The sequence below is a fragment of the Protomyctophum parallelum genome (genome assembly GCF_964188405.1).
Source record: "Protomyctophum parallelum genome assembly, chromosome: 4".
In the NCBI taxonomy this organism is placed as follows: domain Eukaryota; kingdom Metazoa; phylum Chordata; class Actinopteri; order Myctophiformes; family Myctophidae; genus Protomyctophum; species Protomyctophum parallelum.
The window spans coordinates 1,372,991-1,517,169 of NC_139700.1; the positions used below are offsets into that span (position 1 = coordinate 1,372,991).

The window sequence follows — 144,179 nt, forward strand, 5'->3', positions numbered from 1 at the left end:
TCAATGCAACCGTCATCGAAGGAGAGAGTGTGCGCAAGGAGTTAACTGCCTTGCGCTTGATGGTCATGGCTCACAGGCTCGTTTTAGATTTGTTGACAGCGGCATCTGGGGGGGTTTGTGTACTTATAGGGGAAGGGGAACAAACATGTTGTACTTTCATCCCACAAAACGATGCTGATGGTCAAATCATACAACAGGCCTTAACCAACATGACTCAGATAAGACAGGCACTTCAGGATAGAGAAGTGACAGATGACGGGGAATTCAGTTGGTTAGATTCATTAATGTCAGGTTGGAAGGGTTTCTTACTCCGATTAGCCATTCCACTAGTAATGTGCATTTTTGTGTTTTGTGTTGGTTTGATGTGTGTTAAAGCGTGTCTTAGTAAGATTATAGGTAGCTCTGTAAACACAGCATTCCTTTTACAAACTAGGAGTACGCACACAGTGGATATATTACCGGTCGCTGAAAATGTTTGTGAATTCTGTGGTGTAGCGACAGACAGTGAGTAAGGACGGATAAGGGAAAGACAAAACAAGAGTAGAATAGAGTCAGAGTACATAGTGTTGAAATTAGACACTACTGACTTAAGAAAAGGTTGATTATTCATTAGTTAGAAATGATTTCATTTAAACACAATCAGTGATCTTAAGTGATGATTTCAGTGTTGATTTCAGTGTTGATTATTGTACCCTTCCCTCTCCCCACATCCCATTTTCCTTGTCCCTTCCCAAACCTTCCTTATACATTTTTATGTTAATTCTTATGTTTTGTTGAATATATAGTTGGATTGCTTGATATCCTCTTTTCTTCCTGTGTTTCCTATTTTCATATCTCTCTCTCTCTCTCTCTCTTTCTCTCTCTCCCTGTCTCTGTTTTTCGCGTACAACCATGTCGCATGCGTGTGCTCGTCCATAGGATGGTTGATGAGGATAAAGGAGGGCTCGATGCAATTTTCCTAGCAAAGATTTATCACAGATTGAGTGAAAGGGTCATATTTAAAATGACTGTCTAGGTTTTTCGGTATCGAGACATGATTGTACGCTTTTCCGTAATTACAGCAGAGTTGTTCTTTTAGAACAAAAGAGGGCACTGTTGTGATATACAACATGACATGTGTATGAGTGCCTATGCTGTGTACTTGTACGTGAATATACAAATGTACAGGATATGTATTGTGTACTGCCATAAACTGTAACATACTGACTTTCTGGTTAGCCACTGAAACCATCTCAGAGAGCAAGGCCACTTGCTGCTAGCGCCAATGTTATTGTTATGTCTCAGTGGCACGTCATGAGGACACAAGGATCCAGACCTATATATGTTTCTGTATGTGTGTAATAAATTGTGAACCCTTGGCGAGATACTGTCTGAGTGTCCCGTTATTATTGTTCTCCCGGGCCCGTCGATCGCCGCCGTTACCACAGGAATAATTCAGTTGGATTATCACACACCACCCAGCCTGCACACACACTACCGGTCTGCCAGAACCGGACCAGGGTCCATACTTGAGATTACAACACAAACCCATAGTAACTATAGTTCAGACAGACAACTCACGAATAGATTAACCAATATTTATTTGCAGAATGAGTAACAAGTGTGCATATGATATTTAACTTGGCGTTCGGCTCTGCTGGATTTCTCCCTGCTCGGCACGATTAAGCAACAATCATAAAACATAACTAGAACTGCACTCTGTCGAGTGCATACTTGCTTGTTGCACACTAGTAGGCCATAAATGGCCAACTAGTGCGCAAGCAGAGCGCGCAAGTCCTTTCGACCGCTGTAAACTGTCAAATCTCAGTATCTCTGTGAAGGAACGTTTGAAATTATTAATGTTTAGATGTAACTATTTGCTACCTACCTACTTTATGCATATAAACACCTAGTATTATTAAGTATGGTTCAAGTTTCTATCTATATAAGAAATACTGTTTTATCATTGTAGATATATTCTGGATCCCTTTTTAGTTTTTCAAATTAATCATTAAGAGCTAGTCATACATATACACACCACGTACTCTGGTCCCAGCAGATCAGGCACAATTTGCTATTTTATTTTTACTGATTATGTATATAGTATACGTATGACTAGCTCTAAATGATGACGTAAGAAATATATATAGTATATATATATAGTATATAGGCATATACTATATACGTATACATATATACTCTATACTCTATACTGTATAAAGTGTGTAGTTGTAAGTTGATTAGCGGTATACTGTGGTTACTTTGCGCCAAAAACCGTGACAGCTGTTCCGCCATTTGATGTTTATGCAAGAAAACAGCAAATCTGTGCCTGGTTTGCTGGGACCAAATGACCACAAATGACCATATTTCTTACGTCATCATTAAGAGCTAGTCATACATATACACACCACGTACTCTGGTCCCAGCAGATCAGGCACAATTTGCTATTTTATTTTGACTGATTATGTATATAGTATACGTATGACTAGCTCTAAATGATGACGTAAGAAATATATATAGTATATATATAGTATATAGGCATATACTATATACGTATACATATATACTCTATACTCTATACTGTATAAAGTGTGTAGTTGTAAGTTGATTAGCGGTATACTGTGGTTACTTTGCGCCAAAAACCGTGACAGCTGTTCTGGAGATGATCCATGTCCGCAATGTCAGATGACAAGACCAGGGTTGGCGGTCTCTCATTAGTCCAACGCATTGATGATGAGAATGGCGTAGCGACGTAGAGTTCATCTTCCTTGGTTCAGTCATGGATGGCCATAGGCCGGGAAAGCAGAGGCTGGCGTTGCCAGGCAACCTGTAGATAACTTCTTTCCCTGCACTAAGTTACTAGGCCATGGTCAAACTAGACTGATAACACAGCAGCTGCATGTTGAATTAAAAAACAGTGCCTACAGTATCCTAACTTAATGACTGAGAAGATACAGTATGGAGACTGAACAAGATATTAAATTGGACAGATGAAAACATATTTTGGCCATAAACATGGATGACATGACATTAATGATGATAAGAGGAACAACGCTGTGTAAACAGGCAGTAGGCTAAGAGTACAATGATGATATGAAGACTGAATAGTAAGGTGACAATATGACACAGCCTGGACCAAAGTTCAGGTGGATATGGGACATTGACCACTGGGCATTAGTTTGTAAACAGATAAGACATAATTATCTAACAACACATGCCTAAAATTGCTCTTATTTGCGCCACCCTCGTTGAAAACAATGCATTTCAAACTCCAGCTTGTCCCTCTCCAGGCTGCACGAACAGTGCTCGGTTTCTGCCCCCTCAATGTCGTAACTCTTCTATTAGACTGCTCTGGTAATGATGTAAGGATAACCTTATATAGCCTACAACTTTGAAATAGCAGCAAAGTGTATATATTTAAGGCTCTTGCACAATATGTCTATGGAGATCAATATGATTACTAGACGTTAAGGTGTTTTTGTTTTCAACAAACTATACGTTTCACAGGTTTAAGGGCTTAAAACCCTTAATATAAAGGGATATTCCACTTTAAAATAATGTTTGGGGTCATTTTAACGTCAGGCCCAGGGCGGTTCTCATCCATTCCCCTTCTTTTTGAGTGGTGCAACCACTCCAAGGAACAGCAATGTCCGTGTTCACCTATGTGTTGGTTCATGAGCCTATGTGTCCGCCTATGTGACGCTAATGAGCACCAGTATGACTATTGTTTTTTCAACCTCTCTATATTGGACCTCTTGTCCACTAGTCCCTTCCTAACATTTTAGTCTAGTTTTTATTTGTTGTCCTTATCCTACCTCTTGAAAATACTAATGCACAATGACCATGCATCGTTTTATAGGTTCATCTTCGTGTAGACCAGTGGTTCCCAAAGTAGGGTCCTTAATGTCTTCAAATGGGGGTCCGCGGGCTAATGAGTGTCAATGTGGGGGTCCTCGACATGAAAAAGTTTGAGAACTACTGATTTAATAAATATAGGCCTATTAAAAAAACCCACTTCTTAATAATTTGATTCATCAAAATGTATCGATAGAATATTCACTAACTAGATAAAGTGCCCCTCGGGGCAAAGGTCTCCACCAGGGCAGGTCAGGTTGTGGCGCTATAATAGGCCAATCTGAAAAGGGTGCCATTTCTTCTTATGTCTTGGATGGCAATTGGATGATTTGAATAATATTGTTCCAAAAATGTGTCTTGTAAAAATCCACCTGTTGGTGGTGCTATAACAGGCCAATGTCAAAAAGGTGGGATATTTTCCTCAGCCTAGTAGGAAAGTCTGTGAAAGATTTCAAGTAAATTGCATGCTGCGTTCATTATATGAGACAGTATCTGAAGGAGTAAGGAGGCCGTTCTGGAAAATTTGGCACCGACCGGGTTAACGGTGCCAGAGATTAGCTGGTAACAGAAGGACGGACTGACACACACAGACTCACAAGTCACACGGATGGACGGATGGAGTGCAAAACATAGGCTACTCTCTGGTGGAGACAATAACAAAGCAATCAGTTGTTGCAGCTTGACTCATCTACAGCTCACCACCAGATGGCAGCAGAGTAGGAAGCTCAACCCTAGAGCTCAACACACGGACACATGGTTGAGGTTGATTTGCACACCTGTTCATAGCAGACAACAATGACACGTTGCTTAGAGACCGAGCTTGTTTTGATTCTCAGCTGCAGCAAACAGTACTGATGAGGTCTGTGAGAGACGTCACGCCCTGGATGCCCAACCCAGTCCATACTCCTGGCCATGACGCAGGCTGCAGTGCAGAGAATAGAAGGCAAGAATGGCCCTTAATTAATTAGCCCTTCCTAGGTCCCTTAGGCCTCATTCACACCAAACACCAATCAAGCAAATGTTTGGTCGTTTTTTTGGGCCACCACAATGCTTATCCAATGGGAGTCACATGGTTTGACCAAACATTTTTGTTTGATGGGGGGGGGGGGGGGGGGGGGCAGAACACCACCAGCAATCAGCAATCAAACACAAATGTTTGATCAAACCATGTGACTCATTGGAAAAGCATTGTGGTGGCCTAAAAAACCCCCAAAATGACCAAACATTTGTTTGATTGCGTTTGATACGTGTGAATGAGGCCTTAGGTGCTGTAATTCTGCAAACTGTTAATAAATACTTAAATCAATCAATCAATCAATCAATCAATCAACCCTCCCCAACCTGTCCTTGTCTAATAGGCACGTTTAGCAGTGAGGAGGCAGGGCGAGCTTTCTCCATAATCGATCATTTCAGTAGCAACTATTAGGCCGTGTTGGGACCCATGAAAAAGTGCTTAGAAAATGAGTTTCGTTCCCATGTCATGCGAACTACTCATTCAATGCATTTCTTCATAGATAATACCCTTCTAGACTTTGGGTTAAAAGTTCTACTCATAATATCCTGCAGTTTTTTGTCACAAGCCATAAATGTAAAAACAGTGTATAACCAAAAAACGAAAATCTTGGGCTGCTGTTTTTGCTTGTAAAATGTGTTTTTGGCAACACAAAGTCTTTCTCAAATGTCAAATGCATATATTTAACATCTGAAACAAGTATTGGTGCCTTTAGTTTACTCATATGTGAATTTAGATTATGAAATGTAGCATATTTGTTAAAGAATATGCTTCAACTTAAGTGTTTGCCACACAGTACAATGAATCCTACACAGTAAATTGTGCCAAAAGCTTATGTTTCATACATAGAAAATGTCTCAACCTACTGTGTAATGAAAGGTAGAAAAGAAAATCAGGGCACCTTGGACCAAAATGGCAGAAAATCTATCCAAATGTTACCACGCCCCCTAATTTGGAATAATGCAAAGAAATGGACAAGACTAAAAATTAATTACTAGAGGTCAGAATTATTACAACATATGGTATGAAACATTTATTTATTTACAAGTTCCGCAAAGTGTCACAGCATCTGTCATTTGTACATCCAATGATCCAACCCCCCCCCCCCCCCCAAGGAAATATATGAAAATACAAAATAGCATACAAATGCATCACAATAAAACCTTCTGTTGGCTGTGTAAGTAGTCTGTGCTGTTTGCATTTCTGCATTGCATTTAAATGGATGTAGGCAGTGTGGCAATTCTTTAACATCTTAATAATTCTTGAACAAAACAAGTAGTAGGCCTACATGGTATCATGTTGGGTTACTCATCCCTATCACTTTCATCAGAGTCATCATCCCATGTACCTCCTTCTTCTGTTTCCTTTGACACATTTTCACAGTCCTGGAAGTGACATAAATCAGTGCAAGACAGTTTTGCAGACATACATGAACATCTTTCAGTCTCACGTTTGCTTTTATTTTATTTTTGAGTGGTGCAACCACTCCTACAACCAGCTTGCAATGTCCTCGTACGTGTTTGTGTGTCTGTGTGTCTGTGTGTCTGTGTGTCTGTGTGTCTCGTACTTGTTTGTGTGTCTGTGTGAGCATGAGTATGTGACTTAAAAATAGCAGTAGGGGGCGCCAGAAACAGTGAGAGGGGTAGTGACTCTAATGAGAGAGAGTGAGAGAGGTAGTGACTCTAATGAGAGAGAGAGATAGAGAGAGAGAGAGGGGGGGGGGGGGGGGGGAATTGCACCACTCAGTTCACACGTGTGTGATTTTTTACAATTACAGTGGAGTAGTGGACACACATATTTGCGTTGAAAGTTGACTGGTCAAGGTTAAAACTGCTGCCAAGATGAACCTGCTTGGCTTACCTCGGTTGACTCAGTTGTTGTCATGTCTGATGGATGAGGTAGCCTGTCTAACAGTGTATCTGCTGATAATGTTTCAACAAAAACCAGTTCGGAGAATTCTCTGAGTATCACTAAGTGACTGTTTTGCAGGAGGTGGTAAACTTGGTGACACAACATTGAACAACAACATGAAAGTCTCTACATTTGGTAGTCCTGTGAATAATTTCATTTTGCTGTCATCAAATTCTGAAGGATCAAGAGTACGATGTTTCAACTCACTTTCTAATTTGTTGACTTTATCCCTAAGTGATTGACATTTGACATTCAGCATTTAAAGATTGAATCTGTTCATGTAATGAGGCAATGTCATTTTGTGTTTCCTCTGTCTGGACCCCAATGCCTGGGACTTCAACAACAGTCTGTACCACTGCTGTACTTCGATCAGTGATGGAGGTGAAACCAAATAACCTTGGCACGTAGTCAGGATGTACATAGAGGATCATCACTCTTTTCCCCTTAAATAACAAAAACAACAAAAACATTTACTAGAAATATGATATTAATTTGTTTACATATATGGGGTGTTTTCACATATGTCCTGTTTCAGACATCAGCCTCAAAACAAACTCATCCGGGACGGGGCTGCCAAATCATTGTGAGATTATTTTTTTACATTAACCACTGGAACAATAGCATCCCTATTCTGGAGGGAACATTTGCAGAAAATAGCAGATCTACAAGCTCACAACATTGTTGGTGTAGAGCAGGGGTAGGCAGCTTTAACCACGGGTGCCAAGGGTGACCACTGGCACACACTGGCAATGCCAGTGTCTCACTCTAATGCCAGTCTGGCATTAGAGTGAGAGAGGATTAGCCTGCATGTCTGTAACTGAGTGTACAAATGGAACCAATGGACCCCATTGGACCCCAAATGGACCCTCCTTAGGCCTTAAGCCTACAGGTCTGTGAGAGTGGAACCAAATGGACCTTACAGGTCTGTAACTCTGAGAGATGGAACCAAATGGACCCTTACAGCCTGAGTGTACAAATGGACACATGCAGGTCTGTAACTCTGACACTATGGGTCCATTTGGTTCCATTCGTACACTCTCAGAGTAAGTCCATTTGTGCAATAACAATCAAAAGTTATGTGGGTCCTTGAAAAAAAACAAACAAAAAAAAGTTTGATATTAAACCACTGTAGTGGTTATCAGTGGACTCTTAATGTGTCATATAAATCAGTGTCATACGATATTCCATGGAGACTTAACATTCAGTAACTGCAGGGTGTGTTGATCAATAAGAACATTAACATCAAGTCTTTCCACGGACTCACGTAACATGTTGATGAGTAATTACTCCTGACCAGATCTCTTTCAGGGGAACGGACTATGTTAATCCACTTCTTGGTCCACAAGAAGAGAACTCCGTTAGGTTCGTTTAAAACGGGACATTGTGTGAAAAGGCCCTTTTACATTGAACGTATGGTTTTACAAAAAAAAGCAACATACCTGACACAAAGTGAAAGTGGCACCCGCAAATCCAGTAGCCCTGAAACATGACTACATCGGCGAAGTGCAGTGATCCATTTACTTATTTTTTCTTTACATTTCGGCAGTCTGTAAAAGGATAGCTCAGAGTTATTTTTTAATCTGTTTGTACAGTCAATCGCACAACGGCTCTTTCCCATTTTCCCAGTTTAGAGTGAATGAAAACAGCGTCGCAACAGTGAGTTGCTAGGTTGCTATGGACTTCCGCATATGATGACGTCACGCGCATACTCAAGGGAATAAAGCGGCTACGCGATTGGTCCACGTGAACAAAACCACACCACTCCCCTTGCACATATTATTACGCCTTGTAAGAAATAGTCCCGTCTTCGATCACGGATTATAAAAAAACTGCAGGAGGGCACGAGTAGAACTTTTTTATTTGGACTTTCTACCTATAAATCTCTTTTATGGAGAAAGAATTGTGTAGTCCCCCTTCCGTGGGAACGGAACTGACCGAAAAGGGACCTCACAATACGGCCTATTAGTGAGTCAGTTCTCTGACTGTCGGTGTGTGTGTGTGTGTGTGTGTGTGTGTGTGTGTGTGTGGCAGCATGCTTCCGAGTCCAATCTGGGTGAAATTTATATTGGAAAATGAATATAACGGCGCGGTGAGCCCGGCCAGGACAGAACACGGCCCGGCCCGACTGGCATTCTATGGTCTATGGTTCACAGACATGCCGGTCTGACAGACAGACAGCAGTCACGAGGGCTAATTCGCCCTATTAATCCACATTATGGCATCAGCGCGTGCAATTTGGCCAGTCAGTTTTAACTTTTAAATAGCTATATGCTATACGTGTCCATGATCAGAACAAATCCATTCTCCACATGGCATTCAGACAGATGACAGTGAGATGATATTCATCTATTCCCCGCATGAATCAATGCAGCTCTGATAAATAAAGTATCGGATATCTATTTTACTTCTGCAGGCGAGTGTTCTTTCTTTTTTTTATAACCCTGCAGTGCATTCATCAGTAAGGGCTTATCATTGCAGAGTTGTAATATAGCATTTGGTCGTGTGGTGAACAGTACAAATTAACTTCTTTCTCATTATGTGAAAGTAACTAACATATCAGTTAACTTATTAACGTTCTGACATTTAACAAGGAGTGAAGCAATGCGTGCCAAGTTTCGTTTTTCAAAAAACACATTTGTGGTAAAGGCTTTAGTTGCAAAGTTTGTGGTAAAGGCTTTAGTCAAAGTGGTAACACATGAGGACTCATACAGGGGGAAAGCCCTTTAGTTGATCAGATTGTGGCATATGCTTTGCTAAAATGATCATCTATGAAAGTCCTTTGCTTGTACATATGTTAAAAGACACCTTTTAGCTGCAGTTTTTGGCAAATGCTTTGGTGAAGCATGTGAAGATAATGAGGATTGATACTGGGGAGGAGCTTAATTTACTTGTTTAAGTTCTACTCACCTATTTGTAGTTTCAGTGGAAGTGCTGTTTGTAAAGCCAAAGCTTTGTTGTTATAGCGTTATATAAAGGTTTCTATGCTACAGGTATTTTATTTGTGTTATATATCATTACAGAAATGTTATGAAACGGTGCAGGTTCACCTCCAATTGTGTAAATTGTGTAGTTAGGCCTACCCCATAATAACTACATACAGCAACAATCACTGCTTAATTTTAGAGACTGTAAACCTTGCAATTAAACTATTACTACAGGGTACATTATTGGAGTAAGTATACATTTTTCATACATTTTCAATCAAATTAATGTCAAATGCGCACTGCACGACATTCCCAGCTGTTCACTGTCGCCACTCGCCACTGTGGAATGAAATCAGCTGTGCGGAGCTCAGCTGGTTTAGCTGGTTAATTTGCGCAATTGCAAAAGAAAAGTAATAATAATAATATATACGATTTATATAGCGCTTTTCTAGGTACCCAAAGTCGCTTTACAGAAAGAAGTACAGCCATATTTATTAGAAAACAAATTAGAAGGTTTAAAAGGTTAAAAACTAGAAATAAAAATCAAAAGAGGGGCAAACAAGAAGGGTGTGTGTGTGTGTGTGTGTGTGTGTGTGTGTGTGTGTGGGGGGGGGGGTTATGTAGGGAAAGCCAGTTTGAAAAGGTGGGTTTTGAGTGTGCTTTTGAACATTTCGAAGGTGGGGGCAGCGCTGATGTGAGTTGGGAGTGAGTTCCAAAGAGAAGGTAATGGGGATTGGATAATTTTTTAGGGCATTTCACTCATTGTGGGTCCAAAAATACGTCAATGACTCGGCGATACTCGTAGAGTCATTGAGAGTCATTGAGCTTGAGTCCGAGTCAAGTCTGGAGTCTTAGGGGGCCAGTCCGAGTCGAGTCTAGAGTCCCATTTGTGGTGACTCCAGTAAGAGTCTTTAACTTAACATCTCTGACACACTCAAGAATGAAACTACAATGATGATCATTGATTAACTCAGGAACCACAATTGCATAAGTTTGCAGCTGGAGGCGGGACCCCAGAAGCTGATCCAGCTGAGACTCACATTTCATTGGTTCAATAATGTGTAAAACCCACACTGTCAGTACACCCAGACCTAGGTAACTAGATGCGACCAAAAATCGCTCATGGCAGCAGTCTCTTCCTGGTGGATGGAAATGAAGCTCCACTCACGCGGGAGAAAGCCGCATTGGCTTTTTCCCACGTGGGTGGACCTTCATTTCCATCCACCAGCTGTCTAAAAACCCAAGAGACTCCTGCCGTGAGCAATGTTTTCGTCGCACCTTGTCGCCTAGGTCTGGGTGTAGCCTACTGTCAGACGTAAAGGGTGTTCAATAGCAGCGATTAATTACAGGACCACTTGAACTGAATTTTAATGTTTGTTGTCATTAGAGATGTCCCGATACTGTATCGGTATCGGGAGAAGTATCGGATCTGCCCTTATTTGTCATATCGGGTCATATCGGTATGGGCCAGTCTAACCACAGATCCCACACAGGGGTAAGGGGTTTGACACTACGGCAGGTACATAGAATGTTGGGGCATGTGGAGTTTGCTTGCACGTTTGAGTGAGGAATCTGCTATAAACACAACACGAGATATATAGCTATAAACACAACACGATATATACAGCTATAAACACAACACGAGATATATAGCTATAAACACAACATGAGATCACTACACTGGTATCGGTAATCGGTGTCGGTATCGGCTAACACAGAAATTGAGGTATCGGGATCGGATCGGACATCCCTAGTTGTCATGTATAGCCCCCGTCCTGCAAACTCTTGTTGTTTGCAGAAGTAGTTTGTTTCTTCTACGCGGTCTGCTCTGCTGTAGGCATTGTGACTGTTTGCTATGCCCTCGCAACCATGGTATGTTTACTGTCTGTTTCTCTGGTCTTTTTTATTGAATTATTATTGGACAGTGGGCTAAAAACCATAGGGTGCATTCCCTTTTATTGATAATGATGTTGATGAGATCCCATGAATGAAATGCCCTGTTTAATTACATACTGTAAATACATTTTGTCCTTATGTAAAACATGTTTCTGCCTAATTTTATATGTAAAATGAAACGTGTTCAATTAGATAAATGATAAGGTGCAGCAATCCCCTATAGATGGCATTGTCACAGTTATACCGCCCTGTTTCAATTTGGCGTGGATCGGCAGGACATACAAAGTACAATGACATGTGCATTGATTAACAGCTAGAAAGACACACATGCACTGGATATTAAGTGATGTCACTGAGACATCACAAAATCACTGAGATTTCTTTCAATTTGATTATGAGTGTGTGTCTAATTCTTCCCTGCATACATTATTTGGTGTTTTCCGCTGGATCCAGAGAATGGATTTGCAGAATTCTGTTGCCTTGTCTCTCGCACGCACGCATGCATGCATGCACACGCACAGACACAGAGTCACCCATCACCCCCCACCCTTTGTTCAACCAGGACAATGAAAATATGAGTAATTCACAAGTAACCTAATCAAGAATTAAACTACAATGATGATCATTATGATGATTAACTCATTCTAGGATTAACTCAGGAACTAGATTTGCATAATGTTGCAGCTAGAGGCGGGACCCCAAAAGGGGCGCGCCAATCCAGCCACATCATATATAGTCAAAGAATCCCTGTCCCATTCCATATACCTTTTCTTACCACGCCAGAAGGAGCTCCTGAGCAATAAAGTCTGTGGAGAAACTTCTACTTTTCTAAACTATAGACCTGCTGAACTATCCAAAGACCCAGGTCTATGCATTTACAACTCTCCAGAACCACCCAAAGACCCAGATCTACATATACAGCCCTCCAGAACCATCCAAAGACCCAGGTCTACATCTACAGCTGTTGCCAGAACATACTGTTTTATGGGCAAGCATCTGAGTGGACTGCAGCCATCTACACGGAGGAGATTCCAGGACGGACACACACATATTGACTTTCTACAACGTAGGTCAGGCCACCTCCCACTCTTTTCTGTGTCATCGATATTTACTTGTGCAGAGTGTGCAAGTAATGTCGGCTGAGTATGTATGGTATGTTACCGTATATAGGCCTGTCCTCGTTGGTCCCTAATTGGCTGTTAATGGTGACTTAATTAGGATATGACATAACTACGGTACGTTTGGTGATCGGCTGGGTATGTATGTCGGGGTAAGAATGGTGGTCCCTTATTGGCTGTTTGATGGTGACGTAGCTAAGGTTCATTTTAAGGTTGGTATAAGGTCAAATAACTGGTCTAAAGGATTTAGAACAGCAGTTGTAATAGACTAAATTAGTGAGTAGCAGCACTTGCACGATCTGCTTGCGCACAAGTAGGCCATGTATGGCCTACTTGTGTGCAAGGCACAAATTGGCACCATGACAGTTTCTAGTTAAATACAATTTTTTTATGTCATAACTCATGAAATATTGCATCCTGATTGAGCTTTATTGTTACACGAATATCAATCAATCAATGCATGTATCAATTAATAGATGAACAGATCATTTGAACAAACATGGCAGACTGACTAACAGACAGACAGACAGACAGACAGACAGACCTACTAGTATATAACTATACTACTATTGATATGTAATTTCTGTTGTGTTTTGTCTTCTAGTATTCCTCTGGTGTAACAACAGCCTCAGAGAACATTCCAGATCAGGTGTGTGACCGGCGGAAGAAATGCCTTCAAGTTTGACTATTCAGAATGAGGAGCTGACCGGCCTCGTGTTTCACCTGCCCCGTGACTCCCAAGGTTGGCATATGATCGATTGGTATCATGTCCTGTGTTCGACTCAGGGCTTTGACTCAGGGTATCACAGCTGGGATGTTCATGTTGGACACAACCAACGCTGGTCAGTAGGTGTGTGTGGGAAATACACAGGGAGTGAATCCTGGTTTTTAGAGTTCTATGGGGATGAATACAGAGCTGTGCATGTCTCCTCGTCCTCATCGGATGCAAGCCCTGATGAGGATGAGGAGATATCAGACTCTGATGAGGGAATATCAGAACCAGAGTGGTTCGAAGATCGGACTGTTCTCTCAGTGGATCAGAAACCCCGGAGGATCAGAGTCCAGCTGGACTTGGACAGAGGGCAGCTGTGCTTCTCTGATCCTGATTCTAAGACACACCTACACACCTTCACACACACCTTCACTCTCACACTCTTTGCATGCATTTATAATGGTGATAATGCTGATGATGGCATGTCTCTGAAGATGTTACAAGGGCCTATGGAACAGAGAGTCCAGAAATCACTGGATATTTTAAAGGAGAAACGGAAGGTCTTTAATGAAGTGAAAACAGATTACGAAAAAACTGAAAAGCACATCAAGGTTCAGGTCAGGAAAACAGAGGCACTGATTAAGAAACAGTTTGAGAATCTTCGTCGGTTCCTACAGGACGAAGAGGAGGCCAGGATCGCCGCTCTGTGGGAGGAAGAGGCTCAGAAGAGTCAGGAGATGAAAGAGAGCATTGTGGATCTGAGCAGAGAAATGGAAACCCTCTCCAACGCAATCCAAGCTGCTGAGGACCAGCTGAGAGCCAACGACCACGTCTCATTCTTGCAGAACTACAAGACCACCATGGAGGGAGTCCAGCTCACCCTGCAGGACCCACTGCCACTCCCAGGAGCACTGATAGACGAGACCAAACACCTGAATAATCTGACCTTCAGAGTCTGGGACAAGATGAAGGACATTGTGTCCTACACTCCTGTCATCCTGGACCCCAACACTGCTAGTCCATGGCTCATGCTGTCTGATGATCTGACCAATGTGAGACAGGGAGAGGAACAGCTGCTTCCTTTCAACCCAGAGAGGTTTGACTGGTTCAGTGCCCTGGGTTCTGAGGGCTTTACCTCAGGGTATCACAGCTGGGATGTTGAGGTTGGAGACAATGAATACTGGAAAGTAGGTGTGTGTGAGGAGTCTTTCGGGAGGAAGGGAGACACAGGGAGAGGATACTACTTGATAGAGTTCTATGTGCATGAATACACAGCAGTCTCCTCATCAGGTCCTGACTATGAGTGGAATGTTCTCTCAGTGAATCAGAAACCCCGGAGGATCAGAGTCCAGCTGGACTGGGACAGAGGACAGCTGTCCTTCTCTGATCCTGACTCTAACACACACCTACACACCTTCACACACACCTTCACTGAGACACTGTTTCCATACATTGGTAATTATGATGATAGGTCTCTGAAGATGTTACCAGGGAAGATCTGTGTCACTCTGGAAAACCACAGTTAGAATGTATGGTTCAACCTATATTGAATGTATTCATCTGGTATTGTTTAGGAGTATCCATGGTAATTGGTAATTGGAATTGGAATTAAATCATTAACCCGTGATTAAAATCCATTAAACTGTGATTAAAACTTTAAACTGAGATTAATGAATGGATTCAACTTTGTTTTGTGTCCATGTCCGCCATCTTGGTTTTGCGCTGTGAATAAACAGCAGCAGTCGTGAGAATCATTAGCGTTCTATTTAATTCATATTTGAGAATGTTTAAATTGAATTATTGTGCCTGCAGCTAAAATATATATAATAATAAAAGCCGTCTCGCTCGCTAAAAAAAACAACAGACTCAGAGCTCAGAGCGTCACTCCGTGGTGCCTGGTAGGTTTATAGATCTGTTCCGTCGATCACACCACACCACCACTTCCTCCTGGATACTAGTTTCCCTAACAACAATAAACATGGCGCATGAAGCCATCTGCATGTGCTGCCATGTTGTTTTCATTTAAACCTCTCCTGCTGGTTTAGAATGAATCCCTTATTGATACTTATGTAACCTGGGCACTAAGGCCCGGAAACAGAACCAGACTACGCCACAATGGGAGTTTCACCCAGAGAATATATGTACAATAGCCCACTGGGCAATGATAAGAAGGGGAGCAGAGACGTGTAGTTCCAGCGGAAATATATTGTTTTATTATGTTTACTACAAAATGTTCATTAAAATATGACTTTAATCAAAGGTCGATATCTAAAATGATCTAAAAACGGCAATAGCCTACAAAGCTTAAAACTGTATACCAGTAGCCAGGGGGTACCAAGGTGTCCTTACTGACAGGAAGGCAGGGAGTGAGGGGAATGAGGGGAAAGGTCACCGCCACCAAAATAGCGCACACTTCACATCAAACACTGCAAGAAAAGAGAATAGAATTACACACACAGCACTGATCTCACATTAAACAAATAGCATGCACTATAACTAAACCCCAAGACAGCCTACAGGACCACGTGACCCACCACCTGTCAGGACTACACCTACAGCACCCTTAGCTACTGGCACTACTATATAGACTGATAGGCAGAGCCGACGTTGAGCCGTACAGTAGTGCAATCACCGCGCGAGGCGATTGGCGGAGGTTCTCCACTCGGTCTCCGTTGGCCAGATTAGCATATGGGAGTGTCCAAGGTCGCCAGAGTTGCATACCTGTGTTCAAATTTACATCTCATTAAATCTGACATCCACGAGAGGTCCAGGGTTCGAGCCCGGGATTGTGCAAAGCGTACATCTGACATCCACGAGAGGTCCAGGGTTCGCGCCCGGGATTGTGCAAAGCATACTGTGAAAGAGAACTCAGAACCAAGTGGTATATGTTGCAATTACAAATAGTTTGTGCTTTCGGGTACTATTATGACTTATGATAACATTTCATGTAATAAACACACAAGCAGGACATGCTGTAAAACATTAAGCCTTCTATCACCGCAGGGACTTGAACCCCGTTTCAGACACCTGAGAGTACCTTCTACCGGTGATCGTTTTGGCCATGCTAACATGTCCTTACTTGCATGATAAAATAAAACATCTGCTGATGCACAAACCTGGACTGTCAATGTTGTAATCTTGAATCATTGGATGTTTCTGCGTCTCGCAACAGGAAACCGTCCTCCAGGCGACCACAGCTGATGAGACGCCGGCTTGAGTCCAAGTGGTTGCTCCAGGCGCTGTGGGTGAAAATGTATAAAATATGATAAGACTAGCCTGCCTTGATCAAGCACCAACACAGCTTTCCTTCATTGTTTACCGATTGACCTGTAATGACCATGTACAATAGCAAATTGGGTTAAGGTTATAGGGTTAATTATTAGGATATATTGTAGATCGGCTATCTTATATTTCTGAATTCACATGCAAGTAAAGACATGGTGTTGCAAAGCAAAATAAAGCGCTGGTATTGTACTGTCCGAGCTTCTGCCTGGATATGGGGTTCGAAGCCCTACAGCGCTGTAACCTGCTGACCTGCCTCACCTTAGTCCTGCTGTATGTTTACATTAAATATGAAATTCACTATTTCACCAGTGTTAAGATGCTTTTAATGTTTTCTATCATATACTTGTCCATCTCATTTAAAAACTGTCTCTGCTGTTGGTTGGATAGTTGGTTGGATGTAACTTTTTCTGAATGGCCTGTGTATTCATTGCAGCTTTAATTCAATACTTAACTGAGGGTAATGTTATATTAATGTCAATTTGTGTTGCTATACAAATGCTCATTTAACCCATTCTGGACCCCTTTTGGTGTTTTAAGCATCAATTATACTTTAGCTATTGTTTATACCGACCCGGTGTTTTGGCTATTCGGTGATATATTTTCGGCCTATTTGAGCCGAAACCGAATAGGCCGAAAATACATTTTTAGCCATTTTCGGCCGAATATTTTCGGTGGCCGAATTTTCGGTGCATCCCTAATGACAAATATCAAGTGTGAACCCATAGTCATTCATAGCTACTGTGTGTAGGTTTATTTTTATTTTATCGTACAGCCTAATGCAGTGGTTCTCAACCTTTTCAGGCTGGAACCCCCAAAATAATCACATTTAAACTGGGGACCCCCACCCTGAGAAGCACTTGGAATTGTAGGAGTTAAGTTGAGGTATTTTATATTTTAATATATATATATATATATATATATATATATATGGCGTTTGAGCTTGTAGATCAGCTGTTTTCACTACTTCAGAGTTGAGGGTGCTCTGTGCTCATAAATAAAACATCTGAGAACCACTAGTACTAGTTGGACTCCTAATGAGCTTATTTCTTAGCTTTATCTTTTATGTATTCATAAAAGTTACTGCAAAAAAATCACTGCATTTTGGTTTAATTCATTTTATGGAAAATGTTTATGAAACGACCATAACAGACGCAGTGTTTGGGAACCAGTGCTTTAGGGGATATGAGAATGATGTCATACAGTGCAGATCATCTCTTTTGGGATGAAGACAGATAGTCACTGACACTGATGTACTACAGACACTGATGAAGACAGATACCGCTCTAAAGTCCACAGACTCACTCAAAGCCAAATGTGAGAACCCAGAGCACTAGTAAATAAATATACATCTCAGATACAGGCAAGAGCTGCAACAGTCAATCTCTCCATTTCAGCATAAATAATATAATTCATGTTACACTGAGCACTTTACACAACTCAGACACCCAGATGGATGACAAACCTGTATTGACAGCATCCACTGTTTTGCCACAGCTTCCTTGGTCAGAAAAGGCCAATCTACAAGCTTGCAGATCGGCTATTTTCAACAAATCAAACAACTGCAGTTATGATGATGATGATAATAAAGTTCACAAAAACAGCTCATCCCCTCAATCTGCTACATAATGAACCAAGCTAAATATATTTAAAATAATATCGAGTCATTTGGGGGTTCTAATAAGTGTATATGATCAGTGATTATGATCTATGGAACATTATATTTGGATTGAACAGACTGTTGTATGGTGTACTGTCTGTGTTGTTGTTCCCATGCTAAAGTGCTAATTCCGTCAGCATCAGTCCCTTAAGGTCAAACATAAGCAAGAAAAATAATCTGGCAATTTAAACACGCAATGTTACATGTTTTTAGAGGCGTTGTGTTTATTTTCTGTATATATCCACCTGTCTCCTCTGCCTCTGCCTCGACCTCAACAAGGTCACGGCCGTCAGATCCTGCATGTTCAGTGGCAGAAGCCGCATGGATCGACGATGACCTGTTTTTGTCTATCGATTTACCAGAGGAAGGTAAATGCACGCAATAAGACAATTATTATAGTTTAGGCCTATACTTAACCCAAAACAGTTTTCTGAAAAACCCATGTTCCTATGTCAATGGTTCTCAACCTTTTTCATGTCAAGGACCCCCAGAATTATCTGTAATTGGCCGCCGACCCCCATCTGAAAATGTTGTTCCAGGGCCTCGATTTAAAAACAAAAAAGCAGATCTACAAGCTTGTAGCGCGACACTCAGTGCCGCGCTATGAGCTTGTACATCTGCTATTTTTCTATAGCTTCTAACATAATCCTTAAACACCAAAAGGATTTCCCGTCATGAATGTGTTAATATAGTATAGTAGTATACCTACATATGTTTTGCTTATTATTGATGAAATATCAAAACTTTCTTTTTCTCTCCTGTGCCATCCACAGCTACAGTGTCCGTCATCACAGCCTCCTCGGCAGCGTCACTACCTCCTGCCACCCATATGGCAACAACATCAAAGCCACCTGCCTCATCAACCCCACAGCCACCTGCATCCTCTTCCTCAGCCACACGCACACAGCCACCTGCCTCCTCTTCCTCAGCCCCGTCACAGCCACCGGCCTCCTCATGGCTCACCTTACCCCTCGACTCCCCTGTAAGTAATAATCAATTATTTTTATAAAAATATGAATAAATTAAAGTTTCAAATCACAACAGTTTACTCAAGACACTTTAGATGTAGAGCAGACACCCTGACAGTCCCACCCTGAAAGAGAGAGACAGAGTGACAGATGGGGAGACACAAGCAAATACAAGTAGCATCAACAACAATAACTCTTATAATATAACATAGTATTAGTATTAGTGTGTAATATAATATTTGTTTTTATTGTTGTTATTGGAATAACGTTTAGCACTCTGAGCTGGAGTGGAACCCCCATCTCCACCCGAGAACAACACTAAAGCATTTGGAGAAACAGGCTAAATTAAGTGCACACTTCACCTTGAGGGACTTCACACCATAGTGTGAAGTCAATGTGGCTTTTGGGGATGTCCTTCCTGGCGCGCGTGTGTGCGTGTGCGTGTGATAAACAAGAATGTATAAACACATAGCAAAATAGACTGGTTTGATCACAATGACACACAAGTCAATTCACTACAAGATATTCCAAATACTCCAGATATCATGTTCATCAATGAAATTAGAAAAAACTTAGAAATAGGCTGCCAATTTTATTTGTATAGTCTAGTATATATTTGTAAAAGTCTAGTAGTGTCAAGTAATAGTATGTCATCAAATCTTAGCTGGTTGGACCATATAATGTCACCTAATTCTGATCAGTGAGTTGGTCTAGTGAGTGAGTGAGTGAGTGAGTGAGTGAGTATAGAAGTTTCCAAAAGGAGCTTATCTGCATGCACTGTATATTGACTGTATAATTGCCACGTACACAATTCTGAAATAAATACCATTAATAACACAGAGATTGTATCTTTATCTTTAACTATCCATGTCAACACGTATTGGCCCAATGATTCTCAATAAGGGAAAGCTGTTTAATCTAGTTGATGTGTCAATTTGATCATGGCAAAATAAATAAAAAATATTAGTTTTTGGCACTGGGACCAGTGGGAATCGACAGGTGGCTGGTAGCACCTCCACCACTGCAGTGATCTTTAGGCCTTGGCTGTAATTTTATTGTTTATTTATTCTTTGTTTTCTACTGCATGCTTTTGTGTTTGTGTGCTTAGTTTTAGTGAGTTTGTTTTATTGTTTTTATATGGCATGCTTTGTTCTTAAATGGAAGTCGCTCTGGATCAAGAGCATGATCTGATGCATGCCTAAATTGTATTGTGAATATATTGTTTTATATTAGGAGGTTTTTACATTCAATTAACTTGTACATTGTGGCTTTTGTAATGTTATATTGCACAAGCTTTTAATTAGGAAATAAATAATAATAAATATAAAGTGTTTCACTTTAAGGTTAATAAAACACCTCCTTGTGGTGGGGGAACTTTCTCATTGTCTCAAACTTGTTTGTAGCCTATGTGGGGAACCGGATTGCTAAACATTATATGTAAAGTTGTAACTTGTAAACATACAGGACAAAATATGAAACATTAAGCACACACTGCAGGGACTCGAACCCTGTTCCCGGGGCAGAACACCAGGAGTACCGTTACCAGTGTTTTTGCCATGTTGACACAATATGTCCTCAATAATAAAATAAGCTAAATTATATTTACACTGAGCTTTTTACTGCGTTGCCAAGGCGCTAATTCAGTTAGCAAGATAAACATCTGACGATTTAAACGTGCAATGTTAATGTGATTAATAGTTAGTTACTGGCTTCTGTTGGCATTAAAAAAGCCACAGTGCTGTATGCTTCGGTCTGCTCACTCTGCTGTGCTGTCATCACCACCACCACCCAGCCGCCGCTGTGTGAAAAGCAGTGAGACAGATATACAAATCCAAGCCATAATGTAATCAAATAAAAAAAAACATAAACATCGGGATGTTGTCGGGGCCCGACCTACACATTGACACCGTGATTATTTTATCAAAGTGCCGGTAAATTAATGCCCAAACCTGCTGCTGTGATGCTGTAGGTGAAGTGTAGTTGTTTCCGTCCGCCCGTCCATAATTTCGTCCAAACTTATAAAACATAAAAATCGGGATGTTGTTGGGACCCCACCGACACATCTATACCGTAATTAATTTATCAAAGTGTTATTTCTTTCTCAACGCAGCTTCTCCGGTCCGGACTGACAGGCACTGGCTGTGGCTACACTGGCAGGCGTGAAAGCTTCAGTTGTCCGTCGCGTCAGGTCTCACTTTAAATCCTTCCGGGGCTTTGGGCGGTTCCTAGAGGAGACGCACACGGAAGCCTATTTAAACGCCTGTAGTCCTCTATTTCTTCGTTAGCGAAGTGGGCGTGAGAGGGACGTTTGATTGACAAGATGTTGACACAGACAAAGGCGCATTCTAATGTAGGCTATAAGTTGCTCTGTTGCTACTTCGCTGTCATGGCTGTTTAGACGACTGGTTAACGTACGTGCCTTTGGAACGGGGGACCCGGGTACGCCTCCCGGCCGAGGAGTTTTAAAACTAGTTTTGTTTTCGCCGACGACTTGCGGACGGACAACTTACATCTGACGCTCTCCTCCGCGCGGCGTCAGATGTAAGCTGCCGACAAGCGTGTGTCACCCGGCGGTGAGAAGGAGAAGGAGATTTTTGATTGATTGATTTAAATATTTATTAACAGTTTGCAGAATTACAATACATTTCAAGCACAAACTCAATACAAAGACTGTTAACTGTGAGTGGACGAACCAATTAAGCATTACACTTGTTTACAACAGGGTCCACATTGTTCAATTCATCAAAACATTAAAGACGTACAAAAAGACACTTCTATATAGTTAAAGAACAGAACAGGAATTCATCATAAAACAGTGTTCCCTGACAGGGAGTCGAACCCGGGCCGCGGCGGTGAGAGCGCCGCACCCTAACCACTAGGCCACCACCACGGAGATGGATAATGGTGATGAGAAGGGCAGCACATGATGAAGAGAACGGGCTATTTTATAAATATAAAAAAAAGTTATTTTCAATGTCATGGATCAGGGTTACAGTAAATGACAATGTAATTCAGCCAGGGGTGCCATGGATGAAAAGATTACAGGGGTGATCTGAAGCAAACATGAGAACCAATGCTTTACTTTATTTCTTCAGACGATTTTTCAATGTTTTGTTAACAATTTGGACATAATGTTACTTCGAGCAGTTCGAGCTGCCCACTGCCCAGATGTCTTCCTGTATCCCTTGACATGGCTTCACAATTCCCTCCCAGGGGGCGTTTGACAGCGTGAAAGAAGACAACTACAAGTATAACTCCTCCCAGTGGACGGGCTGCAGGCTGCATCTGTTCCATTGGCTAGTGCCTATCACTGCCGGGTGACGCGCTTCATTTTCACGCTTGTGCGCGGCTTCCATTTGAGTCTGTCCGTCGCGTCCAGTTGAGACTGTCCGTAGCCAAGGTTGGGCAAGTTACTTTGAAAGCGTAGCTTGTAAAGCTACAAGTAGCTCACCATGGCAGTAGCTTGATCAAGCTACATAGCTACCCCTGGAGAGATGTAGCTTGTAAAGCTACAGCTACATGGAAAAAGTAGCTCAAAGTAGCTCAGCTACTTTTTATTTTTCAGCGTTAAATTGAGAATGTACATGCGGGAGACCCCTCCTCCCCTCTGGGAGACCCCTCCCCTCTGGGAGACCCCTCCTCCCCTCTGGGAGACCCCTCCCACCCTGCTCCCCTCGGGGAGACCCCTCCTCCCCCTGCTCCCCTCTGGGATTCCCCTCCCACCCTGCTCCCCTCTGGGAGACCCCCCCACCCTGCTCCCCTCTGGGAGACCCCCCCACCCTGCTCCCCTCTGGGAGACCCCCCCACCCTGCTCCCCTCTGGGAGACCCCTCCTCCCCCTGCTCCCCTCTGGGAGACCCCCCCACCCTGCTCCCCTCTGGGAGACCCCTCCTCCCCCTGCTCCCCTCTGGGAGACCCCTCCTCACCCTGCTCCCCTCTGGGAGACCCCTCCTCACCCTGCTCCCCTCTGGGAGACCCCTCCTCCCCCTGCTCCCCTCTGGGAGACCCCTCCTCCCCCTGCTCCCCTCTGGGAGACCCCTCCTCCCCCTGCTCCCCTCTGGGAGACCCCCCCACCCTGCTCCCCTCTGGGAGACCCCTCCTCCCCCTGCTCCCCTCTGGGAGACCCCTCCTCCCCCTGCTCCCCCCTGGGAGACCCCTCCTCACCCTGCTCCCCTCTGGGAGACCCCTCCTCCCCCTGCTCCCCTCTGGGAGACCCCTCCTCCCCCTGCTCCCCTCTGGGAGACCCCTCCTCCCCCTGCTCCCCCCTGGGAGACCCCTCCCACCCTGTGATACCAGGGCCAATCAGAGGCCAATTAGAGGCAGCTGTCAAGTGCTGATATGCCCTCAAAGCAATCATAAAAAGGAACAGTCCTTGATTTTTCAAAGGGGGTTCTAGTACAAGAATTAACACAGCAACCAATGGTCAAAATTAATATATTTCTTTCATGTTATTGCCCAAAATTGTAGCTTGTAACTTGAGTAGCTAAGCTACAAAAAATGACCCAAAAGGTAGCTGAGCTACTTGACGAGGTACACAAATATGAATGTAGCTAAAATACCACAAGCTACAGCAAAATGTAGCTCAGCTACGTAGCTCAGCTACATGTAGCTTAATACTCCCCAACACTGTCCGTAGCGTCCGTCGGACGCGGAGGTGGAGCTTATTTTCCATCCACCAGCTGTCTAAAAAACCCATGAAGAAGAAAACTTGCGCTTCAAGTTCACGCCTGCTGACGGCTAGATGTGCTCACAGGGACTGCAGGCAGCAAGCAATGGCCGCCGTTCTGTTTCTGAGAGCTGGGGAGGGGGGCGGGAACCTGCTCTCCCCGCATAATGAGATGACGGGTGAGGAGGGGGCGAACGGAGACTGAGATTGCATTGGAGTCAATGAGGGCAGCTGAACGGAGACTCGAGGGGGAGGGCCCGGTGAGCGGAGACCGAGCGGAGACAGGAGCTTCAGAATGGGAGCGGACGGGGCCGACCGGAGACTGTGGGCGTGGTCCCGAACGGAGACTGAGCGGAGACTCTTTGCACGACCGTAGACTCCAGCTCTCTCGTGATTCTATATATTACAATATTTCTCACAATTAACTCATGGAGTCACATTTAATAACTATTGTAAACATACTGTGAAGCATTTTCGCCAGGCAACAATAGTTCCATTAAAAATATATATTCTGAATTAATCTTTTCTCTTTGGGCATTTGGCTTGATTCATGACTGTACAAGATATTTCTTGAATTGAGAATACATGACTGAAATTGTATAATCAGTTAACAGATCAACTTGAAATGGCGTCTCCGTCGTCCTAGTAACGGCTGATGTTCCATTGTGGTCCTACACGGACCATACACTGCGTAGCTGTCCTCGTCAATGCCAACTTATCAAAACATACCGATCTGATTCTCGTTTGGAATAAGAAGCGTCGGGGAGACGGAAGGACACTCACATTGCGTTGTGGTTGCACACCCTTTAGCCCTGTATTTTGTTGTTGTGATTGTTGTTGAGAAACAGGAAGACACTCGCATTCTTCCTGTGACTGTCTATGTACAACAATTCGGTTTATAAATGCAACTATGAGTAAACATATGTGTCACATACATTAACTATGCAGCCCATGTAATGCGTCAATATAAACGCATCGATGAAAGAATAAATACATACCGTAAATAAATGAACGTTTTTTTCTGACGGGGTTCGAACTTGGTCCTCCGTTTGTCGGCATAAAGTTCCCCAGTCATGGAGCATATGCCTACTACAGTGAGCCATTCTAGCCATGACAATTTGTAATCGTAATCAAATCATAGGTTATAAAAGCAGCCATCACAAGTTGTTCACAACTCAAAACGAACTGGGAACTAGATCAACTTGAAATCTCATTCAGATTCACACCGATTTCCAAAACTGTTTAATAAGCCTACAGATTTGTTTTTAACATCACCATCTCACCATCATCACCTATATAAGTTCACCTTATGGTAATTAATGTTATACAGGCCACATAGAAATAGTAAGTATGATGCATGATAGGTTAAAGTAACAATTTATTTATAACATGACCTAAATATGCCCAAAAGCCACATTACACTGACGTGACTTGGTCATCAAAGCGAATGGTGCTAATGTTTCAGTTTCACACACAATATTCTGCCCATTTAAAGCGTCAAAATAAACGCATCAACGGATGACTGAATAAATAAATAATTGTCAACATCTCACAGGATTCGAACTTCTCCCAATGTCAGCAGGAGCACACCAGTCTGAAGCATAGCCCAGTGTGCCATATATGTGCACTTCATCTCTGAACAGTATATAACTCATAGAGTACAAATCCAGTTATCACAACTCAAAACAACAATAGATTAACTTGAGATATCAACAACACTGAATGACTGAGGCCCCTGGCTTAGGGTGCATACTTAGTTTAGACTAGTCAATGGTCTACTCTAACCAATGACTAGTCTAAACCAAAAACTGTCTAAACTAAGTACTGCACCCCCCTGGCTCCTCTGTCTACCTTTATTCCTTCTATCCCTATTTCTATTTGGTCTTTGATTAATCATCATATTTACTATTTCTATGTGGCCTGTATAACATTAATTGCCATAAGGTGAACTTATATAGGTGATGATGGTGAGATGGTGATGTTAAAAACAAATCTGTAGGCTTATTAAACAGTTTTGGAAATCGGTGTGAATCTGAATGAGATTTCAAGTTGATCTAGTTCCCAGTTCGTTTTGAGTTGTGATTGATTGATTGATTGATTGAAATATTTATTAACAGTTTGTAGAATTTACAGTACATTTTAAGCACAAACTCAATACAAAGACTGTCAACTGTGAGTGGACGACCCAATTAAGCATTACACTTGTTTACAACAGGGTCCACATTGTTCAATTCATCAAAACATTTAAAGACATACAGACATTTAGAGACATACAAATAGACATTTCTATGTAGCTAAAGTACAGAACAGGAATTCATCATATGGGAAGCAAAAAAGGGAAAAGATACAATATACAGTGAGGGAAAATGGGGGGGGGGGGGGGGTAGGGGGGATTCAGATTTTACAGAGGCCAGTTTCGAATTGCAGCCATCCGTAGGTGCCCTTTGAGAGCGGTTTTGAAGGAGTCAAGGGATTCACATGTCTTAATGACTGTTGGTAGGGCGTTCCACATTTTGGTGGCATAGGAGCGAAAAGAATTTAGTCCCTTGTTTGTGCCGAATCTGGGTTGTACATGGTTTGTTGCACTCCCTCTGGTGTTGTGGGTGTGGACTTCGTTTACATTAAGGAAGTATTTAGACAGGTACATGGGTATCTTGGTGGTGTATAGAATCTTGTGGACCAGACCCATTGCAAGATGCTGTACTCTGTCGTCGACCCTAAGCCATCCCAGCCTGTCAAAGTGGGCAGGGGTGAGGTGGGTTCGGGGGGTGAGGCCAAGTAGGAGCCTGAGGTCCAGAGGTCTGGAGCCTTGTTTTAAGGGCCTTTGAGGTGCTGTGGTACCAAGAGGTGGATGCATAGTCAAAGAAACCTTGTACGAGGGCTCCTGTTAAGGTCTTCAAGGTGTTTTTGCTGACCAGTGAGGAGATCCTGTAAAGGAATCTTGTTCTTTGATTGACTTTTTTGATTACGTTGGTGGCCATTTTATCACCGGAAAGATTGGCCTCCAGGATGGAACCTAGGTAGGTAATTTCATCTTTTCGTGTGATAATATTGTCACCCACTCTAACCAAGAAGCCATCTGCCTTGCTGAGTTTACTATTTGATCCGAAGAGGATGGATTCAGTTTTTCCCAGGTGTAAGGATAGTTTGTTATCAGCGAGCCAGGTGCAGATTCTACCGAGTTCAGAGCTGAGGGTCTTTTCAACCTGCAGTTTGTTCCTGTCCGAGACCAGCAGTGCTGAGTCATCTGCGAACAGGAACAAGTTGCAGTCACAAGCTGAAGTCATGTCGTTAACATAAATTAGGAACAGTAAAGGCCCTAGTATGCTTCCTTGTGGGACGCCACAGCTCACTGGGAGGGGAGGGGACAGTGTTCCGTTCACCTCCACCATCTGTTCTCTCCCCTCCAGGTAGGATTGCATCCAGCTCACTGATGTGCTATCAAAACCAATAGCTTTAAGCTTGTTAACCAGTATGGAGTGGTTCACGGTGTCAAAAGCCTTTTGGAGGTCCAGCATGACCATGCCGCAGTATTTTCCAGCATCCACCTCGTGTTTGATGTGATCGCTCAAATAGAGGAGGCATGTGTCAGTGGAGTGGGATGTTCTGAAACCAGATTGGAACTCGTACAGCAATTTATTAGAGGCAAGATACTTTTCAACCTGTTCATAGACTATTTTTTCCATCACTTTCGAGATGGAGCTTAGAATAGAAATAGGGCGGTAGTTGCCGGGTTCTAATTTACTCCCTTTTTTGTACAAGGGGGTTATGGCTGCTTTTATAACCTATGATTTGATTACGATTACAAAATGTCATGGCTAGAATGGCTCACTGTAGTAGGCATATGCTCCATGACTGGGGAACTTTATGCCGACAAACGGAGGAGAAAGTTCGAACCCCGTTAGAAACAAACGTTTATTCATTTATTTATTTATTCATTCATCGATGCGTTTATTGTTACGCATTACATGGGCTGCATACTATAGGCTACGCCAACAATGGTGATAGGTGCATTTCTAAAACGTAGGTAGGCTATAGTATTGTTGGAGATAGACAGTCACAGGAAGACGGGGTTGTCTTCCTGTTTTAATAACAACAAAACATACGGCTAGCCTGAGTAGCCTCGGTCCCAGGCTTATACTGATCTGCGGCTATCGCAATGTGAGTGTCCGTCTGCCCAAGAATCAGATCGGATAACGGATTGGGTATGTGTTGGCATTGTGACAGAAAAAAAGTGGCATTTGCAAGGACAGCTACGCATTCTGTCGCCGTTAGAACATCTGCGCCGAAGACGCCGTTTCCACGGCGACGGAAGACGTCATTTCATTTTGATCTGATTTCATCCAAATCGGATACACCGGCATAGACGTGTAGCTTGTCCGTGGAACATTTCAGATGTTCCGTTTTACACACCATACTGTTTGATAAGACCAAATTAATGTCAGTCTCCAGGTTTTCTTCAGAATAATATGAACACAGATTTAGTAGGCTATGACTATGTAGGCCTATGGCACATTAGGGGTTCTCAAATGTTTTATTTACAAGGGCCATCATAACAGTATACAAATAGAACAAAATGTAGCCTCCATTTGGTTCCATCATGGGTTCCATGTGTATACTCAGTAACAGTGATGATTCATTCAGGGCTATCTTATGTGTTTCTGTTGATATTGTCCACAAATTTTGTCCACCACAAACCAGCATATTATTGACTAGCCTGTCATTAACCAGACTGAACGTGGATTCCATCACACGTGCGTTGCTAGTCCAGGGTAGGCTATGAGACAACCAAAACAACATCAAAGTTCAACTATAGTAACCTAATGCACAACAACGTACCACAAAGCATTGCGGTATAAATACTTACAGACTAGTTGGAATGTGCACACACCAACAGAAGTTTCTTTGTGATCTCAGATGGAACAATAGCATCAAAAATAAAATTAATCCACTCGGAGCGCAGGTCTTCTTTTAATGGGAGATGATGTAAAGATATGTTTTGATCGACACAGCCAACAGCTGGTTGAGCAGCCATTGTTACCGCATTCATTCACAAATGAAAAAGTTTATTTTACTACTACGGGAGGGAGAGGAGAGGAAAGGAGAGGGAGGAAGGAGAGGAGAGGGGCAGGGAAAGGTGGTGGGCAGGGAGCAGAGGAGAGGGGGCGGAGGTTTAGCGGTGTTATACGTATGACACCGCCGTCCAACCAGATGAGCCGTTTTTGCATAATTATTCACACAACTCCAGAAAGCAGAGAATACACTGAATGTTCAAAGTTTTTTTTTTTTTTTGTGAAATTTATGTCAAGACACCCCAAAAAACACAAAATAATTTGCAAAAATGTGTTTTTTATGTCACAATCCCTTTAAGGTGACAAATGTAACCTGACACTTGCTTCAGTTAAGAGCAGTTTGACGTCACACGGAAGACTGAAGAAGTGAAGTATGAGGATGCGTGACGACCACACCCTCCTTCAAATCCTACAGTCAGGACTGATGAAGGTGAAGAAACACTGTCTTCATTATCAACGTCTCCTCTGCAGATGACGGTCACCTTTAACTGGAAGTGAATTCACCAGGTAAGAATCCTAAGAAAATATACAGTATGTGGTGCATGTGGTTTATAACATTGTATAATGCTATATACAGTATCTAATAATTGTATAAGATAAGAGTGATAGTTGAGTCTTGAAAAGCCATATTTGATACTCACAGATCAACAGGGGTGTTGCCGGAACACACGATTAAGGGATAACAGTGTACTTTTTACATTTTGTATAATTTGTTTCAAAGTCACACACACACACACACACACACACACACACACACACACACACACACACACACACACACACACACACACACACACACAGGTTGACGGATAAAAAGGTTAAAAGGTATAATTAAACTGAATGTTAATGAAAGTGCATGGTTCTTTCACGTCTATCTACATCGGCTAATTTAAAACCCTTGATATTCGTTTTTATGGCTGGGTGTGTATGTTTAGTCAGGGTGACAGCAGGTCGTCTCCACAGCTATTGTGCCTTTCCCCTGGGAGAGAACTGGGTGTCACAACCAGTTTCCACCTCTTCGACGACTTGTTGCTCATATGAACTTTTATTTATTTCCATAAATATGCTATGTTCGTGCCAAATCATCATTACAATTACAGCCTTTATTTAACACACATACACACAAAAAGCACTGGCAGATATTAAATGTATTGGCTGATTCATAGTCCTATTTATGGCCGAACAGAAGTCTGTTCTGGAAAGGTCCTAGGGCCGAATTTTGTTAGGCTCTATAAAAGTCAAATCATACTCTGTCACGGCTAGCGCCGAGCTCCTTGACCTGGTCCTTGATATGTTTAAGTAGCCGAGAAATGAACCTCACAAAGTTGGTAAATATCTGTAGAAGCTAACATTTTGGATGTGTATAGAACGTGTATAGAACATCAATTAACTTTAGTTTTTTTTTTCAACCAAGGTTCATGTTTTAGGATGAGTGTTCATTATTTTTCATTTGCTGCTTTCTTTCGTTTTAGGGATTTCAGCTGTTTTTGACAGGGGGGTGGGGGCATTCGAACATGGGGCTAAATATGTATTTGTTTACAACATTTTATAGCAATTTACTTTTTTTATTATTTACTATAGTCCTACTAGACCCCAAGAAATTATATTATATTATTATATATATATATATATATTATATAAAAGATCACGGGATCTACTGAATGTGTCAAACTGACATATTGAGCCTATATATTATGACAAACAGTGTGGCTTCCCCCCAGTAGACTACCTTCACATTCAGTAGATCCTGTGATCTTTTGTGGCCAGATGTAATTTATTGGGGTCTTGTAGGACTATAGTAAATAAGAAAAAAAGAAATCGCCATAATATTTTATAAATAATTTAGCCCCATCAAAAATAGGTACAATTGCTAAATCAAAAGCAAGCAGCAAATGAAAAAAAAATGAACACTCATCTTTTACTTTCTCTAATAACAACTTAAGACATGAACCGTGGTTGAAAAAAAACTAAAGTTGTCCTTTAAGATCTGCTGTTGATCGTCCTGTCTGCGACATGGCAGACTGGGATAGCAGCAACCTAAATGATCAATGGAGCGATCGATGACTCTCACAAGAAAGCAGACAAACTCGCATTTCTGCATTACAGTTGACGGGTGGGGGGCTGGCGGCCCGTGGCTATTCAGATACAATGACTGAATTCCCTTTGTCGCTGGAATACCGGCTGAAGTGGATTCCTCAGCGGTGCATGAGAGAATGTATCTCTGCTCTGTCTCTCTGCTGCTCTCAGCTGCCTGACTCAGTGACAACACATTGATCTGCATATATTGCACATATATACTGCATGACATGATGATTTAGTTAGGTAAAGTTAGCTTAAGTTGTGGCAAATCTGCAGAAAAAAAGCTTACCACTAGCTTTCTTCGATGTGTTCATAAACGTGTCTACTATCACAGAAAAAAACTTTGTGACAGCTGCTGAAAGTTGGCGTACCATTATCAACCAATATAAGGCAAGAAAATTGGGCCGAATTTAGCCCAAGGAGTATTTTCGTGCAAAATGCATGCAATGGATTCAGCATCATGAAAACCCCCTAGTTTGACACGTCAAATGCTACTTAAAGCATAATTAAATTTGGAATTCTTTGCCTTATATTGGTTGATAATGGTACCCCAACTTTCAGCAGCTGTCACAAAGTTTCCCAAGGGATTTGGGTTGGAGATTCTTTTTTCTGTGATAGTAGACACGTTTATGAACACATCGAAGAAAGCTAGTGGTAAGCTTTTTTTTTTTGCAGATTTTCCACAACTTAAGCTAACTTTACCTAACTAATTGTCTACTACTGCATCAGAGGGACTGACTGTATACGTGCATTATGATATGAGATGCATGTGTTTTCCTGCTCATTCTGTTCTTACCATGGGTTCGATAATCTACTAGGGACGTCATAGATCCACTGTCCTACTGTATATATTTGTGTATATTTGTGTAACTCTCGAATACATGTGCAACTGGCGGCCCGGGGGCCACATGCGGCCCCCACCTTCACTTAATGTGGCCCTCAGGTTAATGTCAGAATACTGATATAGTATTGGTTTCAGCTGTTACAATTCCACAACATGCAAACATGACCCGCTTTAATTACTGCAGTCTAAATCAGTAGCTCATTGCTCAACACAAGTATAATTAAAGGCATTTCAAATGACATAAAAATGATAATTTTCAGGATTTCAATTCGAATATAGCAAAAAATAGCCGATCTACAAGCTCAAAACGCGTCGCAGCGCGTTTTGAGCTTGTAGATCGGCTATTTTCGCTACGACAGTAATATATGGCCCTAGGGAGTGAGTGTGGAAATATAGTGGCCCTCTCCATCGTCAAAGTTGCCCACCCCTGCTCTAGAATGTATGTAATACTGCGCTGTGTTGGCATATGTTCGCTGTGCCTGCAGCTCGACGGATCCTCACCCACCACCCCAAGGTTAGATAGAGACTTCTAGAGCTCTTATAGATGGTCGCCCTTTAAGATCAGAACTATACGTGGTGCAGCTGGTTCCTTTCGTTGGGTTGGCTAACTCGCCCGTGAATCAGAGGCAGAATAGGGCGGGCTCATGGCTCAGCGTGTCCCTGACTTGAATATGGCAAGCAAGCAACACAAGTTATTAAAAATATGAGTAAGTATTAGTGAGAGTTGAACATAATACACATGAAAAGTGTGGCGTGTCAAACCCAACATCCAGCTCTTTTCTTATTATGATGGAATGAAAGGAAAATGGAGACAAATTGACACACAGAGCTTTCTGTTTAAGGAACACAAGGCTGCTGTACTTTATACCTCATACTTTAATGCTTAGTATAATGTATAAAGTACAGCAGCCTTGTGTTCCTAAAACAGAAAGATTGGGTATTGGCTAAGACTGACGTTATGTATCTTTCAGGACCTTTCACTGCTTTGTCTCAACCATTGCTATATAGCTCTGGTCTCAGCCACCACGGTAGATATTTTGACATTCCGTTGTTCTTGTTTTTTTGGAATGTCCACTACTGTTGGAGCAGGTTCATCCTGATGTTCTGGGCTTCTTTGTAATGTTAGTGTTAGTAAAAAGCAGGTAAAAGAGTAACGTTTGAGGCAGACTAATATTCACTGTAGTAGAAGGAGGTGCGGGGCAACCGCAGATAAAGCAAAAGGCAATTAACTGCCAATATGTTTCGACCTAACCGGTTGTATCGGTTAGTTAGGGCCTTATTTTAACCTTGAGTGCCCGGATTGTTTCTTTCTTCTTTCTTCTTTTTTCTATATAATATAGTTCCTTTGATGTTGGCTGTCCTGTGGGTATAATATCCTATGCGGGTAAATATCTGACTAGCCCTTGCTCGCTGGTGTGACGCGTGGGTCCTCCTCCAGTTGTGTCACACAAACACACTCTTTTGTGTGTGTGTGTGTGTGTGTGTGTGGCTTGGTAGCCTACATTCCAAAATGACTTGGGCAGAAAATGCTTTCAAGTCAACCTTTTGACCTAATTGACCTTATGCACACCACTGCCGCCTTGCCAGCAAGGTGCTACCTAGGTGCAACTTCCCATTGCCCATTCATCCAAACAGAAAAGTCCTATCAAATTGTATTAAACAACATCAAACTCACCAACATTGCAGCTGAACGAAAAGTTTGAATTATCCTCTTTCTATATGCAAAGTGTTTGTTTCATAAAAATCCACTGTAGACATGTTACAGTATATGATTTATTGACTTATGAGCTCCTTTCTGTTAAGAACTTCCTTGCAGGTGATTTATTTTCTCTAAAGTGCTGGAGTTTGGTAGTGCTTGTTGCATACCACTCAACAGCCCATGCGTACCACCTGTTTTGAATTTGCACATAGTGCAGGAGGCAGCAGGGGGTTGCTTTACTGATAACGAGTGCTTCTGAACTCTGACACTTATTATGACAATTTATTGACAGGAAGTGGCTCATAACATGTCTACGGTGAATGGTTTTTATGAAACAAACACTTTGCAGATAATAGCTCAGACGGCCAATTTTCTGTCTTGTCCCAAGGCCACTCCAGCCGCGACTTGAGTGACAGGGACCTGGGGCACGCCCACTTTCTGAGAGAGCTGCAGTTTTGCATGCTTTTGTTTCCAGCTTCATCTTGGTGTGAATGAAGCATCACGTGTGCTTTCTACTCATGAATCTGTATGCTCATAAACATAAACATAACGTGTGTGCAGTGTGCGTTCAATGTCATTAGCACCATGCATGCATGCATACCAGAGTGGCAGCATTTCACACCAACTGAGAAGTTGGTGTCCCTGGGTCTGTCCCTGTGTCTGTCCCTGTGTCCCTGGGTCTGTCCCTGGGTCTGTCCCTGTGTCTGTCCCTGGGTCTGTCCCTGGGTCTGTCCCTGTGTCTGTCCCTGGGTCTGTCCCTGTGTCCCTGGGTCTGTCCCTGTGTCCCTGGGTCTGTCCCTGGGTCTGTCCATGTGTCTGTCCCTGGGTCTGTCCCTGTGTCCCTGGGTCTGTCCATGTGTCCCTGGGTCTGTCTGTCCGAGCATGAAAATAGCGTTATAGTGTTTGGTCACCACCAAGTGTACAGTACAGTACAGTACAGTACCACTCACTTCAGACAGGTCTGACCTTTTTCTTCTTGTCAATTCCAGACCAACCCAGCTGTCACATGTGTCACGTGTGCTTTCTTCTCATAAATCTGTCTGCAGGTATGTGATGTCTCACAGTCACACCTAGCTACGCTATGTTGCTGTCACGCTGGCTTTAAGAGTGTGCAATCTAGGCTCCTGTAATAAAACATACACATCACACTTAACATAACCTACAGTATAACAATGATGATCACAATATGACATGTTATATACATTTGTATTCACAGAATAAATAATTTGAAATAGATATGAATACATATAAACTCTGTAGGCTACAATACATCCTCTGCAGATGAGGGTCACATTTTACTTAATCTGGATGTGAATTCACCAGGTAACGCTACTAAAAGGCAAACATACTATTGTTTTAATGAGTTAGGGTTAGGGTTATAATTGGGCTGGGACTTTAACTGATTTATTTTGATTCATTAATTTCAGAAAAATAATGTTTGAAAAATGTTTAATCAAGGCTTATTTTTGCACCACAGAATCTTTCTCACTGACTTCCAGGTGTACCGATCATAAAGGTGTGTGAATCTCTGAATATATATTCCTAAAATTACTGCTCTTTATGGTAAAACTTTGACTGTTCTGTTTTTGATACTAACTATATCTATTCACTCATTGATTCACTCGTATAACAAGATTGGTTTTAATTGTAAACAAACAAATGCCTCTCAGCCAGTCAAATATCCGCATAACAGATAGCCTATGTGATTAAACATGCGAGTAATCTTGATTAATTAATTACAAAGACTCTAATTGATTAGTTTTTTCTAATTATAATGTATAATATGACAAGATACAAATACAGATTATGAATGTTTGATGAACAGTATTGCTTTGCATAATACAACTCTGAAAGTGTAAATTGTGCTACTATACATGCAGGCAACAATAGACGGTGTCGGTTATACAAAACCTCATTCCATTGGTGAGTTGATTATACAAAACCTCATTCCATTGGTGAGTCATCATGCATGTGTCAGATCTCTGTCTGACAGCTTGAAGGAATTTAACACAACGTTTCCTTATAACCCATTACGACCTGAGGCCCATTCTACAAAGCAGTAGTTCTCAAACTTGTTTGTGCCAAGGACGCCCGAATTGATATAAAATATATGACCAAACCCCCCCCCCCCCCCCCTCAGCTAGTTTAGGAGTCTAATTATTTATTTATTTATCAAAAACATCTTCAACCTTCAACCTTACCAGTTAACTATGGAATGCATTGCATTTCCCGTCAGTCAGTGTATCACTATCAGGGATCGTAGTAAATGTGACTTGCTGTCGCAAGTAAGCCCATATATGGTAGTATATTAGTATATGGAAATATGTCAGAACCTGTTCTGACATTCCATGTGTCGATCCTTCCCCATCCGCCCTTTTTTTTGATTGATTGAAATCTTTATTAACAGTTTGTAGAATTTACAGTACATTTTAAGCACAAACTCAATACAAAGACTGTCTTCGATGTCACCCTTTTGACTGATACCTGTCCATTTAAACTCTAGACGGGCCTGTCCCAAAGTTATTTGTGCAGCCGCGCCCGGCAGCCGGCAAAAACTAGAGTTCTCAACAGGCCTGAAAATCAAGGCGCCCTACCTGGGTCCTCATCAAACCCTGTACACTCAAGGCACTGCCCCTGCTGCCACCCTTAGATCCCCATATATGGAGCTGACCAGTTCTGACATTCCATATGTTGATCTGACCTCATCAAACCCTGTACACTCAAGACACGCTCCATATATGGCCAGTGCACGGGACCTCGCCCTGCTTCTCGCCCTCAGGCGTCTCAGTATACTGTGGAGTTGTGTTTAACCCATTCTGGGCGGGAACCCCTTTTGGTGTTTTAAAGCATTATGTTATACTTTAGCTATTGAAAAATAGCAGACCTACAAGTTCATAGCGCGGCACTCGGTGCCACGCTATATGAGCTTGTATTATTATTATTTTTTAAAGGCTAATAGGAATAAAGAATGTGGTTCTATGTGGTATGTTGGGGGGGGGGGGGGGGGGGAACTAAACTAGTTATTTTTTGGAACCATGGACTTTATGAAATATATGAACTGAACTAGTTCATTTTTAAATGTGTGAACTGTGAACTGAAGTATAGTGAACTTAACCAACACTGGTAAAACTCATTTTTTTAAATGATAATAATGATGATAATAAACTATGATTTAAGTCTGTGTTTGTTTCTACACATACTACTCTTTTAAAATATGGATATGATATTTGATTTTACGTGACGAGTAGGTGTCGGCCTGATGGGTATATATGTCATTGTCTAAAATAAAAATAACTGTGTCCCTTTTATTTGGGGTATCTGCCACACATAGGACTTTTATTTAAGTGGAGAAAGTGACTCGGGTAATGACAATGGTGAAACAATGTTACTTTTGTTCATACAGTGAATTGTTCATTAAAAAAAATGCACCATTATGGATTATGCATGGAAGCAAACCAACTTGAACAGCTTGAATGAGTTTGACAGTTAAATATTTCCTTCATTAAAGGACCACTTCACCACTCTTCACATAATTGGTCATCACTAATGTTCATGATAAAACACCTGTCCACCAGTGACATCATCGTTAGGCAGATTTCTTTTAAACAAGATTTTTTTTACAATATATTTAGATTTTTATTATCGTGAGAACGATGGCTTCCATTTTTGCATTGCAACTTTTCAGGAAAAATAAATCCTGCCGTTTCTATTAGCTTGGATTCCCCATCGATGATGTCACTGGTGGACGGGTTTCTGAACTGCCCACAGCCCTCCTATGAGACACAGACTGAGTAGGAAAGAATTGTGGTATTTTATCATGAACATTAGTGAGGACTAATTATATGAAGATAAGTTAAACAGTGGTGAACAAAACACCCTCACCTCCCTATAGTCTGCATGTGGTTAATGTGCACCATCTAGTGGACTCATTGTCAACTACACCACCTGATCTCTGATTTCTCTGCTAAAGAGTTTTTAAACTGATTCATTATCAGAACTGGACTGACAACTCTAGGTTAGGAGTCTATTGTATTGTATCCACTGTTAATACAGACTGAAAATGAAGCACTTGTTACCCGTGTAAAGTTTGAATTGTCCCAAGGATGTAAATACATTTGTTAAACTCTTCTCAACATGGCCTTCCTGACAGCAGTAGATAATAAATTAAACAAATTAGGGATCATGTGTAACAGAGTGGAATATCCCTTTAATCATAATGACACAACATTGCCTGTATGGTTATGGTAGCTGATAATGAAGGCTCTGCTCTACCTGGGCCCGTGACTAAATTTGGCTGAGGGACTGCCATTGGAATTTTTTTAAATTTTGTTTTTCCATGTCATATGAAATCAGGGAACCATAGCTTCAAATTGACATATTGGTTGTTCAGTTTGACCCACCAGGTTTGGAGATATATAGCTTATGTCTTACAGAAAACAGCGAGTTGAGAAAACAGGCTTGAAAGGTTCACTTCTGTGGACTCTAACATTACACCTAGCTACATGTTTAAGCATTTATTTCATATTTATGTCGATTTCAGCTCTGACACTTATTTCAGACATAAAGAGTCTACATGTAAATGGCCCTCCTCCTCATTGACCAGGCCTTTTCAAGGAATGAGGCAAATGAAAAGGTGTACTTTTGAAATAGTCGTTTTAGTTTCTCGAAGACCATATAAATTCATGATTTGGATCTATCTTATTAAAAAGTCTCTCCCTAATAGAGTTGTAGAATGGCATTTCATTTTAAATTTCCTTTAGATCACACAGACTACATAATCTATCCTCCTCAACCGTGCCTACATATCTGCCTGTCTCAATATGCAGACCAAGTATGCCAGCTCTAATTTGGGCACATAAGGATCGTTTCTAATGGTTTTAAATAAGTCCATTCATTTCACGTTATAATATTCACATATTCACATATTATTCTCATCTTAAATAAGGGGTCAGAGCATCCTACTGTATGTGTTGTCCGTGAAATTGCACATGGACAGAGAGAGGCTTCCGCACTCATCTCAAATCTCGCGATAGTTTGTTGCTGGGATAAAGAAATGTCATTAACAAAGTAGATTTTCTCCTGATTTGTCTCGCTAAAAGAAGCCACTTTACTATGGATATCTTGTAAATATTGTGTGCCTTGTAATGATTGGGTCCAGTATTTAGTTCAGTGACGGTGGAGTTAAGGAATGGTTCAGAAGCTGTGTTCACGTTCACTCTCCCATTGGAAATGAACAGACTCCAACATTCTTCCCGTCTCCTAATAATGTTACCGCCCACCTCACGCAGCTACGGGAAGTAAAGCAAAGTTGGCCTCTCTTGCTAATCCTCCTCTTGGGTAGTACTAGTAGTAGTAGTAGCATATCTTCAATAATGAAATGGACACCTCTTTCCACAGCAGTGTGAAGAGATGGAGTCCAGAGTGGATGCTGTTAATCCTGGAGTGACGGAAGGCTCCTCAGAGCAGGTAAACATCTTCAACCTTCAACCTTACCAGTTAACTATGGAATGCATTGCATTTCCCGTCAGTCAGTGTATCACTATCAGGGATCGTAGTAAATGTGACCTGCTGTCGCAAGTAAGCCCATATATGGTAGTATATGGAAATATGTCAGAACCTGTTCTGACATTCCATGTGTCGATCCTTCCCCATCCGCCCTTCCTCTTCGATGTCACCCTTTTGACTGATACCTGTCCATTTAAACTCTAGACGGGCCTGTCCCAAAGTTATTTGTGCAGCCTCGCCCGGCAGCCGGCGAAAACTAGAGTTCTCAACAGGCCTGAAAATGAAGGCGCCCTACCTGGGTCCTCATCAAACCCTGTACACTCAAGACACTGCCCCTGCTGCCACCCTTAGATCCCCATATATGGAGCTGACCAGTTCTGACATTCCATATGTTGATCTGACCTCATCAAACCCTGTACACTCAAGACACGCTCCATATATGGCCAGTGCACGGGACCTCGCCCTGCTTCTCGCCCTCAGGCGTCTCAGTATACTGTGGAGTTGTGTTTAACCCATTCTGGGCGGGAACCCCTTTTGGTGTTTTAAAGCATTATGTTATACTTTAGCTATTGAAAAATAGCAGACCTACAAGTTCATAGCGCGGCACTCGGTGCCACGCTATATGAGCTTGTATTATATTATACATTATGTATAATATACATTATATTATTTTTTAAAGGCTAATAGGAATAAAGAATGTGGTTCTATGTGGTATGTTGGGTGGGGGGGGGGGGAACTAAACTAGTTATTTTTTGGAACCATGGACTTTATGACGTATATGAACTGAACTAGTTCATTTTTAAATGTGTGAACTGTGAACTGAAGTATAGTGAACTTAACCAACACTGGTAAAACTCATTTTTTTAAATGATAATAATGATGATAATAAACTATGATTTAAGTCTGTGTTTGTTTCTACACATACTACTCTTTTAAAATATGGATATGATATTTGATTTAACGTGACGAGTAGGTGCCGGCCTGATGGGTATATATGTCATTGTCTAAAATAAAAATAACTGTGTCCCTTTTATTTGGGGTATCTGCCACACATAGGACTTTTATTTAAGTGGAGAAAGTGACTCGGGTAATGACAATGGTGAAACAATGTTACTTTTGTTCATACAGTGAATTGTTCATTCAAAAAAATGCACCATTATGGATTATGCATGGAAGCAAACCAACTTGAACAGCTTGAATGAGTTTGACAGTTAAATATTTCCTTCATTAAAGGACCACTTCACCACTCTTCACATAATTGGTCATCACTAATGTTCATGATAAAACACCTGTCCACCAGTGACATCATCGTTAGGCAGATTTCTTTTAAACAAGATTTTTTTTACAATATATTTAGATTTTTATTATCGTGAGAACGATGGCTTCCATTTTTGCATTGCAACTTTTCAGGAAAAATAAATCCTGCCGTTTCTATTAGCTTGGATTCCCCATCGATGATGTCACTGGTGGACGGGTTTCTGAACTGCCCACAGCCCTCCTATGAGACACAGACTGAGTAGGAAAGAATTGTGGTATTTTATCATGAACATTAGTGAGGACTAATTATATGAAGATAAGTTAAACAGTGGTGAACAAAACACCCTCACCTCCCTATAGTCTGCATGTGGTTAATGTGCACCATCTAGTGGACTCATTGTCAACTACACCACCTGATCTCTGATTTCTCTGCTAAAGAGTTTTTAAACTGATTCATTATCAGAACTGGACTGACAACTCTAGGTTAGGAGTCTATTGTATTGTATCCACTGTTAATACAGACTGAAAATGAAGCACTTGTTACCCGTGTAAAGTTTGAATTGTCCCAAGGATGTAAATACATTTGTTAAACGCTTCTCAACATGGCCTTCCTGACAGCAGTAGATAATAAATTAAACAAATTAGGGATCATGTGTAACAGAGTGGAATATCCCTTTAATCATAATGACACAACATTGCCTGTATGGTTATGGTAGCTGATAATGAAGGCTCTGCTCTACCTGGGCCCGTGACTAAATTTGGCTGAGGGACTGCCATTGGATTTTTTTAAAATTTTGTTTTTCCATGTCATATGAAATCAGGGAACCATAGCTTCAAATTGACATATTGGTTGTTCAGTTTGACCCACCAGGTTTGGAGATATATAGCTTATGTCTTACAGAAAACAGCGAGTTGAGAAAACAGGCTTGAAAGGTTCACTTCTGTGGACTCTAACATTACACCTAGCTACATGTTTAAGCATTTATTTCATATTTATGTCGATTTCAGCTCTGACACTTATTTCAGACATAAAGAGTCTACATGTAAATGGCCCTCCTCCTCATTGACCAGGCCTTTTCAAGGAATGAGGCAAATGAAAAGGTGTACTTTTGAAATAGTCGTTTTAGTTTCTCGAAGACCATATAAATTCATGATTTGGATCTATCTTATTAAAAAGTCTCTCCCTAATAGAGTTGTAGAATGGCATTTCATTTTAAATTTCCTTTAGATCACACAGACTACATAATCTATCCTCCTCAACCGTGCCTACATATCTGCCTGTCTCAATATGCAGACCAAGTATGCCAGCTCTAATTTGGGCACATAAGGATCGTTTCTAATGGTTTTAAATAAGTCCATTCATTTCACGTTATAATATTCACATATTCACATATTATTCTCATCTTAAATAAGGGGTCAGAGCATCCTACTGTATGTGTTGTCCGTGAAATTGCACATGGACAGAGAGAGGCTTCCGCACTCATCTCAAATCTCGCGATAGTTTGTTGCTGGGATAAAGAAATGTCATTAACAAAGTAGATTTTCTCCTGATTTGTCTCGCTAAAAGAAGCCACTTTACTATGGATATCTTGTAAATATTGTGTGCCTTGTAATGATTGGGTCCAGTATTTAGTTCAGTGACGGTGGAGTTAAGGAATGGTTCAGAAGCTGTGTTCACGTTCACTCTCCCATTGGAAATGAACAGACTCCAACATTCTTCCCGTCTCCTAATAATGTTACCGCCCACCTCACGCAGCTACGGGAAGTAAAGCAAAGTTGGCCTCTCTTGCTAATTCTCCTCTTGGGTAGTACTAGTAGTAGTAGTAGCATATCTTCAATAATGAAATGGACACCTCTTTCCACAGCAGTGTGAAGAGATGGAGTCCAGAGTGGATGCTGTTAATCCTGGAGAAACTGCAGGTTCCTCAGAGCAGGTAAACATCTTCAACCTTCAACCTTACCAGTTAACTATGGAATGCATTGCATTTCCCGTCAGTCAGTGTATCACTATCAGGGATCGTAGTAAATGTGACCTGCTGTCGCAAGTAAGCCCATATATGGTAGTATATGGAAATATGTCAGAACCTGTTCTGACTTTCCATGTGTCGATACTTCCCCATCCGCCCTTCCTCTTCGATGTCACCCTTTTGACTGATACCTGTCCATTTAAACTCTAGACGGGCCTGTCCCAAAGTTATTTGTGCAGCCTCGCCCGGCAGCCGGCAAAAACTAGAGTTCTCAACAGGCCTGAAAATCAAGGCGCCCTACCTGGGTCCTCATCAAACCCTGTACACTCAAGACACTGCCCCTGCTGCCACCCTTAGATCCCCATATATGGAGCTGACCAGTTCTGACATTCCATATGTTGATCTGACCTCATCAAACCCTGTACACTCAAGACACGCTCCATATATGGCCAGTGCACGGGACCTCGCCCTGCTTCTCGCCCTCAGGCGTCTTAGTATACTGTGGAGTTGTGTTTAACCCATTCTGGGCGGGAACCCCTTTTGGTGTTTTAAAGCATTATGTTATACTTTAGCTATTGAAAAATAGCAGACCTACAAGTTCATAGCGCGGCACTCGGTGCCACGCTATATGAGCTTGTATTATTTTTTTTTTTTAAAGGCTAATAGGAATAAAGAATGTGGTTCTATGTGGTATGTTGGGTGGGGGGGGGGGAACTAAACTAGTTATTTTTTGGAACCATGGACTTTATGACGTATATGAACTGAACTAGTTCATTTTTAAATGTGTGAACTGTGAACTGAAGTATAGTGAACTTAACCAACACTGGTAAAACTCATTTTTTTAAATGATAATAATGATGATAATAAACTATGATTTAAGTCTGTGTTTGTTTCTACACATACTACTCTTTTAAAATATGGATATGATATTTGATTTTACGTGACGAGTAGGGGTCGGCCTGATGGGTATATATGTCATTGTCTAAAATAAAAATAACTGTGTCCCTTTTATTTGGGGTATCTGCCACACATAGGACTTTTATTTAAGTGGAGAAAGTGACTCGGGTAATGACAATGGTGAAACAATGTTACTTTTGTTCATACAGTGAATTGTTCATTCAAAAAAATGCACCATTATGGATTATGCATGGAAGCAAACCAACTTGAACAGCTTGAATGAGTTTGACAGTTAAATATTTCCTTCATTAAAGGACCACTTCACCACTCTTCACATAATTGGTCATCACTAATGTTCATGATAAAACACCTGTCCACCAGTGACATCATCGTTAGGCAGATTTTTTTTAAACAAGATTTTTTTTACAATATATTTAGATTTTTATTATCGTGAGAACGATGGCTTCCATTTTTGCATTGCAACTTTTCAGGAAAAATAAATCCTGCCGTTTCTATTAGCTTGGATTCCCCATCGATGATGTCACTGGTGGACGGGTTTCTGAACTGCCCACAGCCCTCCTATGAGACACAGACTGAGTAGGAAAGAATTGTGGTATTTTATCATGAACATTAGTGAGGACTAATTATATGAAGATAAGTTAAACAGTGGTGAACAAAACACCCTCACCTCCCTATAGTCTGCATGTGGTTAATGTGCACCATCTAGTGGACTCATTGTCAACTACACCACCTGATCTCTGATTTCTCTGCTAAAGAGTTTTTAAACTGAGTAATTATCAGAACTGGACTGACAACTCTAGGTTAGGAGTCTATTGTATTGTATCCACTGTTAATACAGACTGAAAATGAAGCACTTGTTACCCGTGTAAAGTTTGAATTGTCCCAAGGATGTAAATACATTTGTTAAACTCTTCTCGACATGGCCTTCCTGACAGCAGTAGATAATAAATTAAACAAATTAGGGATCATGTGTAACAGAGTGGAATATCCCTTTAATCATAATGACACAACATTGCCTGTATGGTTATGGTAGCTGATAATGAAGGCTCTGCTCTACCTGGGCCCGTGACTAAATTTGGCTGAGGGACTGCCATTGGAAATTTTTTAAATTTCGTTTTTCCATGTCATATGAAATCAGGGAACCATAGCTTCAAATTGACATATTGGTTGTTCAGTTTGACCCACCAGGTTTGGAGATATATAGCTTATGTCTTACAGAAAACAGCGAGTTGAGAAAACAGGCTTGAAAGGTTCACTTCTGTGGACTCTAACATTACACCTAGCTACATGTTTAAGCATTTATTTCATATTTATGTCGATTTCAGCTCTGACACTTATTTCAGACATAAAGAGTCTACATGTAAATGGCCCTCCTCCTCATTGACCAGGCCTTTTCAAGGAATGAGGCAAATGAAAAGGTGTACTTTTGAAATAGTCGTTTTAGTTTCTCGACGACCATATAAATTCATGATTTGGATCTATCTTATTAAAAAGTCTCTCCCTAATAGAGTTGTAGAATGGCATTTCATTTAAAATTTCCTTTAGATCACACAGACAACATAATCTATCCTCCTCAACCGTGCCTACCTGCCTGTCTCAATATGCAGACCAAGTATGCCAGCTCTAATTTGGGCACATATGGATCGTTTCTAATCGTTTTAAATATGTCCATTCATTTCATGTTATAATATTCACATATTATTCTCATCTTAAATAAGGGGTCAGAGCCCCCTACTGTATGTGTTGTCCGTGAAATTGCACATGGACAGAGAGAGGCTTCCGCGCTCATCTCAAATCTCGCGAGAGTTTGTTGCTGGGATAAAGAAATGTCATTAACAAAGTAGATTTTCTCCTGATTTGTCTCGCTAAAAGAAGCCACTTTACTATGAATATCTTGTAAATATTGTGTGCCTTGTAATGATTGGGTCCAGTATTTAGTTCAGTGACGGTGGAGTTAAGGAATGGTTCAGAAGCTGTGTTCACCTTCACTCTCCCATTGGAAATGAATAGACTCCAACATTCTTCCCGTCTCCTAATAATGTTACCGCCCACCTCACGCAGCTACGGGAAGTAAAGCAAAGTTGGCCTCTCTTGCTAATTCTCCTCTTGGGTAGTACTAGTAGTAGTAGTAGCATATCTTCAATATTGAAATGGACACCTCTTTCCACAGCAGTGTGAAGAGATGGAGTCCAGAGTGGATGCTGTTAATCCTGGAGAAACTGCAGGTTCCTCAGAGCAGGTAAACATCTTCAATGTTTGTCCTCAGACAGCTTTCAGATGACCACACACATCATGACTGTAGCTTTACTGTCTGTGTTTTACACATACAGTAACTAGAAACTGCACATGGTATCCCTATCCATGACTGATCTGATCGCTTTACAATTGTTTGTGTTGCAATCTACCAAATACATTCATTATCATTATTATTATTATTATTATTATTATTATTATTATTATTATTATTATTATTATTATTATTATTATTATTTGTTATTATTATTATTTGTTTGTCATACATATTGCACATTACAAAAAAATACAAGCTCATGTTATTTCCATTCCAGCTTACACACTAAACAACAAGACAAACAAAAAGAGTTAGGGAACAGGCCTAACTTTATACATTTTAGGTAGCTTACTTAAACGGTTGGATATTCATAAATGTCTCTGCATTAAAAATAAGCAACAACAAAAGTTCAGTGTTGCTGCTGCTTAAACAAATGGGATATTACTAGTCTATATACAATAGCACCAAACATGCAGGTGGTTGGTTGTAGGTGTAAAACCACTAATGTAGACAATACCATACAAGACATGACATTGTTTAATAGCGCTTCAGGCATGATACGATTGAAATAACATGACTGTGTACAACAGGATGCTGTTGTCAGCTTGACTTCGGACAAAAAGGATGCAGAAAAAGGTGAGCTTTATACATAAAGATATATCTAATATACCAGTTGTTACATGCATGTGAGGATGTAGCAATGCAGATAGCTTTATGTTTCTAAATACATATTGCCTGTGATGCGAACTCAACTGTCTCTTTCTCTTGCAAACAGCCCATTTTGTGATCCAGCACAAAGCAGCGTTTATTCAAAGGGTTTCCATGGTCATGCCTATAGTAGACAGTCTAGGAAAAATGGTCCATCCTGAGCACTATGCCAGGATTAAAGCTGAGAAGACAACCATGGACCAAATGAGGGAACTCTACACATGCGGGATAGATCCAGGTGGACCTCATATGAAAGCAGCATTTTACAGTGCCCTTGAACAACATGAGCCCGACCTGCTGGTGAGCCTTGGTAAGAACACATGTACAACAAAAATATTATTTTTTTTTACAACCTCAATATAATTCATAGTAGCAGTCCCAATCCCATAGAGTGGACACGTTTGGGCCAGAATGGCCTTCCTCAGCTACTATCAGGTCCACCTGCTATCAACAAGGAGCAATTGTTTATGCATTATCAGATTCGACAATATTTCATCAATATGTCTTAATTAAATCATATATTATACATGAGTGTTCATTACGAGAATAATGTAATGTCAAGAAAGAAAAACAATCACAGAAATAAATTAATTAAAGGAAACATTACAGATTATTCACCCAGATTATTCACCCTATTTTAATGAAGTCGAGGACATAATAAACATTGGAATGTTGGAGTGTGTTTTGTCACACACAGACAGACTATTATACTATAGAACTGGACTACAATGAACTACAGCCCTACAGACTATTTACTATAGAACTGGACTACAATGAACTACAGCCCTACAGACTATTTACTATAGAACTGGACTACAATGAACTACAGCCCTACAGACAATTATACTATAGAACTGGACTACAATCAACTACAGCCCTACAGACAATTATACTGTATAACTGGACTACAATGGACTACAGCCCTACAGACTATTATACTATAGAACTGGACTACAATGAACTACAGCCTATACAGACTATTATACTGGAACATTTGAAAACAATTCTAAGCAAATATATTATAATATATAGTTCAATACACTACTTTGAAGCCAGATAACGGTATAATATTGCAATATATCTTTTTTGCCCACCCCTAAGTCACACACCTCTCTCTTTCGTGACAACTTGGTACAGTCTGGCTAGGTATTTGACAGTCGGATGGTACGGTAAGGCCACACAGTCATGACAGAATGCTGCATCTGATCGCAAGCCCATACATACGGCATCACGCACGTGCACACATAGACATGAAAGGGGGCTTCAGCCCCTGCCCTTTTGGCCGTTGGTGAAAAGTGCCCTCTAAATTACTATGGTGACAAAAACCTACGGTAAAAAAGGTCAACAAGGCCCAGGCCGTAGCATAACGGTCTGGGCACCGGACTGGTGATCCAGTCGCGGTGTGCCGCGGGTTCGACTCCCGAACCCGACACGGCCTTTACCGCATGTCATCCCCCCATCTCTCTCCCGTTTCCTGTCAGCCTACTATCTGTCCCTTAAAAAATCAATAAAAGGCGTAAGCCGCAAAAAATATATATATATAAAAAAAAAGAAAAAAAAGGTCAACAACTTGATGTGTACGGGCGTGGCAATCTCGTTTCCGGTTCAGAGCTAATCTACTGTAGAGCAAATTATTGTGATCTATCATAAACCACTATAAAGACCAGGCAACATAGATTTAGGTCATTGGCGATTAACCGCTGGATTGGATGTGATGTACATTTAAGCCAGTGGTGGTGAATGTCCTGAATGCCAAGACTACGTCAAGCCCATAGACTGCCATGTTAATTGACGTAGTAAATCAACAAATCCCTCCAAGCCAATGACGTTATCTGCGTAGTAGACGTACTGCCCTGTCAGTACGTCTTTTTATAACAAAATATTGCAATTGTTTGACATTCTTTTAATTATTTTTATGTAATCTACCAAAAACCGGCCGAAACCCGCGCGATCGTGCACTATCGTGCACGCGTGCCGTCTCTATGTGATCCGCGGCAAAAAATGTGATATTTTGGGATGTTCCTGGCCGTTTTTAAGCTTAATCTGACTAAGTTATGACAAAGCTAATGTTAGTTTAGCAATCTGGACGGCCAAGCTATAAGCTAGGGGTCAAATTAGCTTCCTTTGTTTACCTCGTTTGACAGGAAGTGATTTAGCCAGATTTAACACTTTTGTCAAAATCAGAATAATGGAACGTTACTGCCATCAAGTGGAACTTCTGGGTATTACTTTGAAATCGAAAGTAAAACGTGATGTATTGTATTTAGATCGCTGATCCCTCTTATTGCATTAAAATGACGAATTAAGAAATGGGGCATTGGCCAGCATTGGCCAGATTTGGCGACTTTTTGAATGGCAATCGAAAAATGTGAGATATGACCACAATGTCACGAAATGTCTCATTTTATAGCTCCAAGTCACTACTTTACAATGAAAAAATAATTATGATTATAGCTTGTTCCATCGTTTACTTATAAGCTTTTTAGTAGACCTTGGTTTCAGTGATAAGTCAAACCAAGGTGTACTAAAGTAAACAAGGTGTACTAAAGTAAACGAAGGAACATGCTAGGAACATATATTTTTTTTCGGTGTAAACTAGAGATGTGCAGCTTTAAAATGAGATATTTCGTGACATTGTGGTCATATCGCACATTATTCTATAGTCATTCAAAAAGTCAGCCAAAGTTGGCCTAAGGCACAATAAGATGATATTAAGGGTGGCCATAAGAGGGTTAATATATTGTGATTTGTTCATATGGGTTAATTATAGCATCTTTGGAAATATATTTACTGGGGAAAGGGTTGACATATTAAATACTTATTTTTACCAGGAACATGTGATAGTTCCACTGGTAATACATGAATGTCTTTACCCCATAGATAATGACAATAATCCTATTACTGTACATGAATGTCTTTGCCCCATAGATAACGACAATAATCCTATTACTGTACATGAATGTTAGGTCAACTCACTGAGCTCACTTCAGCTGAACTCACTGACACATTACTCCTCTTCTTATGCAGGAACTGTACTTACATCAGAAGACTCAGCTAAGAGTGGTGAGTTATGAAACACCCTAGAGAGCAGTATGAAAGTCACAGCTTTAACATGATGGAGAGGATGGATGATACATTTTTATTTCACACACAACTAGTCCATATAAAACACAGATACAAAACAGACATTATAACTAGGGATGGAGCTCGTAAATTTTTATTGATGACGATCACCGTATCGAGCAGGCTTATCGAGCCGGGTCCTTATCGAGCCCACTATCGAGCATTTGCTATTATTTTGTGGAAATCTAATACATTCTGAACAGAACCTTATTTTTATTGGCCAGTTCAACCCAGTTGTGAGAGTTTGTATGTCATGACGTATGTGTCTCTCTCACACACACACACACACACACACACACACACACACACACACACACACACACACACACACACACACACACACAATATGCATATTACTTGCGCAAGCAGAGCGCGCAAGTAATAATTTCGCCCGGTCTCTTCTGCCGTGACAGCTGTCCCGCCATTCGATGTTTATGCAGAAAAACATCAAATCTGTGCCTGTTTTGCTGGGACCAAACGACCAAATGACCATATCTCTTACGTCATAATTTAGAGCTAGTCATACGTATACTATATACATAATCAGTAAAAATAAAATAGCAAATTGTGCCTGATCTGCTGGGACCAGAGTACGTGGTGTGTGTATATGTATGACTAGCTCTTAATGATGACAAATAAATATGGTCATTTGTGGTCGTTTGGTCCCAGCAAACCAGGCACAGATTTGCTGTTTTCTTGCATAAACATCAAATGGCGGGACAGCTGTCAGGGTTTTTGGCGCAAAGTAACCACAGTATACCGCTAATCAACTTACAACTACACACTCTATATAGTATATGTATAGTATATAGTATATGCCTATATACTATATATATATATATATACTATATATAGTATATGCCTATATAGTATATGCCTGTTTTGCTGGGACCAAACGACCACAAATGACCATATCTCTTACGTCATCATTTAGAGCTAGTCATACGTATACTATATACATAATCAGTAAAAATAAAATAGCAAATTGTGCCTGATCTGCTGGGACCAGAGTACGTGGTGTGTATATGTATGACTAGCTCTTAATGATGACGTAAGAAATATGGTCATTTGTGGTCGTTTGGTCCCAGCAAACCAGGCACAGATTTGCTGTTTTCTTGCATTAACATCAAATGGCGGGACGGCTGTCACAGTCTTTGGTGCAAAGTAACCACAGTATACCACTAATCAATTTACAACTACATACTCTATATAGTATATGTTATGTATATGTATACGTATATGTATACGTATGTCTTACGTCATCATTGAGAGTTAGTCATACGTATACTATATACATAATCAGTATAAATAAAATAGCAACTTGTGCCTGATCTGCTGGGACCAGAGTACTGGGATAAGTTTACTGAAACACACTTAAAGAAAAAGATAATAACATTACTTTTAAATTAAAAACAACGAACACGAATTACAATACAATCAGGAATGACAGAGAAAAAGATATAGGTGGGGGAGTTATGTTTGCTATAAAAGAAGATATTTCCATTGAAATAATTCAAACTGAAAGCAGGATATTAGAAAAAGTAGAACACATATGTATACATGTAAAAGATACAAATATATTTATCATTCTTATGTACAGATCACCTAAAACAGACCTTTCGAAATTAAACACATTTCTCGAAAACATGGTAAAGTATCTATCATCTCCGACTTCTGCAATTATGATAATAGGAGATTTCAATGAAGACCATAATACTGAGATAGAAAGAAGTATAAAGACCTACATGTCAAGATTAGGCTTTAAACAATCAAATACAAATCCAACTACAGATTACGGAAGTATTTTAGATCATGTATATTTTAACAAATGTGAAAGTATTATTACAGAAATTGAAGTTAGAGACACATATTACTCTGATCATGATTTAGTATTAATATCACTATAGTCCAACATGAAATACATTTTAAACAATTGACAATTTACAATAAGTAATACAATAATTATACTGTATAATATATTTTAATTCAGTTTATATACTTTTTTTTCATCACATATCAATGATTTATTTTTCTTTGAAAATAAAGATAGAAACTTGAACCATACTTCATAATTCTAGGTGTTTACATGCATAAAGTAGATAGGTAGCAAATAGTTACACCTAATAATTAGTCATTTCAAACGTTCCTTCACAGAGATATTGAGATTCCACCGTTTACAGAATAATTATACTGTATAACATATTTTAATTCAATTTATATACCTTTTTTCTCATCACATATCAATGATTTATTTTTCTTTAAAAAACTAAAAAGGGATCCAGAATATATCTACATCGATAAAACTGTATTTCTTATATAGATAGAAACTTGAACCATACTTAATAATACTAGGTGTTTATATGCATAAAGTAGGTAGGTAACAAATAGTTACACCTACAGCGGTCGAAAGTACTTGCGCGCTCTGCTTGCGCACTAGTTGGCCATTTATGGCCTACTAGTGTGCAACAAGCAAGTATGCACTCGACAGAGTGCAGTTCTAGTTTTGTCTATAATCTTCTCTTTATTTTAACCAATCAAAACATCCCTTGCACTACATTTTACGAAGGCCTTGAAATAGAGTAGGCCTACAGAACTGTTAATGTGTACCGTCACTTTAAAAGTGCAATGTATACGTCATCGTTCGACGGTGTCACGCATAAAACATAGCCAATCTACAATCCTACAATTATCCTACAATTATATGAAAAAGTGTCTTCATATGAATGAATGAATGAATGAATGAATGAATGAATGAAATATTTATTTTCGTGTCATGCCACTTTGGCCCATCCCATATGGGATTATATGACACATTTCACAGAATACATTGAATACAACTGACACTTCCTGTTCATACATATTTGTAAATTATTCGAACAAACAAACAAAGAAAAGAAAACATCCCCCATCGCTGCCAGCAACCCCCCCCCCCCCCCCCCCCCCCCCCTGTCGCACGAAACCGTTAATACCACTTCCGACTAAACCCCTCAACGTGGCTCAGTTGCAGCATACCTGAGGCAGGCAATGAATACAGTACACACATAATGTAGCCTCACAGGTTGCATAATTTATTGTAAATCACGTTACATGTCAAAATGTCCATAACCATTCATTCTTAACGGAGCTAATCAAATACTGGAGGGTGTAAGGCTGAGAGAGAGAGAGAGAGAGAGAGAGAGAGAGAGAGAGAGAGAGAGAGAGAGAGAGAGAGAGAAAGTATGGAGCGGGCCCCCACCCCCGCGGGCCCTGAGGCACTGCCTTGCCTGCCTCGCCTATACATGTATCTCCGTGCCTGGGGCCAACCCCCCCAAAAAAGAAAAAAAAGATCTGAATATTTTTCACTCGTTTGAATCAATCAATGAAAATGCACTAGGACGTGTGTACACATCCAACGGTCTAAAACTCTAAATGGGTTAATAAATGTAAATATAAAATGCCTCAATACAGCATGAAATGTGTGTACATTACTGACCAAAAACATTTCACTTGCACTAGTCCTTATTTCAGAAATATTTGAAAAGCCACTTTAAGTCTTTTTCATTAACCACATGAACCAGCTAAAATTACTTTTACAAGCTCCAGCTATGGGATTGAAAATATAATCAACCTTGTAAAGCAGTTGAAAGGACGATTATCAAATGTCCATAAGTCGGAATCCAGGAGAGCTGTCCTTAGTGGATCTTCTGCCATCCAATTCTTTTGCCTTTTTACCGCGACACTCCCGCCATTTAAAAGCTTCTGACGAAAGGTAAACAGTGTTTGCTTGTGCTAATGATACTCAAGTGTGTGTAGCGAGTGTGCGTGTGTGTGGGGGGGGGGGGGGCAAAGTGAATGCGTATGGTGGCACCTGGAACTGGGATTTATGCTAACAGCTAGCCGCAATAAATGAGTTAATGATGCTGTCTGTTTTATCTTTTTTTTATCTTCTTTGTCGTTTAGAAACTCAACAACTCAAGGCTCATCTTAAGAAGGAGTTGAAGGGTTTGGAAGAGTGGACAGACATCGGTCAAACTCCAAACACGCCTCTTAATCAGGTCTTAAGAGAGGTCTACATCACAAAGGTAGACAGTGGAAAGGCCAGTAATGAACATGAGGTCAGTCAGATTGAAACAGCGTTTAGGGAACCATTCAGACCAGAAGCACGAATCACATTTGAAGACATTCTTGAAGCTTTACCGGGAGAAGATCCAATCAAAACAGTGATGATGAAGGGAGTGGCTGGCACTGGTAAAACAGTCTCAGCTCAGAAGTATGCTCTGGACTGGGCAGAAGATAAAACCAACCAGAATATCGACTTCATGTTTCCATTCACTTTCCGAAGCTTGAATTTGGTGAAGGACGAAAACTACAGTTTGATGGAACTTCTTCAACATTTCTTTGGTGAAATCAACACAGCAAGAATCTGCAACAAAGAGACCCAAACTGTGTTCATCTTTGATGGTCTAGATGAGTGTAGGTTTCCGTTACATTTCTTGAAGAATGCCATCTTGACAAAGGTCACAAAGCGAACCTCATTGGATGTTCTACTGACAAACCTCATCAAGGGGAACCTGCTTCCCTCTGCCCGCATCTGGATAACCACGCGACCTGCAGCCGCCAATCTGATCCCTAATAAGTATGTTGACAGGATGACAGAGCTGACAGGATTCACTGACCCCCAGAAGGAAGAGTACTTCCAAAAGAGATTCATTGATGATGAGAACAAGGCCAGAACAATCTCCTCACACATCAAACAATCACAAAGCCTCCACATCATGTGTTACCTTCCAGTCTTCTGTTGGATCGCTGCTACAGTTCTAGAGAATATCTTGAGAATGGGCAAGACTTTTGCACTGCCGAAGACCATGACTGTGATGTACATCCACTTCGTAGCGGTTCAATTCATACATCAGAATATCAAGATGGACGGAGATGAGAGAAATTCAGACTTGAATCCAGATAATATTCAGGTTATTCTGTCTCTGGGGAAACTGGCTTTTGAACAGCTGAAAAAAGGAAAGTTCATCTTCTATGAATCTGACCTTAAAGAGTGTGGCATTGATATGAGAGACGCCTCAGTGTACTCAGGTCTGTTCACACAGATGTTTAAAGTGGAGTCTGGGTTGCACAAAGTCAAGGTGTTCAGCTTTGTTCATCTGAGTGTTCAGGAGTTTCTGGCCGCTCTTTATGTCTTTCTCTCATTCAAGAATGATGGTCTCAACTTGATCAAATCAAAAACCTCCACATTTTCTAAGCTCTTTGGAACCAAATCTAAGAAGAACCTCTACCAGAATGCAGTAGATGAGGCCTTAAAGAGTCCAAATGGACATCTGGACTTGTTCCTACGTTTCCTGCTGGGCCTCTCATTGGAAACCAATCAAACCCTCTTAAACATTCTGTTCAAACAGCCAGACAAGAGTTCACAGACCAGCCATGAAACAGTCAAGTACATAAAGAAAAAGATCAGGGAGAATATCTCTCAAGAGAGAAAAATCAATCTGCTCCACTGTCTGAATGAGCTGAATGATCATTCTCTAGAGGAAGAAATCCAACAGTACCTGACAAAAGGAAGTCTTTCTGCAAACAAACTATCTCCTGCTCAGTGGTCAGCTTTGGCCTTCATGTTGCTGTCATCAGGAAAGGAGCTGGACGTGTTTGACCTGAAGAAATACGGTGCTTCAGAAGAGGCTCTACTAAGACTGCTGCCAGTGGTCAAAGCCTCCAACAGAGTTCTGTAGGTGAACTAACAACAATATATATATATATATATATATATATATATATATATATATATATATATATAATCTTTCTTAAATTATTGTATACGAAAGAAAATAAAAATAAAATCTAATTTTAGCACAATTATTTTTCTTTAGGCTGAGTGGCTGCAACCTCTCCGAGAGATGCTGTGAGGATTTATCGTCGGTTCTCACCTCCAGCTCTAGTCTTCTAGAATTGGACTTGACTAATAACGATTTGCAGGATTTAGGAATAAAGAAGCTTTGTGTTGGACTGGCGAGTCCAAACTGTACACTGGAGACACTCAGGTTAGTATGCCTTAACCTTTTATGTAAATGACATGTATCCATAATTCCCTAATATAGGCATATTTTGATTACTTCCTGTCAAATGCAAACATACTTACTTGTACTTGACATAAGCAAGAACTTATGAATATATCATTCTTGATTTCATTCACCTGTGTGATTCCCATAGCTGCATGTTCCTCCAACCACACCTGGTTTGAATTACAGAGCTACTCCTTTTAGTTAGAGAAAAGTAGTGAAATGTGTGGCAAATCTGCAAAAAAATGCTTACCACTAGCTTTCTTCACAAATGTGTTCATAAAGGTGTCTACTATAACCTATACAGTGTTGTACCCGAACGCGTTCAAAGAACGATCGTTCACGAACTCGTTCACATTTAGGGTGAACGTGAACTGAACGTACTGTATTTCTGTTTGATGAACGTCATTGTGAACGCGTTCATTTCTGGTGTGTGTGAACGTCACTTTTTCACGTTCAACTTTCGTTCAAGAGTGAGTGTTTCAATAGTCTTCCAGGCGAAATCCCCGGCACTAAAACACACCCTAAACAGGCCTTAATATTTAGCTGAAAACCCACCAATCAGTCCCTATCCGACACAAATTAACTAATCTTTCTCAGCTGTCACTGGAGCGCGCATGTAGCTACTGCATGATGATCATGCACGCTGACAGACAGCAGCAGACACTGTCCCAACTAACTCCTAACAAACACTGAGGGAACTTGTTGTTTGATTAAACATAATGTGCCACGAAAAATAGCTTCCAATAGCTTAGTTGGTTATTATCGCGTCGAGAAGGTACGTGTCCATAATATCGCCACGAACGGCCAACAAAAGACATCTCTCTTCCACAGTGAATGAATCGCAGTGATGCCTGATTTATTCTTCGCCGTACAATGTGTTCCGTGCTGAAAATAGCTGATATACAAGCTCACAACGTGTCGCGTCCGGACACGTTGTGAGCTTGTAGACCCCCAGCATGCGGAGATGCAGGCTCTGAGAACATTCAGAAACTTTTGCCTTCACAATAAAAGTATGTGCCCATTCGGTGGCATTTCACATTGCAAAAGAGCAATTTTTGTAAAATGTAAAAAATATATAAAAATTAAAGCAAAAAAAGAACGAAAAATAACTATAATAGTTCATTTTTCAAACGATGAACTTTAGTTCAAAATTTTGGATGATGAACTATGAACGGAACTAGTTCATTTTTAAAATTTTGAACTGTGAACTGAACTAGTTCCTAAAAAAAAAGAACTTTCCCAACACTGAACCTATACCTATGTTCCAACACAACTCCCTTGGGAAACTTTGTGACAGCTGCTGAAAGTTGGGTTACCAACTAATATAAGGCAAAATTCCCAACATTCCATTATGCTTTAAGTACCATGTGACATGTCAAATTAGGGGGTTTTCATGATGCTGAATCAATTCCAAACATCAGTTTTGCACGAAAACATAGCCATAGCCACTTGCCCAAAATGTGCCCAAATGTGCTGACCTCATCACATTTGTCATGTTTTCTGTGCAAAACTAATGCTTGCAATGGATTCCGCATCAAGAAAACCCTATAGTTTGACACGTCACATGCTACTTAAAGTATAATAACATTTGGAAATGTTTGCCTTATATTGGTTGATAACCCATTCTGACCTGAGATCAGATTCATACGAGGTTTCCACTGGACACACACTGGTCTGATTAACCCATTCTGACCTGAGATCAGATTCTAAAAATGTCAGTCGTTCTTCGATTTAAAAAAAATAGCAGACCTACAAGCTCGTAGCGCGCCACTCGGTGGCGCGCTATGAGCTTGTAGATCTGCTATTTTTCAATAGATAACATTGAAAAACATGATGCCGACACCAAAATGGGTGCCCGTTCAGAATGGGTTAATGGTACCCCCAATTTTCAACAGCCGTCACAACGTTTCCAAATGGAGTTGGATTGGAACAAATGTATATGTGATTGTAGACATGCACCTTTATGAACACAAATATTAAGAAAGCTAGTGGTAGGCTAAGCATTTTTTTGCAGATTTGCCACACATTCCTTAATTTTTCCTAATTATTTGTATATGATAACATGTTAGGTTAGAAATAAGCAATGCAGTGACACAAACATGTTTCAAAAAGTCCCAAGGTCGAATTAACCCGGAAGCTAACTTTTTGGATGTGTAGAACAAAGAACATGAATTAATGTTAAAATCTATATGTTGTTGATGATGTGGGGGATATCATAGCCTACTATAGCAGCCTATAGGGCATAGCAGTGGGCGTTGTGGTTCCACATTCATTTTTCCCATAGAGAACTAACAACAATATATATATATATATATATATATATATATATATATATATATATATAATCTTTCTTAAATTATTTTATACGAAAGAAAATAAAAATAAAATCTAATTTTAGCACAATTATTTTTCTTTAGGCTGAGTGGCTGCAACCTCTCCGAGAGATGCTGTGAGGATTTATCGTCGGTTCTCACCTCCAGCTCTAGTCTTCTAGAATTGGACTTGACTAATAACGATTTGCAGGATTTAGGAATAAAGAAGCTTTGTGTTGGACTGGCGAGTCCAAACTGTACACTGGAGACACTCAGGTTAGTATGCCTTAACCTTTTATGTAAATTACATGTATCCATAATTCCCTAATATAGGCATATTTTGATTACTTCCTGTCAAATGCAAACATACTTCCTTTTACTTGACATAAGCAAGAACTTATGAATATATCATTCTTGATTTCATTCACCTGTGTGATTCCCATAGCTGCATGTTCCTCCAACCACACCTGGTTTGAATTACAGAGCTACTCCTTTTAGTTAGAGAAAAGTAGTGAAATGTGTGGCATTTGATTATGCCATACTGTGGTTTCTTCACAAATGTGTTCATAAAGGTGTCTACTATAACCTATACCTATGTTCAAACACAACTCCCTTGGGAAACTTTGTGACAGCTGCTGAAAGTTGGGGTACCAACCAATATAAGGCAAAATTCCCAACATTCCATTATGCTTTAAGTACCATGTGACATGTCAAATTAGGGGGTTTTCATGATGCTGAATTAATTCCAAACATTAGTTTTGCACGAAAACATAGCCATAGCCACTTGCCCAAAATGTGCCCAAATGTGCTGACCTCATCACATTTGTCATGTTTTCTGTGCAAAACTAATGCTTGCAATGGATTCCGCATCAAGAAAACCCTATAGTTTGACACGTCACATGCTACTTAAAGTATAATAACATTTGGAAATGTTTGCCTTATATTGGTTGATAACCCATTCTGACCTGAGATCAGATTCATACGAGGTTTCCACTGGACACACACTGGTCTGATTAACCCATTCTGACCTGAGATCAGATTCTAAAAATGTCAGTCGTTCTTCGATTTAAAAAAAATAGCAGACCTACAAGCTCGTAGCGCGCCACTCGGTGGCGCGCTATGAGCTTGTAGATCTGCTATTTTTCAATAGATAACATTGAAAAACATGATGCCGACACCAAAATGGGTGCCCGTTCAGAATGGGTTAATGGTACCCCAATTTTCAACAGCCGTCACAACGTTTCCAAATGGAGTTGGATTGGAACAAATGTATATGTGATTGTAGACATGCACCTTTATGAACACAAATATTAAGAAAGCTAGTGGTAGGCTAAGCATTTTTTTGCAGATTTGCCACACATTCCTTAATTTTTCCTAATTATTTGTATATGATAACATGTTAGGTTAGAAATAAGCAATGCAGTGACACAAACATGTTTCAAAAAGTCCCAAGGTCGAATTAACCCGGAAGCTAACTTTTTGGATGTGTAGAACAAAGAACATGAATTAATGTTAAAATCTATATGTTGTTGATGATGTGGGGGATATCATAGCCTACTATAGCAGCCTATAGGGCATAGCAGTGGGCGTTGTGGTTCCACATTCATTTTTCCCATAGAGAACTAACAACAATATATATATATATATATATATATATATATATATATATATAATCTTTCTTAAATTATTTTATACGAAAGAAAATAAAAATAAAATCTAATTTTAGCACAATGTTTTTTCTTTAGGCTGAGTGGCTGCAACCTCTCCGAGAGATGCTGTGAGGATTTATCGTCGGTTCTCACCTCCAGCTCTAGTCTTCTAGAATTGGACTTGACTAATAACGATTTGCAGGATTTAGGAATAAAGAAGCTTTGTGTTGGACTGGCGAGTCCAAACTGTACACTGGAGACACTCAGGTTAGTATTCCTTAACCTTTTATGTAAATTACATGCATCCATAATTCCCTAATATAGGCATATTTTGATTACTTCCTGTCAAATGCAAACATACTTCCTTGTACTTGACATAAGCAAGAACTTATGAATATATCATTCTTGATTTCATTCACCTGTGTGATTCCCATAGTTGCATGTTCCTCCAACCACACCTGGTTTGAATTACAGAGCTACTCCTTTTAGTTAGAGAAAAGTAGTGAAATGTGTGGCATTCGATTATGCCATACTGTGGTTTCTTCACAAATGTGTTCATAAAGGTGTCTACTATAACCTATACCTATGTTCCAACACAACTCCCTTGGGGAACTTTGTGACAGCTGCTGAAAGTTGGGGTACCAACCAATATAAGGCAAAATTCCCAACATTCCATTATGCTTTAAGTACCATGTCAAATTAGGGGGTTTTCATGATGCTGAATCAATTCCAAACATTAGTTTTGCACGAAAACATAGCCATAGCCACTTGCCCAAAATGTGCCCAAATGTGCTGACCTCATCACATTTGTCATGTTTTCTGTGCAAAACTAATGCTTGCAATGGATTCCGCATCAAGAAAACCCCCTAATTTGACACGTCACATGCTACTTAAAGTATAATAACATTTGGAAATGTTTGCCTTATATTGGTTGTTAATGGTACCCCAATTTTCAACAGCCGTCACAACGTTTCCAAATGGAGTTGGATTGGAACAAATGTATATATACATTACATGTATATATACATTACATACATACAACACAATCACATGTATGTGATTGTGTTTATGAACACAAATATTAAGAAAGCTAGTGGTAGGCTAAGCATTCTTTTGCAGATTTGCCACACATTCCTTAATTTTCCCTTATTATTTGTATATGATAACATGTTAGGTTAGAAATAAGCAATGCAGTGACACAAACATGTTTCAAAAAGTCCCAAGGTCGAATTAACCCGGAAGCTAACTTTTTGGATGTGTAGAACAAAGAACATGAATTAATGTTAAAATCTATATGTTGTTGATGATGTGGGGGATATCATAGCCTACTATAGCAGCCTATAGGGCATAGCAGTGGGCGTTGTGGTTCCACATTCATTTATCTCATAGAGATTTACAGAAAAATATTTATATCAATTATTTTAAGCCTATAATCAAGCCATCCAGAATCCTGGCGAGTCATGCACATGAAACCATTGATTTAGTGAAAAAAAAGAAAACCGCTAAACAAAGGGTATTAATTCAATTTAGTACAACATATAATTAAATATTCAATGTTTTTTTTGTCTCACACTTCAATACAATTCAATTCAATTTTATTATAGTGTCAAATCACAACGAGTTGTCTCAAGACACTTTACAACCAACAAAGATCCACCCAGAGCAAGCAATATTGCGAATTTGCGACAGTGGCAACGAAAAACTCCCCTTTTAGGAGAGGAGAAAAGAACGTCAGGCAGAACCAGACTCTGGGGTGGGCGGCCATCTGCCTCGACCGTGTCGGGGGGGGGGGGGGGGGGGGGGGGGGGGTAGAGGGAGAGAGAGAGAGATAGACAGAGAGAAATAGACAGAAATAGACAGGTGGGCTCCGTGGAGGGGTCTGGTCTGGTCTGGTTATTGCATGAGAGTTGTAATTTTCACCTGATGTGAATTAATGTATCCCCTAGCCTAGCCAGATTCAGGGGTTATGCATTTTTCTCCTGTCCCGTCCCGCCACAGGAGCCAGCCCGCACCAACCTTCCCCCCAAAAATATATTAATCAACCACCCGCCCACTCGCCCAGCGGCCTGCAAAAACAAAAAGTAGCCTAACGACCGGCTTTTCAACACCCAGCAAGTTCACTCCATTCAATTTCAATTGCTTTCGAGAGAGAGAGAGTTATCTTGATTATTGATTATTATCATGGACTTATTATTCAAGGAGGAGTCTAAGTAAACGGGACATGAGATGTCTCATGAGCAAAGCTAGGCTAGTCCAGTAGCCTTGTCGTGTAAACAAAGGCTAGAACCATGTAATATGTAAACAACAGCGTGTAGCATTAACGTTTGGATTCTAACTTACCTGTCTGAAAATTATTATTAGCCATTACGATACGATGTTTCTTTGATAACTCCGACATCTCATGTCCTTGGTTTTGCTTCCACTTTGCATTGCATCTGACACAACGCTGGACTGGCGTATGGCGTACCATATCTAAACAGTGACGTCAAAGATAGTAGAGAGATGGAAGATAAACAGTCCAAGTTGTAGTTTTTTGCTAAACGAAGATAGTATATTGATGGAAGATCATGTACACTGCCTGAGTTCAGTGCGTTCACTGCTTGCTCTGAGTGACGTTAACAAACAAGATGGTGGCGGAGTTGTCCCCGAATGCTAACACTCTCGTCACCTCGCTCTTTCCCTATAGTAGCGGTCGTCAGTCTTGAGAGACCATGACACAAGTGCACTTGCATTAGATCAGGTGGTGCTGAGGGAGCAGTGCTTTGTGTGGCTGTGCAGTCCAATTTGCGAGTGAAAGTCTCTCTGGCAGCGATTGCACTTTAATGCGTCGCCTGCTGACGCTGATTGAGGTGCTTTCCTCATTATGTTAAAATGACTCCAAACATGTTTGAAGGTGAAATATCCCTTTAATCCTGGCCCCCTGTGTGTGTGTGTGTGTGTGTGTGTGTATGTGTGTGTGTGTGTGTGTGTGTGTGTGTGTGTGTGTGTGTGTGTGTGTGTGTGTGTGTGTGTGCGTGCGTGCGTGCGTGCGTGCGTGCGTGCGTGCGTGCGTGCGTGCGTGTGTGTGTGTGCGCGCGTGTGCGTGCGTGTAGGTTGTCAGGCTGCATGGTCTCAAAGGAAGGTTGTTCTTATCTGGTCTCAGCTCTGAGATCCAACTCCCACCTGAAAGTGTTGGACTTGAGCTACAATCACCCAGGAGACCAAGAGACGCTGCCCTCTGCTGGACAACTGCAGACTCTCAGGTATGGACAGACTTGATGTCAGTCAGTGTAAATGTGCCTAGTTGTTGTTTAACCCATTTAGACCTGACACTAGATTCTAGTTTTCATAGTTTTCAGAAAAACCCTGTTTCTATGTCAGTGGTAAAAATCTTCACAATTTTCTAAAAAATAGCAGATCTACCAGCTCGTAGCCACGCTAGAGCTTGTAGATCTGCTATTTTCAACAGCTACAGTATAATGCTTAAAACACCAACAGGGTTGGTACAGGGTGCTGTATAGTAGCATTTAATGTTTAATGACATAATGCATTATCTATCATTATTGTTTCTATTATCTTATCTTTGTCTCTCCTTCACCCACAGTGACCACAGTGGAGAGTGCAGGCTGAGACCAGGTTTGAGGAAGTGTAAGTGTTTATTCTGTTGTATTCATGAAATCAAAGAAGCACAACATCCTGCTATGTATGAACATCTCATATTATACAGCATGTCACTTTCACTTTCACTTAACAGTTTCCGTGCCTTGAATGGATTACTCCAGGTTAATGTCGCTGCCGTATCGGACATACCCGCCTTTTGTTTTATGTGTTTAATCCGCCGTAATGTAATGAATCAAAAGAAAATCCGTCTTCGTCGCGGAGTATGAGACTGGATGCCTTCGCTGTGATGTCGAAACCGGAAATCGTCACATGCTGTGGGCTGCTAGGGCTTCTGGGAAATTGAGGCCAATGGAAATGCATTGGGTGCAACGCCTCATTGAAACCAATCCTGTGTGCGTCTTCCGGGTGCACCAAGATGGTGGATGCTACACACAGATCATAACAAACCACGGGAGCTTTTTTTGATGGATTTTCGCGGATTAAAAGCCCAAATAATTCAGCGTATGCTCTAAAGGTAATACAACAATCTCGGCAGTGAAGGGGGGTTGATTAAAATGCGGGTTAATCGTAAAAAACAGTCAAACTGTTAACATAACTGTAATGTGTTTATATTAACCAAAACATGCATTATATTTCCTGGGGTTTATTACTAAACACAAAGTAGTTTTGAGTGAACTCTGCCTACCTATGGTGGACCATAGGATTCTAGAATTATACACTATGGCCCTCATTTATCAACCGTGCGTACGCCAAAATATGGGTACACGCCATTTCCGCCGAAGCTTGAAATTGAACTTGTGCCAAGACAAAAATCACGTCTGGTCGGGAGCTGTCGCACGCTTTGTCCTCACCTGTTTTTCTGTCGTAGAACAGCGGAGCAGCATTGTTTGACCAGCTGAGAGGCTGTCACAGGCATCTAAACACATGTGTCATATGAAATTAATAGGAGATAAAATCACGCAATTAAAAACAATGTTGCAAGTTAGTTGCTTAAGCCATTTAAACAGTGTTTTGCATGAGCACATACATGCAAGGCTGTCTGTGCTGAAATATTTCCATGACGGGACGTTGGAGAGTATAGTGCAGTGCTGCAGCTGTGGAGAGTCCCAACGTGGGTAGCCTACTGTAGCCTAATCTACAGCAGGCCGATGTCTTTCTGTAGTTACGGTGTGGGTGGGTGACGTGACATGGTGTCCCTGGCTGTCCTTAGTGTCACTCATGTATAAATAAGAAATATATTTGTCAAAAACCTTCTGAATATTGTGCAGGACATTATGGTCCATGTGAACATACTCAAGATTAAAACATTTCATTCCTCATTTCTTCAGAATTGTCAACCAAACACAGCAGAACTCATATGGTGCGACTGTCCTGGCCTTGTTTCTCAAAGTAGGAACTTAAATAAAACTAAGGAAAAAAATGCTAAAATTCTTTAAAAAAATCCACAAATATAATATAGATGTCTATTTGTGAGCCTAATCTTTTCAAAGTCCAAGCATAATGTTTTCAGTCATTTCTGATCAAAAATATTTTGTCCCCCAAACCAAAATCATATTGTGTGACACCATTTTGGGAAATTTCAACAGGCAATTGTTTACACACCCATTGGGATAGAGAGGTACTTCTTCAGTAAGGCTGTTCAGCACTTGCATTACAATAGCATGACAGGTGTCTGTGGTGAATTATCATTTTAACATTTTCATAAAATACGATCTTGTTGGAACGCTGACAAATGCGACTCTTCCAAGTGTCTGTGGGTGTGACACCTTTTTCATTAAAAAAGCTTAAGGTATTAGATTTTTTGGTCATAATTACATGTAAATCTATGTTGCTTTGTTATAGCTAGCATGTTGTTAGCATGCTAATGTGTAGCTAGTAGCCTCAAGGTTAAGTTAAGTGCAGAAAACGTAATATGGTGTGACACTTTATCATAATGGTGTGACTGTTTTCCTGTCACGCCATATGACTTTTTTGTCACACCATATGATACAAACTGTAATTTCCTACAGATATAGCAATAAATAACAAAGTCCCATGTTTCTTTTGTCCATTTAAACATTTGTTTTAAACATTTTCACCTAAAATCTGCAACTATCCACAATAAATTGTGTTTAATTTCGTTTTATTCAGTCATTGCCATGTTATTCAGTGTTAAAGCAATTTTCCTGTTGCTGTTTTTCCTGAGTAATTGTTTAATCAATCTGTAAAGTTCAGTACTCACTAATAAGTAGGTTAAAACACAGTTTGCTTTGAAAAATGAAGATATGATCATACGGTGTGACACTAAATAATTTGGTGTGACGTTCCAAATAGTGAAAAAATCATACCTTTATTAATGATGAAACCATTAATGTTTATGGATTACATAGCAAATAGTCTAAGGAAGAGTCACAAATATTTGTGTAATTTTAGAGAAAGTTTTGTCACAATAAATGCAAAATATATTGAAAGACCGATAACATGGGCCTCACATTGAGTGTTGATTACGAAAATAATATACAGATTTAATACATTTTCACAAAACTATAGTGGATCACAGGTTAGTTATGATAAAGGACTTTGATAAAGTGAGCAACTTAAGAAAGTTGTACTCCATTTTCATTTTATAAACAATTATTGTCATGTCACACCATATGACGATTTTAGGCACAAGTACAACAAAATGCTGAATAAATTCTGATTCCAATAAAATATCTAAAAACAAAATATGTTTCCATAAAGATGAGAGTGAGTAGAACAAAAGTAAATCATTTTTATTCCTGTTATTTAAAGGTTTTTAAAAAACACTTTTTTTGGGGTGTCACGTCACTGACCCACGTGCAATCTCCTCCTCGTTTAATAAACCAGACGCGTCGCTCGAATGCCAAATGTACCGTGCCAGCGCAAGTGAGTGCAGTACTTTCATCCGACGGAGCATTGGTCCGAACGACAACCTACCTCCTCCCTCACCCTAACCCTAACCTCCCCCGGGGCAGACACCTAAACCTAACCGCAACCCTCTCCCGACCCGCAGCGCACCTCGGAGCAATGCTCTGTCGGATGATAGTATGCCTCCCAGCGCAAGTGGGAACCTCATCGGAGATAGGTAGGCTACCCAGCCAGCCCACCACCACCACCAGTGCCAGCCACATGAGGCTATGGTTTTGGCTGCATATTCATATATTGACAGTTGACAGCCCAGCCACTGCAGCGACTGGTGACTGTGAGGCAATCTAAATAGACTGTTGAACGTGCATGGTCAGTTGGTCACGGTGTCACGGACGGACCACAGTGATAGAGACAGACAGACAGGACAGGACAGGAGGAGCACCTATGCAAAACAGCAGCGCTGCGTGTGTGTGCCTATTTGTTATTTAATTCATGGTTCACAGGTTCAGGTTTTCGTTCACTAATATATGTTGTTGTATATTAAATTAAAAATACTTTAATAATTTAATATACAACAATGAGGGCCTGAGTCCCTCATTTATCAATTGAGTGTAAAATCTGCCCCAAATTCGAGCGTCGGTTTTGTAGTACACTCACGTCGCCACAGCATTTATAAAGTGATCACAAACAGCTGATCCTACCTTAATTTCTAGCAGTGATAAATGTGACAGCTGAAAACAATCTGGCACGCCCTATGAAATGAAGCCTCGCCCTCGTTTTTGCGACATGCACAAATGCAATACGACCAAACAACTCATGGATACTATGGTTACATGATGGAAAAATCAATAAAAGGTTTCCCCCGCTTGCCTTGCTGCCCACCTAACCACCTCTCATACACACACACACACACACACACACACACACACACACACACACACACACACACACACACACACACACACACACAGACGCACACACATGCAACTTGCAAGCCCAACTGGTGTGTTGTATCTTAAATAAATAAAGAACGAACACCTGCATGAATTAAATAACACAAATATACAACAAGATGTATTAGTGAACGAAAACCTGAACCTGTGAACCATGAATTAATTAACAAATTGGCACGCACACACACGCTGCTGTTTTGCAAATAGGTGCATCTCCTCCTCTCCTATGCCCTGTCTGTCTGTCTCTATCACTGTGGTCCGTCCATGACACTGTGACCATGCACGTTTATGACAATCTATTTAGATTACCTCACTAGTACAGTGGCTGGGCTTTCAACTGTCAATTATATGAATATGCAGCCTAAACCAGTCTCGTGTGGCACTGGCACTGCATGGTAGTGGTGGCTGGCTGGGTTACCCTACCTATCTCCGATGCGTCCCCACTTGCGCTGGCACGGCACATTTGGTATTCAAGCGACGCGTCAGGTTTATCCTTAAACAGGAGGAGATTGCACATACCGTAACTCCAGAAAGATATCGGCCTGCTGTAGGTTAGGCTACAGTAGCCTACCCTACTTGACTGCAGAGCTGCAGTCTCCCTCAAATGCCTCTCGATTCATATCATGAAACTATTCCAGGTGGGGGGGCCGGGGGGATTCCAGCACAGGCAGCGCAAATCCTCGTATAGGCCTATAGGGTGTGCGCTCATGCAAAACACTGTTTAAACTGCTTAAATTGCGTGATTTTAATTGCTTGCACACTTGGAAATATTCTACCAATTTCATGACATGCCTTTACAAAAAAGAAAATTCACATGTAATATTAGTTTTATACATTTTTAGGAGTGAAAACATATGTTTAGATAATAATAATAATAATAATGAATTTTATTTATATTGCACTTTTCATTCACAAGGAATCTCAGAGTGCTACAAGGTTAAAAACATATGATCTATCATAAAAGGTTAAAAACAGGGTTAACAAAAACAGTGCAAAACAGTGCAAAGTGACAGTTCAGCATAAAAAGGCCTTCCGAAACAGGAAGGTTTTCAGGCCTGTTTTAAAACATTCCACACTCTCAGGTCCATGGGGAGGCTATTCCACAGACGTGGTGCTGCTGAGCAAAAGGCCCGGTCCCCCATGGTGCGGAGTTTGGTGTCAGGAACATGGAGTAGTAGTTTGTTTGCAGATGCCTCTGACAGCCTGTCAGCAGCCTGTCAGCAGTTCACACAATGCTGCTCCGCTTGTGTACGACAGAAAAACAGCTAAGGACAAAGCCTACGACAGCTCCCGACATGACGTGATTTTTGTCCTGGCTCACGTTCAATTTCAAGGTCTTGCGGAAATGATAAATGCCGAAAATGTAGGTAATTTCCGACGTGCACCCATATTTTTGCTTACGCCGCGTTGATAAATGAGGGCCTAAGTACCTACTGTGCATCTCAAAGCTTTCAGCACTTCCTCTCTGAATGTAAACTCTCTGGCCTGTAAGAGCACACCAAACAGAAGTGATTTAGTTAAAGACAGCCTCTTTCTAATTAAACAACTGTTGATGTGGACTTAAATAGTTAAAGGTACGTTAACTATTAGTGAGACATTTATTTAAGAGTCTCAACCACTTAAGAGGACCATATAAAATTAACTCAAACTAGTGCTGGTTGTCTGGGCTAGGCACTGCCGCACCTAGTGGTGTCCGATTAGAACATTACCGGGTTGCTGAAACTTCCAAAGCCAGTTGTAAGGCCAGATATCCTGTCTTATACGGAGTCTCTTGCAAGGAGCGTAGCAAATGCTGCTAGCTACCCTAAACCTTTCAGATTGTACTTATATAAGGTTCTTACTGTGTGCGTGTCATGATGACGATGCCAAACGTGTATCCCCATATATGAGGTTTCTACATTAGCCTGATGTCAGTGCTGGATGTCGTCGTCATCCTCATATTATGGAGCTCTAGGTGAAAGCCTCCGCTACAGCCACCCCTAAGACCTACGACGAATAGCCACAAAGCCAATTTACAAGCTCGCAACGTGTTTGAGACGCATTGAGAGCTTGCATATCGGCTACTTTCACCCTCTTTGGACTTTTTATAAATAGTTGATCAGTACAACCACTGGTTTATTTACCGTAGGAGGTACAATACTCTTAAAGAGATCCATCTAAACATAATATAAGCAATCAAATACTGGGTGAATTACTATAATTGCAATTATGGTACATCTATTGATTTAAAACCAACAGCCTTCTTTTAAATATAATATTTATCCCATTTTGTAACCCATTTTTCACCTGTGTGTCAATCATCTAATGTGATCCTGGGCTCTACACACCCTCCACCAACCTAGTCCGCATATATGGGGGACATGGGGAGAGCAACGGACTTGAACTCATGCTTCCTTCATGCCTGAGTGTCCAAGTTGCTCCTTTACACCTGACAGGGGGGAGTTTCCCTGGTTGGATGTAGCGCGTGGAAGGAACACGTTATTCCAACCAGTTCCTTTCCCCTCCATCAGGTGCCCCGGGTGGCCAGGGGGAGGCAGTTTAGTGACCAGGATTACTGCATGTTTTTTGTGAGGGTACCTACCCTAGGGGACACGGGGAGAACATGCAAACTCCACACAGAAAGGCCCTTTCGCCAACCCCGCCTTCGGGTATGGGCACTGATGGCGCAGAGGAGGAAACACGCCGCCAGCACCCACAGCGTCCCGAGACATACAGCCTTCTGAGTTCCACATTAACCCGTTTAGACCTGAGGATGATTCTATAAATGCCTTCTAAATCCTGACAGTTTTCTGAAAAACCCATGTTTCTGTCAGTCGTTCTCAAACATCTTCATGTCAAGGACCCCCAGAAATATATGTATTTGGCCCCCAACCCCCAGCTGGAAATATGTTGTTCCAGGGACCCCCCAGAAGTAAAGATATGAGTTAAAACACAGACTATCTGAGGCTTTTATTTTGACTATGTCCATCAATAGCTTCCTGTCGGGGCACTGATAGCCGAGTGGTAAAGACACGTACCACATGGGCTCTGATTCCTGACAGGTCTGGGGTTCAATTCCTAATCCTGGTGACGGCTTCACTGCATGTCACTCCCCAGCTCACCCCCCCTGTTTCCTGTCTCTGTCAGTTGTACTATCGAATAAAGGCAGAAAGTCCCCAGAAATATAGAGACAAACTATTACAAATTCACTATTATTAAATGTTTTTATAGATGTATCTGTGTGTGTGTGTGTGTGTGTGTGTGTGTGTGTGTGTGTGTGTGTGTGTGTGTGTGTGTGCGCGTGCGTGTGTCCTCATGTTTTTATAGGTCACACATTTATTAGGTGTGTGTGTGTGTGCGTGCGTGCGTGCGTGCGTGCGTGCGTGCGTGCGTGCGTGCGTGCGTGTGTTTGTTGGAATTTTTTGTTTTGAAATCTATAGGTTACGAAGGTAACCCAGGTTAATTAATTAGACGAGCAAGGAAACTCGCTTTAGGAGATTGTGACTTCGTCATAATCACAGAAGCATTAAATAATACACTCACAGGCAATTGATTGACTGGGTTTGGGACCAATGGGAGCCTTGACCACCCCCCTACAGCTCGGTGGTATAAAACCAGGCTCCACCCATTGTCTCCACTTTAACCAGTGAAACCTTCTCATGAGGCATTGCTCACAAGAAGGGCGTTTTAGCGAGTTTCCTTGCTCGTCTAATTAATTAACCTGGGTTACCTTCGTAACCTATAGTTAATTATAATTTAGACTCACAAGGAAACTCGCTTTAGGAGACGTGATACACTCCCTTATTGTAGCCACAAAGTCCAAGCCCCTAGGGCCCGACTCATAGCCTGTGAGATAAGGAGGGCCTAAGTCCTGCCCGCCAGGCAGTCAGAAAACCCCACTATTCGACCTGACAGTCACAGACATGTCTTATATGGTCAGCATAAAGAGCAGACAGACGTAGATCTGAAAATGCTTAGTGTAGTACTATATGATCCCCCCAGTCCGGAACCGGTAGGGGGAAATGAGAGCAAGTGAAAACCATTATGGATCCCAACATCTCCGGCCTCTACCTAGAGGCCACACTGAGGACTGCACGTGCCACAGGCGCCGCAGTCACATCCAGCCTATAAAACCTGGCAAAAGTTGAGGAGGAGCCCCAACTGGCCGCAGTACACACATCCTGGATTGATACCCCTTTACATAGGGCCCAGGATGTCGCCATCCCCCGTGTAGAGTGTGCCTTCACGCTTATGGGAGGCTGCAACCCTTTACACGAGTATGACCGCTCTATGGCTTCAACTATCCACTGTGAGATCCTCACCTTAGTTATAGCCTTCCCCAGAGTCCTGGGGCCCCAGGAGACAAACAACTGAGCTGTCTTCCTGTGCATCGCCGTTCTGTCCATATAAATCCGTAACGCTCTCACCGGACACAGATTATGCCTCCTATTATCCTCCTCAGAGGTAAAAGTGGTGGACAGAACTCCACCAAATCCACCGGCACGCACGTGGCCAGCCGGTTCTTAGGCAGAAACGCCGGATTGGTCCTAATAACCACCCTCGTTCTATCCTCAGAAAAACGAGTACACTCCTCGCTCACCGAGAAAGCGTGAATATCGCTGACCCGCTTAGCGGTCACCAGCGCCAACAACAATGTTGTTTTAAGAGACAGGAACTGCAAGTCCACTGACTCCAAGGGCTCGAACGGAGGTTGAGATAGAGAATCCAGTACCACAGCCAAGTCCCACGCCGGAACCAGTGACTTGGGCACCTGGAGGAGGCGGGATGCACCCTTCATGTATTGACGCACTAGGGGGTGCATCCACGCGGTGCCATCGCCGAAACCCACGTGGCAGGCCGATATAGCCGCCATATACACCTTTATAGAGCTGAAAGACAGACCCCTGTCCATCAGACTCTGTAGGAAAAGCAGAATGACCCTTACCGGAGCCTGGAAAGGAACCACCCGTTCCTGAACGCACCACTTCTCGAAAGCGTTCCATCTGCCGCCATAGGCGTCCCTAGTCGACTGGGCTCTAGCGCTCTGGATGGTGTCAATGACGCCCTGAGGAAGACCCTCCATTTCCAGATGATTCAACCGCTCACGGGCCAGGCCCATAGGTCTAGGTCTCCTGGTTGGGGATGGAAGATCTCCCCTCCCGCCTGGGTCAGGAGGTCCCTCCTCAGCGGGAGCTGCCATGGGTGCCCGCATAGGAGAGGTGTTATCTCCGACCTCCACGAGCCCCACCCTGGGGCTATCAGTATTACTGACAGACCCCGGGTCCTCACTCGCTCCAATACCGGAGATATCAAAGACAGTGGAGGAAAAGCATAGAGCAGGCCTCTTGGCCAGTCGTGAGCCAGAGCGTCCACGCCCAGAGAGCCTCGACCTGTCATGGAGAAGAACCGCGGACACTTCTTGTTCTCCTCCGAGGCAAACAGGTCCATCAGTGGCCGGCCGAACCTGTCCCAGAGCTGAGAGACCACTGAGTCGTGCAGAGACCACTCCGCATAGTGGCACTTCCCTCTGGAGAGCAGGTCCGCCCCTCTGTTCAAAATCCCCGGAACGTGGGAGGCCCTGATCGACTTCAAGTGTGCATCGCACCATAGTGTCAGGTCCTGTGCCAGAACATGCAGAGACCGGGATCGTAGCCCGCCCTGCTTGTTTATGTAGCACATAGTTGTCGTGTTGTCTGTCCTGACCAGAACGTGACAGTTCCTTATGAACACCTCGAAGTGCCGTAGAGCCAATAACACAGCCATAAGCTCTAGATAATTTATGTGTGCAGACTGTAGACTGCAGTCCCACACACCCCTGGCAGCCCTGCCCTCGTGGGTAGCGCCCCAACCAGTCATACTGGCATCCGTGGTGATTACCTTCCTCGAAACAACCAACCCCATGGTTACCCCTTCGGAAAGAAAATACCTGTCTCTCCATCGCCGCAGAGCCGTCGAGCATCCCACTTCGACGGTGACCATGCGATGTCGATGAGTGTTGGGTACGCCTAGCGACCGCATCCACCTCTGAAAAGGTCTCATGTAGAGTCTCCCTAACCGTAACACGGTCGTAGCAGACGCCATGAGTCCCGCCATCCGTTGACACGTCCGAAACGAGACCTTGCGTCCCACTCGGAAAGACGCCGCGCAGGCCAGAGTGGAGCTCACTCTGTCCTGAGATAGACGGGCGGTGAAGGAGGTCGAATCCAGCGTCATCCCTATAAAGTCTATTGACGTAGCAGGTACCAGTACGCTCTTGGCGTAATTTACGCTGAAACCTAGAGACGTCACGTGACTCAGCACTATACTGGTGTGTTGTTGTGCTTCCACTTCCGAGCATGCGCAGACAAGCCAGTCGTCTATGTATGACGCTATGCGGATCCCCCTCTGTCTCAGGGGGGCTATCGCTGCTTGTGTGCATTTCACGAACACTCTGGGGCTCAGTGACATTCCGAACGGGAGAACTAGGTATTCGAACACCCGTCCCTCGAAACCGAAGCGCAGGAACTTCCTGTGCGGTGGGTAGATTGGAATGTGGAAGTAAGCATCTTTTAGGTCCATTGACGTATACCAGTCCCCTGGGCGCAACATGCGCAGAAGGGCCGCATTTGTCAACATCTTGAAACGAAATTTCTTCAGGTACCGGTTGAGTGCACGTAAATCCAATATTGGACGCACACCGCCCCCTTTCTTTTTTACTAGGAAGTACCTCGAGTAAAAAACGTTTAGACTTTGATTGTGGGGAACCTCCCGAATGGCATTCTTGCCCAATAGGGAGAGTATTTCGGTCCGAAGAATCTCGGCCGCTTGCCCACTCGCCTGAGAGAATATAACTTTCTCGAACGTGGGCGGTTCCGCAGTGAACTGCAGCTTGTAACCAGTCTGTATGGTGCTCAGCACCCATGGATGTGTCCCGCATTCTGTCCACTTTGGAAGGCACCGTGCCAGAGGGTTCATAATCGACACGACATCGTTTTGAGGTGTCGTGGCGTTCCCTGCTGGTAAAACAGGGACATTTCTGGCATGGTGGTCCCGTCTCACGGTGGCAGGACCTCTTGTTAGAGGCCCTGCCTCCGTGCTTTTGAGAAATTTGGCGTGGAGGCCCCGTCCCACGATGGCAAAACCTGCTAGAGGTTTTGTCATCGTGTCGCCGAGTTGTCCCACTGCCGCTGATTGTTTTAGCGATCGCCGTGGCAGTGGGCTCATATCCCGCCGTTTTACACAAGGGTACAGGCAATGATTCAACTGATTTGTTCTGCACAAATTTATTCGAACCAGGGGAGGGAACATGGGAGGCAGAGCATTCATCGACACATTCAGAGATAAGTGCGGTGCAATAGCAGCTCCTCTTAGAGGTAAAACTGTATGAGCATTTAAGTCCAATACATTCGCAAACCTTTTTAACGTCCTCCTCGGCGTGAGGCCCGGGGCCATTACGCCGTGCCTGGGTAAGCAAAAACGGGGAAAGAGAACGGGGGGGGAGGCGGTGTCCACCGTCGTCTCCCCGAGGCTCGGCCGTGTGCTACTTGCGCTGCTGGCCGCCGTTGGCGTTCTTAGCTCCGCCGCCTCCGCGCTGCCTTCCAGCGGGGGAGGATGATGGCTTTCTGCGAGGTCTGTCCCTCTTAATGGACTGCTGACGCTGGCCGGGCACGGCGGACGGAGCCCTAGCTGCCTCCGGGGCCTTGAACTGGGGCCTGGGGTTGCGCTCTCGGGCATATTCCCGTGGCCTGTCCACGGACCTACCGTACTTGGGCTTCTTTGAGTACGATGATTTGGGGGGCTCCGTGGGCATGTATGCCTTGAGCGCCTCTTTCTGCTTGCTGTCTCGTTCGTGGCGGGCTGTTATGTCCGGCACAGAGCCCGAGAACAGGCTGGACTGCAGGACGGGCTGATCCAAGGTGGCGGCTCTGTCCCCAAACTTCGGAGAGAGGTTTAGCCATCTGGCTCTCTCGAGGACCACGAGGTGGGCCATGGCCTTCCCGGTCATTTGTACGTTGTATTCTGTGAGGAGGAGGGTCTCCTTATGGATCCTCCGCAGCTCCAACATGTGCTCCAGTGTTGGCTCGTCGCCCATGTCTCGGAGGATATGAGAGGTGGAGCCCTGGAGCAGACCTATGGCGTTTACAGCCTTGACGCCGAGCGTCAGAGACCAGTAGGCCTTCCTGGCAATGGTAGATAGCTCTTTGTCGTGGGCGTCCGGAAAAACCGGCTCCTTGGTCCACCGGGCCTCTGGCTGGCGCAGGAGATGGGCCGCCATCTGCCTGTCCATCGCAGGCATGCCCTCTAGGCCTGCCACCTTCGTCTCAGCACAGTCGAGGTCCCTCTTGTGGTCCGGTGGGAAAGAGAAAGTGTTGGGGTTCCTCCACGACGCGCTCAGCGTGTTGATGAGGCCCCTGGTCAGAGGCAGGATCTGCTTGGCACGGGGTGGGTCCTTGTCCTCGCCGAAATCGCGCCACAGCGAGTCCTCCCTAGCTTCCTCCGGGGCTGCCTCGGTGGGCCACTTCAGGCCCGAGCGGATGGTGGCCCTCCTGAAGATGTCCAGCAGCTCTGAGTGGTCCATTTCCATGGGCGGTCGAGGAGGCCGGGCCGGGGCCTGGGTTGGAACCTGGGGAGCCATGGCCTCAGATGCGGTCCCCACCGTGGGAGGCTCTGCTGCTGCCGTCCCCGCGCCCGCCAGTAGGGTGGCTTGGAGCTGGGCTTCGAAGCGGGGGGAACCATATTGGCCGCCAAACGGCCCGACTTCTTGTGGGTCGTCGTCGGAGGATTCAGAGTTGTCGCCGTCTGAGCTACGGCTCTCGTCGTCCTCGTCCTCCATCGACTCCCCTGTGGTGGGGTCGTCCCGTTCGGGGGGAGGATCAGTGCGGGCAGACCCAGGTGCCGCACGCGGCTGTGGTGGACGGCGCGGTGCTTCTGGCATCTCAAGCACCGACGCTGCCCCTCGGTCGACGTAGTCCCGCTCCTTCTCTCTCACCTCGCCGGTGAAGAAAGCCTTGGCCCGTACGAGCCTCCGAGCTCTGATGCCGGCTGCTGTGGCTTTGCACAAGGCACACACGCCGGTATTATTAGCCGCGTCGATGGCGTGTTCCAGGCCCAGGCAACGCACGCAATCTTCGTGCTGGTCCTCACCAGCCATCCAATTGCCGCAGGACTCGCAGTGTTTCTGGGGGACCTGCTTGCGTTGACGACGCTGTTGCTTGTTCCGCTCCGGCATCTCCTCTAGGCTTTCTGCAGGCCAGAGAAAAAGAGAGGGAAAAATCAGCTAGTATCTGTAACACGTTTGCTGTGTACAGGTATAGCTATAGCCTAGCCAACTTAGCCTAGCACCTGTAGCGCGTTCGCTGTGTACAAGTGTAGCTAATAGCCTAGCCAGCTATAGCCTAGCCAAACTTACCGCTGTCGACACGTTTGCTGTGCACACAGTGGACAAAAGTTGGCGGGATGCTAAAACCGAACACGTTTGCTGTGTTCGTAGTGAAGCAGTAGCCCGTGGCTACAGCCTAACCAAACTGTGCCAACTGTCGACACGTCCGCTGTGTATACAGTAGAGCAGAGTTTAGGAAACTAAAAAGGGAACACGTTCGCTGTGTTCGCAGAATAGTTAAGTCTAGCAAGCGCTAACAAGAGCGCAGTCGCGTCCTTCTGCAGGACTCGTGCTAGACAAAAAACAGAGAATAAAGTACAGTGTGAAAATTAGGGCCGTTCGCCGGTCAACTAATGAAGAACACTTACGTGAATATTTTCTGGAAAAACAAATGTCCCAGCGCAGTCGGGGTGCCAGGATCCGCTCCTGTCCGTTGACTCAAAACTAGGACTTTGTAGCAATGCTGTTGCTGTGTGTTCTCGCATGAGAAGTTTCACAAAAGTGGAGACAATGGGTGGAGCCTGGTTTTATACCACCGAGCTGTAGGGGGGTGGTCAAGGCTCCCATTGGTCCCAAACCCAGTCAATCAATTGCCTGTGAGTGTATTATTTAATGCTTCTGTGATTATGACGAAGTCACAATCTCCTAAAGCGAGTTTCCTTGTGAGTCTAAATTATAATTAACCACCGTCTGGGAATAGTGTTTATTGCGAATGCAATGAGCACTAACTATGAGACCCTGCAGATCATGTCTGTGTGTCTGTCTGTGTGTCTGTCCCGCTGTGACACCACCCGCCCCCCACCAGAGGGCGCAGCTGTAGCACACACACACACACACACACACACACACACACACACACACACACACACACACACACACACACACAAACAACCACACACACACACACACACACACACACACACACAGTAGAAAACTTAAAAAAATTACTAACTAAAAAGAAAAAAAAGTAATTTATTCTAATTGTTGTTATTGCAATTTATGAGCTGCGTTCGCTTCCCGCGTTTGCGCGTCTTACTTGTAGCTATCTATAGCTATTGTATCTCGTGTTTGTTTATAGCAGACTGAGGAGTCTGCTATAAACACAACACTTGCACTTGCAGTTTGGGCAACTCCAAAGCAAACTCAACATGCCCCAACATTTTATTTACCTATAGTGTCAACCCTTACCCCTGTGTCGGATCTGTGGTGACACTAGCATATTTGCCAATACCGATATGACCTGATATGACCAAATTAGGGCCGATCCGATACTTTTCCGATACAGTATCGGGACATCTCTATTAATATTACCCGCTGTCAACTTGTCATTGCACCCGTTTTAACTATCTGTCTGTGTCCCTTTTGTGCCCATACTGTATATGGAGATCTCTGTATCTGTCTGTCTGCCTCTGTCTGTCTGCCTGTGCCCGAAGAGTGCAAACTGACTGGTTAAGTAATCAATTGTCGGGTGTGGGGTTGCCATGGCAATCAATTGGTTGAGGCAGAGGCTGGAAATTACACAGGTGAGGGGAGAGCCTGACCAGAGCCTTTTGTGGTGTTTCTGGACAACGGTGTGTCCCACAGACTAAAGGCTGGTCACTCCCTGTGGGGGTGTGGAACGCGTGTGTCGAATTTGAAGTCGGTGGGTCAAACGGTTCTTGAGTTATGTGCATTACAACCGCACGCACACACACGCGCGCGCACACACACACACACACACGGCACATTTGTAGTTAGATTGTGCATTACATTCACACTCATTCATACACCTTTGCATAGATTGTGCATTGCCTTCACCCATTCACACAACTTTACATAGATTGTGCATTACATTCACCCATTCACACAGACATGCACACACCTTTACATAGATTGTGCGTCACATTCACCCATTCACACACCTTTACATAGATTGTGCGTTACATTCACCCATTCACACACATTCATACACCAATGGTTGAGGATTAGGAAACCATGCAAGGCACCAACCTGCACATCTGGAGCAATTTGGGTTCAGAGTCTTGCTCAAGGACACTTTGACACCAACTTTGAGGGTTCGAACTAGGAACATTGCGGTTGCCATCCGGCCACTCTACCCCTGGGCCCCTGTGTGCACGTGTGTGTGTGTGTGTGTGTGTGTGTGTGTGTGTGTGTGTGTGTGTGTGTGTGTGTGTGTGTGTGTGTGTGTGTGTGTGTGTGTGTGTGTGTGTGTGTGTGTGTGCACACACACACATACACGCGCACGTGTGTGCGTGCGTGTGTCCTGCATGGTGATGTGTTGTGAACTTGTAGATCTTATTTATTATGCAATATATTTGTTATTAATATATTTCCATTCTGGACACGTCATTATAGGTTTTACTGAAAACAGATCTACAAGCTCACACTGCATAGACCTGATTTTTTTAACCCATTTTGGGCAGGAACCCCTTTTTAGTGTTAGCATTATGTCATGCTTTAGCTATTGAAAAATAGCAGATCTACAAGCTCATAGCGCGCCACCGAGTGGCGCGCTACGAGCTTGTAGGTCTGCTATTTTTGAAAAAACGAAGACCGACTGACATAGAAACATGGCTTTTTCAGAAAACTGTCAGGATGTAGAAGACATTTTTAGAATCTGATCTCAGGTCAGAATGGATTAAAGTGGTTTCTGAACAATTTGAACCACAATGTGTTGCGATGTGAGCTTGTAGATCGAGTGCCTTCATTATTATTGATGTCTGTGTGTGTGTGTGCGTGTGCGTGTGCGTGTGCGTGTGCGTGTGCGTGTGCGTGTGTGTGTGTGTGTGTGTGTGTGTGTGAGAGAGTGTGCGTGTGTGCGTGCGTGCGTTATTGTATGTCCGTTGTATTATTGTATGTTCCTATACATAGTTAGTGTACATCCATCACCATGTGCTGTGAACTTGTAGATCTTATTATTATTGTTGTTGTTGTTGTTGTTATTATTAACCAGATTAACTATATTCAAGGTAATTATACAGCAGCTGAACATCATACAGAAAATGGCAGATCTACAAGCTCACAACGCACCGCAATGCATTGTGAGCTTGTCAATACGATTTGAAGCAGTGCTCATAGTGGTTAATACGTTCAATAATTCTGTATATTATTATGAAGATGTATGTGATTGTAAAGTGGTGTTGTGTTGTGTGTTGTTCTCTCATCAGATGTGTGTGAACTCACACTGGATCCAAACACAGCAAACAGAAACCTCTCTCTGTCTGAGAACTACAGGAAGGTGACAAATGGAGAGGATCAGCACTATCCAGATCACCCAGACAGATTTACCGTCTATCATCAGGTTCTGTGTAGAGAGACTCTGACTGGACGTTGTTACTCTGAGGTAGAGTGGAGTGGACGGGTTCGTATATCAGGGACAACCAGAGAAATCAAGAGGAGAGGATACGGTACTGCCTGTAGGTTAGGATACAATAAGATGTCCTGGAGTCTGAGATGTGATGATGATAAGAACAGTTACTCTGTCCTTCACAATGGGGAGAGGACTGAACTCTCTGTCCGTCGCTCTGACTCTGTCCTCGGTCTCCGTCGCTCCAACAGAGTAGCAGTGTACGTGGACTGCTCTGCTGGCACTCTGTCCTTCTACAAAGTGTCCTCTAACACACTGACACACCTTCACACCTTCCAGACCACTTCCACTGAACCACTCTGTGTTGGGTTCATGTGCTATGGGTCAGTGTCTCTGTGTCAGATCTAGGAGGAACAGTAACACCATGTGACCTGGATGCACTGCTGCTTACGCAGGACAGGACAGGCTTCAGACGCCCCTCCATAGCAGACCAGTGTTGTTTTTGGGCAGCAAATTTAGATTTTAGTCTCTTCAATAGTTTTCATTTAGTTTCAGTCACATTTCAGTCACCTGGAATGTTTTAGTGTTAGTCTAGTTGTAGTCGACTAAATATCATAAGATTTTAGTCGGCTAAATCTACAGTTGATTTAGTCAACTAAAATGTATTTTGGCGGGCCTTGATGGCGTCACTTTGACACTTTCTGAAAATAGACGATCTACAAGCTCACAACGCGTCGCAGCGCGTCGCAGCGTGATGTGTTGTGAGCTTGTAGATCTGCTATTTTCAGCATGTAACCTAGTGTAAAATGACTTATACTGGATATCTTCCTCACATTTTAGTCTATTTTGTATTTGTTCAGTACATTTAGTCTTAGTTTTAGTCATCTGGCCATCTCTGAAGATCACAACCTCACCTCACCCTGGATAACCATACATGGAGAAGACTTCACCTAGATCTGCATATATGGAGCCGGCCAGCAACTCTACATCTGACCTCAAACCTCAAACCCTTAGATCTCCATATATGGAGCTGACCTGTTCTGACATACAGTACCATATGTTGATCCTTCCCTACCAACCCTTCCTGTTCTGACATTCCATATGTTGATCTGACCTCATCAAACCCTGTACACTCAAGAGACGCTCCATATATGGCCAGTACAGAATTCATTCCATATCTTGATCCGACCCCCCATGCCAAAGGCTTCTCGCCCTCAGGGCGTCTTACTGTGTATATATTAAACAGTGTCATTGAGTATATTTACTATGCAAATATTCTCATCACATATCAATTGATATTATGTAATGTTGTATTTTTAATTATGATAAAATGTAGTCGTGAAAAATATGTTCCTATCCGAACTGCTGCAGATAATTGATTTTATTATTTTTTTCTCAATGGAAGAGATTTCTTTCTTTCTTCCTTCCAGACAGTAACTTTAATAGTTCTATGTGGGGTTTTTTTGTTAGTTATTTGGAACTTCTCTAAACTCTATTTTGAACCAGACTGCCTGCCTGACACACCAACATTGTATTAAATCAAATTCAGATTGTTGACGTCCCTATTTCCTTGTCTTTATTCTAAGCCATTGGCGCACAGCTCCACTATTCGTGACGATAGTTGAAGCCCAGCATACATTTCACACAAGCGTCTTAAGTTTCTTCTTCTCAGATATTTGAGCTTGCAGCTGCGGTCACACTTCCACTTTCTAGACGTGATAAAGCATAGTCTTATACCAATATAGTGTATTATGCATACTTATTGGAGGTATTATGATGCCTTGTGTTTTGATGATTGCTTGCCATTGACACCATTCAGCTTGTGGGTCATATTAGTCTTGTGCAGGGAGGTGCACACATAGACATCAAAGGGGGCTTCATCCCCTGCCCTTTTACCCGTCTGTAGAACAAGCGCCCTTTCCAGACCACGAATACAGCATTTACTATGGTGAAAGAAATGCAAATGGCACTCCTTTCCATGTCATGCCGGAAGGCAGCATTCAGGAGAATTGCTTTTGAAATCCATGTCGTTACACCGCATCTCCACTAGCTAAAGAGCGCTGGGTTGTGCCCCGAAAATAGCTGATCTACAAGCTCTCAATAGCTCTCAATAGCGGAAATATTTGAGCTATTGTTGTCCAAAAGTGCCCTCTTACAGGATTTTAGCCCTCTGCACGTCCCTGCTCTTGTGAGTCTTGTCCTTTCCTTGCTGTGATTCATTGACTTTCATAAGAGTTGGCTGACCTAACTGACCAGAAAAGGAGACTCTAAATCTGATCTGGAGCAGCTAGACAGGGATTGGTGATTTCACACTGGTCAGCTCATCTCGTTTCAAAAGGCACATGACCCATTCAATATCAACATTTACTTCTTTGAGCTGCTTGGAATCTGGCCTCAAATCCTAAGCCTTTGGCGCCCTCTAGCTGTAGCAGAAAAAAACATACAGAGATAGATATATGGATGGATGGATGGATGGATGGATGGATGGATGGATGGATGGATGGATGGATGGATGGATGGATGGATGGATGCGCTGCGCTCTGATGCCCTCTCCACGCCGCGCACCGTGGCGCATGAACAACAACAACTCCACGTGGACCCCCGACGACCCACGAATGAATTAGATAGTTTATAAGAAATCCTTGCAGGCAGTGACAGTAACAGAATGAGAATCCTGTACGCCAGGGCTAGTCAACCTTTGATGGCTCAGGGGCCACTCAGCAAAATACCAAAAGTCCAAGGGCCGCAAGTCCAAATAATGTCGGTCCTATATTTTTGTCCGTGATTTTCTAACACATTATGAGTTGTCTAAAAATTGAGGAAACACACAGAAAATGGACGACATTTCCATCTAGGAAAGGCCAAATATTGTCATGACATGGAATGATTATTAATCAAATTAAGTTACAAAATGAGGCTTTTATTCACAAAATGTGATGAGAACATGAACAGACTACTGTTGCATATAAATCAAATATCAGAGATAACCAAGAGGCCAATACTACTGAAATTAATAAGCCATATCACAGTCTCATGGACTGGTACAAATAATAACATACCTATAAATTACAGTTTTGGAAACAAACATATGTTTCCTACTTAATGGGTTCAGGCTCACTGGATATAATGATAAGGCTCTCTGGACATACTTGATTCCAAATCAAGAATCAGGCTTCATTCACCAAATGTGAATTAGTAACCGTGCAACAATGTAATAAGTACAATAAGTCATTGGCTGATTGGCTTCAGTCAGTGGCTGACAAAGACAAAAGAGAATCATGAATATCTTCCAGTGACATTCATTCACACTTTTCTTTACTAATTACAAATGAAATACGAATAGTTTCATAAATCAGGTTTGATTTGGGCAACATCTGTTAAAGGACAACTTTAGTTTTTTTTCAACCAAGGTTCATGTTTTAGGTTGTTATTAGAGAAAGTAAAAGATGAGTCTTAATTTTTTTTCATTTGCTGCTTTCTTTCGTTTTAGGGATTTTAGCTCTTTTTTCCCCATGCATTCGAGCATGGGGCTAAATATGTATTTTTTTACAACATTTTATGGTGATTTATTTTTGTATTATTTACTATAGTCCTAATAAACCCCAGGAAATTACATCTGGCCACAGCCGATCACAGGATCTACTGAATGTGAAGGTAGCCTACTGGGGGAAGGCTTATACTGTGTGTATAGGCTCAATATGTCAGTTTGTCACATTCAATCATACAAGGTTTCCACTGGAAACACACTGGTCTGATTAACCCATTCTGACCTGAGATCAGATTCTAAAAATGTCAGTCGTTCTTCGATTTTTCAAAAATAGCAGACCTACAAGCTCATAGCGCGCCACTCGGTGGCGCGCTATGAGCTTGTAGATCTGCTATTTTTCAATAGCTAAAGCATAACATGATGCTAACACCAAAATGGGTTCCCGTTCAGAATGGGTTAAAAATATAGTTGGGAGCACCTGTGCGGCTGTCCATAATTTCTGTGGTGCATGTCAAACTATGGGTCCTTGAAATTATCTTATCTTTTCAAAAAAGGTATTATAAAAGTTAAAATGACCGGTAATTAACTATAATTTTGGGGGGCAAGTGGCCATGGCCTGAGAGGCCGTAGAACATGACCTGTACTTGCCTGATGGACAAGTGCCTCTGAGACCTTCATTAGTGTCTTAGTGTAATAGCTTGTTTTAGTGTCAACCCCTGTAGTAGCTTGTTTTCGGTATTCATGAACATGTATGACCATTCTCCGTCACCATGGATGGAACTACACTATTATTTTGTTCAGGTATTGTACAGTATTCCTCATGGTAAGCTGCAGCAAATGAAAGTATAAAGTTTGCTGTATTTCCATGTTGGTCCAGTGGTGGCCATTGTGTGGTGACACAGAATCAAACATTTGATTCATTGTCTTTTCTTCTTCTTTTTTTCAGACACTGAGCATAGACATGGTAACGCCCCGCCTGCCTATGATTGGCCTACAGACACTGCCCGTCTCGACTGTCCACTGAGGTGGATATAGAGACACGGGGACTACAAATTCCACGCCCCCAAATGAGACAGCGGCCCCACTTCTGGTCCGTTAGAACGGTGTACTGCAGGCCAGCCCATAGAAGCCCATTGCAATTCAACTGTAGTTAGCCTACTTTTAAAATAATATGAAATGACTATATTGATATGAATAAAATTCCAAACGTATATGAAGTGTCTTTGTCAACAAATATATTGTTTTCTCAATAGAGGATGTATTTCACATTTAATTTACCACTTGAATGAGTTACCCATAATGTTAACAGAGCCGAGGGGAGACGGCAGACAGAGAACCTGTCGCTTTTAAGGGACGTCCCTGCCTTTACGAGGCTACGAGCACCGACTTTGAACAGTGGAATTCTCAATAATACATCCCGATCCCGACTGACTTTGTTATTCATGTCTATATTTTGAACATGTCACAGGCTTACTAATATGTTCTACCTACCACGGAGCTCCGACGGTGGGTTTTACCGCTGTCAACTGCTGTTGTATAATTAACTAGGCTGAATAGTATTAATAACTAGTCTTGCAAGATGCTGTCAACAAATACATAGCATATAAAACGAAATACAACAAATATATCTGGGTGTTGAAAGCCTCAAACCGATGGAGTATATTATAGTACATTGTGGGATGTATATTGAGATGGCAGGTATGTGACATTGAAAAGGACAAATCAAACATATGGGACACTTTATTGGAACACAAAAATAAATGCTACAGCCTCAGTAATGAACCAGTGAAATGATGTTCTCTATCGTATCAGAGACTATCTCTCCACCCAACATATTTCATATGTATGGGGAATGTCCCCACCTCACTTGTGACGTGGATACCTCTTTAAGACACACCAGTGCACTGGCACGCACGGGTATATAAGGCCCAGGTGGTGCGTGATTACACTGCTTTTTTGATCTCCACCGAGCAGTCCAAGACGTGGTCTCCTCAACGGAAGTGCAGAGCAAGTTATCAACAATAACTGCATTTTTTAGACTTTTTGAAAAGCAACTACTCACGAGTTCTGGCAGCCGGATTAATCCACTGCTGGAGGCAGGTTAGAGAGCTGGCGTGGATCGCTCCTCTCTGGATTGCTGTCACACAGCTCGTTTGTAGGTATAGCAAACAAAAACAGGGTAACACCAGCCAAAACACCGTTACAGGCGTATTGCTGACATAGTGTTAGTTTACGCGTCCTGTGGTGTAGCCTGTCTGTCGACCTGTGGGCAGGGACACAGACAGGACCATTGGCTCTGTAATCCTGTAAAGCAGCGGAATAATCGCACTATACGTTTGTATCACTGGCTTGGTGTCAGTTAACGCATCCGTGATGCATATTCCGTGGGCTGGAGTGGACCTGCGGTTGGCGCAGCGAAACATCAGCCCCGCTATAGGATCATTGGCTCTGTAATCCTGTAAAGCAGTGGAATAATCGCACTATACGTTTGTATCACTGGCTTGGTGTCAGTTAACGCATCCGTGATGCATATTCCGTGGGCTGGAGTGGACCTGCGTTTGGCGCAGCGAAACATCAGCCCCGCTATAGGCTTATCATTTAACACAGCACACTATACACTAGTGTATAGTATACAGGCGTATTGTCGCTGGGGCGGCTTCCGCGTCTTTGGTGCTGTGTTCTTTTGCTTCGCCTCGTGAGAGACAGAGCTCCCTGGGGTGTATTGCGGCTAAAGCCGTTCACACACCCTGGTGTAGACTGCGTGGTAGAACCCGTACGGACGGGGGAAGCCACGGAGCAAGCTTATCCTCCGAACCGTGGGTCCTGTCAGTCATAGACAGGACGAGCTAATTCCACAACAAACAAAGTTTGGTCTCCAGTGCACGGTGATATATCGTAGGGTAAATTGTTGCCTGGAAAGTCGAGGGAGACTCTCATAAATCCCTGTTCTAGTGGACCAAACAGTGGAAATTGGTATACGTATATACACTATATAATGCAAAACGTTTGGAGCAGAGTGTTTGTCTCCAACTCAAACACTCTGTGTCTCAGTGCAGCTAGGAAATTCAGGTGCAACCTCCTCCAGAGAGAGAGAGAGAGAGACTATAGAACTCAGCTGGCTGTTGTTTAGTTATTTTTCTATTTGGAAAGATCCCCATTAGCTGATGCCATGGCAGTCAGCTAGTCTTTGGGGTCCACATGAAACATGTTACCGAGAAAAAAAAAAACAACACATGAATATCAATATGTGACTGAGAGACAGCAGTGTAAATTGCACATAGGGTAAATTGTGCCCTCACTTCTCAAGCACATTACTATACTCCCCGTTTTTTGAGCATGTTTAAGCAATTAAATTTGTATATATTTAATATAACATATTAAAATAATAGTGTATATAGGTATTGAATTAAATGGAAACAGCAGGGGTTTCTCTGGGGCTGCGTGGGGCACATATGCCCACAGAGGATGGCCATGACCAGTGGGTGACCTGTGGGTTCCCTGGTCATGCTGATAGCAGCTCATGAAGATCCTGACTCCTGTATGTTTTTCTTCCTCTTGCCAGTTGAGGCTAGGAGGAATGAAGGAATCCGACGGCCATATAACACACTATACAGGGGTATTGCTGGCGGGGCGCCAGTTTACGCTCCTGTGGTGTAGCCTGTCTGTCGATCTGAGTGCAGTGACACAGACAGGACCAGTGGCCCGGTAATCCTTAAAGGCAGTGGAATACAACGCACTATATGGGTGTATTATTGGCATGGCGTCAATTCACGCATCCATGCTGCATATTCTGTGGGCTGGAGGGGACCTGCGAGTGCGCAGTGAATATAGTTGTGTATATTCGTACGTCTCTAAATGTTTTGATGAATTGAAGATGGTGGGCCCTATTGTAAACAAGTGTAATGCTTTATGGTATCGCCCACTCTCTGTTAACAGTATTTGTATTGAGTTGTACTCGAAATGTACTGTAATTCTGCAAGCTGTTAGTAAATCAGTAAATCAATCAATCAAAACAACAGCCCGGCCAGGCTATAGCATTAAAACGCACTATACAGGCGTATTGTCGCTGGGGCGACTTCCGCATCTGTAGTGCCGTGTTTTTGCCTCGCCTCGTGAGAGAGAGCTCACTTGAGTGTATTGCGGCTAAAGCCGTTCACGCACTCCGGTGTAGACTGCGTGGTAGAACCCGTGCGACGGGGGACGCCACGGAGCAAGCTCATCCTCCGAACCGTGGGTTCTGTCATAGACAGGATGAGCGTATGGCTGCCGTGGCAGTCAGCTTTCCGCGTTCAGGTGTAGTAGCGCACTATACAGTGTATAGGACGTGCTGAGTCTGCCAGGAGCAAGCCCTGAAATCACAGCCATTTGCACACTACTGTATATACGGCGTATTGCTGACCGTGTCAGCTCACGCGTCCGTGATGTAGTTTCGCCAATGTTGGCAACTCGAGTGTGCCGCGGCTGTCGGGCGGAATACTCTGTACGGTGTATCACGGCAAGGCCGTTCACGCACCTATAGGTGTAAACTTGCATGGTATAATCCGGTTACCGGTTCGAAACCACAAAGTAAGCTCCTTCTCATCCCGAGAATGCACTATGGCTATCTAGGCACAGCTAGTCAACACAGGGTTATTCTGTCACTGCTTCAGCACCGGCTTATATGTGGCACTTATGTGACCATTAGGGCCCGGACCTTATTGAGGAGCTGCAGCGACTGGCTTTCAGGCTCCCCAGGCAGTGGCAGCAGGCAGGCTATTGATGCCCTTTGGTGAGGTGCCGTCTGTGGCAGCCCCAGGCCAAGCTGCGATAGGAGGACAAGCTCCCCCACGCTGCCTATTGAGCCACCGGCCATGTTTGGCCAAAAGGCCAGTGCTTTGCTACAGCATCCTAAGGAGGCTGTGGAGGTGCACAGGAGGTGCAGGAATGCTCCGGCAAGGCCATGAGTAGCCTGCCTCGGTCACCCCTCAGGCTGTGCAACCCCAGTCAGGTTTGGCAGTTCCAGGGACCTACGGGTCCGGTTACAGGCCAACCGGCAGGGTATGGCTAAAATGTGCTCGGCGGGCTAAGCCCATACCTCAGTCCTGACAGTTAAGGCCCCAGACCCCACCCGCTGTCTCTCGGGACAGCGGTTGTCCTGGAAGACAATTCAGGTGGACCCCTGGGTGGGTTCCACTATGTCTTCGGGAGGGTGGGGTGCTGCTTACAGCACTCCCGGCAAGGAAGGGTTGAGGGTCTTACAGGCCATCCTCCAAGGCGACTGGCTTGCCATGCTCGACCGGGGATGCTTATTCTCAGATCCCGGGTCTGACGCACTGACCGGCTTGTCTTAGATGACAGAACCTTCGAGTCCCGTGTCCTCCCATTCGGCATATGTCTAGCCCCCCGATTGGACATAGTCCTTGGCGGGAGGGCCTTTGCATCCTAAATTGGATAACTGAATGGTGTGTGCTCGCTCAGAGGTGCAGTGCCACAAAAACGTGGCCAGGCACCTGCAGCACTTTGGGCACCTAGGCCGGCACCTCAACAAGAGGCCTTGCAGGCGTCAACTCTCACAGTCCGCAGCGCTCCTCGGCATGTGTTAGAGGGCAAAGCAGGGACTCTGTCCCTTGCTCTAGTGAGTCGGGCCACCCTCAGGTTGTGCCTCCGCCCCTTAGGGCTGAGGGCAATCATGGTGCACTTTGTGCCTCCGGCTCTTCTGAACATGCAGCCAGTGCATTATCTGTCATTCACAGTCATGCACTACGTGGGCGTATCGTTGACAGCGTCAGTTTACACGTTCCACGTTGTTCCAGCGAATTCACACTGCTGTTCACACAGCAGAATGTGACAAGACTGTCAGGGGTGAGCAGAACCACCATAAGGTTGTATTACGGCATGGCCGTTTAAACACCTGGGTGTAATTCTGTGTGTTGGAGACCGGTTGAGCTCCCTCCTCATCCAGAGGTAATCGTGTGGCTAGGCCAGGGATCTGGCAACATGGCGGGCCGCTGTCCCACACAAGGGCGACACAATAGTCACCCAGTTGGTCCTCATACCGTTCATCCCTCACACAATAGGCCAGCAGTCCCTCCTCGGGGAGTGGTATTGTCTGCCTTACGGCATGAGCCAATTAAGCCCGTGGAGACTTGGGCTGCAATGGCTTCTCACAGGACAGCATTCTTGCTGTTAGCACTGCAGTGTCAGCCACAAGAATGTCTCTGTCAGTGAGGGGTGCTGCCGCTTCCTACATGGCAATGCTTAGGTGTTGTCGCCATCAATCCCTGCATTTTGCCTACGGCCTGATCAGAGTGTGAGCCAGTCAGTCTATTGATTTTCACCCTTCCCACCCTCCTATAAGCAGGGTGGTGGAGCAGGGTAAATGGGCCTAACTGTCTTAGGCAGATAGTCTCCAAGACTGGACTTCACTCATTGGCTTGTGAAACAATCCAGCAGGCATATAGGTGGGCAGGCAGGCCAGCCCCAACGGGAACATGTGCACATTCCACACAAGGCCTCGCTGCCGCATGGGTTTACGGCGAGATGCCCTCCAATCTGAGTTTTGTGGGACAGCCTCTTGATCGATGCTGTCAGCATTTATCAGGTTCTACCATTATGTGGTATCAGTGTGGCATCCAGCACCCTTCTCACTGGGTGTGTGCTTAGCTCCGCAGCATAAACGCGATGGGAACTATGCACAAAAACGAAGGCCATCCACTTTTTACTTGTAAAACCGTGATGTGACATAAGGATCATTCCGGTTCAGAGAACAGGGCTTCAACAGTCAGCTGACCGAGTGTTCGGCAGGCTGACTTGAGCGGGAGCGCAGGCCCTGCAGACTGCAGTAACCTCGTTACAAAGAAAGGAAGAGCATTTCCTGAAGGGTGCCCTGAGGCCCAGAGGAGCTCAGGTTAGGGACCCAATCAGGCCCATCTGGGGTTAGCTCCGGAGGCTCTACGACCTTTAGTCAGTGAGCGTGACATGCTCAAGACAGCAGTCTTGTCGGTGTCACATCTGCAAGGAGAAATGGGGGAGTTGCGAGCTCTGTCAATCCATAATGAGCTCTGCAGGCCTATGCCGGATGATGGTATAGTCTTGCCCCAAACCGGCCTTTCTCCCCAATGTTTTCAAAAGGGCACGTCTCAATCAGGTGATTGAGCTCTGTCCTACCATCGTCATACAGACAGTAGACATACAGAGACGGAGTCGGTCCTCACTCTGCCCTATTGGAGCATTAGATTCGTACCACAGAGTAACGAACCAGCTCTTTGAGTGCTTCAAGTGAGAGTGCATGGATCACAGAGGTTATCCAGCACACAAACAGGTAGGAGTACCAGTGCCGCCTGGAGGGCAGGCACACTCCACCTGGGGACGCTGTGGAAAGGTGCGTCTCTGACAGACCTGCACAGCGGCGACATAGTCTACTCCGTCTAATGTACATTCACCCGGTTATACCGGCTGAACATGCAGCATTCGCTCCCTTCGGGGAGTTGGTCTCGCATGCTACTCAGCGGTGGGTGTCATTGTCACCTTCACCAGTCAAGCCAGCCTTGCGTCTAGTGGGCTGGCTTGGGCGGCCCTTCACCCCTGTGGTCTCTGGCCTTAGCGTCTTGCAGGGCCGGGCTCTGGGTGGCGCCTAGCGCCTGAGCATTTGGCGGCGGATGGCGTCTGGCTGTCCGGCCGTTCCAGGGGTTGTAAATACATTACATTGAACATACATGATGAATCATTCCAAATTCAGTATGTGCTGGGTCGAAGCCCACTGGTGTTGTCTTTGGGGTTCTGGGACTGCTTCGCTTCCTCACGAGGTGTCTTACAGAGTTCCCCATACATATGAAATATGTTGGGTGGAGAGATAGTCTCTGATACGATAGAGAACGTGTGGTTACGTGGTAACCTATGTTCTCTGAGTGAAGAGACTATCTCTCCACCTCGATGTCGCTCAGAAGCGGTGTCGATCAAGTAAACCAGTGTAATCACGCACCACCTGGGCCTTATATACCCGTGCGTGCCAGTGCACTGGTGTGTCTTAAAGAGGTATCCACGTCACAAGTGAGGTGGGGACATTCCCCATACATATGAAATATGTTGGGTGGAGAGATAGTCTCTTCACTCAGAGAACATAGGTTACCACGTAACCACACGGTATTTTATGATGCCTCTCATAGGGATTGCATTGACAGCTGCAGTACACCGTTCTAACGGACCAGATGTGGGGCCGCTGTCTCATTTGGGGGCGTGGAATTTGTAGTCCCCGTGTCTCTATAGACAAATTCAGAAACGGGTCTCATGGTCGCAGCTTACGTATTTCCTGTAGGCGGACTCGACGTACAGTAGCTGCTGGGTTTAAACCCTCACCAGGCTCTTGGCAACATTCCCAAAAATAAATAAACGGAATGTCAAAATATCCACCGCGGTAGCTGAGAGCAGAGCCATGGAGTAATGGTTGAGAGGAAGCAGTGAAAGGTCCTGAAACATACATAACGTCAGTCTTACCCAATACCCAATATTTGTATTGGCTGCCTGTACTTTATACCTCATACTTTAAATGCTTAGTATCAGCTACCGCGTGGATATTTTGACATTCCGTTTTTTGTTTTTTTGGAATGTTGCCACTACTGTTGGAGCAGCCATAAACTACACAGGTTCATCTCGATGTTCTGGGCATCTTTGTAATGTTAGTGTTAGTAAAAAGCAGGTAAAAGAGTAACGTTTGAGGCAGACTAACATCAGTCATACTCTACTGTTCACTGTAGTAGAAGAGATGCGCCTGGTGAGGGTTTAAACCCGCAGCTACGTCGAGTCCGCCTACAAGAAATACGTAAGCTGCGACCATGAGACCGGTTTTTAAATTTGTCTATAGATATGCTGGATAGTCTGATTCGAAAATAATACAAGTAGTACGGTATGATACAAGAGAACTGCCTGTAACTTGTACGTTTTATTTGTAGAAGAGGAAAACTAATATTGTTTATGCCGTTTGCTTTGATGGAATAATTGATTGAACACGTATGCTGTACTATGATTTGATTTGGGTGTGTTCTAAATAAAGTGTTTGTGTTGATTATTGTGTCATATTTGTACGTGTAAACGTGAAACATTGTACTGTAAAAAGGTCTCTTTTCCCTTCACCTTTAGCCTTTTTAGTATAATAGTATTAGTTTACTATAATTAGATTAATACACGATAATCAACACTAACACTTTATTTAGAAGTACACACCCAAATCAAATCATAGTACATTGTACACGTGTGTTCAATCAATTATTCAAGCAAAGCAAACGGCATAAACAATATTAGTTTGGCTCTTCTACAAAAATAAAACGTACAAGTTAGTTACAAGGCTGCATTCTGTCGTGAGTGCCAAGCTGTCATTCTCTTGTATTAATGCCCCACCATGGAGTAATCTCGCATCTCGGAGGACAGTCGAGACGGGTCGGTAGGCCAATCAGAGGCAAGCGGGGCGTTACCATGTCTATGCTCAGACGCACACTATACGCTGTGTAGCCTAGGGATATTTCTCACGTTATTTTAACAGGCTTAAAAACACATCTTGCAGGAAAAGAGACAATGAGAGAGCTTTATATCAGAAAGCCAACTATTAGGGGACTAACTAGTATGGCATTTGAACACTGATGCCTGTCAGTCACAATGTGGGACAGGGTCTCAATGTGAACTCTGATGCCTGTCAGTCACAATGTGGGACAGACAGGGTCTCAATTTGAACACTGATGCCTGTCAGTCACAATGTGGGACAGGGTCTCAATGTGAACTCTGATGCCTGTCAGTCACAATGTGGGACAGGGTCTCAATGTGAACTCTGATGCCTGTCAGTCACAATGTGGGACAGACAGGGTCTCAATTTGAACACTGATGCCTGTCAGTCACGATGTGGGACAGACAGGGTCTCAATTTGAACACTGATGCCTGTCAGTCACGATGTGGGACAGACAGGGTCTCAATGTGAACTCTGATGCCTGTCAGTCACAATGTGGGACAGACAGGGTCTCAATTTGAACACTGATGCCTGTCAGTCACAATGTAGGACAGGGTCTCAATTTGAACACTGATGCCTGTCAGTCACAATGTGGGACAGGGTCTCAATTTGAACACTGATGCCTGTCAGTCACAATGTGGGACAGGGTCTCAATTTGAACACTGATGCCTGTCAGTCACAATGTGGGACAGGGTCTCAATTTGAACACTGATGCCTGTCAGTCACAATGTGGGACAGACAGGGTCTCAATTTGAACACTGATGCCTGTCAGTCACAATGTGGGACAGGGTCTCAATGTGAACTCTGATGCCTGTCAGTCACAATGTGGGACAGACAGGGTCTCAATTTGAACACTGATGCCTGTCAGTCACAATGTGGGACAGACAGGGTCTCAATTTGAACACTGATGCCTGTCAGTCACGATGTGGGACAGGGTCTCAATGTGAACTCTGATGCCTGTCAGTCACAATGTGGGACAGACAGGATCTCAATTTGAACACTGATGCCTGTCAGTCACGATGTAGGACAGGGTCTCAATGTGAACACTGATGCCTGTCAGTCACAATGTGGGACAGACAGGGTCTCAATTTGAACTCTGATGCCTGTCAGTCACAATGTGGGACAGACAGGGTCTCAATGTGAACTCTGATGCCTGTCAGTCACAATGTGGGACAGACAGGGTCTCAATGTGAACACTGATGCCTGTCAGTCACAATGTGGGACAGGGTCTCACTTTGAACACTGATGCCTGTCAGTCACAATGTGGGACAGACAGGGTCTCAATTTGAACACTGATGCCTGTCAGTCACAATGTAGGACAGGGTCTCAATGTGAACTCTGATGCCTGTCAGTCACAATGTAGGACAGGGTCTCAATTTGAACACTGATGCCTGTCAGTCACAATGTAGGACAGACAGGGTCTCAATGTGAACTCTGATGCCTGTCAGTCACAATGTGGGACAGACAGGGTCTCAATGTGAACACTGATGCCTGTCAGTCACAATGTGGGACAGGGTCTCACTTTGAACACTGATGCCTGTCAGTCACAATGTAGGACAGGGTCTCAATGTGAACACTGATGCCTGTCAGTCACAATGTGGGACAGGGTCTCACTTTGAACACTGATGCCTGTCAGTCACAATGTAGGACAGACAGGGTCTCAATTTGAACTCTGATGCCTGTCAGTCACAATGTAGGACAGGGTCTCAATGTGAACTCTGATGCCTGTCAGTCACAATGTAGGACAGGGTCTCAATTTGAACACTGATGCCTGTCAGTCACAATGTAGGACAGACAGGGTCTCAATGTGAACTCTGATGCCTTTCAGTCACAATGTGGGACAGACAGGGTCTCAATGTGAACACTGATGCCTGTCAGTCACAATGTGGGACAGGGTCTCACTTTGAACACTGATGCCTGTCAGTCACAATGTGGGACAGACAGGGTCTCAATTTGAACACTGATGCCTGTCAGTCACAATGTAGGACAGACAGGGTCTCAATGTGAACTCTGATGCCTGTCAGTCACAATGTGGGACAGGGTCTCAATTTGAACACTGATGCCTGTCAGTCACAATGTAGGACAGGGTCTCAATTTGTGGGACACCTGAAAAGTTTTTTAAATAAGCCGTCCCACACAAAAGGGGACTTCTGTAGGTCACCCAGGCCTGGATTAACAATGGAATTTAGTGCAGCTTAAGCCCCAGGGCCCGCAGTTTGCAGGGCCCGGTACGAGACTATAGGTACAGCTGTTGCTTCTGTCGGACAATATAACGCAACACAGGAACCCCCGCTAGTGTTTTTGGTTGTCCGTCAGTTTCTGTAGCAGTTGATTTTCACTTGGTCGGTTTGGGGGGGTTCCTGACGGCTGCTCGTCGCTTCCTCCTCAGTCACTGACAGAGGGGGAGAGAGTAAGCGACGCCGTCAGAAGCCCCCTCGCTCAGGAAGGCCCCCTCTCTCAGACCAACATTGTTGCGACAACATACAGCCTATATGGCGCAAAACTTCATATTTACCCTGCTCTAAACCAACAAAAGTGTGTTCTTACATCCTCCATTTCACGATTTCAGCACTCGTGAGTAAATTAATTGAATTGCTATTATGAAAGTTTTCAGTGACGTTGCACCCACATGGTTGCATTGTCGTCAATAATAATCTGTCTTTAAAACGTTCTAATATTAATATAGCATATTGGCATTGTCTGTTGGACCACAACATGGTCAACAGCACTGTTTTCAAATGTAGGCTACATTTGGCCACAAAGACAATTTAGACAAAATATGCTGCTGCCTGCTAATGGAGCTTGTAGATATAGGCAAATATTTTTTCTGGAAAATTGCAGTGTTGTTGAGTGGACCAGTTCCATGCCAGCCCATTTACCTGTCTAAATACTTCCTTAATGTAAACGAAGTCAACACCCACAACACCAGAGTGAGTGCAACAAACCATGTACAACCCAGATTCGGCACAAACAAGGGACTAAATTATTTTCGCTCCTATGCCACCAAAATGTGGAACGCCCTACCAACAGTCATTAAGACATGTGAATCCCTTGACTCCTTCAAAACTTGACACCTACGGACGGCTGCAATTCGAAACTGGCCCCTGTAAAATCTGAATCCCCCCCACCGCCCCCCCCCCCCCCCCCTTTTCCCCTCACTGTATATGTATCTTTTCCCCTTTTGCTTCCTTTATGATGAATTCCTGTTCTGTTGTTTAACTATATAGAAGTGTCTATTTGTACGTCTCTAAATGTTTTGATGAATTGAACAAGGTGGACCCTGTTGTAAACAGTGTAATGCTTAATTGGGTCATCCACTCACAGTTAACAGTCTTTGTATTGAGTTTGTGCTTGAAATGTACTGTAATTCTACAAACTGTTAATAAATATTTCAATCAATCAATCAATCAGTCTTGCCAGAACAGAGATGGTGACTTTAGTATATCTGAAAAAACTATATTAACACCAGAAGTGGAGCTTCAAAGTCTTTCTCCAGGACCTGAATAGCTTTTTTCAGGAAGGTATGATATGTGTGGTGCATCAATCAGCTGTTTGGCTGTTGAATACAGTATAAGAAAATACACGGCATAGTTTTTCCCCCATCTCATCATTGCCATGCATGTTTCTTGTTAATGACTGTATTAATAACCATAACGTAATCTCCTAGTCCTTACATAATAGTTTAGCAGAGACTGAAGTTGGAAAGGCTGTGCCCAGCGCATGGCTGTGTCTTGTGTATCAGCAGGCAGCGCAGGCAGTGTTGGATATGCGCTGAACGCATGCATGTTAATTAATTAATTAATTGGCTGAATATGTAGGGCCTTTTGATTTGGTGAAGTGCCAGGGCCTTGAGAGGGGTTGATCCCTCACTGAGCCTACCCCAAAGCCATGTGATCTTTGTTTTACTTGTCGATCCAGGGGGGTGCCCTGGATCAACATGTTTTCAGATGGGGGGGTCAGTGACCAAATACAGATAATTCTGGGGGTCCTTGACGTGAAAAAGGTTGAGCACCACTGACACAGAAAGAGGTTTTTCATAAAACCGTCAGGATTTAGAAGACATTTGTAGAATCGTTCTCAGGTCTAAATGGGTTAAGTATTGGAATGTGGCCGTCAGTCAGTCCAACCTGCTCAATTCCTCCAGACTTTCATCTAATTCTCACCTCCTCGCTCAGAGGCGGGACTAGGGTGCAAGTGGAGGATGCAGGAGACTTGATTGATCGCCGTAAAGGGTGTTTATAGCTTTTAATTATACAAATAAGTCCAGTAACAGTCTCAAGGCAAAAAGGAGGACTGACCCTGACTAAAATTATTTTGGTTGAGAAACAGTACATTGTTCTTGTTTTAAAACTTCTTTGTCTTTCCATTGTATTTGTACAAAGTTCATCTGAAGTCTATATGCACAGAACGAACTGTGCTATGACACTCAAGGAACACTAGAGGGAGCCAGAGGGCAATACATAAATAATTGACAGCATTACTAGTAGTTGGAGTTTTACTTAATGTCAATCATTCTAAATTGCAATTAGATTGCAAGGTATATATTCATGCATAGTGTGTACATATATATGTACAGTATGTTCATACAAATGAAGTTGGTTGGCATTCCTTAAAAACATGCATACAACTAAACTTTAATAAATTCATGATTTAACTGTGATTTTGCCACTGCATATTATACAAAGGTATAATAACTGAAAATAACGCACTATGGTAAACTAGGCTAATTACCAATAATTGCAAACTAAAAAGGTTCTACTGCTATTGTATTCCTCATGGTAAGCTGCAGCAAATGAAATCATTTTTAAATAGGCTGCCCATTTGATCTTTATTTGGATATTGCTGTATTTCCAGGTTGGTCCTTTGAGTGCCAGTGTGTGTGATACTGTACTACCAATGCCATGTATTACACTGAAAATAGCTGATCTACAAGTGCAAGCTCACTACGGCTATTTTCAGTAAAATAGAGGAAGTCATGTTGACTAGTATAGAATCCAAATGACTGGAATCAGTCGTGGCGACTAATAACTTGAATCCATGTATGGCGGGCGGTGCCGAAATGAACTAAGCCTTCAACCCTCCCTCCTGCCTTTTCTTTTCGCAGATAAGTAAGCCTGGGACCGAGGCCACGTCAAAGGCCAGCTAGAGTACCCTGGCACGCCAAGTAGGGCAAACTCGAAATCTGATCTGAACCTGTCGATCTCTATATCGCTCCCATTCAATTCTACAGCAAGGGCCCTCAGTGGTGATCCTGCAGGCCTCGCAGTAGAGAATTTTACCCAGAGACAACACAAGGAAATAATCTCATTGGTTAAAAGAAACAAGCACGGTTGTACCTGCACAGCATGGAAGCAGCGCGTCCAGCCTTCCTCCCTGTCTGAATTAGAGACATGCAGTGCAATGATAGCAGCAAAATAAATACAATATATTTTCTAAAAATAAATATTTATTATAAAATATGAATTTCTGCATCAGGTACAGGGCCAGCAGAGAAGGCCTTGCTGGCTGTGTGTGTGTGTGTGTGTGTGTGTGTGTGTTACCTGCTGCAGTGTGTACTTCGTTCGTGTTGAGAAATCCGTCTCCCTGCTGCACTGCGTTCTGGAGCATGGACACAAAACACACAGACGTTTGTATTACTACTTTTTTATTTATTTTATTTTTACAAATAGGCAATAGCCTATCTACAAGCAGTTAGTTAACTTAGCTGCCGAAACATTGGCTTCTTTTTGCATCCAGAATAAAGTATTGGCACTTTGGCTACCAGTGTGTGCGTGACTGAGTGGCCCACCTTGTCTCTTGAAGACTACTATTTACATGATTCTTTACGTGGGCCGGCTCCATTACAAGGACTTTGGTGAGGGTAACTCGTGCATAGTTTAGGCAGGGCTTTTACGCAGAGCCTCAGTTTCGATGGGCGCTGATGGGACGCTTGTTTTACAGCGCCGGCTACTACTAGTAGGGCGGTGTTATATGGGTGCATGCTTCCCGACATACCATTGGCCCGAACTACAACCTATAGCTCAAACCCCAACCTAACCATAAACGCAAGCACAGAGCAGCGCATCCCTCACCAACCTTAATCCGGTCCTTTCAATGGGCCCCTCGCCAACCTTAATCCGGTCGCCTGTAAAACACTGTTTTAGTGTTAGTCTAGTTGTTTTTAGGCGACTAAATATGCGATTTTAGTCGACTAAATATACAGCCTTGATGCCGTCGTAATGCTTGATTTTACACGTTTACACGCGTTGTGAGCTTGTAGATCTGCTATTTTCAGCAAGTGTACAAGCAATGACTTATACAGGATCTCTTGTCCACTAGTCCCTTCCTAACATTTTAGTCTAGTTTGTATTTGTTGACAAAATTGTCAATATATTTAGTCTTAGTATAAGGGGGGGGGGGGGGGTTTCACAGGAGAATTATTTAAATACTGGAGTTGAGAAATAATAAATGGTGGCATTAACAGCTTCTCTTAATAAACCACACAAGTATAATGTACAAGAATAAATACATTGAATTTTCACCCCAAAGAAAAAGGACAACAGAAAACAAAACAAACAAACCTTAAATACAATATCAATAAGAGTTGAAAAATAAAAGGCAGACTAAAACAGACAAAACAGTACAAGACATCGAAAAAACAATTACAAGTACATGATGCATCCATAATCTGCATTACATCACAGCAGTCCAATCACAGTATACTTTTAAATCAAAAGTCCAGCAGACCGCACACATCCTCAAGCAGAGACGGATTCAATTTCTGAATGAATTTAAAGAATGGACCCCATTATCCTCCCAAATGTATCAGAATAACCATTTAATGAGAGTCTAATCTTCTCCAGTTTTACACAGTCCAAGGTGTCCCTTAAGGGGAAGTGGGCGATTTACAGTTGATCAAGATTAGTCTCCTAGCTAACAGAATGACAAAAGCCAAAACATCCCTCTCTGGTTAAGAGAGTGACGGTACAGAGGGGAAAACAGCACACAGTGTCAGAGCCCCCAAAGGTGTGGGCTAGCTTAGTTTTAATTTAGTTTCCATTTAGTTTGTCATGTGAAAAAGGTAGTCGATGAACAGGCCCAATCATTACTACATCTACAGCTTAATCATAATTATTTTGCATAATATAATCATCATATGATTATGACCTAGGCCTATAGGTTTCATCCTGGAGGCAAATCTTTCCGGTGATAAAATGGCCACCAACGTAATCAAAAAAGTCAACCAAAGAACAAGATTTATATACAGGATCTCCTCACTGGTCAACAAAAACACCTTGAAGACCCTAACAGGAGCCCTCGTACAAGGTTTCTACGATTATGCATGCACCTCTTGGTACCACAGCACCTCAAAGGCCCTAAAAACAAGGCTCCAGACTTCCCAAAACAAACTGGTCAGGCTACTACTTGGCCTCACCCCCCGAACCCACCTCACCCCTGCCCACTTTGACAGGCTGGAATGGCTTAGGGTTGACGACATAGTACAGCACCTTGCAATGGGTCTGGTCCACAAGATTCGATACACCACCAAGATACACATGTACCTGTCTAAATACTTCCTTAATGTCAATGAACTCCACACCCACAACACCAGAGGGAGTTCAACAGACCATGTGCAACTCAGATTCGGCACAAACAAAGGACAAAATGAATTTTGCTCCTATGCCACAAAAATGTGGAACGCCCTACCAACTGTCATTAAGACATGTGAATCGATTGACTCCTTCAAAACCGCTCTCAAAGGGCACCACGGACGGTTGCAATTCGAAACTGGCCCCCGTAAAATCTGAATCCCCCACCCACCCCTTTTCACTGCATGTTTTTCCCCCCTATTTACCTCCTTTATGATGAATTCCTGTTTTTGGCTATATAGAAGAGTATATTTGTACGTCTCTAAATGTTATGATGAATTGAACATGGTGGGCCATATTGTAAACAAGTGTAATGCTTTATGGCGTCACAGTTAACAGTTTGTATTGAGTTGTACTTGAAATGTACTGTAATTCTGCAAACTATTTCAATCAATCAATATAGGCCTAATCATTTCCATGGTCAAAACTGTTCATACATTTTCAAATGTACTGTAGACCTTGGACTGTGTAAAACTGGAGAAGATTAGACTCTCATTAAATGGTTATTCTGATACATTTGGGAGGATAATGGGGTCCATTCTTTAAATTCATTCAGAAATTGAATCCGTCTCTGCTTGAGGACTGGTCTGCTGGACTTTTGATTTAAAAGTATACTGTGATTGGACTGCTGTGATGTAATGCGGATTATGGATGCATCATGTACTTGTAATTGTTTGTCGATGTCTTGTACTGTTTTAGTCTGCCTTTTATTTTTCAACTCTTATTGATATTGTATTTAAGGTTTGTTTGTTTTGTTTTCTGTTGTCCTTTTTCTTTGGGGTGAAAATTCAATGTTGTACATTATACTTGTGGGGTTTATTAAGAGAAGCTGTTAATGCCACCATTTATTATTTCTCAACTCCAGTATTTAAATAATGCTCCTGGGGAAAAAAAAGAAAAGCTATGATGATTAAAACTAAGATTAATTAAGATAAATATATTGACAATTTCGTCAAAAAATACAAACTAGACTAAAATGTTAGGAAGGGACTGAGATCCTGTATAAGTCATCTCTTGTACACTTGCTGAAAATAGCAGATCTACAAGCTCACAACGCGTGTAAACGTGTAAAATCAAGCATACATTTGCTGCAGAAAACAGGCCTAGTTCTGGGCTTAGTTAGTTTTAAATGTTTGTTCACGTTCCTGGTGAATCTTGGCCATAAAACATTTAAATCTGTGTCAAACATATTTGAATATTTAATTATATTATATATACTATTGTTACAAATGTTTTATGGCTAGCTGGCTGGAGGCTAGCAAGTACTTAAGGGCCATTTGCTGGTCCTCACTGATGAATTGAAAATGGTGGACCCTTTATGTTGTAAACAAGCACCAGCCGAGTGGTAAACAAGTGTAATGCTTTATTCAAGCTCTACAAGCTCACAAAGTGTCGAGATGCAACGCATGAGAGCTTATAGATCGTCTAGTTTCTTTCTTTATTTTAATGCTACAGAGTATACAATTATTGGTTAGACTATATGTTATAACTTGGGTCTATAATGCATTATAAGTGCATTTATACATACATTATAATAAAACACTTCATTGTGCATAAGAACGTTTAACAATGTTTATAATGTATTATAAGTGCTGGTGAAAATGCATAAGCTCAGTGGAAACTCGCTTATAAAAATGTGCTGTTCCACTATAGTCTATATATTTATTGTTACCATAAAACCACCATTTTTTGTTTGATTGATTTAAGTAGCCTAGTTATTAACTGTTTGCAGAATGAGTACATTTCACATGAAAGCACAACTCAATACAAAGACTGTTACTGAATAAAGCATTACACTTGTTTACAACAGGGTCCACCATTTTCAATTCATCAGTGAGGACCAGCAAATGGCCCTTAAGTAGGTACTTGCTAGCCTGCAGCCAGTTGGTAGAGGTGCATGGTCTTCGTGTTTAGGCTATACTTCTCCTCCGTCTGAAACGCCCAATTTAAAACCCGGTGCATGGTGCAGTAATAAGCTAAATAAGGCCTATAGTTTCATGCAGTTTGACGTGACACTCACTGGGAGAGAAAGTTTTTACGAAATAGGCTAGTAGACCAGGCACTCAGTCAGTGCTGCACCGTCTCCTCTCTAGTAGACCAGGCACTCAGTCAGTGCTGCACCGTCTCCTCTCTAGTAGACCAGGCACTCAGTCAGTGCTGCACCGTCTCCTCTCCAGCATCACCGTGCGTGCATGCGTGCGTGACACACACGCCCACACACATGTGTCTGTGTGTGTGTGTGTGTGTGTTTGTTTGGGGGGCGGGGCTACCAGCCTCCAGCATGACATGTGCGCATGATCGCATCCCCCCCTCTCACTGAGTCTCACTCAATTCAATTTAAATGAGTTTTATTGGCATGAGAAAACATATAAGGCCTATCATGTTTACATTGCCAAAGCAATTAAGTGTAAAAATATAAAAACATTTGAAAATGGGGAAAGTATAGCCTATATCCTATATGCAGTTGGAGGGGGTGGTAGAGCATCTTGTAAACAGAGCTATATGTCACATTGCATCACTATATCTTGATTGTATATTTATTTACAATCAGGGGTGGGAAACTTTGATGGAGAGGGCCATATAGTTCCACACTCGCTCCAGAGGGCCACATTGCATATTACTGTCGTAGCAAAAAATGTCTGATCTACAAGCTCAGTGCGCAGTGCACGTTTTGAGCTTGTAGATCAGCAATGTTTTGCTATTATTTGAATTGAAATCCTGAATTATGTTTTGCTATTTTTCAACTGGAACCCTGAAAAGCAACATTTTTATTTAATTCCAAATGTCTTTATTTACAGTTATGTTAACTGCAGGCCTATAAACTAAATACAAATACATTGCATAATAAGACAATAACATAGCTACTAATTTAGACTCAGTATTGATATTAACCTGAGGGCCACATTAAGTGATTGTGTTTTTCATTCATTGTCATGCCTACAATTTACAATTTAGGCATTTAGCAGACGCTCTTAATCCAGAGCGATTTACATTAAGCAAGAACAAAAAAGCATGGGAATACATCACATATATAAAAAGCATTTATCATGAAACATAATAAAATAATAATAATAGCTCAAATTTATATAGCGCTTTTCTAAATACCCAAAGTGCTTTACATAGGAACAATAGGAACATATTTTAATAAGAAAAAAAAAACATAACAGATACAACAACAGTACAGGGTTAAAAAGATAAAAGGATAAACGAGGCCTCAGCTGGGGAAAGCTATCCTGAAGAGGTGGGTTTTGAGTGAGGTTTTGAAGGAGAGGAGAGAGAGAGGGAGCAGCTCTGAGATGGTTAGGGAGTTCATTCCAGAGATTGGGGGCCGAAACATAGAAGGCCCTGTCTGTCCCCCCAGGTGTCCCCCCAGGTGTCCCCCCAGGTCTTTATCCCCCCAGGTGTCCCCCCAGGTGTTTGTCCCCCCAGGTGTCCCCTCAGGTGTTTGTCCCCCCAGGTGTTTGTCCCCCCAGGTGTCCCCCCAGGTGTCCCCCCAGGTTTCCCCCCAGGTGTCCCCCCAGGTGTTTGTCCCCCCAGGTGTCCCCCCAGGTGTCCCCCCAGGTTTCCCCCCAGGTGTCCCCCCAGGTGTCCCCTCAGGTGTTTATCCCCCCAGGTGTCCCCCCAGGTGTCCCCCCAGGTGTTTGTCCCCCCAGGTGTCCCCCCAGGTGTTTGTCCCCCCAGGTGTCCCCCCAGGTGTCCCCCCATGTGCAGTACTTGGCCTTGCGGACCTTCAGGAGGTTGGCTTCAGTGGACCTGAGGGAGCGGGGGGGGACATATGGTTCGAGATATGGTTTGACCTACTCACCAATACAAAGATGGGTTGTGTCAATAGAAAGACTACTTTCCTTAGTGGACGCACTCTGAGCCCCCCACCACACGTATAAACGGTACTTTTTGGCCAGAAAGGGATTTCTTTTCCTTTTCATCATCGTTTACTCACCCGTGTGAACTGAGTGGTGCAACTCCCCTCTCCCCCCTCCTCCTCCTCTCTCTTTCTCTCTCTCTCTCTCTCTCTCTCTCATTAGCAGGCAACAGTACATATGATTTTATATGCATAACTGTTTCTAGATTGTATTGTCTAAAGCACTTTGGTTAATCTCAATTGTTTTAAATGTGATATATATAAAAGCTTGATTTGATTTGTATTTTCTATTAAGTCAGTTGACCTTGTAGCTTTACATGCACTTCAAAAAGGTCGATAATTTCCTTTTCATCTAACTATACTTGAACCCTATATATACTCCATTTTAAGTCAAATAAAGAAAATAATAGCCAATACAATATTCAATACAATATCACAATGTATCGCAACATGGCACTCTGTCTAATAACTGATCTTTTGACCAGTGGCAGCAAATTTCTACTTTAGTTTAGTCATAGTCTTTGGACTAAAACTTCATTTTGTTTTAGTCACATTTTAGTCACCTCGGAATGTCTTAGTGTTAGTCTAGTTTTAGTCGACTAAATGTCATGCGATTTTAGTCGACTAAATCTACAGTTGATTTAGTCGACTAAAATGTATTTTGGCGGACTTGATGCCGTCGTAATGGCTGATTTTACACTTGCTGAAAATAGCTGATCTACAAGCTCACAACCCGTCGCGCTGCGACGCGTTGTGAGCTTGTAGATCAGCTATTTTCAGTATGCAACCAAGTGTAAAATGACTTATACTGGATCTCTTGTCCACTAGTCCCTTCGTAACATTTTAGTCTAGTTTTTATTTGTTGACGAACTTGTCAGTATATTTAGTCTTAGCTTTAGTCATCGTAGCTTAGTTTCCATTTAGTTTCGTCAGTGAAAATAGGTAGTCGACGAACATTTTTCGTCGACGAAGACAACACTGCTTTTGACATGGCAGTGGTTCATGTTGTAAGGACTTTTTTTTCCTCCACAGTCAATTCCTTCCCAAACATCCAGTTAGTTCAGTTAAGAATTGGTCATACTGAATAGAGCGCCGAAGTCCTGATGTCACTCGCTCATCCCCTGGTAATTCTGCCCGGTTCACGGAAGTAATTTCTCTATGTAGAATAACATGCAGGGGTCATCTTAAAATTGTCTCATATAAGCATTGTGGTCCAAAAATAAACAAGCTGTCTCATGCGTTATATTGTTGGGGAGGTGTCTCTGTATCGTTTACTGTAATATGATACAGTCTGTTTCTAGAGAAAATGTAACGAATTCAGCAGCAGTAACAATAGCGTTTTCTCTCAGTCAGTTGATTCTTCATCATATCCATATGAGTGAAACAAATAATAATAATAATAATAAATAAAGACAGCAGTGAATGTGATACTGCCTGCCCAGGAGTGTGTGAGTCAGTCCCACTAGCTGTCTCTGGTTGTTGGAGTCAGGATGATAGCAGGCAGGCTCCCCGCAGAGAGAGGCCCATTGTTTTGCTGCCCATGTGACCAAGAGGCCAAGAGTTCAACTTCACACCTTTTCATGGTGTGTTTTGCTCGCAGCTCAGCTGGAAAGTAACTATATAGTGGTGGAAGAAACTAATTAATGGCATTTCTTTTGCATTTGTATAGCGCTTTTCCAACTAAGTAACTATAAGTGCATACATACGTAAGTAGGCCTACTTCTCAAGCCCTTAAAGGACAACTTTCGTTTTTTTCAAACAAGGTTCTTCTTTTAGGTTGTTATTAGAGAAAGTAAAAGATGAGTGTTAATTTTTTTCATTTGCTGCTTTCTTTCGTTTTAGGGATTTCAGCTCTTTTTGACAGGGGGCGGGGGCATTCGAGCATGGGGCTAAATATGTATTTTTTTTTGCCAAATTTTATGGCCATTTATTTTTGTATTATTTACTATAGTCCTAATAAACCCCAGGAAATTACATCTGGCTACAGAAGATCACAGGATCTATTGATTGTGAAGGTAGCCTACTGGGGGAAGGCTGTGCGCATAGGCTCAATATGTCAGTTTGTCACCTTCAATAGATCCTTTGATCTTTTGTGGTCAGATGTAATTTCTTGGGGTTTATTAGGACTATAGTAAATAATAAATAATATTTTGTAAAAAGAATACATATTTAGCCCCATGCTCGAATGCCCCCGCCCCCCTGTCAAAAACAGCTAAAATCCCTAAAACGAAAGAAAGCAGCAAATGAAAGAAAATGAACACTCATCTTTTACTTTCTCTAATAACAACCTAAAACATGAACCTTGGTTGAAAAAAACTAATGTTGTCTTTTTTAATTCTTGCCCTAATTGGTTCTCAAGCCATGTTTAGTTTCAGTTCAGTTCAGTTTGTTTGAAGCAGTTTGTTTGAAGCTGCTGATGTTTAGGTCGAGATAGTTTTGCATTATTTTGTGAAGTTGTATTTAATACAAATTGTTGGTGCTGGGGGCTATATATATGTTTGTAATATCATGTGTTTAGGTTTACTGTCAGCTAGGGCCCAGCTGCATGTCTGGGAGAAAGTGTGCAGGAGATCAAGTTGCTGTTGTAAACTCTCTCTCTCTCACTCTCACTCTCACTCTCACACACACACACACACACACACACACACACACACACACACACACACACACACACACACACACACACACACACACACACACACACACACACACACACACACACACACACAGTACCCGGCTCCCATGTGATGTAGCTCTCTGTTTTGATTGATTGATTGAAATATGTATTAACAGTTTGCAGAATTACAGTACATTTCAAGCACAAACTCAATACAAAGACTGTTAACTGTGAGTGGACGGCCCAATTAAGCATTACACTTGTTTGCAACAGGGTCCACCTTGTTCAATTCATCAAAACATTTAGAGACATACAAATAGACACTTCTATGTAGTTAAAGAACAGAACAGGAATTCATCATATAGGAAGCACAAAGGGAAAAGATACATATACAGTGAGGGGAAAGGGGGGGGGGGGGATTCAGATTTTACAGAGGCCAGTTTCGAATTGCAGCCATCCGTAGGTGCCCTTTGAGAGCGGTTTTGAAGGAGTCAAGGGATTCACATGTCTTAATGACTGTTGGTAGGGCGTTCCACATTTTGGTGGCATAGGAGCGAAAATAATTTGGGTTTTACATGGTTTGTTGCACTCCCTCTGGTGTTGTGGGTGTGGACTTTGTTTACATTAAGGAAGTATTTAGACAGGTACATGGGTATCTTGGTGGTGTATCAAATCTTGTGGACCAGACCCATTGCAAGATGGTCGTCGACCCTAAGCCATCCCAGCCTGTCAAAGTGGGCAGGGGTGAGGTGGGTTCGGGGGGTGAGGCCAAGAAGGAGCCTGACCAGTTTGTTTTGGGAGGTCTGGAGCCTTGTTTTAAGGGCCTTTGAGGTGCTGTGGTACCAAGAGGTGGATGCATAGTCAAAGAAACCTTGTACGAGGGCTCCTGTTAAGGTCTTCAAGGTGTTTTTGTTGACCAGTGAGGAGATCCTGTAAAGGAATCTTGTTCTTTGATTGACTTTTTTGATTACGTTGGTGGCCATTTTATCACCGGAAAGATTGGCCTCCAGGATGGAACCTAGGTAGGTAATTTGATCTTAGCGTGTGATAATATTGTCATCCACTCTAACCAAGAAGCCATCTGCCTTGCTGAGACTACTATTTGATCCGAAGAGAATGGATTCAGTTTTTCCCAGGCGTAAGGATAGTTTGTTATCAGCGAGCCAGGTGCAGATTCTACCGAGTTCAGAGCTGAGGGTCTTTTCTGTACAGTTGGAGGTTGGTGGAGCATCTTGTAAACAGAGCGGTGTCACATTGCATCCTATATCTTGATTGTGTATTAATTTGTATGGTATGTTTCTCCTTGTGTTGCATTGTGTTTTTATTTAGTTATGCCTACAATTTACAATTTTTTCAGGTAAAAATTCAGGTAAAAAAAAATACAGCACAAACAACATACATTATAACAATGATATCAAGGTTCGGGGAAAGATGATTCTAACAGATGTAACAGTTTTACTTTTTTTTGGCTTTTAACTATAACATTTTGGGCAGGCTCATTTTCATGTTATCCATTGACAGACAGCTAATAAATATAGATGACATTAACAGGCATGGTTATAAAAACTATATGCATTTATTTATGTATCGGGTGTGTAAGTGTGTGTGTGTGTGTGTGTGTGTGTGCGCGCGCTCTCACCCAGAGCATCAAACTGATCCACTGCAGCGACCAAATCTCCATCCTCTGGATCCATGACAAGTGATGCCGATCGTGCTTGGAAAAAACAGAAATAACAATTAGCAATGTACAACTTAGGCATTTAGCAGACACTCTTAATACAGAGCACCTTACGATAAGCAATGACAACATAAGATAATCACATGGTAATACATGACAGTAGACCTACTGACCGACTGGCTGACTGACTGACTCAATCTACAGTTACTTCCTTTACCAGAGTATTGGAAAACGTTTGATTATTATTATTATTCAAGTATTTTTATTGAAGTTTTTAAGTGGTGCAACCACTTCTACATCCAGCTTACAATGTCCGTGTGCCTGTTTGTGTGTGTGTGTGTGTGTGTGTGTGTGTGTGTGTGTGTGTGTGTGTGTGTGTGTGTGTGTGTGTGTGTGTGTACCCCTGTGTGAGCATGGAACGAGATAAGTATGTGACATGGCTGCCACCTGCTGGACGCAAACGATACAGAGAAGAAATTGAAACGATACAGAGAAGAAATTGGAATGATACAAATTGGAACGATACAGAGAACCAATAGATGGGAGTTGCACCACTTGGTTCACACTGGTGTGATTATTTTTAACATAAGACATGCAGGACAGACAACAGGTACAAGACAGATACAGGACAAACCAACAGCACCAGTACTCAACATTCATGTAAAAAATATAAAAGTCTGAAATACAATGTAATGCAAAACCCTACAAATTGTACATTTATGACATCAACAATAACTGAAATAAAATATAATTATAGAAAAAAATCACACACGTGTGAACTGAGTGGTGCAATTCCCCCCCCCTCCCCCCCCCCCTCTCTCTCTCTCTCTCTCTCTCTCTCATTAGAGTCACTACCCCTCTCACTGTTTCTGGCGCCCCCTACTGCTATTATTAAGTCACATACTCGTGCTTACACGGACAGACACACACACACACACACAAACAAACAAACAAACAGACAGACACACAAACAAACAAACAGGTACGAGGACATTGCAAGTTGGTTGTAGGAGTGGTTTGCACCACTCAAAAATACAAAACAAATGGGTAAATAAAAATGAAAAAAGGGGGGGGGGGGGTGATGGCCAATGTTTATGTATAAAATACTACAGCAAAGTAGGTTAGGAACGGTTGCCAAACTCTGGTATATTTCTGAGTGGAGCCCCTGATTGTATATTTAAGTTCTTCGAGCTTGAGATGTGACATAACATCCTCCACCCAGCGTTTGTGAGATGGCGGCGCTGCCTTTTTCCAATTAAATAGTATCAGGCGTCTGGCAAGCAAAGAGGAGAACGCTATAGCTTCAGCCTGATGAGTTGGTATTTGTATTCCCTCCGGAGGGGCACCAAACAGCGCCGTTATTGGATTGGGATCTATAGTTGAGTTACAAATATACGAGAAGGTATTAAATATCTCTGTCCAAAATGTAGTCAATCTGGGACACGACCAAAACATGTGGCTAAGCGTAGCAGACTCCTGGCCACACCTGGCACAGGCTGGATCTGAGTCTGGATAGAATGTGGCTAGTCTGCCAGGGGATAAATGTAGTCTATGTAAAACCTTAAATTGTAACAAACCATGTCTAATGCATATTGAGGATGAGTGTACCAGTGAGACTGCCATCTGCCAGGTCAAATCTGGTAAGTCCATACCCAACTCCTCCTCCCATGCCCCCTTCACACGTTCAAGTGACGGGGAAGCCACCCTCTGAATGCAGTCATATAGCCTAGAAATTATGCCCCTGTCAACCGGATCCCAACTCAAACACTCGTCTATCCAAGTACTTGGTGGAGTTGTCAAAGAGAAATACTTTCCAACAAAGCTACGTACTTGCAAATACCTAAAGAAGTTTGGCTGTGAAATATTAAAAACCCGTTTAATTTGCTCAAAAGAAAGGAAGTGCCCATCCTTGAATAGATCTTTCACACATTTAATTCCCTTTCCATGCCACTGCTGAAATGAAGGGTCTGGCAGAGATGGAACAAAATTGCAGTTTGCCCGAATGGTGGAGGTGACAAGTGCTTTTTAAAGTTTGAAGTGGGTTCTGAACTGAGACCAAAACATGTTTGATTAAACGGTGGCACGTCGTGAGCTGGTGATCTGCTATTTCTGAAGTCTATTGTAGGTCCAATTTGGTTTCAATGACCTTGTCGAACGCCCCCTGTTCCATGAGCCACCTGACTCTGCCCTTCCGGTGCATGTCTGATAGAGTGCAGTAGAAATCACCCTTGAAGTAGGCATGGCATGGCCACATTCTACGCAGGGGTCACCGGCCTTCTGCCCTCCGTTGGAATGCTACTGAGCGAGGACTGCCCTGTCCTTCTCCTCCCGTTTTTTTCTTCTGTAGACGGTGCATCTGGTGGGGAGAGCAGAGGAGGAGGAGGAGGAATGTGCCAGTGACGGACCAGCCTGTGATGGACCAGCCTCTTCGTTGGTGGGTGAGGCAGGGGGGCAGGTGGCAGGTGAGGCAGGTGGCTGGGTGAGGCAGGGGGGCAGGTGAGGCAGGGGGCAGGTGAGGCAGGGGGGCAGGTGGCTGGGTGAGGCAGGGGGCAGGTGAGGCAGGTGAGGCAGGGGGGCAGGTGAGGCAGGGGGCAGCGGAGAGACGGGAGATGCGTCCTCTTGTCCAAGAGGACGGCGGCCTGAATGAAGTACAGAGTAGAGAGATGACAATAAGATTACATAATGCTAAAATAAAATATACTTTGAGTCATCAGCACTTTGTTCTGACTGAGTGAAATACAAATAAACTCATTTACTTCTGTCAAATCAATTTCTGTCAACTTCATTCACAGCTTGACTGTGTCCAGATATACACACTTTATTTAGTTATTTTTCTTTTCCTGCTTTTCACTGGTGGGGGGGGGGGGTGGAGGTGGGTGAAGGGCAGGGTGTGAGGCTCCAGGGGGACATGGGGGGGAATCTGCACGCTCTGGCGTCTAACTCGGGTCTCCCAAATGAGAAAGTACGGATGACTGGTCCGAATCGGACTCCGCTACAGGAGAGAATTAAAATGCTTTTAGGCTCATTAACAAGAGACAATAAGAAATGTGTTGCCTGTCTGCTAACACACAGACACACCGCTCTACAACCCTTTTAATTGGAGTGAGTGAGTGAGTGAGTGAGTGAGTGAGTGAGTGAGTGTCTGAGTGAGTGAACCTGGAGGAGCTGGTTGAGGTGGAGTCGTTGTCATACCCATAGCAAAGCAAAATCGTGAATGAGACCTCAGTTATGTATCATTTATAACTCCTAGATAAAAATAAGCACCAGTCGAGACCAATGTGTAGTTTCTCATCCTTCTCAATTATGACTCCTGAGAAATAGACACTGTTTAGTCTCACAGTGAGAACAAATTGAGTTGATTGGTGAGTTCTCAAAATTGCCTTATCATTTCTCTTTTAAAAGTGATCACTGTTTGAGTTCTCAAAATGGTCTTACCGGATTCTCTTTTTTAGAGTCTCAGCAGGAGAGCAATGCAAGCTCTCAGAAGTGTCTCAATATGATATCAACAGTTTTGACTCACTACCTCAGTTATGTCTCAGTGAGAGATATACCTGGGTCACATTGGTCAGTCTCACAGTGATCCCTATGTGACTCACTACCTCAGTTATGTCTCAGTGAGAGATATACCTGGGTCACATTGGTCAGTCTCACAGTGATCCCTATGTCAGTTCTCCAAATTATCTTAAAGGCGTCTCGCTTGTATAATCTCAGTACAAGCTCTCGAATGAGTGTCAAATGATACCATGTTTCAGTTTATCGCAGACCAATCTAATGCCTATTTAAGAATGTTAAAAGCAATCAATTCAGGCAAATGTATCAGCTATACTTTATTTCAACCGTAGGTCGCAGATTACTATGAAAACCTGCAAAACCTGTCAGTCCGTCCGTCAACCCGTCACGCCACCGCAAACGGTGCATTTATATTGCGCCTTTATCCAAGGCGATTTACATAGATTGTGCATTACATTCACCCATTCACACACTAATTGCAGCGGAAGCCAATAAGCCATGCAAGGCACCAACCAGCACATCAGGAGCATTTTGGGGTTCAGTGTCTTGCCCAAGGACACTTCGATATGTAGACAGGAGGAGCCGGGTTTCTAACCGCCAACCCATGGACCATTGGATGACCTGCTCTACCTCCAGGGCCACAGTCACCCCACCATATATGGTTGTCAGTCTGTCACGCCTTGTGACACGCTCCATATATGGTCATCTCCATATATGAAGATCACAACACTGACCTCATGAAACCCTGGATAGCCATACATGGCTGGATCATCACCTAGATCTACATATATGGAGCCTCCCAGCAACTCTACATCTGACCTCAAACCTTTGATCATATATGGAGCTGACCTGTTCTGACATTCCATATTGTATGTTGATCCTACCTCACCCGTCCTTCCTATTCGATGTCTCCCTTTTGACTGATACCTGTCCATTCAAACTCTAGACGGGCCCAAAGTTATTAGTGCGTGCAGCCGCACCCGTCAGCTGGCGCCTAGTGAAAACTAGAGTTCTCAACCTGCCCGAAAGGCCCAGACCTACCTGGGCCCTCATCAAACCCTAGCTGTACACTCAAGACACTGCCCTTAAATATCCATATATGGAGCTGACCTGTTCTGGCCAGTAGCTACAGAATTAATTCCATAAAGCGCCAGCACTCACCCAGAAAATCCTCAGGGTGTCTTACTGGTTAAGAAGATAATAGAACTTAGTGAAACTTTAGCTAATGAACACAAAATGCTTTCACAGTCTGCAGCAAAATCCAGTGCTAATTTGGGAGAGAACCTGTGTGTGTGTGTGTGTGTGTGTGTGTGTGTGTGTGTGTGTGTGTGTGTGTGTGTGTGAGAGAGAGAGAGAGAGAGAGAGAGAGAGACACACATGCATGTAAGTATGCTTAGACGTATGCGTGTGGGTACTGATATTTGGAAGCCTGGGCCATGTACATAAACTGACCACCAGTGACCTAACTGTGGCTCAGGAGGTAGAGCAGGTCGTCCAATGATCCATGGGTCGGCGGTTCGAATCCCAGCTCCTCCTCCTGTCTACATGTCGAAGTGTCCTTGGCCAAGACACTGAACCCCACATTGCTCCCGATGTGCTGGTTGGTACCTTCCATGGCTTCCGCTGCAATCGGTGAATGAATGTGTGTGGGAATGGGTGAATGTAATGCACAATCTATGTAAAGTGCCTTGGATAAAGGCGCTATACAAAAATTAACCATTTTTGCAGCATGTTACATTTCTGTGTTTTCAATGAAGTTGTGTTTTGACTTGCCAGTGAGGAGCCCCTGCTCTACCTCTTGAGCCACAGTCGCCCCCGAGCCACAGTCGGTAACATGTTATGTTACCGTTTCTTAAGCTACAACAGTGTCTGGTGTGCATTCTGCGTAAGCATTCAGTTAGCGTAAGCAATCATCTATGAGTCTGGCCCTCTCTTGGCAAGGAGTCAGGACCATGCTTAATTGCTTATAGTGAATATCTAGCAAGCCTGAGCAATCCGTGAGGACTACAGCCACAACAAAAGATAGGCCGCAACTGTGTGTGTGTGTGTGTGTGTGTGTGTGTGTGTGTGTGCGTGTGCGTGTGCACACACAGTACATACAGTACAGAATATGATGCGTATCCTATACCTACAGTATAGCTTACCATTTCGCTCGTCAAAAGGTGTTATTTTGCTGCACAGCAGCATGCAGCATACTGCATACATACAATATGGCAAACTATGAAGGCCATTGTCTTCAATGTTTACACACTTTTGTCTTCAATGTTTGTGTACTGTTTACACAAACACTCAAAGCTGGACATAAGAGAAGCTAGCTGGTTTAGACTATCCACATGAATACATGAGTTTTCAAAAAAATTGCAGATCTACAAGCTTGTAGTTTGGCACTCAGTGCTGGTTCAATAAATATGAATGAAGGCTAAATTATGTCTGCATGGCTATCACATACCAAAGCCGTATTTAATGTTAATAGCAATCAAATCAGGTAACAGATTTATTTAGTAGAGGAGATCTTGAATGAACAAGAAGGTGGCCGCACACACCAATAGCTAGAGTACCAATATTTATTAGGACAGCAGGTAAGACAGGAATATCCAACGTTTCGGTGGTTAAGCCTTCATCAGGGAAACACAGTAACAGATTTATTTAGACCATATGGTGCAAACACACAAATAACAAAAAACAAAGTCAGCAGAAATCAAGTGGCATTTAGAAATACTTTATTGTAGTTTTCATTTATCCCCCCACCCCCCCTAAAACTTCTCAAGTGTGTTTGGGAAATGAGCTGCAAACGCAATGCCAGGCATAGAGGTCAAGTCAATGAAAATTACTTTTCCCAAAATATGCTCAAGGGAAACTGCTACTGTATTGACAGAAGATTCAAATAGAGGCACAACATGAAAGCATGTACCATTTGTGACAGTATCTCTAAGTAACGTAAAATCTGCACTTTCAAATTCATTAATAAGAGCCCATTTGGCACGAGACTGTTCAGAGGTAAAGAAGAACTAATCTGTCCATACTTTATCTCTGCTCCACTAGAAAAAGCAACTGTAAAATTGTTTCTTCTATTGCGGTCTTTCCCATAATGTCTTGATGTGAGATAATTTCTCTTAACTTGGGCCCTATCAAATCTTCTCACCATTTTAGAATCAATGCAGTGACCAGCATGTCTTTCCAATGTGAATTTCCTCTAGTTGAAGTTCACTTGATGCTCCAATTAGTTTAGTCCTAGACAAATCATTGTTTTCCTGATCAAAACTAAGGTCGTTAGACAACTGTGTGTAAAATTCAGCAATGGCATTCGGCATCATTGGCTTTATGGTTTGTGAAATAACAGGAATAGACTGCACAAGTTTGACTGCATTGACCATCTGAATTGGTATATTTTGAGTACCATGTATGAGCCTCAACAAATAGCCATTCTTGTCTTCAAAATGGAAACATGAATGCGTCCATAATGGACCAAGGACCCTGACACTGTCTGCTAGGTGAACAAGAAGGTGCACATTTGCAGTTTGGTACCGTCCACCGTAGAGGTGACCAATCTGAGAGCAGAATTTCCACAACAGTTTCTCTGCATGATCAACCTGTTCTACAGATATGGATTCCATCAACAGAATGAAAATGGCTTCGCTTAGAAGTAGGAAGTGATTGTAGTACAGTGATTGAAGAATACCACGGAAAACAACAGGTCCATAGAATAGCAAAAGGTCCCGATATTCTGATGCTTTAAAAAACATTCTGTGGGAGAACACTGACCGAGGATATCGCATTAACGATGGAGGAGAGATATCTTTAAATCTCTAGTCAATTTCTTGACTATTTTTTGGACATGCTGAAAGGCTTACAAGAAAACTCTGTAGAAAACCACAGAGCCATCAAAAGGCGCATCACTCCCAAAAGAGCAGAGTGCATGTAATCAATGCCAGTGCCTTGGATTATGTTATAACTTTTCAATTGACTAAGCACACAGGGACCCTTCACCCCACTTACAGTGCTTTTGGTGTCATTTGCCATTTTAGCATCAAGAGCAAACTTTTCATCTGTGCGTGGTGGCCCTTTTGGATTTTCAGTTGTGAATGGAAATGCATGAACATGTCCCCTCTCCCCAGTCTTCACAGTTATCCCAGGCTGCTCACATTTATGACATCCATATTTCCCATTGAATTGCATCGAATTAAGTACTAAAGCTTTAGCAGGCAAATCACATGTTCCAGCAATAGTAAGCACTTTACACACAAAAGGTTCAGATGCCAAATCCGCAGGTTGCACAGTAATTCCATCAACTTCAAGTTCTCAGTGTGTCGCATATTGGTGTAAGAAAAGTAACCATGGATGGTTTTGAATCACCATACCAAAGCCCAGCGAATATCATGTTTTGTCTTTTTGTGCGTTCAATGAAGCTCAATTCGTTAATGACACAATAAAAAGGCCACACTGAAAACTTTGAAGATTTGAAAATTGGTACCCCATCTGTGTTCCAAGTAAGCGAGATGTTTTTAGGGTCACTAAGGGGACCACCCTCATCTACAAGTTGATTGTAAATGTCTGCATCATAAATATCTTCAATGTTTTTAGGATCCTTTTTCTTCCTGTCAAATCTAAAGTTAAGTTTCTCCTGAAAACCAGGTGTGAGAAAAAATGACCTTATTTGAGCATCAATTGGAACTTCAATGAAACATGAGGATGATCCTCCTTCTGACAGATTGGTCGCACAAGACAGACATTCTAACTGTTCACCTTCTACTGACATAAAACATTTACTGCAATAGTTATGTAATATAGGGGATGAAGCAGAGCGTGAAAAGAAATAGTCTTTGAATCTCTGTACACTGTTTAAGCGGTCTGTGTTCAGACTATCGGGACAAAGCAATTTGGACAGTTTAAGTAAGTCGCCAAGGGCCTTATCAGTTACTTTATGACAGTTTACGAAAGCCATGATGATCAAAAGACACTCTGCAACAGTTATTGATGCATTGTCATATAATGGTGGGTCCATTTCGTCCTTGCATGTTGACTGATCACACTCCACACCCAAACCCTCTACAAATCCTTCACTGAAGATATGTGATCCATCATCATATATCCAATCGGTGTCATCAGGGAAAACTTCCTCAAAAGGTTCGTCAACGTCATGCAGTTCAGCTAGGCCATCAGAAGGATCTCCGGTGCCGGAGTTGGAATCTGCTTCTTCATTGTCTGTTAAAGAAAAGTAGGGTGAAACTACATTAATGGTAGAACATAACAAAATCTTCACCCTCTGCCATTTGCATTTCAAGCCATTTTGTGAATCATGGTTGTCAGATTAGCTGGAGGTTACTAACCAAGTTGACAAAAGATAATTAATAATTATTAAAAAAACAAATAATCATCATCGTGTGAGGGGTATCCACTCTATTTATATCGGCTATATGACGTATAAGTGCCTAAACAAAATCCATAAACTTGCCTGGCAAAATAATTACATGTCCATATTGGAGGGGCTAGCACCCCTCAAAAATCATACTCATCATGCGAGTATGATACATAATTGGAAACGGATAACTGGAATATATCTTCAACTTCAATGATTGTAAACTGGAGGACATGAATGTCTGCACATCCCCATGTGTTAGTATAGTTTATGAAGGAGCAGAGTGGCATTCCGAAGGAGTGCATGTGTTTGGTCTGACGGAGCATTGGTCCGAACGACAACCTACCTCAAACCCTCACCTCCCCCGGGGCAGCACACCTAAACCTAACCCCAACCCTCTCCCGACCCCCAGCACACCTCGGACCAATGCTCCGTCGGATCATAGTATGCCTCCCATTCCGACTACGTGGCTTCGGCGTGCGGTTATGGTTAGGGTTAGAGACAGGGTTAGTATTGAGCGAGTCGGAATGGCAGTGCTTCGGAGTGGCAGGCTTCGAAATGAGTTTATGCCTACTGTGTTTGTGACTATATGTATGCGTGCATGTTCCCTCTGCCCACCTGTTTGGCTGTGTGTAGTAGATAGGACACAGTGGTCAGCTGAATGGCCAGATAGCTCCCAGGGCTGGGCATCATGCTGATCGACATCCCCAGATCTGTAATGGTCACCTGGGACAAAAAAGGCACATGTTTAGAAAGAGTTAATTAAATGAGAAGTTGTGGGACCGTTGGTGAACTGGTAGCTGGACAGGGCTGGAAGATGTGATACATGCCGACATGCAGTCTCATAGAAGGCTTGCCAGTAAACAAAGTTGGAATGCCACAGCAAGCAAAGATTGTGACCTACATGAAACAAGGGCCCTGGCCTTTAACATTAAAAGACAGAGGAGACCATGTCCACTCACGTTCAGGATAAGACAAAGTAATGCCAGCGTGGACTTCATTTTACTCACACCACAGACCACACACACTTACTTGATGGCTCATCAGTACCCAATTGGACATTGGTGGCTGCAGGGAGTGATAGCTGCAGGGAGGAAAACAAGATATTAAAATCATATCTGCTGCAACTTTTCTCAAATATGGCTATGCCAGCTAGATCACTCACCAATGGTGCAGTCCTTCTTGGTCTTTTAATTGACTGTTCTTTAGTCCTTCTCCATCTGCCATCTTCTCGTCTGCTCATTTTGACACCAATACTATATAGTGGATAGAGGTACATTTTGGAGAAAGATGCATTTTGACAGCGCAATAATATATAGTGGATGTTGTAGTTCCAAAGTCGGTAGTCATCATTGCTACATGTTTGTTCAGTATCAGAAGTCGCCCTGTCTTAAGCTCTTAAAATACAGCTGGGTTTCCAATGCATCCAATCAGAGAGAGAGAACCATGCATGGTATTATCAGTTGATTTATCCTTCAACGTCTTGTTTTTGTCTCAAAATGACTGGATATGCAGGTTTTGTAGCAATTGTAGAAATGTTAGACCTTAATTACCCAATGTTTAATTTAAGCATGTTCCAATCTTGTATACTTTACTCAAGACAAATTTCCAAAAGTATTCATCAAATATATCTAACCCTATTTTGGACAAAATGGTCAATTTTACATTGAGGTGCCCATATATGTGTAAGGTGCACACCTCTCCTTGGTTTAATGTGTGTTTCATTTTACACTCTCAAGCGTTAAATATGTAATTTAGGGTCTATTTGGTTACCTGCAACTCTCCATAATTTAGCTTTTACTGCCTAGGCTAGGGCGATGTACGTTGACCCCGAGATTCAAGATGGTAGCGCCCACTCAGACAGGGTTTGTTTACGTTTTGACATACTTTTAATCTCGCATTCACATATTCTGATTCTAATCAAAACAACCATTATTTGCGCAATTGAGGCCCGTCGCTAATCGTAGTTACAAAATGTATGTTTTGTTTTGATTTACTTAAAAATTATTTAACAGACGTCTTTCACTGGGGAATTTTCTTTCCCTTGATTCACACACAGCTGAAAAGACCTCGGCACTGGCAAATGAAAGGATTAATTAAATGTGGTTTGAAAGACATGTCCCAAATAATGAGAATTGCAGCTCATGTGTGTTAAATTGGTATCACAAACACATTCGAAATACTTACTTTTAGCCTGTCATTTTCCGTTGTTCCGTTGTTGTGTTGTCCCCTCGTAATCAAAGGCTAGCTGGTGTCGCGCAATGATGTCATCAGGGTGCGTTCACAACTTCACACATAACCCCCCCTCATTGGCTGCAACTTCAAATTGATTGCGGGATATGATACAGCCGGTTCTCTTAGCGGTAGTTAGGACTTCACTTCAGGACGGGGTCCCCACCCAAAGTGAGCAGCAAACAGCCAGCCAAGCCGCACAACTTTAATTCATATTTGCAGGTAAGAAATACAAATCGTAACATATTTGTTGGTCAGCTGTAGAATGTTAAGAGTTGAAAAATGGAATTGTCTTGACATAAGGTGAAATGACTGACATATTGAACGGTGTTGCATGGTGTTGTTAGCAGGTGGTGGCCAGCTCGTTAATATTATGGCTACCCACGGTGTAAAGAAAAATAACACAAGGTAAGATATTTTCTGTATGAATTCAGGAAAACGTTTCCAGGCAGTACATTTCTTTTTGTACTACCCTTTTGCTGTAGTGTGCAGCAGGTCTACTTCAATGTAAGAAAATGGAACATAAATACAAGCGCGGCCTGCTGTTGGCGGCCGCATGCTTGCCAAAATATAACATGGGTCTGCGGCAAAGAACTTAATCCGGTGGTGAAAACGTTTACTAGATGTTCTTTGTACATTGTGTGTACAAATTACACATTTGCTGTTTTCTCTGAAAACATTTATGCAATCTCTGGTTATTGATTAGAACCAAAATGGGGGGTTAAAACCAGTAGACGGAGGGGAGGGGGGGGGGGGGGGGGGGCACGGGGACTGCCCATTTGTCCGACCTCCCATTGGTCCGACCTCCCATTTGTCCGACCCATAATTATATATATATATATATATATATATATTGTGGGAGGTCGGGTGGGAAACAGGACTCAGAGTGCAGTATCAGGGGTTAGATGCACGGTGGCGCCCCTGGGTTTATTTCAGTTCAGGTCAAACAAAGTCAGTTTCACATCAGAATTTTCATACAGACAATATACTTTTCCAAGAAGTCCCGGGTCCGAGGCGGGAATTATCACTCCAGAGGATGAGAGGGGTGGTTAGCATGCAGTCAGAGTACAAGGTAAGTGTCTTGTTGGGGCCTGAGACTCCGGTCTGGGCAATTCTACCAACTAGTCTTTTCGGTAACTTCCTTTCTTCTTCCTTTCCAGGTTCCGGAGGGACCAGGAGGCTCCCCCGGAGGTAGGTATCACGGTAGGTAACTCTCTCTATCCACAGGGCTAAGAAGAGTACTTATGAGTAGAAGTACTCGGATACATATCGGTGAGTAATCAGAGTAAAAGTACTTGGTAAGGGGACCGGGCGAGTATGGTAGCTAGGGCCCCTTAGGCTCGGCCAACAGGTAGGTACACAAGCATTTATACTCTGGTTTCTCTCTATCTACGGGGTGGCCGTGTCGATACGACAACGGCAGTCAATGTGTCAGAAACAGTGACTTTTATTTCTAATCACAGCCTTGGTCTTCTTTCACCAGGGTAAGGGCGGCTCTCGCCAACTTAAAGTCTTTTACAGGTTTAACTGAACAGAAACGGCCTGTCTTCGTTCACAGGGCTAGGGTGACACTTTAACTAGAATGTACAGCCTTGGATAACCATCAACAAGATCCTCTTCGTTCACATTCTTCAGCGCTAGTGTGACACAGATAACTATACGTCTTTTCTTCAGTTAACATCAACAGGGTGCTCTTCAGTTAACATCAACGAGGTGCTCTTCATTCACAGTTCTTCTTATCCTTAGCTTCTCAAGCGTCGGTAAGTGCCTCTTCTTAGTCAACGTGTGATAGTGAAAGAACGTTTGTCTTACTGTGACCTTAATGTGCGGTGGTCTGCCGGTGGATACTAGGGTCCCGTCTTCTGCTACTCGTCCCCGATCCGAGTCAGGAGGGTCTCCCGGTATGCACCGCTTTCCAAGCGACACTTGGTTATGGGGGGCACACACTCCCGTGTGTGCTTTCAGCCCCACTCCTACAAGCCTGATGAAGTGGAAACAAACAGCGTTGAGTTGCGGAACAAACAATCAAACAGAGCATTTAGATATCGTCGAGGGATCCGGTACCGAGAGGAGTGTGCACTTACCATCCAGCGCCAAGCTGCCGACATACACTGTCCGAGCGTTCTTGGGTGAACCAGCCAGTGTCAGGGCTAAGTTCCACTGGCGTTTATAAAGGGCGCGGCTGACAGGTTGCGGCTGTCGCTGATTGCCAATCGGGCGGCGGCCGCATCAGCCGCAGCTGATGTAGGATCGCACTGGGATAGTAGATGCCGTCTATGAACGCGTCCGTGGGCGGAGCGCGTCGGCGTTTGTGTGGTTGTCATAGTAACGCGCCCATTATTCTGGTGGTATTGTAGCGAGACTCCACAATATATATATTATTTATATATATTTCAGTCATGAAAGGGGAGTTGCGACATGCATTTTATTAAAACGACTCGTCAAATTTCTTCAACAACGGCTGCGTCATCTCATCAAAGGTAGCCTAGAAGGGGGTGCATATACAAACTCTGGGAACAGCATGCTCTTTAATTGAGAGGCCTACAATATAAGAGGCTAATACTTTAACTATATATAATACTATAACTATACCTAACCCCAGATGCGCAGCGTGTCCGTGCATTATTAGTTGTTTTTTTCCCCAGAGAGAGATATCAGAAGCAAGAGTTGTACAGAGCGTATTTTTTCACAAGCACAAATAAAGCAGCCCAATTGACAGTGAAACCAAACATAACAATGAAATAATATCAATATTCACATTAGCCTATATGATAGGCTATTATGGCTATTATTTATTATGAGAATATTGCGTCGCCTTCGCTATACGCAGTAGGATAGGCTACATACGCATGGCCATGGCTGATGGCTCCGTTCAGTTTATTTAATCCATTGCTTATGAAATAAAGAATAGATTAGGCCTACAACAATATTAACATTCTCTTTAATCAGTAACATGTGGGCTATAACTATATCAAATATTGTTTTATTCAGAGGCAATAAATGGCTCTCAGCCAGCTATGGATATATGGCTATATAGGCCCATGCACGCACTGTGTGCCTGTCTGTATGTCTGTCTGTCTGTCTGTCTGTCTGTTTGTCTGTCTGTCTGTCTGTCCGTCCATCCATAGCCTATCTAATAATATCCTATTATGATTATAAAATGGGTCACCACGTCATACGTGTATAAAACCATGATTAAATGATCATTGATGATCATTGATCATTGATCATTGATCAATGATCATTGATTTGAATGATTAAACTGCGTCGCAGCATGCAGCAGCAGCAACAGTAACTTATGGATGGTGTGTGTGTGTGTGTGTGTGTGTGTGTGTGTGTGTGTGTGTGTGTGTGTGAGTGTGAGAGTTGTTTTTTCTGAGACAGCTGAGGAAATTCCACCTCCCAAGGTCCTTGTTGGTTAATTTCTACACTGCCATCATAGAGTCCATCATCACCGTCGCCATCACTGTTTGGTTCCCTGCTGCAGCGGCCAAGGACAAGGCTAAGCTGCAGCGGGTCATACGATCAGCAGAGAGGGTGATTGGCTGTCCTTTGCCTCCCCTTGAGGCCCTGTTTAAGAGCAGGGCTCTGAGGAGGGCCAGGAAGATCATGGCTGACCCCGCACACCCAGGCCACAGTCTTTTTACCCCGCTCCCCTCAGGCAGGAGGCTGCGTTCCCTAAAGACTAAAACGGCCCGACACTCAAACAGTTTTTTCCCCATGGCAATCCGGCTCCTCAATTCTGCTGGTCCACCCCCCCCACCCCCACACCCCAGCCTCCTCACCACCTGACCCCGTTCTACCCTCCCCCTGAGTGGAATCGATCGACTGACTGACTTAAGCTGACTGTCCTAGAAACTATTCATTATACGTATTTATTATAATTTTTATTTCATTTCATTATCTTTTTGCACTATGTTGTTTTTGCACTATCTTGTCCTGTTTTGCACTTAAATGTCATAACTGCACTCTGCTGTTCACCGAACCAAATTCCTAACATGTTTACATGTAATGGCAATAAAGTCTTCTGATTCTGATTCAGAGAGAGATTTATTCGGCATTTGAGCCATGCGTAAAATGAAACCAAACGGGTCCATTTGGTTTCATTATATGCTCTCAGGAGTTAAAGATTTAATATGGGTCCATTTGTTTACCAATTTTGCATTATTTAGCTGGGGTCCACCTGAAACTCCCTCAAGGACCACTGGTTGAAATTGAAAACCATGTAGGCCTACTGCCGCATAGCTTATTCCTATATGGCGCATATTTATTTAAATTAATCTATAACGGTCGAGCTATACACCTGACCTGTCCGCCGGTCCGTCGGTCCGTCGGTCGTAACTCTGTCATTTCTCTACCGTTTTGGACGGGGGTGGGCTCATTTGAATCGTGTGGCCCCCCCGGGGGAGTCTATGGGGGTCTCGAGGTTCGGGGACCCCTGGGGACCCCCAGGGACCCCCAAATGGTAACTCTGTCATTTCTCTACCGTTTTGGACAGGGGTGGGCTCATTTGAATCGTGTGGCCCCCCCGGGGGCGTCTATGGGGGTCTCGAGGTTCGGGGACCCCTGGGGACCCCCAGGGACCCCCAAATGGTAACTCTGTCATTTCTCTACCGTTTTGACGGGGGTGGTCTCATTTGAATCGTGTCGCCCCCCTGGAGGTTTCTTTGGGGGTCTCAAGGTTCGGGGACCCCTGGGGACCCCCAGGGACCCCCAAATGGTAACTCTGTCATTTCTCTACCGTTTTGGACGGGGGTGGGCTCATTTGAATCGTGTGGCCCCCCGGGGGCGTCTATGGGGGTCTCGAGGTTCGGGGACCCCTGGGGACCCCCAGGGACCCCCAAATGGTAACTCTGTCATTTCTCTACCGTTTTGGACGGGGGTGGTCTCATTTGAATCGTGTCGCCCCCCTGGAGGTTTCTTTGGGGGTCTCAAGGTTCGGGGACCCCTGGGGACCCCCAAATTGTAACTCTGTCATTTCTCTACCGTTTTGGACGGGGGTGGGCTCATTTGAATCGTGTGGCCCCCCCGGGGGCGTCTATGGGGGTCTCGAGGTTCGGGGACCCCTGGGGACCCCCAGGGACCCCCAAATGGTAACTCTGTCATTTCTCTACCGTTTTGGACGGGGGTGGGCTCATTTGAATCGTGTGGCCCCCCCGGGGGCGTCTATGGGGGTCTCGAGGTTCGGGGACCCCTGGGGACCCCCAGGGACCCCCAAATGGTAACTCTGTCATTTCTCTACCGTTTTGGATGGGGGTGGTCTCATTTGAATCGTGTCGCCCCCTTGGAGGTTTCTTTGGGGGTCTCAAGGTTCGGGGACCCCTGGGGATCCCTGGGGACCCCCAGGGACCCCCAAATGGTAACTCTGTCATTTCTCTACCGTTTTGGACGGGGGTGGGCTCATTTGAATCGTGTCGCCCCCCTGGAGGTTTCTTTGGGGGTCTCAAGGTTCGGGGACCCCTGGGGACCCCCAAATGGTAACTCTGTCATTTCTCTACCGTTTTGGACGGGGGTGGTCTCATTTGAATCGTGTCGCCCCCCTGGAGGTTTCTTTGGGGGTCTCAAGGTTCGGGGACCCCTGGGGACCCCCAGGGACCCCCAAATGGTAACTCTGTCATTTCTCTACCGTTTTGGACGGGGGTGGGCTCATTTGAATCGTGTCGCCCCCCTGGAGGTTTCTTTGGGGGTCTCAAGGTTCGGGGACCCCTGGGGACCCCCAAATGGTAACTCTGTCATTTCTCTACCGTTTTGGACGGGGGTGGTCTCATTTGAATCGTGTCGCCCCCCTGGAGGTTTCTTTGGGGGTCTCAAGGTTCGGGGACCCCTGGGGACCCCTGGGGACCCCCAAATTGTAACTCTGTCATTTCTCTACCGTTTTGGACGGGGGTGGGCTCATTTGAATCGTGTCGCCCCCCTGGAGGTTTCTTTGGGGGTCTCAAGGTTCGGGGACCCCTGGGGACCCCCACATTGTAACTCTGTCATTTCTCTACCGTTTTGGACGGGGGTGGGCTCATTTGAATCGTGTGGCCCCCCCGGGGGCGTCTATGGGGGTCTCGAGGTTCGGGGACCCGGGGTCCAGGGGGGCGACACGATTCAAATGAGACCACCCCCGTCCAAAACGGTAGAGAAATGACAGAGTTACCATTTGGGGGTCCCTGGGGGTCCCCAGGGGTCCCCGAACCTTGAGACCCCCAAAGAAACCTCCAGGGGGGCGACACGATTCAAATGAGACCACCCCCGTCCAAAACGGTAGAGAAATGACAGAGTTACCATTTGGGGGTCCCTGGGGGTCCCCAGGGGTCCCCAGGGGTCCCCAGGGGTCCCCGAACCTTGAGACCCCCAAAGAAACCTCCAGGGGGGCGACACGATTCAAATGAGCCCACCCCCGTCCAAAACGGTAGAGAAATGACAGAGTTACAATTTGGGGGTCCCCAGGGGTCCCCAGGGGTCCCCAGGGGTCCCCGAACCTTGAGACCCCCAAAGAAACCTCCAGGGGGGCGACACGATTCAAATGAGACCACCCCCGTCCAAAACGGTAGAGAAATGACAGAGTTACCATTTGGGGGTCCCTGGGGTCCCCAGGGGTCCCCGAACCTTGAGACCCCCAAAGAAACCTCCAGGGGGGCCACACGATTCAAATAAGCCCACCCCCGTCCAAAACGGTAGAGAAATGACAGAGTTACCATTTGGGGGTCCCTGGGGGTCCCCAGGGGTCCCCAGGGGTCCCCGAACCTTGAGACCCCCAAAGAAACCTCCAGGGGGGCGACACGATTCAAATGAGACCACCCCCGTCCAAAACGGTAGAGAAATGACAGAGTTACCATTTGGGGGTCCCTGGGGGTCCCCAGGGGTCCCCAGGGGTCCCCGAACCTTGAGACCCCCAAAGAAACCTCCAGGGGGGCGACACGATTCAAATGAGACCACCCCCGTCCAAAACGGTAGAGAAATGACAGAGTTACCATTTGGGGGTCCCTGGGGGTCCCCAGGGGTCCCCAGGGGTCCCCGAACCTTGAGACCCCCAAAGAAACCTCCAGGGGGGCGACACGATTCAAATGAGACCACCCCCGTCCAAAACGGTAGAGAAATGACAGAGTTACCATTTGGGGGTCCCTGGGGGTCCCCAGGGGTCCCCGAACCTTGAGACCCCCAAAGAAACCTCCAGGGGGGCGACACGATTCAAATGAGCCCACCCCCGTCCAAAACGGTAGAGAAATGACAGAGTTACCATTTGGGGGTCCCTGGGGGTCCCCAGGGGTCCCCGAACCTCGAGACCCCCATAGACACCCCCGGGGGGGCCACACGATTCAAATGAGCCCACCCCCGTCCAAAACGGTAGAGAAATGACAGAGTTACCATTTGGGGGTCCCTGGGGGTCCCCAGGGGTCCCCGAACCTTGAGACCCCCAAAGAAACCTCCAGGGGGGCGACACGATTCAAATGAGACCACCCCCGTCCAAAACGGTAGAGAAATGACAGAGTTACAATGTGGGGGTCCCCAGGGGTCCCCGAACCTTGAGACCCCCAAAGAAACCTCCAGGGGGGCGACACGATTCAAGTGAGCCCACCCACGTCCAAAACGGTAGAGAAATGACAGAGTTACAATTTGGGGGTCCCCAGGGGTCCCCGAACCTTGAGACCCCCAAAGAAACCTCCAGGGGGGCGACACGATTCAAATGAGACCACCCCCGTCCAAAACGGTAGAGAAATGACAGAGTTACCATTTGGGGGTCCCTGGGGTCCCCAGGGGTCCCCAGGGGTCCCCGAACCTTGAGACCCCCAAAGAAACCTCCAGGGGGGCGACACGATTCAAATGAGACCACCCCCGTCCAAAACGGTAGAGAAATGACAGAGTTACCATTTGGGGGTCCCTGGGGGTCCCCAGGGGTCCCCAGGGGTCCCCGAACCTTGAGACCCCCAAAGAAACCTCCAGGGGGGCGACACGATTCAAATGAGACCACCCCCGTCCAAAACGGTAGAGAAATGACAGAGTTACCATTTGGGGGTCCCTGGGGGTCCCCAGGGGTCCCCAGGGGTCCCCGAACCTTGAGACCCCCAAAGAAACCTCCAGGGGGGCGACACGATTCAAATGAGACCACCCCCGTCCAAAACGGTAGAGAAATGACAGAGTTACCATTTGGGGGTCCCTGGGGGTCCCCAGGGGTCCCCGAACCTTGAGACCCCCAAAGAAACCTCCAGGGGGGCGACACGATTCAAATGAGCCCACCCCCGTCCAAAACGGTAGAGAAATGACAGAGTTACCATTTGGGGGTCCCTGGGGGTCCCCAGGGGTCCCCGAACCTCGAGACCCCCATAGACACCCCCGGGGGGGCCACACGATTCAAATGAGCCCACCCCCGTCCAAAACGGTAGAGAAATGACAGAGTTACCATTTGGGGGTCCCTGGGGGTCCCCAGGGGTCCCCAGGGGTCCCCGAACCTTGAGACCCCCAAAGAAACCTCCAGGGGGGCGACACGATTCAAATGAGACCACCCCCGTCCAAAACGGTAGAGAAATGACAGAGTTACAATGTGGGGGTCCCCAGGGGTCCCCGAACCTTGAGACCCCCAAAGAAACCTCCAGGGGGGCGACACGATTCAAGTGAGCCCACCCACGTCCAAAACGGTAGAGAAATGACAGAGTTACAATTTGGGGGTCCCCAGGGGTCCCCAGGGGTCCCCGAACCTTGAGACCCCCAAAGAAACCTCCAGGGGGGCGACACGATTCAAATGAGACCACCCCCGTCCAAAACGGTAGAGAAATGACAGAGTTACCATTTGGGGGTCCCTGGGGGTCCCCAGGGGTCCCCGAACCTCGAGACCCCCATAGACGCCCCCGGGGGGGCCACACGATTCAAATGAGCCCACCCCCGTCCAAAACGGTAGAGAAATGAATGAGTTACGACCGACGGACCGACGGACCGGCGGACCGGCGGACCGACGGACCGTCGCGACGGACCGACGGACCGACGGACCGACCGGCCGACGGTGCGTCGCGACGGACGGTCGGTCGCAAGAAATGGATTCTGCCCTCCCTCCCTGAAGAGGTATACGATACGAGTGTGAGCTATACATTTTATTATCAATATAGCACTCAACCAGAGATTTATTTGTTTCAATCCTTATGTAGGCCTATATTGGGAGTCCTTATAGGCCTACTGTATATGGATATAGCTACCTAGAATAAACCATCTTTTGCGCAGGCTGGTGGATTTACTTTAAGAAAGAGATCGACTATTTTCGGTGAAGACGTTTGTTGAAGAGGGAAACAAAATAGCAGACCAAGTACAGAGCCAAAGTCGGCAACCATCAACTTTACTAAGTGGCTTTAAGGGGTTAAATGTGCAGTCGAAATACAAAGTATATGAAAAAATACAACAAAGGTGTCCAATTGGCTTTGAAAAATGGCATTTAGTATTCCAAAAGAAAAATACAAAAACTATAAAAAATAGGCCTACAAATGTAGGTGTTAAAGCCTTACCCCCACCCCCAAAAAAGGACATCTTCCACCTTTCACAATATATATATATAATTCAAAAAATAAATAAAAATACAAAGGTGTTCACTGTTCACTGTTCAGGCCTTAATGTCCACACAAAATTCACACAAAATTGTGCAGTACATGTTGCACTGCATCCCAGTAGCTATCGAGCAGACGATCACCCCGATTGTACTCCAGCTTCAGGCGTGAGATCCTTTCTTCAAGGCGCCGCCACTTCAACCTTTGGGCTGGAGGAGCGTCCCCTCGCTCAGCCGCTGCCACTTTGACCTCCACCTGGCGCTGTTGGTCCTTCATCTGCCTCAGGAATATCCAAATTGAGGGATGTTGCCTCTGGAGTGCTGCAGCGTTCCAGTTTTGATGAAATCCTAAAACAATGTGAATGAATAAAGGCTACAATGAATGCTTTGTTCCTGCATGGTCAAAAACGTATACATTCTAGTTTTCTATATAAAATGTAATGGGTTCAGAAATCAGGGAAATTGGGTACCATTTATATATTTAAAATATCTCATAATAACAAGATAATCCTCTATTTACAATGTGGTATAATTCTCCTAATTTGATAATAATAATGAGAGAATAATGTATTTATATATAAAAAAATACAGCATAGGCTAATACTTAAGTAATGATTCGCTATCAATTGACGCAGCTAATCTCGAACTAATCTAGGCCAGCTAATCTAGGCCTATAAGTATAAACGAACTACGGAAGGGACAAATATGAACAACTCCAAAGGGACCTTTGATTCAATAAGAATTAACTATAGCTATACTCAGATCTTTAAATAGTAACTATTATTTGTGCATATTATTGTAAAGTGTTATGCATTCTTACCCTCAACGTAGTTGTTCGTGCGGTTGTCAGATGTCCTCCTGAAAACATTCCACAACTGTGGAGGAAACTGGCAGTCAGGACGGAGGTAGTTGCGCTCCAGGTACTGAATAAATTCAGTCAACCTGGGGTAGCGTCGTCTCACCCGTCCAACGTGCGCCGATGCGGCATAGAGCTCGAAATTCTGACGCACCACGGCCAGGGGCAGGTACCCCAACGACATGAACCTGAATGATTGATTGATTGATTGATTAAAAATGTTATTAACAGTAGGCCTATATATAATATATGCAGAAACATTTAAAACGAAAGCATAAGTCAATACGAAAACTGTTACTGTGGACGACATCATGTTAAAGCCTTAGGCCTACAATTGTTTACAAGTTTAGCTTTTGATGCATCGCTGCACACTACTATGCCTCCGGTATGGCCCCGCAAGGCCTAGCGCTTGAACTTTCCGCCAAAGACTTTGGCAGAAGTGGAAGTAGCACCCTGATCGCTGACTGTGGGGCAGCTCTGTCTCTATGGCCAGCAGCAGGGAACTCTCGAAGTCGGTGATGATGCGTGCAGGAGTCCACGGTTGCCCTGTTACGCGCCTCACCCTCCGCTTTACATGAGCCAGTATCTGCCTGTACTGGCCCACAGTTTTGCCGGTCACGAGGCACATCACAAAGGGTACCACTCTGCCCAGGTATCTGCCATGGATGGTGACGAACTGGGTATAGGGCCTGGGGCAACTCTTGAAGGTGCCATCCATATACACATCATTGCACCTGCTGAGTTTTGTCAAATTCTGTCGTGTTGCGAACACCAGAATCCCCCAACCATTGTCCTGGTGAGACAAAAAGCCCCCCCCCCCCCCCCCCCCCCCCTGCCATGTCTGCAGCGACGGCTCCAGACATTTGTGCATGGGGGACCTATGGGGGGGCTGTTTTTCTTTTAGCAGGGGCTACTGGATTTTGGCAAAAGCTATGAATAATATATCAGAGATTAAAATAGGGTGCATTTTGCATCCCAAAACGCAGTTTATAGTTAAGGGACGCAATGAAACAACGACCTCTGCATCCACGGGATGCACTACTGTACTGTTTTTTATTCTAGTTTATTTTGCTAGCTTTTGTTATAATAATAATTTATTCTTCTGTTTTCTACATGAATATAACCACATTATAACCATATAAAATGGGAATTAAATGCTGCAATTTGTAAAAAATCGCAAAATATGACTCCTAACGTCGTTGAAGTGGGACTCATAAAATGTCCCTGGGACGCATCTAAAATTCCATCCCTGCATCCCGGGACTCATTACATTGAAAACCTATTTACATCACTGATATACACTGTAATGATATGCTTAGGTATTCCAGGCGAATACAGGAGAATACACTGCTGGGTATTTGGAGGGAGAACGCACAATAAAGATTCATTCATTGTTGACTAGTCCTGAGTGTCAGACGTCAGCTCATTACCATTACAACGACAAATAACATTCCAATGATTCAGTGGTCCTAGTTTATAGGCCACATAACGTGAATACATATTAATAAGTGTGACACAACAATGCAAATCATTATTGTGACACTGTCACCGGCTAATTTCCAAATAGAGACAGAAAATAAGGTTGAGTTCAACTTTATTCCCTATTAATATTACAGAGAATCTATTGAGTTTGTGCTTGAAATGTAATACTGTAATTTTGCAAACTGTTAATAAACATTCCTTGGGCTCTTCGGGGCACAGTGACAACACAGTCATGCAGTACAGTGAGGACATGAAAAAATAAAAAATAAAAGATCAATTAAAGGCAATGTTGTAGAAGTGGGTCTTGAGCTGAGCTTTAATAATGTCTACAGAGGCTGCCTGATGAAGGTACAGTGGGAGCTTGTTCCATGCTGTTCCAACATGAAGTAGTGTGTGAGTCGTGTGGATTTATCGCATGTCAACAGTGTTACTACAATATTGTTATAAATAATTTGTAACTTTCAATTTCAACTTTTCTCAAACGTGGATCTAATATTTAGAAGAATCATTCTGTAAAAATGCCATGTGGTGTTTGGTGATAGGCAGCCATGTTGATTTTAGACCAGAAAACAGCAAATATGTCAACTATGTTACTGTCAACTATGTTGCCCTTGTATTGGTAACTTAGTGGACTAAGAGTAACATAGTTGACACTCATGACATGTTCTTATATTTTTCTGCCGTTAATTTACTATTCTAACTGTACAGTAAATAAAAACACTGTTTTAAATATTAAATAAATAATATTATAAAAGACAAACATATTTTTCAGGAAAATGTCACAATTATCACCTGCAGAGAAGCAGCGTTGGTAATTTGTGCCCGACGAGATGCCGACCCTGCAAAAAGGGAGGCATACCCAGGATGCAGACATGCCTCTATAGTAGAGTGTGCCCTCAGACCCTCTGGGGGCTGTATTCCTCTCTATGGCCCTCATTTATCAATCGAGTGTAAAATCTGCCACAGATTCGAGTGCAGGTTTCGTAGTACACCCACGTCGCCACGGCATTTATAAAGTGATCGCAAACAGCTGATCCTTCCTTAATTTTGTTCTCACGTTAATAAATGTCACGGCTGAATTTGATCTGGCACGCCCTAAGAAATCAAGCCTCGCCCTCGTTTTTGCGACATGAACAACGGCAATACGTTTCCTGAAACCATGGTTACATGAAAAAATAGGTTTCTCCCGTGCCTTGCTGCCCGCCTCACCCCCCTCTCTCATACACACGCACAGCACGCACACGCAACTTGCAAGCCCAACTAACTGGTGTGTTGTTAAACAAATAAAGAACGAACACCTGCATGAATTAAATAAAGTTGTAGGCCTACCCTGTCTGTTTCACTCTCACCTCGCTTGCCTTGCTGTCATGCACGCACGCATGCACGCACCTACATGACACATTAAAATAAAGCTGTCTGTTTCTCCTCTCGCTTCGCTTCCCTTGCTGCCCGCCTCACCCCCCGCACGCACGCACACACATATCCTATTTGCAACTTTCACTGTGTGTTGTTAGTTGTATATTAAATTATTAGAACGAAAACCTGAACCTGTGAACCATAATTAAATAACAAATAGGCACACACACGCTGCTGTTTTGCAGGTGCTCCTCCTGTCCTGTCTGTCTGTCTCTCTCTATCACAGTGGTCCGTCCGTGACCAACTGACCATGCACGTTCCGACGTTCGCCAGTCTATTTAGATTGCCTCGCAGTCGTTAGTCACTGTTATATGAATGTGCAGCCAAAACCATAGCCTCATGTGGCTGGTGCATGGGCTGGCTGGGTAATATACCTATATCTCCGATGCAGTTCCCACTTGCGCTGGGAGCCTGGCACGGTACATTTGGCATTCGAGCGACGCGTCGGGTTTATTATATTGCACATACCGTAAGAAAGACATCGGCCTTCATGCTGTAGATTAGGCTACAGTAGGCTATACCTGCACGTTGGGACTCTCCGCAGCTGAGCTGCAGCAGCTGCTGCACTATACTCTCCAACGTCCCGTCATGGAAATATTTCAGCACAGACAGCCCAAATCCTCGCATGTATGCGCTCATGCAAAACACTGTTTAAATGGCTTAAGCATCTCTTGCAACATTGTTTTTAATTGCGCGATTTTATCTCCTACTAATTTCATATGACACATGTATTCCTTAACATTTTTATTTATTTATTTTTTACATGTAGCCCATATACATTATACATACCTTTTATATAAACATTTTAGGAGTGAATACATATATGTTTTGATGCCTGTGACAGCCTCTCAGCAGTTCAGACAAGGCTGCTCCGCTTGTGTAAAACAGAAAAACAGCGTACGCCAGCTCGCGACCAGACGTGACTATTTGTCCTACTCAAGTTCAATTTCAAGCTTTGCCGGAAATGTTAAATGCCGAAAATGTCGGTAATTTCGGCGTGCGCCCATATTTTGGCGTACGCACGGTTGATAAATGAGGGCCTATGGCTCCATAATCCATTGTGAAAGTCTTACCTTTGATATGGGTTTTCACTTGACCTGAGAACCCCATGCCACAAATAAGCTTATCACCCTTTCTGAAGGGAGCAGTTCTGTCTGTTCAATGCCCTAACCGGGCAGATTCAGCCTCCTGTCCTCCACCGAGGAGAACGGAGGCGGATGGAACACTACTAGGTCGACTGGAGCACTCACAGAGGGGAAATTATTAGGCACGAAAACCAGGTTCGGCCTAATAGACACCCTGAGTTCCCACTAAATCTCATGCAGCTCGGGCTGACCAAGAGTGCATGCATGTCACTAGCACGCTTTGCAGTTGTCAGGGCAACCAATAGACCGGAAGAAACTTCAGGTCCACTTTCTCCAGCGGCTCAAAGGAATGATGTGATAGGGCATCCAGTACCAGAGTCAGATCCCAGGATGGGACCAGAGAAACCGCACAGGCATGCTTGACGCCTCTCTTGAACTGTCGAACCAGCAGGTGTTCTCCCACCGTCTTGCTTTATGCCGACGTGGTATGCCGAAATGGCTGCCAAGTTGACCTTAACGGAGGCCTTCCAGGCCTCTATCCAGGATCTCCTGCAGGAAGGTCAGAATGTGCACCACCGAGGCCTGGAACGGGACCATCCGATGAGGTCTAGCCGAGCACCAACGTTCAAACATGTTCCAAGCGATGCTGTACCGTTGTCTATGGGTATCACAGACATGGAAGATTGGGCACTGGGCAGCAATGATTCGTTTTGTAGAGTTTTAACTTTTAAAATGTAGAAATATTAGGCCTGAGATGTCCAAGTGTGTTCTGATCATGACCTATACTTTATCTTAATTAATATCATTTACAAAATACTTTCACTTATTGGGGGGTGGAGGGGGGGTAAAATGCAAATTTTACATCAAGGTGTCATATAAATAGGTGCCCACTCTTCCTGTCCTATCTGTAGGCTACTTGTGTAGAATCTAGATGTGTCTTGTACTGTCTTTTTGAAGACATCACTGCAGGCACAATTATCCAAAGTAACTGTACAAAAAAATGCATAAATAAACACGGACATAAATAAATAGAACAAAGTTTAAACGTTGTACAACGTAAATGTAATGAAGGCCATTTCGAATGTAATGAAAACAACACCTTGCTCGCTGGCTGCACTTAAACCAAAAGGGAGGAAGCAATCTGATGTGTTGAAACGGTTTCTAGCCGTGGATCAAACCAGCACTGTTTAGCTAGGGTGCGTTCGGAAATAGCGCACTGAGCCCACTGTGCAATCAATGCAAACTAATAGGCGAGTGCGCTCCGGTGCGGTAATTCCAAACACGCCCTAATCAAAACAAAGAATTCAGCCGCTCTGTTTTCCCAAAGCGCCAGCAAACTCGGTGGCTAGGCTAGCTAGTTTCTTGGCACATTTGTGGTCGTAGTGACTACATCTGTCATTAAAAATATATATTTTTTCAGCGATTTTCTTATAACTGCAATATTATAATACAATATTACACTTGAGGGTGTTGTTTTAACGTGATTATTGCCACTTCAGTGATGCTTGCGTTCCTTACCGCATCACTGTCGTGGCAATAATCATGTTAAACAACACCCTCTCGTGTAATATTGCTTAAATTAACTGGAACAAAATATCAAACATATGAAGACACATAACATAAATATAAACACACGTAGAATAGCAAACATTCAAATTGCAAACGGAAAGTACCTTATTCTGTCCCGCCGAACGCTCCGTCAGTGTGAACTGTGAAGTGAGTGTGGCTCTTATCTCAACGAAAAACAACACAGGGCACTAATAATAAAGATAATTAGTTACTTCCGCGGTACCTCGAAATACATGGGGAACCCAAAGTATAAATATAACACATTACAAACTGTTATGGCAGTGACAGTCTGTTTGACAGACAAGTCTAATAGTCTATAGTAGTCAAGTCATTATGAATGTGATCATCCGGAGAGTTTTAGCCAACTAAAGAGTCAGTGGTTTATTTTTTCACACAAATCAGAAGTCAAGGGGTTGCCAGATCTACAGCGAAAGGAATCTGATAATATATACACCATGTATATCTACATCATGGTTGCTGTGTTAAGTTTAAAGGGGGCAGTTTGTGTCATATATTCATAAATTATTATTCATATCATCATATATTATTATTATTATTATATATGTCATATCTTTGCGTGCATAGTTTTGCAGGACCTGGCAACCCTGTGACGTTACGTTGGTGTGTTCAACGTGTTCTAGTACGAGAGTGACGACACTAGCGTTGACCAATTAAGCTTCCTTGGTGTTGATTCCCAATGTAACAATGGAATGGAATGCTCAATATATTTCAATGGGTTAGTTCCAATGTTTGGAACTAGATCAAAGCGCTGCACCCTCTTCTTCTACAGCTATGGGTGTGTTCAGTGCTAATAACCCTGCAGACTCAAATCACACTGTCAGAGCCTTTATTACGTCTGGTTCAGAATCAGACTAGTTCCCAGCTAATTCCGTTGCAGGTGGTGGATCAACGAGACTATAGTATAGTATAGTATAGTATAGTATAGTATAGTATAGTATAGTATAGTATAGTATAGTATAGTATAGTATAGTATAGTATAGTATAGTATAGTATAGTATAGTTACAGTATAGTACAAACCGAAACCGTCATGTCTCCATTTAAGTTTGCATTTTTTTATTTTCCAAGTAAATGCGTTAGTGTTGAAAGCACGGACATTATAAGACCACCGCACAAACAAAAGGCAATAAAACAAATCACCGAAAGACCAGACCTTTGTAGTAATTATGCCTTTAAACTATAATATGCCCAATCATTAAGAATAAATTAATAATGGTCATATTATCCTCTAGTGACGGAACCTTCCCAGGCAAAATATACACTACAGTTCTTTTGGGATCATTGCATTGTCGTTTGTAGATATTTCAACATTGGTACAGTAACACAATCATATAACCATTTATTTCCAATCAATTCTGTTTATTATATCGATACTGATACAAATGATTTAACTTTAAAACAACAGGCCGGGTATAAACGGAAATACAACCGTGAGCCTCGCTCACTTGTGTGGAAAGAGAGAGAGAGAGAGAGAGAGAGAGAGAGAGAGTAACAAAATCACAGATGTCTTGGACTCAGTTGTTCTCTTAATCAAAACCACATTAATCAAAGTACACCGACAGACCTTAGATGTGTCGTGGGCAAATGATTCTGGCGGTGTGGCTCTGTTTCTCCTCTGCTGGTTCAAATCTTCTGCGGACAACGCTATCTTCGCTCGCACTAGCAAATGTCACTTTCTCCTTTTCGCTCGCAAAGCAACTTCGGCGGACGGGCCGTTCTTCAGCGGACAAAAGCTATCTTCACCGGCAAGGCATACAGTTCTTTTCATGTCAAAGTCCTTCTCCCTTTCCGTTCGCAAATCAAAGTCACTGGCTTATTCAGAATAGATGTAGCAATCCTGAATCAGGCTTGGAAAATGCCTGTGGTTGATTGAAGAGTCGGCGCGTCTTTCCCCTACTCTGTTCCGGTCTGGTGTCGTATCGATCAGAGTTAGTTCAGTTCGTTTGGATTGAACAAAACACAGAGGCTGTTAGCTGTCCTGGCTTAGTCAGTGTATTCTCGTCAGAAACCTGAAGTCCTTGGTAGCGATTGCCCTGTTCTGATTGGTTCAAATGATTTTACTGCAATCCCAACGTATATATATGAATATGTCACATACGTTCTGCTATCACTAGCATAAGTCAAAACAAACAACAGAAAATAACGAATACACTGCCTCGTGTGAGGTAGGTTGAAAACTTTAAAGATAAAAACAAGTTGAAACTTCACACAACACTTCTTGGAAAAACCAAATAAAAACTGAGCTTCACTGAGTGAGATCGCTGGTTAAACTCTCTGTCCAGTGTAAGCTCCGCCCCCTCCCCTCATTCACATGTTCTGTTATTGGAGACCACAGCGAGGGAGAGGGAAAGAGAGATTAAGAAAATAGGGAGTTATAGTAGATTAAGCATTCTACATTTTAATAGGTTGAGAATTCCTGTATTCTAGATATGATATAGTTCCCAGGGTGAATCACAAGTCACCCCTTTGAAGTTTTATATCTTAAAACTTTCCAGATGGAGATTTTTCCCCAGAGAGCTTCGTGGTTGTTGTTCAAAGATCAAACACCTGTGGTGTCATCCATCAGTCTTGAAGTGTCCTTTTCCTGCTCAGACTCAACGGCGACTCCCAGCCGATTCGTCAGAAAATGATGATGGGTCAGCTATTTCCAAATAACATTGGTGTGTGTGTACACCAAACACGAGGTGAACTTTGCTCAATTTAGAAGTGGGCCCTGCGGACAGCTTGACTCATCTCCCTGGTGTCCTGTCCTTTTATGGATATGGACAGAGGTACAGTTCACTCAGCTGAGTGGAGATTTTTGAGGGCATGTCTACTACACCTTGAAGCAGACCGTGGCTGGATTGAGGTCGAGTTTTCAAAGAGAACAGGTCCAACGCAGATAATGCCTGCCAAGATTATTCTTTTGGGAGGTAAGTCGTGGTTCATAATTCACTGTGTATTTGTAATAATTATGTGTGACGTCGGGTGTTGTTTCTCATAACCAAAATATCAGCGCTAAAAAATAAATTGGGCTTTGTTCTTGTTTTAACAATGATACCAATGAAAGCGGGAACTGCCCATAGATCCGAAGTCCCGTTAGTCCGAACATGCACTGCTCCCGTGCTTGCGGTTAGGTTTAGGTTTGCTCCCGTGCTTGCGGTTAGGTTTAGGTTAGGGTTAGAGATAGGGATAGTAATTTCGGAACAATGAACCTTCTGACTAATGACACGGCACCCTTATAATACCAACAAGAAAGGCCCCTTGATTACTTCCTTCGCAGGTGTTAACAATGATACTTTTCATTAGTGGTTCTCAAACTTTTTAATTTTCATGGACGCCAATTTGAGTCTTTCCAATAAAACAACTAGCACAATATCAGCACCTTGACTCGATCCGTTTGACCAGAACGAAAAAAGCTGTTTGAAAAACAACAGGACATATGGCTCACCTGGAAAAGATCTGACTTAAAGAAAAAGGTGTCTGCCTCCCAACCAGTGTTGGGCATCGTTACTTTCTAAAGTAACGTCGTTAGGTTACTGGATTACTGCCCATAAAAATAATCCCTTACCGTTACAGATTACCATCTGAGAAAAGTAACAAGTTCGGTTATTTTCCGTTCTTTTCCGTTACCCGACAATTAAAAACCCATTTTCAAATGCTTGCGCAAATTGGTTGCATAACTTACATTGTATAATGCCTACCGTCATTGCGCCGCCTTTAATATCACGGCCCATATTTGGTTAAAAACAAGAATGATATACACAATAGAAAATATCCCCTTTACAGCTCTTTTATTAACGAATATAATTCGCACAATCAGCCTACTACTTGCAGATGTAACGGGTCGACTTTCAGTTAAACCTGAGTTTCAAGTTCCGGCAACTGATTTATATGCATGGCTGTGACTGATTGCAGTATGATTGTTCCCAGTTAATTAGACCTGTTTTAGTTTGTGCCAACTAAAATGGAGGGTATTGAGCTCCATCACTATCATATACTTCAAAGCTAACCTTTGGCCTTGAAGAAACGGGAATGCACTGGATGCTTTGAATTTACCAAAATAAAGAAAACACTCAGGATCCATGCTGAAACCCTCTGAGCCACTTTACAAACAATTAGTTGCAACAACTCATTCAGCAAGCAGGCCTGTTAGCTCAGCTGGTCAGAGCGTGGTGCTAATAATGCCAAGGTCACGGGTTCGATCCCCGTATGGGCCACATACTACAGATTCAAATCTATCCATCTGCATCTCTAACATGCTCTAACAACTTTTGTCACGCAAAAACTGTCTTTATGCACATCCAATATGTTCTTCACCACAGTATCCAGCACGATTATGCCACCAAACAGCCGTAAGGCCTGATGAACATTTATGAGGACTACCATTCTGACAGAGAGTGTACACTCTAAGGACCGCGTGGCTCAATGGATAAGGCGCCTGACTACGAATCAGGAGATTGAGGGTTCGAGTCCCTTCGTGGTTGGTGTACTGTGTGGGTGCATGTCGAAGTTCTATGGAATTCACCATAACTTGGTACTTGCAGCTGTAACGGGTCGACTTTCAGTTAAACCTGAGTTTCAAGTTCCGGCAACTGATTTATATGCATGGCTGTGACTGGTTGCAGTATGTTTGTTCCCAGTTAATCAGACCTGTTTTAGTTTGTGCCAACTAAAATGGAGGGTATTGAAATCCATCACTATCATATACTTCAAAGCTAACCTTTGGCCTTGAAGAAACGGGAATGCACTGGATGCTTTGAATTTACCAAAATAAAGAAAACACTCAGGATCCATGCTGAAACCCTCTGAGCCACTTTACAAACAGTTAGTTGCAACAACTCATTCAGTTATGCAGGCCTGTTAGCTCAGCTGGTCAGAGCGTGGTGCTAATAACGCCAAGGTCACGCGTTCGATCCCCGTATGGGCCACATACTACAGGTTAAAATCTATCCATCTGCATCTCTAACATGCAAAATCACTTTTGTCAGGCAAAAACTGTCTTTATGCACATCCAATATGTTCTTCACCACAGTATCCAGCACGATTATGCCACCAAACACAGCCATAAGGCCTGACGGACATTTATGAGGACTACCATTCGGACAGAGAGTGTACACTCTAAGGACCGCGTGGCCCAATGGATAAGGTACCTGACTACGAATCAGGAGATTGAGGGTTCGAGTCCCTTCGTGGTCTTCAATCTGTGAACCTGTCAAATGCAATGGGTGCTTTGACTTTGCCAAAATCAAGAAAACACTCAGGATCCATGCTGAAACCCTCTGAGCCACTTTACAAACAGTTAGTTGCAACAACTCATTCAGTAAGCAGGCCTGTTAGCTCAGCTGGTCAGAGCGTGGTGCTAATAACGCCAAGGTCGCGGGTTCGATCCCCGTATGGGCCAGAGACTAGAATGTATCCATGTACATCTCTAAAATAAAAAATCTCTCTTTCGTCAGGCAAAAACTGTCTTTGTGCACTTCATTACATTATCCAGCACGATTATGCCACCAAACACAGATTATAATGAATCCATGTGCAAATCTCTCCAAGTTAGACAAATACATTCTTATCTTTATGCACATCCAATATGCTCCTCACTGCATTATCCAGCGATATTATGCAACACAAATGTATTAAGGCCTGGACTTTTCATCCCAATAACATTCTGAAAGAAGGAATACATCACTGGTTACCGACGACCATGTGGCCTAATGGATAAGGCGTCTGACTTCGAATCAGAAGATTGAGGGTTCGAGTCCCTTCGTGGTTGGTGTACCTGTGTACATGTCGAAGTTATATGGAATTCACCATAACTTGGTACTTGCCGATGTAACGGGTCGACTTTCGGTTAAACCTGAGTTTCAAGTTCCGGCAACTGATTTATATGCATGGCTGTGACTGATTGCAGTATGATTGTTCCCAGTTAATCAGACCTGTTTTAGTTTGTGCCAACTAAAATGGAGGGTATTGAGCTCCATCACTATCATATACTTCAAAGCTAACCTTTGGCCTTGAAGAAACGGGAATGCACTGGATGCTTTGAATTTACCAAAATAAAGAAAACACTCAGGATCCATGCTGATACCCTCTGAGCCACTTTACAAACAGTTAGTTGTAACAACTCATTCAGTAAGCAGGCCTGTTAGCTCAGCTGGTCAGAGCGTGGTGCTAATAACGCCAAGGTCACGGTTAGATCCCCGTATGGGCCAAATACTACAGATTAAAATCTATCCATCTGCATCTCTAACATGCAAAATCACTTTTGTCAGGCAAAAACTGTCTTTATGCACATCCAATATGTTCTTCACCACAGTATCCAGCACGATTATGCCACCAAACACAGCCATAAGGCCTGACGGACATTTATGAGGACTACCATTCTGACAGAGAGTGTACACTCTAAGGACCGCGTGGCCCATTGTATAAGGCGCCTGACTACGAATCAGGAGATTGAGGGTTCGAGTCCCTTCGTGGTCTTCAATCTGTGAACCTGTCAAATGCAATGGGTGCTTTGACTTTGCCAAAATCAAGAAAACACTCAGGATCCATGCTGAAACCCTCTGAGCCACTTTACAAACAGTTAGTTGCAACAACTCATTCAGTAAGCAGGCCTGTTAGCTCAGCTGGTCAGAGCGTGGTGCTAATAACGCCAAGGTCGCGGGTTCGATCCCCGTATGGGCCAGAGACTAGAATGTATCCATGTACATCTCTAAAATAAAAAATCTCTCTTTCGTCAGGCAAAAACTGTCTTTGTGCACTTCATTACATTATCCAGCACGATTATGCCACCAAACACAGATTATAATGAATCCATGTGCAAATCTCTCCAAGTTAGACAAATACATTCTTATCTTTATGCACATCCAATATGCTCCTCACTGCATTATCCAGCGATATTATGCAACACAAATGTATTAAGGCCTGGACTTTTCATCCCAATAACATTCTGAAAGAAGGAATACATCACTGGTTACCGACGACCACGTGGCCTAATGGATAAGGCGTCTGACTTCGAATCAGAAGATTGAGGGTTCGAGTCCCTTCGTGGTTGGTGTACTGTGTACATGTCGAAGTTCTATGGAATTCACCATAACTTGGTACTTGCCGATGTAACGGGTCGACTTTCGGTTAAACCTGAGTTTCAAGTTCCGGCAACTGATTTATATGCATGGCTGTGACTGATTGCAGTATGATTGTTCCCGGTTAATCAGACCTGTTTTAGTTTGTGCCAACTAAAATGGAGGGTATTGAGCTCCATCACTATCATATACTTCAAAGCTAACCTTTGGCCTTGAAGAAACGGGAATGCACTGGATGCTTTGAATTTACCAAAATAAAGAAAACACTCAGGATCCATGCTGATACCCTCTGAGCCACTTTACAAACAGTTAGTTGTAACAACTCATTCAGTAAGCAGGCCTGTTAGCTCAGCTGGTCAGAGCGTCGTGCTAATAACGCCAAGGTCACGGGTTCGATCCCCGTATGGGCCAAATACTACAGATTAAAATCTATCCATCTGCATCTCTAACATGCAAAATCACTTTTGTCAGGCAAAAACTGTCTTTATGCACATCCAATATGTTCTTCACCACAGTATCCAGCACGATTATGCCACCAAACACAGCCATAAGGCCTGACGGACATTTATGAGGACTACCATTCGGACAGAGAGTGTACACTCTAAGGACCGCGTGGCCCAATGGATAAGGCACCTGACTACGAATCAGGAGATTGAGGGTTCGAGTCCCTTCGTGGTCTTCAATCTGTGAACCTGTCAAATGCAATGGGTGCTTTGACTTTGCCAAAATCAAGAAAACACTCAGGATCCATGCTGAAACCCTCTGAGCCACTTTACAAACAGTTAGTTGCAACAACTCATTCAGTAAGCAGGCCTGTTAGCTCAGCTGGTCAGAGCGTGGTGCTAATAACGCCAAGGTCGCGGGTTCGATCCCCGTATGGGCCAGAGACTAGAATGTATCCATGTACATCTCTAAAATAAAAAATCTCTCTTTCGTCAGGCAAAAACTGTCTTTGTGCACTTCATTACATTATCCAGCACGATTATGCCACCAGACACAGATTATAATGAATCCATGTGCAAATCTCTCCAAGTTAGACAAATACATTCTTATCTTTATGCACATCCAATATGCTCCTCACTGCATTATCCAGCGATATTATGCAACACAAATGTATTAAGGCCTGGACTTTTCATCCCAATAACATTCTGAAAGAAGGAATACATCACTGGTTACCGACGACCACGTGGCCTAATGGATAAGGCGTCTGACTTCGAATCAGAAGATTGAGGGTTCGAGTCCCTTCGTGGTTGGTGTACTGTGTACATGTCGAAGTTCTATGGAATTCACCATAACTTGGTACTTGCCGATGTAACGGGTCGACTTTCGGTTAAACCTGAGTTTCAAGTTCCGGCAACTGATTTATATGCATGGCTGTGACTGATTGCAGTATGATTGTTCCCGGTTAATCAGACCTGTTTTAGTTTGTGCCAACTAAAATGGAGGGTATTGAGCTCCATCACTATCATATACTTCAAAGCTAACCTTTGGCCTTGAAGAAACGGGAATGCACTGGATGCTTTGAATTTACCAAAATAAAGAAAACACTCAGGATCCATGCTGATACCCTCTGAGCCACTTTACAAACAGTTAGTTGTAACAACTCATTCAGTAAGCAGGCCTGTTAGCTCAGCTGGTCAGAGCGTCGTGCTAATAACGCCAAGGTCACGGGTTCGATCCCCGTATGGGCCAAATACTACAGATTAAAATCTATCCATCTGCATCTCTAACATGCAAAATCACTTTTGTCAGGCAAAAACTGTCTTTATGCACATCCAATATGTTCTTCACCACAGTATCCAGCACGATTATGCCACC

General features: G+C 43.3%; 1 protein-coding gene across 1 annotated transcript; it reads left to right on the forward strand.

The window, feature by feature from the left end:
- Positions 1 to 13,364: 13,364 nt before the first annotated feature.
- On the forward strand, positions 13,365 to 79,925 carry LOC310858026 (uncharacterized protein; the record flags this gene model as incomplete). Its single annotated transcript, XM_083764073.1, has 11 exons — positions 13,365 to 13,437; positions 13,588 to 14,548; positions 16,580 to 16,660; positions 19,123 to 19,331; positions 46,389 to 46,631; positions 53,384 to 55,157; positions 55,300 to 55,470; positions 57,909 to 58,079; positions 62,545 to 62,694; positions 63,036 to 63,079; positions 79,378 to 79,925. The coding sequence occupies 11 exons, from the start codon at positions 13,365 to 13,367 to the stop codon at positions 79,923 to 79,925; spliced, it is 4,425 nt and encodes a 1,474-aa protein (XP_083620199.1).
- Between the last annotated feature and the right edge of the window lie 64,254 nt (positions 79,926 to 144,179).